Genomic DNA, 144179 nt, shown 5'->3' on the forward strand with positions numbered 1-144179 from the left:
CCTACCCCTCTTTTGTCCGAAAATCCCACATAGGGGGTGGTTTAGCTCATTTCACAAATTACTTTCATGTTTTACTACTTGTTTCTTTTTTTGACCTAGCCTTTCTCATTTACACTTTTATTTTTCTCCCTTCCTCTCTTTTTCTCCATTGAGCCGTCTCCAACCTCCACCATGTTCATCATCATCTTCAATCAAAACAAGCTTGGATCAAGGGGCTTTTAGTATAATTGGATTCATCTCTTCGATCTCTACGCTACTACATCATTTGATTCTTGATTAGGGTATAAACCCTAACCCTAGATTTTTAATTTTTCTTTATTTTTCTATATTTTGATTATATTTTAATAGTATGATGATTACTTGTTGTTGTAATGGTGTTTGTATGCATAGAATTACTCATAAACACATGTTTTCGGTTTGATAAAATTGGGACAGCAGCTATTTCGTGTACTTCTGATACTGTGACAGATATAAAAGTTAAAATAAAGTATCTATATGAGTTCCTCTCATCAAGACATTAATTTTAGACTCCGGATTCATGTCGTTTCGATTCCCGGAGCCCTAGATATGATCAAAGCGATATTTTGTTAAGATTGAAATGTGATTTTGATATGAACCAGGTTTGGTCCGACTTTGTGACCATATTTGGTGACTTTAGGGTGTGTTAGTGTGTTAGGATTAATGATGGGATGAACTTTCATGTTCGGGTCATCTAAATCCGAGCCACGAATCACCCGTTACGTCTAAAACACAATTTTGATTGAATTAAAGTTTCAAGTGGTGCCATGGCTGATCACCACTATTTGTGGACTGTTCTTGGTGTGTTCTTGAGTGTATCAAAGTGTCGGGTGGTTTGATTAGGCGGAGATATATGTAAGGCTCGCCGAAAACCGACACCCAGGGCTCAGGATACGACCCGATGAACTTTTGATTTAAAACTTGTGATTAATTATTAAACTTATGATAAAAATAATGGATTTCATTATCATTTAATTACTTATGATATAAAAAGTAATTATTATAATTTAAGACTTATCATATATATTTATTATATCATTTAATTATTACTTATGATTTAATTAACATTTTAATTAAACTTATGATTAATAATACTTTTATTATTAATGGAAAATACTTATGATAAGTATTAAACTTATATTATGGGATTATTATAATAAGACTTATAATAAGGATTAATTAATTATTTAATTATTATAAGGCTTAGTTATTATTTAATTATTAAATACTTATGATTTAATAATTATAATTAGAAACTTATGATATGATTAATAATTCATTATTAATTAATAATACTTATGATATGATTTAAAATTTATTATTAATTAATAATACTTATATTATGACTAATATTTAATTAATTAATTAAATACTTATGTTATATTAATTATATCATTTAAACTTATATTAACTTTAATAATTCATTTTAATTTAATTAAACTTATGTTATGACATAATTGGACATATTTAACTTTAATAAACATTATAACTTACATTATTATTACAACTTACACTTTTAATATTAACGTTGACCATGTTTGACCAAGGTTGACTTTTGAGTTGACTTTCGGTTGACTTTGACTTTCAGTTGACTTTTGTTGACTTTCTAATTAAGGAAACTTTCCTAACTTATAAACTTTTCTAAAATAGCAACTTTCTAAATTTGAAAACTTTCCAAAAATAGAAACTTTCCAAAAATAGAAACTTTCCAAAAATGGAAACCTGCTAAAAATAGAAACTTTCTAAAAATAGAAAGTGTGTGTCCGTACGCTGTTCCGATCAAAACGATGCATGTTGAATATTGTTCTATGTCTACTTGCAACATGTACAATAGCTATCATACTAAAACTTGACCTAAGTTAGTTATTTATATCGACCTGCTTTATTTATAGGTCGGCGTTGTGATCATCCCTGATCACTTTACTTCGTTTGTTGTTCGCTTATTTGTGTGGTTACTTCATTTGCTATTAAGGTGAGTTATAGTCCCATTTTTCCATTTTAAATCTTTTAGGATGAGAATACATGCAATTTATTTTATATTTTGGACACAAGTGGAAGTTGATTTAAATTATTCATTGTGAGTTGAACAAAAATATTCCCTAGTCTGGTAACTGTAATCACTGGTTTCTACTGGTGAACGCGAATCCTACGGATAGATCTATCAGGTTTGACAACCCCATTTCGAGCTAGTCGCGCTAGCAATTTATAATCGGAATGTTTAGTACTTCGTAATTTGTTGTAGATACACTTGTTCGGTGTATATTATTTATTGTGTTTGGCAAGGGTAAATAAATGGTTAAGTGGTTACCAGGTGGCTCACGGAAAATAGAATAATGTTTTTATATGTTTTCTAGCATATAATTTTGTGGTCCAAAAAGGAGTTTTTATGTTTTCAAACGTAAATTTTTTTACGGTTTAAATTAAATATTGTTTGCAATATTAAACCTATAATTCACTCAACATTTTTGTTGACAGTTACTCGCATGTCATATTCTCAGGTTCATGATTGATTGCTTCCGCTGTGCTTAGAGAGTCTGCATATTTATGATGGCAGCTTTTGTTAAACAATAACTTGCATTCTATTTTGATACATTTAATAGTGGATGTTGTTGACTTTGTTTTGGTCAACTCTTGGTTAAGTATTAATGTATGGTTTTTCTAAACTTACATATTTTGGTAGATTTCCTTTATAGGAAATCATTTTTAAACAAAGAATGCAAAGTTATTTATTAAATTCATATAGAGTTATGATCAAGCTGTGGGACCAAGATAACGATGGTCGTCAAGTGTACTTTGATGGGTCGTTAAATATTTTCATAAAGACTGTAATAAAAATTCTTTTGTACAAAATATTACTTGTGAAATTTTATTTTAACGGGTAGGTAATACCCGAGAAATACTTAAGTTTACATAAATATGTTACACTGTACATTTTCAATGATGTTTCGACAATCGTTAATTATACTCTCTCCTTTCATAGCAATATACATCATTTTACAAAATTCAAGACAACCATTTTCCATACCAATTCAATTACATATTCTGATTTTGACAGATTAAAATCCAAGTCAAGATTTAAGAAGTGCCATCAATCTTAAATTCCTACATCCTTCAAAATCATACTTTAAATTTAAACTATACTAGAACATCACTTTCATTCATAGAACTCATAAAGATATTCGTATCATTCAAGATTCATGACGAATTCATTATACGGATATTGACGATGACAACCTGCGTTTAAACCCTTCAAAATTCTTGAAAACATCTCAACTAAGGAACAATCTAGAGAATGAACCAATCACATAATACATACGAAGAATATATGCATATAGATATGCATTCGGAGGACACTTGAACCTAAGCAAAGGTTCAACATGTATCCGTGTCAGATCCTTTAACATTATTATTACCCAAAATAACTTTACAATCCCTTTTTAAAATAGCGAATTTTATCACAGCTCCGAAAAGACAACTTCGACTTTTCATCCGGAGTAGCCTTATTATAACCTTGATATATACGCTGTCTTTTCGCCATCGTTACTGGGGAACCTTTTATATTCCACCACATTAGTAGTAAGCTTACCAGCAACTTTATTGCTCTTTGACTTAAATCTCTCTGAAAGATCACTATAAAACCTTGTCATGTACCCATCTACATCTTGTAACAATAATTGTCATACCAAACCCCGGGAAGCATCAATAATTATTCTTGAATCTCACATCATTTCTGCATATACATATAACGTTGTTTCCTGGAATTATAATTCTGAAATCCGGAATAGCACTTCAGCCTACGAATCAGTACTATGAAGTTTTGAAAAAGCTAAATGAAGCAGCAGAACTGTAGACAACCGTAACAGTTAAAAGTTGATGATAAAGAATATTGTGTTAGCAAAGCACAGAAAAAGAGAAGGTTTGGAACTGGAAACGGATTGAGCAAACCCTGAAGGAGGCTGTGGACAAATCATAAGGACGAAATCTACCTTCAAAGAATCCAAATGATTCGGTGTCTGCTAAAATCCTTAGCAAATACCTTGCTCCTTACTCTAAAACCCTTGCGGACAATATTCTTCATCATCCTCTTATCTTAAATATTCTAAGATATCATCGTATCTTTCATTATAAATATCCTTCATATTTCTGAAGATATTTTCATAACCATTCTTATCTGAAATAATTTATTCCTTCGCGTTATCTGTATCAAATCATAAAGAAAACTGTTTTAGTTTCTAAATATCTGAAACCTCTGAGTGTAAAGTATGAATGTTTTTGAAGTAATGTTGGGAACTGAAGCATGAGTTAGTATAATATAATGACACTTGATCAACGTGATTATATTACAGTAAGTCATGCTAAGTTTCTAAATAGAACGTAATGATTCACAGACCATAACGTCATCATGTGACATGTTACATGACTCTTACATTCAATCTAATCTCTAAACATATCAAGAACATATTCTATTGATAGTTCTATCTTTTCCTTTGGATTCTGGTAATTTCACAAGTCAAATTGTGCTATTACAATTTCTCTCTTAGAGCATTAGCTATGTTCATTCCGAATTTCATATCTATGAATTCTAGACCATTATTCGATTGACTTGAAGTCTGGAAAAGAAGACGGAAGCATGAAACTCCAAAATATAAGGAAAAATATAAGCACGAAGACAACGCAGAAATTACAAACCGTGTATATCGATGCGTATAGCAATATAAAGACACGAGAAAACTAAGAACACTATAAACCCAAGAGCATAATAGAAATTAACGGATTCCTCCGGTGGAAGATGAAAAAGAAGAATGACAGATGTGGTAGTCAAGAATTATCAAGAATTAAAACTGGATGGAGCATATTGACGAATGTTTTGGAAGTACGAAGAAAGGAAGAAAGTATAAAAGATGGGAGATGTGGAAATAAGGAAACGTATGAGGTTGATTTATAGTAAAATATCCGACAGAGAAATCGAGACAGATTATTGCATTAAATCGAAGAGGATCATAATTTCCTTAATCGCCGAAGAATCAAATCTTATATAGATTACAAAGATTTTCTTTAATTCGAAGATCAACCGTGATGACTTCAAAAGATAAGACGAATCCCTATTTTATCATTTCACTCTTTTACGATAGCTTCACTCATACGTTTTGAGTAATCGAATTATTTTATCCATATTTCTCAATCAAGATAAAACCCTATGAATCAACTTATTTTCGTCATAATAACATTCTTATTGTTAGCCATGACAACCTCGATCAAATTTCGGGACGAAATTTCTTTAACGCGTAGGTACTGTGACGACCCGGAAATTTCCGACCAAATTTAAACTTAATCTTTATATAATTCCGACTTGATAAGCAATGAATTTTAATAAATCTTGAACCTTCAAAAAGAGTTTTACACAGGCTTTTGGTCACCCTTTTATTCCGACGATTCACTAACGTCATAACTTGATTTAATTGTTTAATTGTTTAATTATTGTGTATATATATGGATTTATATATATTTAACTAGAAAATATAATAATTAAATATCTCATTAAGTATATTAACAAAGTATTATATATATATATATATATATATATATATATATATATATATATATATATATATATATATATATATATATTCATACTACTAATTTAAAGAGTTTTCAAACAATATATTTATTACTATTTAAACGACGTAATTAACTTATGTTAAAATGTATTTACATATAATGTATTACGAGTGTAAATACATCCTTACAAGTATTGAATACACTTTATAATATACCAATACATATAAAGGATAGCTATACTCGTATTTTCGTTCAATTTCCTCAAAGAATTCTACTCGCATTCATACGGTATTTTTATCCATATTATACACAGCTTCTAGAAGTATTTACTATTGGTATATACCAATAAAAATCTGAAATTATTTGTGTAATATATCATCCATGACCTAATAAATTTAATATGTCATGCATGACTTAATGCAATTTAACTTATCTTAGATATTTTTACTAAAAGCCAAAATTATAAGCTTATAAATAAGGACCATTTTAACTCATTTTTACTCCACATTTTCTTAAACTAAAAACACACACTTGAATGCTCTCATATCATACTTTAATCTAAGAAACTTTCCTCTTCATAATCAAGGTAAAATACTTCTCAAAATCCTTGTTCAATTCCTTGTATAGTTGCTATCTTATTATACTTATAACACTTGTAAAAACTAGAACTTGTTTTGGTGAATACCAAGCTTGTTTGAAAAACTAATCTAATCTTTCTAACTTAACTCTAATAACACTTATTTATATGTATTATGATGTTATATTAAGTTAATATAAGAACGTATAACTTGTACATATGAAGAACACCTTGAAACTTAACATATATCCTTTAATCTCCATTCGGTAAAAAGCGGGCTGTTTTGGGTTGGGAATAAAAAACATATCTTAGACTTTGAGTTCGAGGATAAGACTTTAGAAATATGTTAATATATGTAAATAAGACTTCCAGTATTTGTTTCATGATTTTAGACAAAGTGAAAGTATTTTATCAAAAATCATATATTGGATGGATGCCGGGATTTTTCCAAATCTGTCCACCGACACAAAAAGAGGGTAAAGCTCTAAAAATTACTACTTGGGATGAAATTTTCGAATTGTTTTTGTAAAATTTACTTCTTAATGAATCCATAGCAATTTGATTCACTTTAAACGGAGTTGTAATGAATATTTGGCGAGCAAAACAAAATCTGCTAAAATTAACGTTGTATGGACAAAATTTATATTATAAAAACTATATTAACCATATCCTTGTTAACTTTTCCTATATCCTATATATATTTGGACATGTTATCAGTAGTATAACAAAATATTATAATCTTGGTTAATTCTATGATTGTATATATGTATAATAATATTCTTGGTACGTCCTAACACAATAAGTATACAATACGTTTTGATAAATCCTAAGACAATACGTACATAATACGTCTTAGTTAATTCTAAGACAATACGTATACGATACATCTCTGGGTTGATGCAAAGACAATACGTATACAATACGTCGTGGGGGTAATTCTAAGATTATATATATATATATATATATATATATATATATATATATATATATATATATATATATATATATATATATATATATATATATATACCGATTATTGGACTGTTGGACTTTTCGGACTATTTTGGACTACTAACAAAGGACTACTAACAATGGACTACTAACATAAAATGTTAAAAATTATTATATAAGTATTCTATGAACTTGCTTTATTTTATTCATATGTCGTATTATTATCTGAATCATTATTATTGTTATAGGTTCGTGAATCCAAGGACGACGGTCATATTTTTAATAAGTTGAAAACTTATTATAAATATACTTTTACTACTGTGAGTATATAGTCCCATTTTTAAACTCTACAAATATTTTGGGATGAGAATACATGAATTTTATGTTTTATGCCATAGACACAAGTACTTAAAATATATTCTACGTTGAGTTGTATCACTTTGCATATCTTCCCTAATAGTTTGGTAACTAATATTTACATGTTGTAAGAACATGTATACGCGAATCCTATTGATAGATCTATCAGGTTTGATAACCCCAACCGGGCTAGTCGCTCTAGTATCGTAAACGGTTGCATAGTACTTCATTTTTACTACACTTGGTACAGTGTAGGGAGATTTCATAATAAAGGGAATATGCTACATTAATGGTTAAGTATGGTTACCGAAGCGCTCAACAACTTATAGAATACTTTTATACACTTGAGAGTGTACATATATTTATAACTATGAAATCTTGTGGTCTATATTTATATCGATGCTAAACCTATATATCTCACCAACCTTTGTGTTGACTATTTAAGCATGTTTATTCTCAGGCCCTTAAGAAAGTCTTCCGATGTTGCATTATCTGAGCAAGCTGTGCGTGGAGTCTCATGCTTTTAATTAAATAAAGTGTTGCATTCAATAATACCTTTGTCATGTATTATATTTGACTGTTATGTCACGTGTGTAGTATTTGAAAACCGACGTATTATGGGGATTATTTATTAAATAATCGCCCAATTGTTTAAAACATTCATTATGTATAATAATAGTGTGATTTTTATGAAACGAATGCAATATTTTCTAAAACGTATCATATAGAGGTCAAATACCTCGCTAAGGGACCAATGAATAACGTACCATGTTTATAGTAATATGGACGAGTCGTTTCACTATATGAAGCGTGGACAAGATTTGGAAAGTTGTTGAGAGGATGTCCTCAACATGGTTTAGAAACTTATCAAATAGTACAAATATTCTACCAAGGATGCGATATTACTACACGAAAAGACATCGACATAGCAGATGGTGGTTCCATTATGAAGAAAACCGCAACTGAAGCTTACAAAATTATTGATAACACAGCCTCCCACTCACATGAGTGGCATCAAGAAAAATACATCGTTAGATCATCTAAAGCGGCTAGAGCCGATTCTAGCCATACTTTGATTCCATTTCCGCAACGTTAGATGCTTTCGAGAGACGAATGGAAAAGATGACTAAGGATATTCACGCAATACGAATTAGTTGTGAGCAGTGTGGAGGACCACATTTGACAAAAGATTGTCTCAGTATTGAACAAACAATGGAACAAAGAGAGAATGTTTCATACATGAACCAAAGGCCTGGAAACAATTATCAAAATAATTATCAACCACCAAGACCAAACTACAATCAAAATCAGAATTATAATCGAAATGTTCCATACAACAACTAACAAGGTCCTAGCAATCAACAAGTATCTAACAATACTTACAACCAGCAAAGACCTATTTTTCCAAATAAACCACCATAAACCGATGATAAAAAGCCAAATTTAAAAGATATGATGTCAAAGCTAGTTGAATCTCAAACGCAGTTTTTCACATCTCAGAAACAAACTAATGAACAAAATGCTCAAGCATTTAGAAATCAACAAGCTTCTATTCAAAATCTGGAACAAGAAGTAAGTAACCTAGCAAGGTTGATAGGTAAAAGAAAATCGGGGAGTCTACCTAGCGATACAAATGCTAAAGCCCGGAATGAAATAGTTAAAGCCATTACCACGAGAAGTGGTATTACACTTAAACCACCTAAAATACCTGTAATTTCTGATGACTCTATTCCAACTCCACAGACACCACAGCATGAGCAAGATAAGGAAACAGAACCGATAGTTGAAAAGGTTAATGAAGATAATACAGTTAAGGCTAAACCTTATGTTAAACCATACCAACCACCGCTTCCTTACCCGAGTAAAATGAGAGAAAAAAGACTTGAAGCCGAGCAATCCAAATTCTTGGATATGTTTAAACAAATAAATGTAAATCTTCCTTTCATTGATGTGATTTCAGGAATGTCAAGATATGCTAAATTCTTGAAAGATCTAATCACAAATAGAAAGAAAATGGAAGAACTCTCGGCTGTTACAATGAATGTTAATTGTTCTGCAGTGCTGTTGAATAAACTACCAGAAAAATTCTCAGATCCAGGAAGTCTCACAATTCCATATTTTCTGGGTAGTCTTAATTCAATAGATGCATTGGCAGACTTAGGTGCTAGTATAAATTTAATGCCGTATTCATTATACGCTAAACTAGACCTCGGAGAATTGAAACCAACACGAATAAGCATACAACTAGCCGATCGATCAGTAAAATATCCTAGAGGGATAATGGAGAACATGCTAGTTAAAGTTGATACTTTAGTATTTTCAGTAGATTTTGTTATTCTGGACATGGAAGAAGATTCTCGAGATCCTCTCATATTAGGAAGACCATTCTTAAACACGGCTAAAGCAATAATAGACGTGTTCGGTAAGAAACTGACCCTAAGTATAGAGGATGAGAGTGTTACCTTTTCTGTGGATAGAGCCATGCAACAACCGCAATCTGCAGATGATACATGTTATTATATTCAAACTATAGATTCACATGCAGAATTGTTAGAAGAATTTCTAGAATTACAAGGAACATGTGAATATTCTTTAGGTGAAGGAACTAAACCAATTGATGAAGTTGAAATGTTAGCTACACTCATGGCTAATGAATACGAACCAACAATAGAAGAACTTCAAATGCTAAAAGAGGAAGACAGATATCGATACAAATCATCGATAGAAGAACCACCGATATTAGAGTTAAAGCCACTTCCAAACCATTTGGAATACGCTTATTTACATGGTGAATCTGAATTACCTGTAATAATATCGTCTTCTCTTACGAAAAATGAAAAATATCAACTCATTTCTGTGCTAAAAGCTCATAAACCAGCTATTGCATGGAAGATTCATGACATTAAAGGCATAAGTCCTTCGTATTGCACACATAAAATCCTTATGGATGAAGGTCATAAAACCTATGTGTAACGCCAACGAAGACTAAATCCAAATGTGCAAGATGTTGTTAAGAAAGAAATAATTAAACTGCTCGATGCAGGTTTAATTTATCCAATCTCTGATAGTCCATGGGTAAGCCCAGTTCAATGTGTACCTAAGAAGGGTGGCATGACTGTCATCACAAATGAAAAAGATGAGCTTATTCCTACTAGGACTGTTACAGGATGGCGTATCTGTATTGATTATAGAAAATTAAATGACGCCACCAGAAAAGATCACTTTCCCTTACCTTTCATTGATCAAATGTTGGAAAGGTTAGCCGGAAACAGTTACTATTGTTTTCTTGACGGTTTCTTTGGATACTTTCAAATTCCAATCGCACCCGAGGACCAAGAGAAAACCACCTTCACGTGCCCTTATGGTACTTTTGCTTACAAACGCATGCCATTTGGACTTTGCAATGCCCCTGCAACCTTTCAAAGATGCATGATGGCGATTTTTCACGACATGATAGAAGAATGCATGGAAGTTTTCATGTCTAGTTAATCTTAAACGAATGCTTATTAGATGCGAGCAATCAAATCTAGTACTTAATTGGGAGAAATGTCATTTCATGGTTAAAGAAGGCATCGTTCTTGGTCATAAAATTTCAAAGAAAGGAATTGAAGTGGATAGAGATAAAGTAGATGTAATTGCTAAACTTCCATATCCCACCAATGTTAGAGGAGTTAGGAGTTTTCTAGGGCATGCCGGTTTTTACCGACGTTTCATAAAAGACTTTTCTAAAATTGCCACTCCTATGAATAAACTCCTAGAAAAGGATGCTCCATTCATCTTTTCGGATGAATGCATCAAATCTTTTAATATTCTTAAAGAAAAACTCACTAATGCGCCGATCATGATAACTCCAAATTGGAATCTGCCATTTGAACTCATGTGCGATGCAAGTGATTTTGCAATGGGAGCCGTTTTAGGACAAAAGATTGAAAAACGATTTCAACCTATCTATTACGCTAGTAAGACGTTACAAGGAGCACAAACGAATTACATAACTACTAAAAAAGAACTCCTTGCTATTGTCTTTGCTTTTGAAAAATTTCGTTCATATCTCGTTCTAGCTAAAACGGTGGTCTATACTGATCATTCTGCTCTTAGATACCTATTTTCAATACAAGATGCCAAACCACGTTTAATCCATTGGATATTACTCTTACAAGAGTTCGATATTGAAATTCGAGACAAAAAGGGAGCAGAAAATCTCGCAGTTGATCATCTTTCTCGCCTTGAAAATCCTGAATTAGAAGTTCTAAATGAATCTGCCATACAAGACAACTTTCCTGATGAATATCTATTGAAAATCGATTATAATGAAATTCCATGGTTTGCAGACTATGCAAACTACTTAGTATGTGGATTCCTTGAAAAAGAGTTGTCGTACCAAAAACGAAAGAAATTCTTTAGTGATATAAAACACTATTTCTGGGAAGATCCACATTTATTCAAAAGTTGTCCCGATGGAATAATACGCCGATGTGTATTTGGAGATGAAGCTAGTCAAATCTTAAACCATTGTCACACAGGACCAACAGGAGGGTATTATGGGCCTCAACTCACAGCAAGAAAAGTCTACGATGCTGGATTCTATTAGCCTACAAGTTTCAAAGACGCACACCTTCTTTGTAAATCCTGTGATGCTTGTCAAAGGGCCAAAAAAATAAGTCAACGTGATGAAATGCCACAAAATGTCATTCAAGTATGTGAAGTATTCGACGTTTGGGGTATTGACTTTATAGGTCCATTTCTAAAATCTCATAATAATCTCTACATTCTCGTTGCCATTGATTATGTATCTAAATGGGCGAAAGCACAAGCTCTCCCAACTAACGATGCACGAGTTGTAGTCAACTTTTTAAAACATCTTTTTACAAGGTTCGGAACACCGAAAGCTTTAATAAGTGATCGGGGTACTCATTTCTGTAATAATCAACTTGAGAAAGTTCTCAAAAGATATGGAGTAACTCATAAAATCTCAACCGCTTATCATCCACAAACAAGTGGACAAGTTGAAAACACCAACCGAGCTTTAAAACGTATTCTAGAGAAAACCGTAGGATCAAATCCAAAGGAATGGTCCATGAAATTGGAGGATGCACTCTGGGCTTTTAGAAAATCCTACAAAACTCCAATTGGAACCACACCTTTTAAACTTGTTTACGGAAAAGCATGTCACCTTCCAGTAGAAATTGAGCACAAAACATTCTGGGCTTTAAAGACATGTAATCTTGATTTGCATGAAGTCGGACGTCTACGGTTAAGTCAACTAAATGAATTAGAAGAATTAAGACATGATGCATATGAAAATTCGTTAATCTATAAGGAAAGAACGAAGAAATGGCATGATAAAAGAATCAGAAGTTCAAAAGAATTTAAGGAAGGAGACATAGTTCTTCTTTTCAATTCACGATTCAAGCTATTTCCTGAAAAATTAAAATCAAGATGGTCTGGACCATTTATAGTCAAAAGAGTTTTCCCATATGGAACTATAGAATTGATAAATTCAAATGGGATTGAATTTAAAGTTAATGGTCACAGAGTTAAACACTATATTCATGGTCCGAGGGAAGTTGACAATGAAGTCAATCATAATTTCACCACCCAAGAAAACCCTCAGAATGAAAACATAAATATGTTTTCAACAACATATGAAACACCAAAAGTGGAAGATGGAGAGACTTCAAATTGGAGTGATGATGAAGAATTTCTATATAAACCTCCCATTCCAAGAAACGAAGAAAACTGTGAATAAGAAGTTCAAGTAGAAGTGAAAGAACCAAGAAAAGATCACCCAGAAAAGGTTAACAAACCAACTCTACTTACTAAAGTAGGAGACCCAGGTGAATTTATCATTTCTTGCTTGCTTAATGATGGTGCTATGTATAATGGGCTCGCAGATTTAGGAGCAAGTGCAAATGTTATGCCTCTTTCCTTATACAAAAGATTAGGTGTGGGTAAATTAAGACAAACCAGAATAGGTGTTCAATTATTTGATCAAACCATTAAACACTCAGTTGGAATAGCCAATGATTTACTTGTTAAAGTGGGAAGTTTGACCTTTGTGCAAATTTTATAGTTATTAATATGGAGAAAGACCTTGATATTCCTCTAATTTTAGGTCGCCCATTTTTAGCAACCACCGAGGCATTCTTTGATGTAAGAGAAGGTAGAATGACACTTAGGGATGGTGATAAATCGGTCACCTTTGTGAATCGAAAGTTTCAATCTCTACCAACCAAAACTGTTGAACCAATAAAAACGCCTAAGTGTGGAGAAGATGAAGAAACACCTAATGATGACCTGATAACAAAGAACCCCGTTGTTGATACAAAATTAGATGGACCCGTTTTTAACAGTTCAATGAAGAAACTTTATAAACGGATTCAAGATGCTAGGATTAAGGGGAACTTTAAGTTATGTAACCGATTAGTATCCAATTTTTCGCCTAAAGAAAAGGCGATGTTAATTGAATTTGTGAATGTTACAGAGGAAATCAACAAATGGCTTGAAGCAAAAGTCAGAGATATGAAAGTTGTTGATGGTCCAATTGAAGTTAATAATGAAGTTAATCACAATTTCGATACCACAGCTAACCAAGTGTGGGGAGATTCAAATGTTTTATAGGATAATATAATGCTGTCTAGGGTTAGATTTTCTGTTTTCGTGTAGTTCTCGAGAATGGAATCCGAATGGTCTTTCCCTAGCAGACCCTAAAGAACTAGTCTTCTCCCTCCATTCTGAATTTTTATTTCTTTTAAGTTTTACGAGATGAAGAATTCCTTTGATCTAAACCATGGTCTACTACTACACGCTATGATTACTAAACGTAATAATAACACTTTTCCGAGTGAACTGGTATCATTCATAAGAGAAAAAATGGACGAAGTGAGGAAAGAACTCAGGAACAATCATAATAAGACACATTTTGGTAAAGGAAAATCGAAATCCGCAACAAAAAGAAGAGCACAACACCTTGAAAGATGTCATAAATGCGGAAAATGGTCACACGAAGGTAAATGTTAAAACAATCAAACACATTCCAATTCTGAATTCGTTACTCTATGCAGAGAAGGACCATTCATATGTTTAGAAGAAAAGTTATTGGAAATTCGAGGTTACGCTTATGTAGCTATGGAAAACCAGATCGAACGACTCTCCTATGAGTCGACTAAAGCAGGACTCTGAGAATTCTATCTCACAGGTAAGTATGTACAGTTTTTATTTTTTTTATTTATTGCTTTTAACCTTTTGATAATAAACGCTGAATCGTTCGCTATAAAGTATTAAATTGATATTCAATAAAATTAGGTATAATAAACCGAAATTATTGATATCCTACAAAAATTTAATTCATCACTTTGAAATTTATCGTTTATTCATAAGGTATAAATATCTTTAATCAATCAATCTAAAATATTTCAGAAATTCGTCAGGAATAAAACTAGGTAATATAGCCAAAATTACATTACCCAAAAGAGGGACGTATATTTTTATTAATTTTTGATTGATTAAAGTGGGATAAAAGACCAAAATGATTTTATTTTTATTTTTACCTTGTTTTTAAAATTAATATATAACTATATTATTTTAAATGTAAGTTTGAAAAAGTAATAATATTTATATGAAATTTTAATATGCATTTTAAATTTAAGTTTGGTGTGAATTTAAAAGACAAAATTTTAATTCCTCGTCCCTGAAGTTTATATCAACTTTGATTCCCTGTCCTTTTTCTTTTTTTTGTGCATTCCTCGTCCCTAATGTATCAAAAAACTACATCCCTCGTCCTCCCGTCTACTTTCTGTCAAAACCAGTCGTTACCTCTTATCACGTGCATATCATGTGGGGGTATTTTAGTCTTTTTGGAGTTTTCTTCCCCAAGCTGATCTTTCTCAAATAAAATATACTACTACTAAAACACATAGTACAAGTACTCAATTCATCTTCATCTTTATCTTCAAGATATACATGAAGAAAAAATCCAAATACAAATACAAACACACTCAAATCCAAACCACATTAAACGATTAAATCTAATAAATTTAGAAATATTCCATTTACATGATGAATAACAAATCCAAACTGATGAGTTGAATGGATAAACAAATCCAAACTCATGAGTGGAATGGATAAACAAATGCTACAGATATATATGTATATGTAAATGTAAATTCTAATCAACAAACAAACTCAATTTTACAAATTGTCAAAATCTCTCTGTAAACTAAGAAACGAAATATATATATGAATGAGTTTCAGATCTGGGTTACCGCTTTGGTTTAAAAACCCACCAAACGAAATCTTTGCTTTTAAATAAATTTGCTTTAAAAAGACAAATTTTAAAATTTTGTCGAGGGACGAACTTGGTCAACGTACCGAAACGCCCACATTCTAAAAAGAAACAAAATTTTAAAATTAATTAATTAATTGTTTTATAAGTTGAAGGTTTTATATTAAAAAAAAATTGACTTATACACTTGGTTTAATATCCACCGTTAAACTTTACTAGTAACGCAGTAGTTGTATTAGAATCTAGTGCTCTCTGATAATAAAGAACAGCCCTAGTCTTATATACTGACTACCCACTTCTAGTAAAAATTTTAAAAAAATGAACTCAAAATCATGTTTATACATATTTATGAACGATAAAACTAGGTGTTAACACCGAAATTATTGTTACCTCGGAAAGGACATAAATTGAGAAACAACCCAAAATGCTTGAATTCATTTAAAATAGAATAGAAGAGAATAAAAAGGCAAAGAAAGAAAAATAAAAGCCAAGTGTAGGAAAAATTTACCAAGTTATTTAGAACATATATCACATATTTTTGTACAAATAGTTGAAGATACTTTTGTTTTGGACGATATTAATCAGTTTTACCCAATTTATTGTAATATAAATAGAATTTAAAAGGAAGTAAAGTCTTCCGAGAAAAAGACACACGCTTCTTGATTTAGGTCAGGAAGTTGTCGTCCAGACCAGTTGTAGAGTCTATGAAAAACCTTGAAAAGTTTTCTCGAAAATCAGCTGGAAATCCACGGACCTCAGCATCAAACAGGGTCGCCAAGTGGTCAGACTTATCCTAACCATGAGAGGATCTGTCTCGTACAATGGGGGGCACCGTGCAAATTAGCTTATAAGACTAATGAATCACATCCCCAGAAAGGATAATCTCCTTAAAGATCAAAAATCAGCTTTTAAGCCTGATATTATTCAATTCTTGAGATTGAACTTAAAGATTGAGAATTCAAACTCACGAAATTCGATGATATCTAAACTCGAGCTTGAACGAGAAAATATTTTGATCAAATTACAAACCGATTTGTTTTCTGACAACCCATTTTCAATACGTTCATTACCATTGAACGTAAAATCCTAAGAATTCACCGGAATTCATTAGGTCACCTGAACCAAATCGGGTGTCAACCATAAGAACGGTGGTTGCATAGCATGGTCGAAGACAGGACCTTGTGCCAGACCGAAAAACTATAGGGTGATCTTTACTATTGCTCCTACAAAGGATAGTAATTGCATCCGACACGATATAAACCATAATCAAAAGCATGTCATTAGACATTGCCTTAACAGTTACTTGTTCAACGCTTTCCTTTACAACCGGACGGTAGTTTACCGAAAGGTAATATACGGAGCAAGTATACTGGACGTGTTGCTTTCCCAATACAAGGTTAGCAAGTGGGTGACACAAAACCGCAAGGCAACTGAGCTAAAATTTTCAAATCTGAAACCCACAAAACCTACAAAAACATTTTGCAAACACCGGTGAAGGGTTATTCCAGAAAACTTATCTAGGGTAAAAGCTAGAATGAACTTTCAAAAGATCAAATGTTTTCATAAAGATCCAATTTCCTAAAGGATCTAAACTTTTATAATCATGTGGGACTGTAAACCACAACGTTACTATCATTGTTCATACCGCCGCATTAAAATCACTGATTTACAAAGTGTGAAGAATAAAGAAGTGATTCTAGTAAAGTTATATTCAAGTTCTATATTGCTTGAGGACATGCAACGCTCAAGTGTGGGAATATTTGATAATGCTAAAAACGAACACATATTTCATAGCATTATCCTTCAAGAAAGACAAGCTTTTAGTTGCAATTGTTCTATTTACAAGTGATATTCGTTTAAATATTAAAAGGTGAAGACAAAAGACAGATTCGATGATTTGAAGACGCAAATGACCAAAACGCTAAAAAGTACAAAGTACAATCCAAGTGGTTCAATTTATTGATGAGAAACGTCTAGAAATTACAAGAGTACAAGCCGCAAAATGCAAAGTACAAGATATTAAATCGTACGAAAGGACGTTCGAAAATCCGAAATCGGGACATGAACCAACTATCAACGCGCGACGCAACGGACCTAAAATTACAAGTCAACTATGCACAAGAATATAATATAACACACACACACACATATATATATATATATATATATATATATATATATATATATATATATATATATATATATATATATATATATATAATTATATATATTATATTATATAATAAATAAATCAAGAGTCGCCCACGTTTTTGGAAGCAAATGGAGCAGGAAAAGCAGGCCATGCGATCGCATAGCGTGGGTGCCTTATTCCCATGCGATCGCATGGCACCCAGGACCTGGCCACATCTATAAATAGCAGCATATTTCGGACGTTTTTTACACACCTAATTCAATCTTATCTCTCACTCTCTCAATATATATTTATATTTTAATTATAATTATAATTTTAATATTAAGTTAATAATAATAAGGTTATAGTGGCGAATGTTTTAAGTTTGTAAGTCGAAATTCTGTCCGTGTAACACTACGCGATTAATACTCATTGTAAGTTATGTTCAACCTTTTTAAATTAATGTCTCGTAGCTAAGTTATTATTAAGCTTATTTAAGCCGAAGTAATCGTGATGTTGGACTAAATATTAAGACGGGGTTATTGGGCTTTGAACCATAATTGGGTTTTGGACAAAAGACCGACACTTATGGAAATTGGACTATGGGCTATTAATGGGCTTTATATTAATTAAATGATATCTCATTGATTTAGTATAGAGATTTATAATTTGACGTGTTCATACGCTTGACTGGGTACGGTGGGCGGGATATCTATAAATACTAATAATTGTTCATTTGACCGGACACTGGGATGGATTAATAGTCACTGGACTCATGAAAACAGGGGTGGATTACATTCAAGGGTAATTGGTGTAATTGTTAACAAAGTATTAAAACCTTGGATTACATGCAGTCGATAACCTGGTGTATTCATTAAACAAAGTATTAAGACCTTGTTACAGTTCGAATCCCCAATTAGTTGGAATATTTGACTTCGGGTATAAGGTTAAATTGGCGAAGACTCTCGCACTTTATAATTATGACAGATGGACTATTATGGACAAAACCAGATGGACATATCGAATAATCCAGGACAAAGGACAATTAACCCATGGTAATAAATTAAAATCAACACGTCAAACATCATGATTACGGAAGTTTAAATAAGCATAATTCCTTTATTTTATATCTCATCGCATTTTTATTTATCGTCATTTTATTTATCGTACTTTAAATTATTGCACTTTTATTTATCGCACTTTTATTTATCGCACTTTTATTTATCGTCATTTACTTTACGCTTTAAATTAAGTTATATTTATATTTAATATTTTACATTAGGTTTTAATTGTGACTTAAGACATAAAATCGACAAACCGGGCACTAAACGGTAAAACCCCCCTTTATAATAATAATAATATTACTTATATATATATATATATATATATATATATATATATATATATATATATATATATATATATATATATATATATTGATACAAATATAGTTTAAAATAAATATAGCGTTAAACTTAGCCAGCTCCCTGTGGAATGAACCGGACTTACTAAAAACTACACTACTCTATGATTAGGTACACTGCCTATAAGTGTTGTAGCAAGGTTTAGGTATATCCATTCAATAAATAAATAAATAAATAACTTGTGTAAATTGTATCGTATTTAATATTATTCCGTAGTAATATATAATATATTTTGTACTACACCTCGCACACATCAGAAAATTCACTAGATGATTACCAATCTTTCCTCATTTTTACTTTTCTCATATTCATGCTAAACTGGAAAAAATAAAAATTGACAGAGTAAGAATCAAATACGGAGTAAGAAAATAAAATTTATTTACGGAATAAGAATTAATTTGAATCTGAACAAATGGGTTGATCTTATTAATAACTGGAACTTTTTTTTTGCCTGAATTTGATCGGAGAAGATGACCGAAAAACTGACGTGGCAATGAAGATTTTTCGAAACAAGTTAACAAGTTATGTTGGTTTATATTAACACACTCTTTTAAAGTATATAGCCTACACTAGTATTTTTTAGTATATGGCCTACATTGAACTAAAATGAAAAGTATATGACCATTCAGTATCATAAACCCTTTATATTTCTAATTTGAGGTCAAAGAAGATAATCCTTTTAAGATGAGCACTTCCCTGTTTCACTCAAGTGCAAATAGCCTGTTGAAGGTATCTTGAAGAGAGCGGTATGCGATCCAAATATCTCTCCAAAAGCTCGTTGTGCTTCCGTTACCAACCTTTTTAACAAACTTACTTGAAAAATTGATGGCTATTGCGTCGATCTGTTTCCCAACTTTAATGATTTCAAGCCATGTTGTGCGACCACTTGAAATCCTACAACTATTGGTATCCAATAGTCCACCATGTTTACCATATATACTCATGATAATTCTGGACCAAAGTGAGTTTGATTCGTTTTTAAATTGCCACCACCATTTACATAATAAAGATAAAAATTTTGCTTGCGACAACCCAATGTTAAGACTACCTTATTTATAAGAATTTAAGACTCGAACCCATTTGACTCAAAAAAGTTTTTTGGTGGTTTCGTTTACACCCCCCCCCCCCCCCCCAATAAAACAAATAAAAAATTAAAAAAATAAAAAAAATTAGACCATCATTAATGGTGATGGGCGTGTTGATGAGTATGGGTGGAGTGCTTGATGACGTGCTGGTAAACTGGTAAATATTGAGTGGCGTGTTAATGGGTAAGGGTGGGTATTTTTGATTTCTTTTTCATTTTTCATATTATATGAATTGATTTTAGTTTTTATCTTGTTTAATTAATTATATTATTATTTTATAATTATAAAAATAAATTATATTAATAAAACACACTTAAAATTAAGCAAACGATTACAATAATTTAAAAATTCCTAAAAACATTATTAACAGTCCTACTAAATTTATTAAGAGTCCTTAAATCGGAAAGTTACAATTATTAAAAGTCTCACTCCATCAACGCTCCTTATTCGAAATTACTTCCAAAATCGGAATGGACCAGATTACTTTTCCACGTACTTAAATTCATAACATACAACTGAATTCGATTACTATTTTCCCTGGCTCGTTTTAAGCTTCTTCCATACGTCATTACACAGGAACAACACTTATGTCTTCTCTTCGTCTAAGTACCAAATACTCGAAAATGGGACCGGTATTTCTTTTTTAGCCATTGGGCGAGAGGTGCACCTAACCCATCTACCCTAGTTTGATCTATCGAAGTATGGGTTTTTGCACGTCCAAAACACTAATGTGTGATGGCTGGCAGCCTTTACCCAGCTCACTAACTCCCCCTAGAATTGCACGGCCTTTCCCAACCCAATCAGCTTCCCGGATCCATCAGAACCGAGAAACCCTATATCATAACCTATACCTGAGAAAACTCTACTTTATTATGCTCCTTACGTTACCCCTGTATCCATCCCTATTGATCGTTCTGACATGTGATTCGAACATAAATAAGAAGTCCAACTAATCTTAGCCGTTACCTGATATTATATTGTTGGTATGCCTGCTACCTTATAATAGGTTCCTTAGACTATAGGCAGAAAGGCCGAGGCAGAGCCAGCAATTCTTTAAAAGCAAGGACGATTAGCTACGTTCCAATGAAGCACATTCCAACAATTCCCTAGCCCGGTAGGTGGAGGAAAAAGGCGGAGAACATTCTTTAATCAAAGGCGCCAATACCCATATCAGGATTAGACCCATTTCGATCGAGCGGCAACCGCTGCTGCGGTATGCTCCAGAGTTGAAACTGGCTAACATAGGGCAAGGGTCCTCATGGGCAAGTATAAATAGCCTTATTTTGACTTCTAGGGTTTGCTAGTTCTAAAACCTGTCTCCCCTTTTTTTTTAGGAAGTAAGGAAGTGGATAAACCTTAGAACCCTGTAGGAGTAGGACAGGGCAGCAGAGCAGGACTTATTTCTCACCCTCACCCATCATCCAACATGGTTCGCACCAGCGTTATTTGACTCGCTTAGTCCATCGATGCGTGGCTCTCCTATCAGCTTAAAAAGGGCTTCCTCAGGTCGACCTTTCTTTAGGTTAAGTGGCGTGTAGCTAATCTCGCTAATATCTCAGATCAGGGGACAACTCTGTCTCCGCTTCTGCTCGTGCACTCGTTAAAGCAAACTCATGGCCTAGTTGGTGAATGAGCCTACAAGTGGTAACCGCTTTGCATCCGTCATCTCTTTTGAAGAAGCCGCTGAGCTAGATGCGGCACTTTCAAAATCCCGTGACTCTCAGTCATCTATCTTCTTTTCACCTGACATCAAAGACGGCGAGGTGCCTCTAATCGAAAGGCCAAAGAGTGCTCTTTGCGCTACTACACATCCTTACTCATAGTATAGTGCAAGTTAGGTTTGGGTATAGTAGGACTTGAACCTGCGACCATTAGGTTAAAAGCCCAATGCTCTACCAACTGAGCTATACACCCCAAAAAAGATGTAGTAGTAAATAAGGATTGGTGCGGAAAATAAAAGAGGGTGGCCCCTCTTCATCATATTAAAGGGGCGCGGCTTTGTATGAGGCTCGTACTGCAGAGCAAGCGAAGAAAACGTAAGGGCGCGCGCTAGCACTCCTGCAAGAAAACGACGTAGCTAATGTGTAGTGACCCGAACTTTTCCATGTTTATATATATATTAAATGAAATTTTTATTTACATGATTAAGTGTTTCCAACATATTAAGCAATCAAACTTGGTAAGACTTGATTAATTGAAATAGGTTTCATATAGACAATTGACCACCCAAGTTGACCGGTGATTCACGAACGTTAAAACTTGTAAAAACTATACGATGACATATATATGGTTATATATATAGTTAACATGATTTTATTATAATATGTATCTCATTAGATATTTTAACAATGAGTTATATACATAAAGATGAGACTATTAATTTAAGAAACTCGAAAACGATATATATAACGATTATCGTTATAACAACGTCTTATTAGGTACATATGAATCATATTAAGATATTGATACACTTGGTTAATTATGTTAAATGATAAGTAAATATATTATTAAGTGTATTAACAATGAAATACATATGTAAAAATAAGACTACTAACTTAATGATTTCGAAACGAGACATATATGTAACGATTATCGTTGTAACGACATTTAACTGTATATATATCATACTAAGATATATTATATATCATAATATCATGATAATATAACAATTTAACATCTCATTTGTTATAATAAACAATGGGTTAACAACATTCAACAAGATCATTAACCTAAAGGTTTCAAAACAACATTTACATGTAACGACTAACGATGACTTAACGACTCAGTTAAAATGTATATACATGTAGTGTTTTAATATGTATTCATACACTTTTGAAAGACTTCAATACACTTATCAAAATACTTCTACTTAACAAAAATGCTTACAATTACATCCTCGTTCAGTTTCATCAACAATTCTACTCGTATGCACCCGTATTCGTACTCGTACAATACACAGCTTTTAGATGTATGTACTATTAGTATATACACTCCAATGATCAGCTCTTAGCAGCCCATGTGAGTCACCTAACATATGTGGGAACCATCAATTGGCAACTAGCATGAAATATCTCATAAAATTACAAAAATATGAGTAATCATTCATGACTTATTTACACGAAAACAAAATTACATATCCTTTATATCTAATCCATACACCAACGACCAAAAACACCTACAAACACTTTCATTCTTCAATTTTCTTCATCTAATTGATCTCTCTCAAGTTCTATCTTCAAGTTCTAAGTGTTCTTCATAAATTCCAAAAGTTCCAGTTTCATAAAATCAAGAATACTTCCAAGATTGCAAGTTTACTTCCAAGTTTTCTAAATCCATTCCAAGTAATCACCCAAGATCAAGAAACCTTTGTTACTTACAGTAGGTTATATTTCTAATACAAGGTAATAATCATATTCAAACTTTAATTCAATTTCTATAACTATAACAATCTTATTTCGAGTGGAAATCTTACTTGAAATTGTTTTCGTGTCATGATTCTGCTTCAAAAACTTTCAAGCCATCCAAGGATCCTTTGAAGCTAGATCCATTTTTCTCATTCCCAGTAGGTTTATCTAAGGAACTTGAGGTAGTAATGATGTTCATAACATCATTCGATTCATACATAAAAAGCTGTCTTATTCAACGTTATAAACTTGTAATCACTAGAACATAGTTTAGTTAATTCTAAACTTGTTCGCAAATAAAGTTAATCCTTCTAACTAGACTTTTAAAATCAACTAAACACATGTTCTATATCTATATTATATGCTAACTTAATGATTTAAAACCCGGAAACACGAAAAACACCGTAAAACCGGATTTACGCCGTCGTAGTAACACCGCGGGCTGTATTGGGTTAGTTAATTAAAAATTATGATAAACTTTGATTTAAAAGTTGTTATTCTGGGAAAATGATTTTTATTATGAACATGAAACTATATCCAAAAATTATGGTTAAACTCAAAGTGGAAGTATGTTTTCTAAAATGGTCATCTAGACGTCGTTCTTTCGACTGAAATGACTACCTTTACATAAACGACTTGTAACTTATTTTTTTGACTATAAAACTATACTTTTTCTGTTTATATTCATAAAATAGAGTTCAATATGAAACCATAGCAATTTTATTCACTCAAAACGGATTTAAAATGAAGAAGTTATGGGTAAAACAAGATTGGATAATTTTTCTCATTTTAGCTACGTGAAAATTGGTAACAAATCTATTTCAGCCATAACTTAATCAACTTGTATTGTATATTATGTAATCTTGAGATACCATAGACACGCATACAATGTTTCGACCTATCATGTCGACACATCTATATATATTTCGGAACAACCATAGACACTCTATATGTGAATGTTGGAGTTAGCTATACAGGGTTGAGGTTGATTCCAAAATATATATAGTTTGAGTTGTGATCAATACTGAGATACGTATACACTGGGTCGTGGATTGATTCAAGATAATATTTATCGATTTATTTCTATATATCTAACTGTGGACAACTAGTTGTAGGTTACTAACGAGGACAACTGACTTAATAAACTTAAAACATCAAAATATATTAAAAGTGTTGTAAATATATTTTGAACATACTTTGATATATATGTATATATTGTTATAGGTTCGTGAATCAACCAGTGGCCAAGTCTTACTTCCCGACGAAGTAAAAATCTGTAAAAGTGAGTTATAGTCCCACTTTTAAAATCTACTATTTTTGGGATGAGAATACATGCAGGTTTTATAAATGATTTACAAAATAGACACAAGTACGTGAAACTACATTCTATGGTTGAATTATCGAAATCGAATATGCCCCTTTTTATTAAGTCTGGTAATCTAAGAATTAGGGAATAGACACCCTAATTGATGCGAATCCTAAAGATAGATCTATTGGGCCTAACAAACCCCATCCAAAGTACCGGATGCTTTAGTACTTCGAAATTTATATCATATCCGAAGGGTGTCCCGGAATGATGGGGATATTCTTATATATGCATCTTGTTAATGTCGGTTACCAGGTGTTCACCATATGAATGATTTTTATCTCTATGTATGGGATGTGTATTGAAATATGAAATCTTGTGGTCTATTGTTACGATTTGATATATATAGGTTAAACCTATAACTCACCAACATTTTTGTTGACGTTTAAAGCATGTTTATTCTCAGGTGAATACTAAGAGCTTCCGCTGTTGCATACTAAAATAAGGACAAGATTTGGAGTCCATGTTTGTATGATATTGTGTAAAAACTGCATTCAAGAAACTGATTTCGATGTAACATATTTGTATTGTAAACCATTATGTAATGGTCGTGTGTAAACAGGATATTTTAGATTATCATTATTTGATAATCTACGTAAAGCTTTTTAAACCTTTATTTATGAAATAAAGGTTATGGTTTGTTTTAAAAATGAATGCAGTCTTTGAAAAATGTCTCATATAGAGGTCAAAACCTCGCAACGAAATCAATTAATATGGAACGTTTTTAATCAATAAGAACGGGACATTTCAGTTGGTATCCGAGCGTTGGTCTTAGAGAACCAGAAAATTTGCATTAGTGTGTCTTATCGAGTTTGTTAGGATGCATTAGTGAGTCTGGACTTCGACCGTGTTTTCTTTAAAAATGATTGCTTAACATTTTTGTTGGAAACTATATATTATTAACATGTATATATTATGTGATATATTAATCTCTTAACATGTTTGATATTGTGTGATAGATGTCTACCTCTAGCACAAATCCCATTGAGTCACCTAATAATAACGAAGAGTCGAATATATATTGGACTGATTCACAAGTTCCCGAAGAGGAACCGGAAGAAGAATCAGAACCGGAAGAAGAATCAGAACCGGAAGAGGAGGAACCGGAGGAGGAAATAGAATCGGTGGGGGAAATAATAAAACGGTTAAGTAAAAGAAAATCCTCAACCAACCGACCAAGGTTAATTATGGTCAATGGTGTTTCCGCCAAGGAAGCAAAATATTGGGAGGATTACCAATTCTCCGATGAATCGGATTCCGACGAGAATTCCGATGATGTTATAGAAATTACCCCAACTGAATTTAAAAAGGCAAAAGAAAATAATAAGGGAAAGGGCATAAAAATAGAGAAATCTAATTCCAACCCCGATGAACTTTATATGTATCGTCAACCCCCGAAGCCCTTAAGTTGTAACAATGACCCGGGAACCTCTAAACCACCAGGTTTTTCTAAACCGTTGTGGAAAACGACAGCTCGTATTAGGGGAACATCATATATCCCTAGAAACTTGGCAAAACGAACCAAAACCGAAGAAGAAGAAACGAGCGAGTTGGAATAAGATAGTTGTATTCGTGTGGTGTAATATATGTAATATAGTGTGCTTATGCTTTATGATATATGTAAAAATTTCTTGTATTAATAAGTATTTTTTTATGAATCTAACTCTTGTCTATTTTACAGTATAAAAACACAAAATGGATAGACAACCCAATATTTTAAGAGACCTACCCGGAGACATGATTGATGAAATCTTGTCTAGAGTCGGTCAGAATTCTTCGGCACAACTATTTACGGCGAAATCAGTTTGTAAGACATTCGAAGAACGTTCCAAGAATGTCTTGGTTTATAAGAGACTTTTGTTTGAAAGATGGGGGATATCACATTGGGAAACCCATAAGTTACGATGTGTTTACTTTGACGCATATATTGCGGGGAACCCAAATGCTATTTTACGCAACGGGTTAAGAAATTATTTTGACTCAATGTATCCGAATATAGGACTTCATGATTTAGAAAAAGCGGCTAACATGCAACATAAAGAAGCATGCTATGCTTACGGGTTAGTAATGTTCGCTTCTCACCAAAGTGAGAAAAAGAACATCGGGCTACAACTATTAAACAAAACGTTCCCACAAGTGACGGAGTCGGTAATTGGGGTAAGAAATGAGGTTTTTAGGTTATTACGAGACTGTTGGTCATTACGTAACCCTCGTCCCTTTGACGACGTTACAACACGCTGTCTTATCAACGGCCATAACGGTTATGTTCCACAAGACCAAGGATGGGAAGTAGTCTTAGAAAAACCAGAATGCATGACTTGTTTCTGGACGTATGAATTACGTGTCTTTATTGCCTTTGCTGAACGACTTGTGTACTAGCTAGAATTATCTTCACAACTATCTTGTATCAAAGTTATTGTGTGCTATATTTCATGCTTTATGTAAAATAAGCGGTATTGTAAGTTTGTAAAATATTGTATAAAAGTTTGAACGCGAAATATTATTATAATCAGTTTTTCATATAGAATTGTAGTAGTTGAATTGTATATTAGCTATTAAGTATGAACTTAACGGGTAGGTACTACCCGAATTTAAACTTATAAAACGCTAATATGAAGAAAAAGCTTTTATAAATGAGTTCATATTATGCTACGAAATACTATTAACTACTCTTAATATTCTGTATGATTAACTTGTTCCATTTGACTATTTTGAAGGAAATGGCACCGACTACTCGACACACCGTGAATATGAATGAAGAGGAATTCCGTACTTTTCTAGCTTCAAACATAGCCGCAGTACAGGCTGCGCTACATACCAACAATAACCTTGGATCTAGCAGTACAGGAAATCATGTAGGATGTACCTACAAAGAATTCACTGCCTGCAAACCTTTGGAATTTGATGGAACCGAATGACCGATCGGATTGAAACGGTGGACCGAGAAGGTCGAATCGGTGTTTGCCATAAGTAAGTGTACTGAAGAGGACAAAGTGAAGTACGCTACGCATACCTTCACATGTTCTGCGTTAACATGGTGGAATACCTATCTAGAGCACGTGGGACAAGATTATGCGTACGCACTACCGTGGTCAGCATTCAAGCACTTGATGAACGAGAAGTACCGTCCCAGAACCGAGGTCAATAAGCTCAAGACAGAACTTAGAGGGTTACGAACCCAAGGATTTGATATTACCACGTACGAAAGACGATTCACAGAATTGTGCCTATTGTGTCCGGGAGCGTTCGAAGATGAGGAAGAGAAGATCGACGCGTTTGTGAAAGGATTACCGGAAAGAATCCAAGAAGATATAAGTTCACACGAGCCCGCCTCCATACAACAGGCATGTAGAATGGCTCACAAACTAGTGAACCAGATTGAGGAAAGAATTAAAGAACAGACGGCTGAAGAGGCCAATGTGAAGCAAGTCAAAAGAAAGTGGGAGGAAAACGGTGATAAGAATCACCAATACAACAACAACAGCAATTACAATAATAATCGCAACAATTATCCCAACAATCGCAACATCAATCGCAACTACAACAAACGACCCAACAACAACAACAACAACAACAACAACAACAGCAACTACAACAATCATCCCAACAACAATAACAACCACAACAACAACAATCAGAAGCAGCTATGCCAAAGGTGTGAAAAGTATCACTCGGGGTTCTGCACCAAATTTTGCAACAAGTGTAAAAGAAATGGTCATAGCGCGGCGAAGTGTGAGGTCTACGGACCAGGAGTTAACAGAACGAAAGGAATAAATGGTGTCAGAACGAGTAATGGCGGAGCAAGTAGTGTCGGAGCAAGTTATGCCAATATAGTTTGTTATAAATGTGGAAAACCGGGCCACATTATTAGAAATTGCCCGAACCAGGAGAACACGAATGGACAAGGCCGCGGAAGAGTTTTCAATATTAATGCGGCAGAGGCACAGGAAGACCCGGAGCTTGTTACAGGTATGTTTCTTATTGACAATAAATCTGCTTACGTTTTATTTGATTCGAGTGCGGATAGAAGCTATATGAGTAGAGATTTTTGTGCTAAATTAAGTTGTCCATTGATGCCGTTGGATAGTAAATTTTTACTCGAATTAGCAAACGGTAAATTAATTTCAGTAGATAATATATGCCGGAATCGAGAAATTAAACTGGGTAGCGAAATATTTAAGATTGATTTGATACCAGTAGAGTTAGGGAGTTTTGATGTAATAGTTGGCATGGACTGGCTGAAGAAGGTGAAAGCAGAGATCGTATGTTATAAAAATGCAATTCGCATTGTACGAGAAGAAGGAGAACCCTTAATGGTGTACGGAGAAAAGGGCAACATGAAGCTACATCTTATTAGTAATTTGAAGGCACAAAAACTAATAAGAAAAGGTTGATATGCTGTTCTAGCACACGTTGAGAAAGTACAAACTGAAGAAAAGAGCATCAATGATGTTCCCGTCGCAAAAGAATTTCCCGATGTATTTCTGAAAGAATTACCGGGACTACCTCCACATCGATCTGTTGAATTTCAAATAGATCTTGTACCAGGAGCTGCACCAATAGCTCGTGCTCCTTATAGACTCGCACCCAGCGAGATGAAAGAACTGCAAAGCTTACTGCAAGAACTATTAGAATGTGGTTTCATTCGACCAAGCACATCACCATGAGGAGCTCCTGTTTTATTTGTCAAGAAGAAGGATGGTACATTTAGGTTGTGTATTGACTACAGAGAGTTGAACAAACTTACCATCAAAAACCGTTATCCACTGCCGAGAATTGAAGACTTATTTGATCAACTACAAGGCTCGTCGGTTTATTCGAAGATCAATTTACGTTCTGGATATCATCAAATGCGAGTAAAGGAGGATGATATTCCAAAAACTGCTTTTAGGATGCGTTATGGTCATTACGAGTTTATGGTTATGCTGTTTGGATTGACTAACGCACCAGCTGTGTTCATGGACCTTATGAACCGAGTGTGTGAGCTATATCTTGACAAGTTTGTCATTGTTTTCATCGATGACATACTTATTTGCTCAAAGAATGATCAAGAGCACGAAGAACATTTGAGAAAAGTGCTAAAAGTATTGAGGAAAGAAAAATTGTACGCTAAGTTTTCAAAGTGTGCATTTTGGTTGGAAGAAGTTCAATTCCTCGGTCACATAGTGAACAAAGAAGGTATCCAGGTGGACCCGGCAAAGATCGAAACCGTTGAAAAGTGGGAAACCCCAAAAACTCCGAAGCATATACGTCAATTTTTAGGATTGGCAGGTTACTACAGAAGATTCATCCAAGATTTCTCCAAAATAGCAAAACCCTTTACTGCATTAACGCATAAAGGGAAGAAATTTGAAAGGAAGGATGAACAAGAGAAGGCGTTTCAATTATTGAAGAAAAAGCTAACTACTGCACCTATATTGTCATTTCCTGAAGGGAATGATGATTTTGTGATTTATTGTGACGCATCAAAGCAAGGTCTCGGTTGTGTATTAATGCAACGGACAAAGGTGATTGCTTATGCGTCTAGACAATTGAAGATTCACGAGCAAAATTATACGATGCATGATTTGGAATTAGGCGCGGTTGTTTTTGCATTAAAGACTTGGAGGCACTAATTATATGGGGTCAAAAGTATTATATATACCGACCACAAAAGTCTTCAACACATATTTAATCAGAAACAACTGAATATGAGGCAGCGTAGGTGGATTGAATTGTTGAATGATTACGACTTTGAGATTCGTTACCACCCGGGGAAGGCAAATGTGGTAGCCGATGCCTTGAGCAGAAAGGACAGAGAACCCATTCGAGTAAAATCTATGAATATAATGATTCACACTAACCTTACTACTCAAATAAAGGAGGCGCAACAAGGAGTTTTAAAAGAGGGAAATTTAAAGGATGAAATACCCAAAGGATTGGAGAAACATCTTAATATTCGGGAAGACGGAACCCGGTATAGGGCTGAAAGAATTTGGGTACCAAAATTTGGAGATATGAGAGAAATGGTACTTAGAGAAGCTCATAAAACCAGATACTCAATACATCCTGGAACGGGGAAGATGTACAAGGATCTTAAGAAACATTTTTGGTGGCCAGGTATGAAAGACGATATTGCTAAATATGTAGGAGAATGTTTGACGTGTTCTAAGGTCAAAGCTGAACATCTGAAACCATCAGGTCTACTACAACAACCTGAAATCCTGAAATGGAAATGGGAAAACATTACCATGGATTTCATTACTAAATTGCCAAGGACTGCAAGTGGTTATGATACTATTTGGGTAATAGTTGATCATCTCACCAAGTCAGCACACTTCCTGCCAATAAGAGAAGATGACAAGATGGAGAAGTTAGCGCGACTGTATTTGAAGGAAGTCGTCTTCAGACATGGAATACCAATCTCTATTATCTCTGATAGGGATGGCAGATTTATTTCAAGATTCTGGCAGACATTACAGCAAGCATTGGGAACTCGTCTAGACATGAGTACTGCCTATCATCCACAAACTGATGGGCAGAGCGAAAGGACAATACAAACTCTTGAAGACATGCTACGAGCTTATGTTATTGATTTCGGAAATAGTTGGGATCGACATCTACCGTTAGCAGAATTTTCCTACAACAATAGCTACCATTCAAGCATTGAGATGGCGCCGTTTGAAACACTTTATGGTAAAAAGTGCAGGTCTCCGATTTGTTGGAGTGAAGTGGGGGATAGATAGATTACGGGTCCGGAGATAATACAAGAAACTACCGAGAAAATCATCCAAATTCAACAAAGATTGAAAACCGCCCAGAGTCGACAAAAGAGCTACGCGGACAGTAAAAGAAAAGATATAGAGTTTGAAATTAGAGAAATGGTCATGCTTAAGGTTTCACCTTGGAAAGGCGTTGTTCGATTTGGTAAACGGGGGAAACTAAATCCAAGGTACATTGGACCATTCAAGATTATAGATCGTGTCGGACCAGTAGCTTACCAACTGGAGCTACCTCAACAACTCGCGGCTGTACATAACACTTTCCACATCTCAAATTTGAAGAAATGTTTTGCTAAAGAAGATCTCACTATTCCGTTGGACGAAATCCAAATCAATGAAAAACTTCAATTCATTGAAGAACCCGTCGAAATAATGGATCGTGAGGTTAAGAGACTTAAACAAAACAAGATACCGATTGTTAAGGTTCGATGGAATGCTCGTAGAGGACCCGAGTTCACCTAGGAGCATGAACATCAGATGAAGAAGAAATACCCGCATTTATTTCCAGAAGATACGTCAACACCTCCAACTGCTTAAAATTTCGGGACGAATTTTATTTAACGGGTAGGTACCGTAGTGACCCAAACTTTTCCATGTTTATATATATATTAAATTAAATTGTTATTTACATGATTAAGTGTTTCCAACATATTAAGCAATCAAACTTGGTAAGACTTGATTAATTGAAATATGTTTCATATAGACAATTGACCACCCAAGTTGACCGGTAATTCACGAACGTTAAAACTTGTAAAAACTATACGATGACATATATATGGTTATATATATAGTTAACATGATTTTATTATAATATGTATCTCATTAGGTATTTTAACAATGAGTTATATACATAAAGATGAGACTATTAATTTAAGAAACTCGAAAACGATATATATATATAACGATTATCGTTATAACAACGTCTTACTAGGTACATATGAATCATATTAATATATTGATACACTTGGTTAATTATGTTAAATGATAAGTAAATATATTATTAAGTGTATTAACAATGAAATACATATGTAAAAATAAGACTACTAACTTAATGATTTCGAAACGAGACATATATGTAATGATTATCGTTGTAACGACATTTAACTGTATATATATCATACTAAGATATATTATATATCATAATATCATGATAATATAACAATTTAACATCTCATTTGTTATAATAAACAATGGGTTAACAACATTCAACGAGATCATTAACCTAAAGGTTTCAAAACAACATTTACATGTAACGACTAACGATGACTTAACGACTCAGTTAAAATGTATATACATGTAGTGTTTTAATATGTATTCATACACTTTTGAAAGACTTCAAGACACTTATCAAAATACTTCTACTTAACAAAAATGCTTACAATTACATCCTCGTTCAGTTTCATCAACAATTCTACTCGTATGCACCCGTATTCGTACTCGTACAATACACAGCTTTTAGATGTATGTACTATTGGTATATACACTCCAATGATTAGCTCTTAGCAGCCCATGTGAGTCACCTAACACATGTGAGAACCATCATTTGGCAACTAGCATGAAATATCTCATAAAATTACAAAAAATATGAGTAATCATTCATGACTTATTTACATGAAAACAAAATTACATATCCTTTATATCTAATCCATACACCAACGACCAAAAATACCTACAAACACTTTCATTCTTCAATTTTCTTCATCTAATTGATCTCTCTCAAGTTCTATCTTCAAGTTCTAAGTGTTCTTCATAAATTCCAAAAGTTCTAGTTTCATAAAATCAAGAATACTTCCAAGATTGCAAGTTTACTTCCAAGTTTTCTAAATCCATTCCAAGTAATCATCCAAGATCAAGAAACCTTTGTTACTTACAGTAGGTTATCTTTCTAATACAAGGTAATAATCATATTCAAACTTTAATTCAATTTCTATAACTATAACAATCTTATTTCGAGTAGAAATCTTACTTGAAATTGTTTTCGTGTCATGATTCTGCTTCAAGAACTTTCAAGCCATCCAAGGATCCTTTGAAGCTAGATCCATTTTTCTCATTCCCAGTAGGTTTATCCAAGGAACTTGAGGTAGTAATGATGTTCATAACATCATTCGATTCATACATAAAAAGCTGTCTTATTCAACGTTATAAACTTGTAATCACTAGAACATAGTTTAGTTAATTCTAAACTTGTTCGCAAATAAAGTTAATCCTTCTAACTAGACTTTTAAAATCAACTAAACACATGTTCTATATCTATATGATATGCTAACTTAATGATTTAAAACCCGGAAACACGAAAAACACCGTAAAACCGGATTTACGCCGTCGTAGTAACACCGCGGGCTGTTTTGGGTTAGTTAATTAAAAACTATGATAAAATTTGATTTAAAAGTTGTTATTCTGGGAAAATGATTTTTATTATTAACATGAAACTATATCCAAAAATTATGGTTAAACTCAAAGTGGAAGTATGTTTTCTAAAATGGTCATCTAGACGTCGTTCTTTCGACTGAAATGACTACCTTTACAAAAACAACTTGTAACTTATTTTTCTGACTATAAACCTATACTTTTTCTATTTATATTCATAAAATAGAGTTCAATATGAAACCATAGCAATTTGATTCACTCAAAACGGATTTAAAATGAAGAAGTTATGGGTAAAACAAGATTGGATAATTTTTCTCATTTTAGCTACGTGAAAATTGGTAACAAATCTATTCCAACCATAACTTAATCAACTTGTATTGTATATTATGTAATCTTGAGATACCATAGACACGTATACAATGTTTCGACCTATCATGTCGACACATCTATATATATTTCGGAACAACCATAGACACTCTATATGTGAATATTGGAGTTAGCTATACATGGTTGAGGTTGATTCCAAAATATATATATAGTTTGAGTTGTGATCAATACTGAGATACGTATACACTGGGTCGTGGATTGATTCAAGATAATATTTATCGATTTATTTCTGTACATCTAACTGTGGACAACTAGTTGTAGGTTACTAACGAGGACAACTGACTTAATAAACTTAAAACATCAAAATATATTAAAAGTGTTGTAAATATATTTTGAATATACTTTGATATATATGTATATATTGTTATAGGTTCGTGAATCAACCAGTGGCCAAGTCTTACTTCCCGATGAAGTAAAAATCTGTGAAAGTGAGTTATAGTCCCACTTTTAAAATCTAATATTTTTGGGATGAGAATACATGCAGATTTTATAACTGATTTACAAAATAGACACAAGTACGTGAAACTACATTCTATGGTTGAATTATCAAAATCGAATATGCCCCTTTTTATTAAGTCTGGTAATCTAAGAATTAGGGAACAGACACCCTAATTGACGCGAATCCTAAAGATAGATCTATTGGGCCTAACAAACCCCATCCAAAGTACCGGATGCTTTAGTACTTCGAAATTTATATCATATCCAAAGGGTGTCCCGGAATGATGGGGATATTCTTATATATGCATCTTGTTAATGTCGGTTACCAGGTGTTCACCATATGAATGATTGTTTTCTCTATGTATGGGATGTGTATTGAAATATGAAATCTTGTGGTCTATTGTTACGATTTGATATATATAGGTTAAACCTATAACTCACCAACATTTTTGTTGACGTTTAAAGCATGTTTATTCTCATGTGAATACTAAGAGCTTCCGCTGTTGCATACTAAAATAAGGACAAGATTTGGAGTCCATGTTTGTATGATATTGTGTAAAAACTGCATTCAAGAAACTGATTTTGATGTAACATATTTGTATTGTAAACCATTATGTAATGGTCGTGTGTAAACAGGATATTTTAGATTATCATTATTTGATAATCTACGTAAAGCTTTTTAAACCTTTATTTATGAAATAAAGGTTATGGTTTGTTTTAAAAATGAATGCAGTCTTTGAAAAACGTCTCATATAGAGGTCAAAACCTCGCAACGAAATCAATTAATATGGAACGTTTTTAATCAATAAGAACGGGACATTTCATAATGCGCCCCTTATTGAAAAGTCAAGGATATTGAATGATCGATATGAGAAAGAAGCGCTCAAGCATTGGAAGAAAGTCTGCCTTACTCAACAAGCACCTTTCTTAGCTTAGTAAGGTTGCTTGTTTCCACTCATTGAACATTCTATCTACAAAAAAAGGTCAAGGGGGTACTAAAATGGAAAAAGATGTGTTTGTCAGGTTCGGTTCTTCTTAGTTGGGTTGGGCAGGTCCGAGCCAAGTAGTTCGGCTAAGCCGGAAAGAAAGAGTTAGATCCTCTTTGAGATGAAATGCGGCAATGTCCTAATCAAACCAGGCGCAAGGCCAATGATTTTGCTCAAGGCTCAAGGCATAAAGGCTCTTATTCCTTTTGCATTGGTCTCGAAGGGCCCTCGCTCTAAAGGGTTGATGGCAGCTATCCTGCTCTGTTCAATCACCCGCCGAAGCGAATCCTTCGAAATAGCCAAGCCAATAAGTAGAAGGGCAAGGTGACCTCAGGGAAAGGCATTACCAGAAGGAAAGTAGTCCAACTCAATGTCTTACGCATCAGTGGCATTTGAGTGAAAGCAGTAAGTCAGTGGCCAAGAATCGTCGATTTTGGAGTTACCAGTTCAAGGCAGCTCACCGGCATGTAGCACGACCGTTAGAACTTTGGCTAAACATAGTTAGCAGAGGTTAGCCTGTCTGGCGTTCCCTCGCGTCAAGGGCTACTTTTGCATCGGCGCTCTCTCGTTCTCGTTAGGGAATTACCGAGGCGAAAGCTGCTCTCTCGGAAGTCAGTTTCCCCCACTGGGACTAGTCTAAGAAACTTTCACTTGAATTGCCAAGCCTCTTGTGGTAACGCCCTTGACGAATTGCGTTCAACGTCCCTTTATGACTTTCCCGATCGGCGCCTCGGGTCGGTAGCCGGGCTCCGGGACATTACTACCACGGCGACTATTGACCCGAGCCCAAAGAAGGAAAAAAACAAATGGACTAAAGAGTGGAGTTCATTGGCCATACATAGTTAAGGAGGATGGGGGCCAACCTCTTTCATGACCCATGGCCCCCAGTGTGTCACTTGGTTAGCATTTCTAGAAAAAATGGAGACGGAGAGTCAGGCTAGTTTTTCGATAGGGAAAGAGACAGGGGAGTTGGCTGTAATGGAGTCTGTTTTCAATCTTTAAGAAGGGGACTCAATTCGCTTTTACACTTAGCAGCAGCGAGGTACTCGCTTTAGCGAAGCTTAAGGAGGAGTGTTAACGATGGAAAGGGTGAGGTTACGAAGCATTCTATTCTAAAAGCATTCCAACTCGGTTTTCAAGGTGAAAGAAAGAGCCGTACAGGTATAAGCGTGGCCGCTAAACTCCTCAAGTGCACTTTTTGGGAGGTTTTGAAATACGCTCAACGAAGGCGAGGGGTCCTATAGTTTACAACTCTTCTTTCTATAGTAATTTGACCTCTTGCTCCACCCATCAGTCTTCTATGAAGAGAAAAATATAAAGCTCTTCCCTATCTATTTATTTCTACCATATCTTTGATAGCGGGTTGGTTACACCTACAACCGAAATGGAAACCGAGTGTTTCGTGGTTCAAGAATGCAGAATCTCGTCTCAATCATCTCCCCCTTTTTTGCCTTCGGCTATTACCGCTAAACTTCCGGGGAACTTTCACTAGAATCAGGAAAAGCAGAATAACTCCGTAACAGCGGGGAAGGCTTTCGCCTCGAATCCAATTAGTTCTTCCATACCAACTTAGGTAACGTCTCCAACTCTGGAAAATCAAAGTCATTAATGTAGAAGTCGTTAAATTCCATTTTCGTTCCGCCAACGTAGGACTTCTAGTCGCTCATTGTATTACCTCCGAAATGAACGTCGAATGAAGCCCTCATCGGTGCCGGATGAAGTTGTGTATGTATCAGAATGTATATGTATGTGTATGTGTATGTATGAAGAAAAATGTATATGTATATGTATGTGTATGTGTATATAAAATAGCGGATGAAACATATATATACAGAAAATTCGAACGTTAAATATATACATATATCCGTTAAAATATATACAATCTGACCAATGAAACAACTCCATGTAGCCCTCTTCTCCGAGCATGCATGTTTTCATCTCCGTGCAAGCTTCCAGCACGCCAACCTCCGAACCCACCAACACGTCGCGTTAATGGCGTGTTGACGAAAAATCCCCTCCAGCACGTTCCGTTAGTTATGGTCTTAGAGATTCAAACATATTTAAGGTACTAGATTGTGCACGATAATGAGAAAAAAATATAAAGGTAAACTACTAACGATATATTTCACCTTATATGGTCTCCCGTCAAAAGAAATAGCCTTTGCCTTCTAATTCGCTAATCTTTTTTTGAATTTGTCAATAACGGGTTGCCAAGATGTTGCCTTACTCATTTTTACCCCAATTAGCATGCCATGGTATGTTAGTGGTACAGTGCCCGCCGAAAAATGTAACCGATTAGCCACCTCTTCTACTTCCTTTTGATTTTACATTGATTTTACAAGGTTAATATATTGTTTTTACATTGCTCACAGAGTTAAATTACCATATAAATTATTGTCGTTCAAATCAAATTTAATCAGAACTTCTGAATCATTCATATTTTAGAACCATTCAAATATTCAATACTTAATAATTCTCTTATATAAAATGCACCTTTGCTTTTACACTTATTATATTTTACTCGTTTTTACTATAACTATATCATTAGTCAGTCATTCTTAAATTTTTGAGTTATAAAATTCTTAGCCAGTTTAGGATTAAGTAGACTTAACTCAAGTATTATTGGTTTCTAGATATTTCTTGTTTTCGGCTTTTCAATATACGTAGTATATGTTTATTTCAATTTTTCAAGAGTTACTAGTAACGTGATATTAATGATTATCAGATCAGATAATAGAATTAGAATTAGAATATAATCAATAATATGAAGATCATCAACAGAATAAATATGGATTAAAGTTTCACGTGATTATAGGGGAATGCAGGTTTTATTTGGCGAAGGTTAATGTATGGAAGTAAATGGCTCTTGGGTTCTTGCCTACTTCCTCTGGTTATTGGATTCTGTCGGAATTCTTTAATTCTATTTATTTAACTATAATTAGGATAGGATGAGAATGCAAACTTCAAGGTGCAGGTATATCGGTGATGATCTAACCTTTTTTATGAGAGGTCACAGATTCGATCATCATGAGTTGCAAAATATTTTCATTGAGTTTATCCATTTATTTCATGGGCCTTAGAGATTGCAGACGTCTTGATTTCGAGGCTCGTTCGAGGGGGTTTTACTACACGATGCTCGTATGAATTCACAATGGGGTTTTCTCCTTAGGGGCGGTAGAACTGTAATGTTCGTCTCTTGAAATGATCCCGTGGTTGAGTTTTGACATCGTGTTCGAACCCTTATCCGTGACTCTAACAACTGCTAATGATAAAATAGGAGGAGAATGCTAAACATAGATGTTAGGGTTATGTTTAAGTTTATTATATTATATTTATAAATTTATTGAATTAATTGTGATGTATAATTTTTTTTAACTAACTTTCATTATCAAAATTTAATATAATTCTTAGAAATAAAATTAATTGATAGTTTCATACATACCTGACTGCTGCAATGATTGTTTTAATATATCCATACCATATCCAAATCTTTCAAGGCAAAATTAATTATCATGTTAACTCAGTTTCGATTTTCCCCGTCTTTCTTTAAACTATTTTCTGTAATTAGCAATACCTAGTACATGAATAATAACCCGGATCATAAAAACAAATTTTCCGAGCCCAACAAAATATTATGTAAAATGTCATTTTACAGTATTGGATTACTCCATCTATCATTCTACTCTTGTTTGACTTTTTATTGGATTTAAGATATAGTGTTGATTTATCTAATTTGTCATTCATTTAATGTAATTATTAATAATTAAAAGTAACTAATAAATTAATTCATATATTTAAAATTAAATTTCCAAAATTAAAAGGCACATAGTTAAATTTTCGTAAGTGTTAATAATTCTTCGAGTACTTGAATAACTATAATCGAATTTGTAGTAGACTTATGAGGAAGTAGGGTTCATATTGATTAGATAGTCATATTGTTACTCGGTATGAATTAGTCACATTTGAATATATAAATGAGATACAGGTGTGAAGTAAAGGAGATGAAAACTAGAGTTTTGGTTGATTTAAAAGTTAATTTAGCTTGAAGTTTAATAACTCTTACTGTATTAATATGCATACATTTTATGTTTCAGTGTATGTTGTCCTCTATTTGCTAAATTTTGAATTTTAATATTGAAAATGGTTATCTTTCAATTTTACTTCTATTTGAATATCATGTCTATATGTATTGAATTTCTATGCAAAATTAATCATCTTGTTGGTAATTTTGGTACCACATCTAATAGTTATTTTAGTTTGTTGTGATTTACTTGAAAACACAAGTTGTCTAGTTATATTTAACAACGAGTTAGGAGAGTGCTAAATTTACACCCGTAAGAATTTACCTAGACACTATCACGGAAATAGATGGGTTAAGGGGGTTGCGTCACCTTACGGGGTTTAAGGGGCAGCACCCCGAGAGAAGACGTCCCTCTCGGAGTTTGGGGCGCGCAGCGGCCCGCCCCGAAAATTATATGCACTACACATGTATACCCAAGAGTTGCATCCCAACGAATTTCTCGCCAAAAATCATGGCGTTTTGGGCAACAATTTTTTCAGCCAACATGAAGGGTTGTGCCCTTTCGTTTTCAATTATCTTTAACTGAATTTTGAATTCATTAGGGATTTGCTTTCATTTATCAACTCACAAAATACACAAACACTTATATGATTAGTGATTTTATTTGTCAAAACACTAATTTTTATTTTTGTCTTACCCCTGTAATACTTTCGCGGTCCGTAAGTGTTCACACGATTCAAGTATCAATCCAGATTATTGTTCATAACACTTCTCAGGTAGTCCGAAGAGGGGAATCTTTATTCGTTTTCATCTTTGTATTTATCTTATAACTTAACCAATGCCATATGAAACTTTTGGATCTCAATACTTTTTATTGATGACAGCCACGCAATGAACTACCGTGAAGTATTATAAGAAGATTGAATTGGCTTGTTGCCTTTTGCATTCATACGTACAATATTTATATACAGTTTACATAACAAAGTTACAAATAAATGAAGAAACTATATCTCCTATCTTTGTGCATGATATACACGACTAAGGCTTGGTCAAAGTCAACTATACCTACAGCTAACATATATGAAAATATACAGATAAATATACATCTAACATCTATGACTAATAGGGTCCCACAGTCGTAACGGGAGGTTCACGGACGTTTAGACTGGATCGAAAATCATCGAATAGAAAACGTGGTAATCCTTTAGTAAATATGTCGGCAATTTGGTATCGAGATGGCACATGAAGTATTCGCACTTGTCCGCGTGCTACTTTCTCTCGTACAAAGTGGATGTCGAGTTCTATGTGTTTGGTGCGATGGTGTTGAATGGGGTTGCTGCTGAGAAAAATTGTGCTTACATCGTCACAATACACTATGGTTGCCTTCATGATTGGATGATGTAGCTCGAGTAAAAGATTACGCAACCAACATGACTCGGATACAACATTTGCTACACCCCTATACTCAGCCTCGGTGCTTGATCGTGAAATAGTAGGTTGTCTTTTCGAGGACCATGATATTAAGTTGTCTCCGAGGTAAACGCAATAGCCCGAAGTGGAACGTCGTGTATCAGGGCAACCGGCCCAATCAGCATCGGTGTATGACACGAGATTAGTGACTGCCGTCTTAGTAACATGAATACCGAATGCTAATGTGCCTCGAATGTATCTCAAGATTCGTTTGAGTGCTGCCATGTGTCCATCACGTGGATCGTGCATGTGAAGGCAAATTTGTTGGACTGAATATGAGATATCCGGGCGGGTAAATGTTAGATATTGTAGAGCCCCGGCAAGACTACGAAAATAAGATGGATCACTATAGGGGGAACCTGCATTTGAAGTTAGTTTAGACTTTGTGTCGACCGGTGTATGAGACGGCTTGCACCCAAGCATTCCAGCTCTTTCCAATATTTCTGTTGCATATTTAGTTTGGTTGAGAAACATGCCATGTGCTGTTTTGGTTACAGAGATGCCAAGAAAATAATCAATGTCACCAAGGTCTTTCATTGCAAATTCTATTGCAAGATGATGCATAATAGAGGTGCGTAGCAAGTCGGAAGATGAGACTAATAAAATGTCATCGACATATAATAGTATATAAGCCGTGTTGCGTCCATTTTTGTATATGAAAAGAGAATGATCAGACCGGCTATGTGCAAATCCAAGCTTAGAAACATAAGTGGCAAACCGTTGATACCAAGCCCGTGGGGCTTGTTTGAGTCCATATAGAGATTTGTTTAATCGGCACACATAGTTCGGGAATCATGGGTCCCGGAAACCCATGGGTTGATACATGTAAACCGTTTCATTCAAGGTGCCATGGAGAAATGCATTTTTTACATCTAACTGTCGAATCGACCATCCATGAGATAAAGCAATCGTAAGAACAGTCCGAATTGTTGCTGGCTTAACAATCGGACTAAATGTCTCCGTGCAATCAATGCCTACCTGTTGAGACCTGCCATCACCAACCACACGAGCTTTATAGCGCTCAAAAGATCCGTCAGAACGTAATTTATGTCTAAAAATCCACATAGAACGTATAACATGCATATGAGGTTCACGTGGTACAAGATCCCATGTCTTATTATTAATAAGAGCGTTAAACTCATCGTTCATGGCAAGTTTCCAATCGGGGTCATTAAGAGCTTCAGTTGGAGTTTTTGGGATAGGTGAGGGTGTCGTTGAGGTAGATAAATTAAATGGAGTTTTGGGTTTATATATGTTGTGCATGCTACGTGTTTGGATGGTTCGAGCTGGAGTAGTGGAAGGAAATAAGTTTTGAGGTTGAACTTCAGTTGATTGGTCAGTAGAAGAAGTAGAATGAGGAGTATCAGTATGTGTATTTTGTTGAGTAGAGGAAGCATGATGCATGGGTGAGGAAGGTACTGTAGAAGGAGTTGTGGACTGTTGGGCCGTATGTGAGTGATTACTAGTGGGATTTGTTTGAGATTGAGCCGTATGTTGTGTAGGTGAGTGTGGCCCAGTAGGTGGATTTGAAGTTGAGGAGTGGTCTTGATTATTATTTGAAGATTGGTTATTATTTGAAGATTGAGCTTGGGTATTTGTGGTTGGTGGGTAATTATGAGTTGAATCGAGTAGGACAGGAGTGTGAAGGCTAGGAATTTTGTCATGTAAAAAGGAGTATGATTCTGGAGTAGAGTGAGTTGCAAATGGAAAAATATTTTCATCAAATACGACGTGTCGCGAAATGATAATTTTATTTGAGTTGAGGTCGTAGCACTTATAACCTCTATGTGATGTTGGGTAGCCTAAGAAAACGCAAGGAGTTGATCGAGATTGTTGAAAGTTACTGTCATCAGTCGTGCTTTTCATTAATGTGTAATGTTGTTTTTATACATAAAATTTACAACTGACTTTGCATAATCTTAGGAACAAGCTACTGACTAAGTTGTACAACAGAACCATAATAGTCAATGCCTATAGTACCGGATAGTTGGTTTGTGATTATCTTGAATTATCTTGACTCTATTATTCCCCCGCAGTCGAAGCGATCGGTGGACGAATGCATAGACTGGATCTGAAATCATTGAATAATATTCTCGGTAATCCCTTTGTGAAAATGTCAGCAATTTGATATCTTGTTGGGACATGTAGTACTCGAATGTGACCCTTTGCAACCTTTTCTCTTACGAAGTGAATGTTTAGCTCAATATGTTTGGTTCTTTGGTGTTGAACGGGGTTACCTGACAAGTAAATAGCGCTTACGTTATCACAAAAAACCAATGTAGCTTTAGGAATCGGACATTTGAGTTCTAGTAGTAGATTTCATAGCCAACATACTTCGGAAACAGCAATGGCTACGCCTCGATATTCGGCTTCGGCACTAGATCGTGATACAATAGGTTGTCGTTTAGATGACCATGAAATCAGATTGTCTCCGAGGTAGACACAATAACCCGAGGTAGAACGTCTAGTGTCGGGACATCCGCCCCAATCCGCATCGGTAAATGATACAAGGTCGCGAGAACGAGATGATATAATATGTAATCCCAGTGATAAAGTTCCCTTTATATAACGTATCACTCGTTTCAATGCATGCATATGAGCTACATGAGGTGCATGCATGTGTAAACAAATTTGTTGCACCGCATAAGATATGTCCGGGCGGGTAAACGTGAGGTATTGTAACGCCTCAGCTAGACTTCGATAAAGGGTAGGGTTCGAATAAAGGTCACCCACTGATGAACTTTGCTTGCCTTGAGTATCGATGGGTGTGGCAGCGGGGTTACTTTGGGACAGCCCTGCTCTTTCAATAATGTCCATTGCATAAGCTTTTTGATTAAGAAAAAGACTTTGTCTGTTGCGTTCGACTGAAATGCCCAGAAACGAAGAGAGTTGGCCCAAGTCTTTCATTGCGAATTCTTTGTCCAAAAGTACCATTAGTGACCTGCGTAATTTATCAGAAGAAGTAACAAGTATAATATCGTCAACATATAGTAGTAAGTAAGCGGTTTCTTTTCCCCCATGATATACAAATAACGAATGATCACATTTGCTATGTTTGAAACCAATTGTGGCTACATAGTCGGCAAATCGTTGATACCAAGCTCGAGGTGCTTGTTTCAACCCGTATAGTGATCGCTGGAGTAAACAAACATGGTTAGGGTGTTGAGTGTCACGAAAACCGACGGGTTGATACATATAAACAGTTTCTGATAAATTGCCATGTAAAAAAGCATTTTTGACGTCTAGTTGACGTATGGACCATGCATTCGATATCGCAATACTCAGAACAGTTCTAATAGTTGCGGGTTTGACAACTGGACTAAAGGTTTCGTGACAGTCAATACCAAGTTGTTGAGCTCGACCATCACCAACGAGTCGTGCTTTATAGCGTTCAAAGGTACCATCCGAGCGTGTTTTATGCCTGAATATCCACATCGATCTGATAACGTGCATATGGGGTTGACGTGGGACAAGTATCCACGTCTTATTATCAATAAGGGCCTTGTATTCATCAGTCATGGCACGGTACCAATTTGGGTCGGTAAGGGCAATTTTTGGGTTAGATGGTATAGGAGAGATTGTTGTGGATGTTGACAGATTAAAGGGCAGTTTGGGTTTAATGATACCCGACTTACTTCGAGTGTTCATATGGTGAAGTGGTTGACTTGGTGTTGGGGGTACTAACGCAGATTGGGTAGTATTAGATGTAGTAGACTGATTAATGTTTGAGTTAGATGGTACGTTATTGCTTGGTTTCGTATTTTTTACAGTGGAGTTGGTGACTGATTCAGGTTGTGTGCTTGAGGTCGTGTTGTTTGATGAGGTTACTGGGCTAGTAGATTGGGTAGATGGACTTGAGGGGAACGCATCTTGTGAGTTAGTGGTCTGAGCGTGGTGGATTGGTGGGCTTGTAGGAGTTAAATTTAGTGAATTATTAATTTGATCAGTAGCATTGACATGAGTGGGAAATTCCATGTTATAGTGTATGGGATTGAAGGGTGTAGTAAGAAATTGATAGTCAGAGTGTACCGTATTTTTGTGAGTTGAGAAAGGAAACACGTTTTCGTCAAATATTACGTGACGGGATATAATGATCTTTTTGGAAGACAAGTCGTAGCATTTGTAGCCACGGTGATCTTTGGGATAGCCTAGAAAAACACAAGGTTTGGATCGTGGTTGTAGTTTGTTAATTTGGGTGGAGGGTATGAGACCAAAGACTTTTAGGGAGTCATATATTGGCGTCTTTTGGTACAGTTTTTGAGTAGGAGATAAATGATTAAGTTGTTTATTTGGTAGTATATTGTGTAGATAGGTAGCAGTTTCTAAAGCATGATGCCATAGATTGGCCGGAACTGACGAATGAGATAAGAGTGTACGGATGATGTTGTTTATAGATCGAATTTTTCGTTCCGCTTTACCGTTTTGAGAGGATGTATATGGACAAGAAAAACGAAAAAGCATTCCGTTTTGTGAGCAAAAGTTGTGAAATTGATTGTTATTGTATTCGGTTCCGTTATCACATTGGAATGTTTTTATGTTTGCACCAAATTGAGTATGTATCATTTTGTGAAATAGTTGAAATATATGAAACACTTGTGATTTTGAGGTTAGAGGTATTGTCCATAAGAAATTTGTAAAGTTATCTAGGAAAAGAATATAGTAACGATGGCCACTACAACTAACAATTGGGGATGTCCACAAGTCACTATGAATAATATCAAAAGGTGCAAATGTAATATTGGATGATGAATGAAATGGCAACCGTACATGTTTCCCAAAAATACATGAGTGACAAACATGACTCTTATTTTTCGAATTGTATTGAATACAATTTTTATTACTAAGAGACTTAATGGTACTAGCTCCGGGATGTCCGAGGCGTTTGTGCCATAAGTCTTGAGATAAAACAGTAAAAGCTGAATAAGAAGGTAGGTGCAGCTTGGAGAACGTGAATGGGTAGAGATCACCGGTGCTGTTGCACCGCATTAGCTTGGTCCCCTTCGGAAAGTCCTTCACAGTAAAACTAAAAGGATCAAATTCAATAGATATATTATTTTTGATTGATAGTTTACGTACAGATATGAGATTTTTTACTAGTTTAGGTGAGTGTAATACGTTTGATAGGTATAGGGGTCGGTTAGGATTGAGTTTTAGCTTAGTGTTACCATAGCCAAGAATTGGTATACCGTGTCCATTACCGACAATAATACTAGAGGGTAACCTTGAATGATAATAAGAAGTGAGATTACCTTGCGTACCAGTCATGTGTGATGTAGCCCCAGTGTCTAAGTACCAATTATCATCGGGAGGGTTGAGGCTCATGGCGTGTAGCGCTTCTTCGATATCTGTTGGAGTAGACTGAACAGAATGGGCATAGCTTTGTTGTGGTCTTGGACCAAGGATACCCGGCTGGTTGTTGTTATTGGGCCTTACCCAAGGCATTGAAGGATAAGGGCATGGAGGAGCCGACTGTTGATTTTGCCAAGCCCATGGAGCGTATCCCCATTGAGATGCATTCTGACCAGACGAATTGGGATTAGAGTTGTACGATGAGCGACCTCGCCCTCTTCCTGTGTTCCCTCTGCCACGAAAATTACCCCTAGAATTCCCCCGTCCTCTGTTCGAATAGTTACGAATTTGAGTTTGATTTAGTGATGGTGCACGAGGTGTAGCAGGAGTGGTGGTGACTAGGGCGGTGTTAGCAGTTGAAGTGGCGTAGGCCAATTGCTTTGATTTTCTGGTCTCTTCGAGAATTAACATAGAACGTGCTTCATAGAAGGATGGCAAAGGTTTGCGATGAGCGAGAATGGAGCCGATAGCATCATAGCTATCATTCAACCCAGTAATCAATTGTAGGACCAAACGATTTTCTTCAATCCGGGAGTTGTTATCACTTAGCTGATTAATCTGGTCACATAGCTGTTTCAATTCTTGGCAGTAGGCCGAGACAGAGGAGAAGGCATCAAGACGAGTGTTGGAGAATTGATTCATCAGGTGGATAGATCTTGAGTGTTGGTTGTCATGGAATATGTTTTTAAGACGATCCCATGTTTCTTGAGCAGTTGATCCTGGTGTGAGGATGGTGAGAAGAAGGTCGTTTGAAATTGTTGAGTAGATCCATTGTTTGACCACTGCATCTAATCGTGACCAGTCTGGTGGTTTGGTGGAGGTGTTGGTTGCAGTGGTGGTAGATGATTGGGTGTCGGTTGGTGGTATGATATGATCGATCACTTGAAAGGCAGTACAGTGAATCTGAAAGAGCTCAGACCACGCAGAGTATTGACCGGTTGTTAATTCAAGAGTGATGGGGATGAAGTTCTTGATGTTGTTGATTGTGATTGCAGGGTGGATTTTTTTTGAATCGCCCATAGTGATGATGATTGTGATTAAGAATAGATGAGATGTGAAGGTGTTTTAATCTGATACCATGAAAGTTACTGTCATTAGTCGTGCTTTTCATTAATGTGTAATGTTGTTTTTATACATAAAATTTACAACTGACTTTGCATAATCTTAGGAACAAGCTACTGACTAAGTTGTACAACAGAACCATAATAGTCAATGCCTATAGTACCGGATAGTTGGTTTGTGATTATCTTGAATTATCTTGACTCTATTAATTGTAACTTGTTGATAGTAGAGGAAGGGAGTAAGGGATAGCAAAGGCACCCGAAGGTTCGTAGATGATTATAAGTGGGTGCACGATTGAACAGTATATGAGTGGGGGTTTTGTTTTGGAGGAGCTTACTTGGAAGAATATTTAAGAGGTAAGTTGCCATGGCTAAAGCATGATGCCAAAATTTTGCGGGTACGGAGGAGTGAGCTAGTAGTGTGCGAACGATATTATTAATGGCACAAATTTTTCGTTCGGCTTTACCATTTTGAGGTGATGTATATGGACATGAAAAACGAAAAGTCATACCGTTTTGTTTGCAAAAATTATGAAAGTTGGAATTATTATATTCGGTTCCATTGTCACATTGGAATGCTTTGATTTGTTTTGAGAATTGTGTTTTAATGTATGTAGCAAGAGTTGAGAACGTATTATATGTTTGAGACTTGTGACCTAATGGAAATGTCCACAAATAACTAGAGAAATCATCAAGAAACAAGATATAATATTTGTGACCTTCGAAACTAGTAATTGGTGATGTCCAAATATCACTATGCATAATATCAAAAGTGGATAAAGTAGAAGATAAAGAATCATAAAACGGTTGTTTAACATGCTTGCAAAAAACGCAAGATTGACATAAAGTAGATGTTTGTTTATTACTAGAACTAGAAAAAGAAATACGATTCTTAAGTAAACGAAGAATGTTGGCCCCGGGATGTCCAAGACGCCGGTGCCAAAGTTCTTGAGTAACTGTAATGAAGGTAGAAGGTGAGTTGAGTTGACGAAGAGCGGAAGGTGCGAGAGGGTAGAGGTCTCCTTGACTATTACATCACATTAGTGGAATCCGTGTCCTGTAATCCTTCACAGTCTAACCAAAAGGATCAAATGTTATAGCAAGGTTATTATCGGTGGTTAAACGTCGAACAGAAATCAAATTATTAATGAGATAAGGAGAATATAGTATAGAATGTAGATGTAATGGGTAGTATGTGGTGGGTATAGTTGTGTGACCGAGCCCCTGAATTGGAATGGTGTTACCATTGCCTATAACAATTCGTTTTGTGACATTCTTATTAATAAAAGAAGAGATCATACCTGATGAACTGGCCATGTGAGACGAGGCACCGGTATCCATGTACCATGTATCTTCAGGCGGGTTTAGTGTCATGGTATGAAGAAGAGATCATACCTGATGAACTGGCCATGTGAGACGAGGCACCGGTATCCATGTACCATGTATCTTCAGGCGGGTTTAGTGTCATGGTATGAAGAGCTTAATCGATGTCAGTAGGTGTTGAGGGCATGACTGAAGCAGGATAGGCCTGATGTGGGCGTGGCCAAGGAGTCCAGGAGATGTATTAGGAGTGGTACTGGTAGGCCGGGCCCACGGTGCAGTTGGGTAGGGGCACGGTGGATAAGTGGCCCATTGTCGCTGCTAGGCCCAAGGATTAGAGGATGCTGCCCATGGTTGACGAGGCCCATAGTAGTTAGTGCCCTGATTGTAGCCATTGTTCCTGCCTCTACCACGGTTACCAGACCGATTGTTACGCCCCCCAGTTCGAACACCTCTGCCACGAGATGATGATGAGTAATTGTTGTTTCGATCACTGATTTGAGACGGATCACGAGTGTCTTTGGTTGTGACTGAGAGAGCGGTTTCAGTGGTAGCAGGGGTGTTATTTGATTGACGACTTTTGCGGCTCTCTTCGAGTATCAACATAGATCTTGCCTCATAGAATTTTGGAAGTGGTTCAGTGTGTGCAATTCGTGACCCAATGGTGTAAAAAGCCTCGGTCAATCCAGCGACTAATTGAAGTACCATCCTTTTGTCCGTCACTTTGTCAGACACATTCGAAATTTGATCAGCAATAGACTTGATTTCTTGGCAGTAAGCTGAAATTGATGAGAAATTTTCTTGTTTAATGTTGGTGAACTGATGTTCAAGAGCTAAGGCACGTGAATGCCTATTATCAGTGAAGATGTCACGGAGACGTTCCATTGCAAGACAATAGCATCAAATCGATTCCATTGTTCTTGAGTCATGGCGGGTTCTTTTGAATTGCCGGCTGCTGCACTAGGAGATTCATGGGAGAGATGATCGAGGAGATCGTGTGCTCGCCAGTGGATTTTGAATAGTTCAGCCCAAGATGTGTATTGACTGGCTTCGATTTCGAGTTTGATTGGAACAGAGTGGGTGATATGATTAACAGGTTGAGCCATGGCGATTTTAGAAGGATCCATTGATGATGTTACTGTAGGGAACGAAGGAATTATAAAGAAAGAAAAAAGATGAAGATATGGCCTGATACCATATAAGAAGATTGAATTGGCTTGTTGCCTTTTGCATTCATACGTACAATATTTATATACAGTTTACATAACAAAGTTACAGATAAATGAGGAAACTATATCTCCCATCTTTGTGCATGATATACACGACTAAGGCTTGGTCAAAGCCAACTATACCTACAGCTAACATATATGAAAATATACAGATAAATATACATCTAACATCTATGACTAATAGAAGTGTATATAGCTAGCTAGTGAATTAACATTAACATTACATTATAATAGTAACAACGAGGATCTCAATCTAATCTGTTCGTTTAAATGTGATGATGAGTATTAGTTAGTTAAACATATATGATAATGCTTAATTCGATCAGTAAATAATATCCTTATATTATAAACTACATGGTTACCAACGTACCATGCCACGTACCCTTGATCTATTGCAACTTCTGTCGTGTGTCGACTCAAAAATTGGGTCAGAGATCAGGCGCTCGTACAACCCAAAATCTTTTTTTAAGTTTGGGATGAAGAAAAAAGACTTGGTGGATAGTGATCAAGACTAACCCAACGGAGTTATCTTCAACAGTGGAGCTAGTAGTCAAGTTTGTGTTTTGTAGTCTTGTAGATGTCATTTTAGGTTCATTTGTATAAATTGGAATCACCTGATTATTATTGTATGAAAGATTTACTAAAATTAATATGGAAACAAATCAACAATGAAAACAAACTATATTAATTAATGCAACACAAACATTATGGAGAGTTATCAAATTACACATAAACGAGTTACAACTTACAAGTTACCAGCTAAGAACTAGTTTGCTAGTATGATGTACAAGATGTAAGTCATACATTACAGAATCTTATTGCATTTTGTTTTTTAAAGAAGAGGTGGACACACAAAACCAGGAGGAGGGGTCATCCCACAAGTTACCAAAGCTTGAAGTGCAAGAGGAATGAAGATGTTTAGGTTTAGAAGCTTAAGCCTAATAGTAGTACAAAGACACACTGCAGCTTCTAACTCAAGTAATCCTTTAAGCACCGGACAACATACATTCTCAACTGGATTCCCTAATCCTATATGCACCAATCCTCCTAACACATCCACACATGCCCCTAATTTCAATGCATTTATTGGACATGTTGGCATAATTACACCTCCTCCTCCACTTCCTCCACTTCCTCCACCACCTCCTCCTTTCCCTCCTCCGTCGCCACCTTTTCCACCGCCACCACCTCCACTTCCACCTTTTCCACCGCCACCTCCACCACCAGGGGGAGTGTAGGGTGGTGGACAAGGGGAAGAAGGTGGTGGGAGTATCACCGGAGGACTAATGATAGGCGGTGGGAGTATCACCGGGGGACTAATGATAGGCGGTGGAAGGATAGGTGGAGGTACAATAACAGGAGGAGGATACACAATGGGAGGTCGAACAACAGGTGGAGGACGGATTGGTGGTCGAACAACGGGTGGAGGACGAATTGGTGGATGAACAATAGGCGGCGGTCTTGAAATAGGCGGTAAAACTTTTGGTGGTTTAGTTTTTGGTGGAGACCCTTTACCACCACCACCACCACCATGATGTGGTGGTTTGGTGGATGGAGGATGTGGTTTTGGAGTTTTGGGTGGGCTAGGTCCATGATGAGGTGGGCTAGGTGCATGATGAGGTGGGCTACATGGTGGACAGTTTTTGCAGCCAAAAACAAAAGGTATAGAAGTAGTTGAAATATAAATCAAGAAGATGTAGAACATGGCTAACATCTTACTAGATGTACCCATGATTAGGGTTTCGTGTTTTCTTAGCTTGTGTTTGGTAAGTTTTAGTGTTATGGAGTGTTAGAAGTTATATAAATTTATAAATGGTTATTTGACAACCCGTGAATGTAGAAGTGATGATGATGAGAAAGAATTCATAGAATTTGGAACAAGTCATCATCCTAGCTACAACTGTGAAAATCAGGGATTGAAAGTGGAGTTTTTGTATGTTTGTTTGAGACTTTGCTAACTTCAAAAAGAGTCCGTGAATTTACTTAAAATCCGTGAAGATGGTGATGACTATTCTATTAATTTCAGCAGTAATATTATTCTGGTTTCACATCTTTCCATGAAGCCTTTGTTTGTACATCTTCTTCCTTATCATTTAGTACCATCTCATGTTTGCACGAAAACAAATGGTTAAGTGATGTTAATCATTGGTTTATCAGTTAGTTTAATTTTGTGTACTACGGAGTATTATGTTTTATCACGAGAACATGTACTAACACACATATTAATTCATGTTAAATAAAGAAAAGAAAAGTATACGGGAAATGCACCTTTTGAATCATATTTTTACTCTCTGTCTAGTCTGGGTTTTTGGACAATCTTTTTGTTTGTTTGGTGTGTAGACGTTTATTCTTAGGATCTTAGGTCGTTTGGACTCTAAACTAGAGGCGGAAAACACTAGAATAGGGTTAAACCGAGATATGGGTCGTTTTGGGATCGAATTGGTCAAACCTAGAGCAAAACCTAGATTAGATCGACTCCTAGACGATATGGTATATAGTGTTAAGGTTCTCTGGAGACGAAAACCTACGACTTAGGGTGAATGGGACGAGTAACCTCATCAAAGAAGTCTAAACCCGTATATATAGTGAACACAGACACACTCGGTCGAGTGTCTGTGTACACTCGGTCGACTGACTGACACAGTCGGTCGAGTGTCTATACACACTCGGTCGACTGTGTGCAGATTAACATATTGATCATTTAATAAATTAAGTACGCACAAACACAAATATAATCAATAGTCTCGAGTAAACATTATTACATAACCAAAATGTGTTAAACATAAAGACAAATAACGGCTGGGGATTCATGCACCAACAAACTCCCCCTAAGACCTAGCTGTTACAATAAAGCATTCGGTTATCAATCCGTATAAGGATCTGTCACCCAGTTCTTCAGATAGCAAAGTTTGACAACTCTGCAATACTGTTCAGCTTGCACACGATTCTCTGGGCGATACAGCATCCTGTTGTAGTAAAGGGTAAACATATCTTCTTCACAGCAGTTTCTCAACCAAACTGGATCTAGAACCCTTATACTATCATTTTCATCTCCTCCATCTTTGTCTAACACAATTACCGCTTCCTCCGAGCGTTCATCATAATACCACCAACGAAAACGAGGACTGAAGTGCTGCGGCATCTTCCTCAAAGGAACCTTCCGCATATACCTCACAGGTTGATATTTTACTATCTTCCTTCTGACCCCTGTTTTCTTGTTCGTTCGATAAGAGATCTTCGGAAACTGAGGACGAAAACCTATGAAATTAGGTGACTGATATGATCTTCTTATCTTACGAACCAAAATATCAGGAACTCCACAATAATCCTGATACAACATCTTAAGCCTGGCCACCTGCATAAACTCAAAATAAGGTAACGTTTTGAATTCATATGGAGATTTGATATAATCCACTCCATGTTCTTTCTTGATCGCATATATATCAAATTCTTTAATATAAGCCCAGGCAATTATCTTTCCCTTAGCACGTAAACTCTCACAGTGCTCGATAAACTTCAAAAATTGCGGCTCCACCTTAGGCTTCATCACATACTGCCTAATCCGCATCATAATCTTCCATTCTTCTTCCAACACTTCAACTTTTTCTTTGTTGATCTTCACTGACAAGAAACCTTCTGGTAACACACTTTATTGTTCTTTTTGCTCCTTTTCTTTACACTGTCTGTTCAAAAGCTCATTATTCATCTGAAAATAATCAGCGAAAGTTGGATATTCATCACCAACACCTTTATAACGAGGATAAGGCTCGGTTGGCTCATCCTCAATAACAACTTCATCAAAACTATTATCACTTTCATCAAAAACATCAGTATCACTCATATCATCATCAAAATTACGAGCCCCTGAAGTCGAAGCTTCAGTTGAAGCTTTTGATACAGCGTCAGCAGATTCCTTAGCTTCTCGCTCTAGACGCTCTATCAATTCCTGCTCAGTTTCGGTGAGATCCGGAGGGATCTCCCCTTCTTCTAAATCAGTGTAAACAGTAGTGTGATTAAGACGATCCTGCATAGCTAAAAATTCAGAAACTGTTATAACTTGAAGAGGAGTTACATACAGCGGGTTATCCTCCGTGTAGCCTTTTGCAACTTCAACAGCCCTGTCTCCGATTTGTTGGAGTGAAGTGGGGGATAGATAGATTACGGGTCCGGAGATAATACAAGAAACTACCGAGAAAATCATCCAAATTCAACAAAGATTGAAAACCGCCCAGAGTCGACAAAAGAGCTACGCGGACAGTAAAAGAAAAGATATAGAGTTTGAAATTAGAGAAATGGTCATGCTTAAGGTTTCACCTTGGAAAGGCGTTGTTCGATTTGGTAAACGGGGGAAACTAAATCCAAGGTACATTGGACCATTCAAGATTATAGATCGTGTCGGACCAGTAGCTTACCAACTGGAGCTACCTCAACAACTCGCGGCTGTACATAACACTTTCCACATCTCAAATTTGAAGAAATGTTTTGCTAAAGAAGATCTCACTATTCCGTTGGACGAAATCCAAATCAATGAAAAACTTCAATTCATTGAAGAACCCGTCGAAATAATGGATCGTGAGGTTAAGAGACTTAAACAAAACAAGATACCGATTGTTAAGGTTCGATGGAATGCTCGTAGAGGACCCGAGTTCACCTAGGAGCATGAACATCAGATGAAGAAGAAATACCCGCATTTATTTCCAGAAGATACGTCAACACCTCCAACTGCTTAAAATTTCGGGACGAATTTTATTTAACGGGTAGGTACCGTAGTGACCCAAACTTTTCCATGTTTATATATATATTAAATTAAATTGTTATTTACATGATTAAGTGTTTCCAACATATTAAGCAATCAAACTTGGTAAGACTTGATTAATTGAAATATGTTTCATATAGACAATTGACCACCCAAGTTGACCGGTAATTCACGAACGTTAAAACTTGTAAAAACTATACGATGACATATATATGGTTATATATATAGTTAACATGATTTTATTATAATATGTATCTCATTAGGTATTTTAACAATGAGTTATATACATAAAGATGAGACTATTAATTTAAGAAACTCGAAAACGATATATATATATAACGATTATCGTTATAACAACGTCTTACTAGGTACATATGAATCATATTAATATATTGATACACTTGGTTAATTATGTTAAATGATAAGTAAATATATTATTAAGTGTATTAACAATGAAATACATATGTAAAAATAAGACTACTAACTTAATGATTTCGAAACGAGACATATATGTAATGATTATCGTTGTAACGACATTTAACTGTATATATATCATACTAAGATATATTATATATCATAATATCATGATAATATAACAATTTAACATCTCATTTGTTATAATAAACAATGGGTTAACAACATTCAACGAGATCATTAACCTAAAGGTTTCAAAACAACATTTACATGTAACGACTAACGATGACTTAACGACTCAGTTAAAATGTATATACATGTAGTGTTTTAATATGTATTCATACACTTTTGAAAGACTTCAAGACACTTATCAAAATACTTCTACTTAACAAAAATGCTTACAATTACATCCTCGTTCAGTTTCATCAACAATTCTACTCGTATGCACCCGTATTCGTACTCGTACAATACACAGCTTTTAGATGTATGTACTATTGGTATATACACTCCAATGATTAGCTCTTAGCAGCCCATGTGAGTCACCTAACACATGTGAGAACCATCATTTGGCAACTAGCATGAAATATCTCATAAAATTACAAAAAATATGAGTAATCATTCATGACTTATTTACATGAAAACAAAATTACATATCCTTTATATCTAATCCATACACCAACGACCAAAAATACCTACAAACACTTTCATTCTTCAATTTTCTTCATCTAATTGATCTCTCTCAAGTTCTATCTTCAAGTTCTAAGTGTTCTTCATAAATTCCAAAAGTTCTAGTTTCATAAAATCAAGAATACTTCCAAGATTGCAAGTTTACTTCCAAGTTTTCTAAATCCATTCCAAGTAATCATCCAAGATCAAGAAACCTTTGTTACTTACAGTAGGTTATCTTTCTAATACAAGGTAATAATCATATTCAAACTTTAATTCAATTTCTATAACTATAACAATCTTATTTCGAGTAGAAATCTTACTTGAAATTGTTTTCGTGTCATGATTCTGCTTCAAGAACTTTCAAGCCATCCAAGGATCCTTTGAAGCTAGATCCATTTTTCTCATTCCCAGTAGGTTTATCCAAGGAACTTGAGGTAGTAATGATGTTCATAACATCATTCGATTCATACATAAAAAGCTGTCTTATTCAACGTTATAAACTTGTAATCACTAGAACATAGTTTAGTTAATTCTAAACTTGTTCGCAAATAAAGTTAATCCTTCTAACTAGACTTTTAAAATCAACTAAACACATGTTCTATATCTATATGATATGCTAACTTAATGATTTAAAACCCGGAAACACGAAAAACACCGTAAAACCGGATTTACGCCGTCGTAGTAACACCGCGGGCTGTTTTGGGTTAGTTAATTAAAAACTATGATAAAATTTGATTTAAAAGTTGTTATTCTGGGAAAATGATTTTTATTATTAACATGAAACTATATCCAAAAATTATGGTTAAACTCAAAGTGGAAGTATGTTTTCTAAAATGGTCATCTAGACGTCGTTCTTTCGACTGAAATGACTACCTTTACAAAAACAACTTGTAACTTATTTTTCTGACTATAAACCTATACTTTTTCTATTTATATTCATAAAATAGAGTTCAATATGAAACCATAGCAATTTGATTCACTCAAAACGGATTTAAAATGAAGAAGTTATGGGTAAAACAAGATTGGATAATTTTTCTCATTTTAGCTACGTGAAAATTGGTAACAAATCTATTCCAACCATAACTTAATCAACTTGTATTGTATATTATGTAATCTTGAGATACCATAGACACGTATACAATGTTTCGACCTATCATGTCGACACATCTATATATATTTCGGAACAACCATAGACACTCTATATGTGAATATTGGAGTTAGCTATACATGGTTGAGGTTGATTCCAAAATATATATATAGTTTGAGTTGTGATCAATACTGAGATACGTATACACTGGGTCGTGGATTGATTCAAGATAATATTTATCGATTTATTTCTGTACATCTAACTGTGGACAACTAGTTGTAGGTTACTAACGAGGACAACTGACTTAATAAACTTAAAACATCAAAATATATTAAAAGTGTTGTAAATATATTTTGAATATACTTTGATATATATGTATATATTGTTATAGGTTCGTGAATCAACCAGTGGCCAAGTCTTACTTCCCGATGAAGTAAAAATCTGTGAAAGTGAGTTATAGTCCCACTTTTAAAATCTAATATTTTTGGGATGAGAATACATGCAGATTTTATAACTGATTTACAAAATAGACACAAGTACGTGAAACTACATTCTATGGTTGAATTATCAAAATCGAATATGCCCCTTTTTATTAAGTCTGGTAATCTAAGAATTAGGGAACAGACACCCTAATTGACGCGAATCCTAAAGATAGATCTATTGGGCCTAACAAACCCCATCCAAAGTACCGGATGCTTTAGTACTTCGAAATTTATATCATATCCAAAGGGTGTCCCGGAATGATGGGGATATTCTTATATATGCATCTTGTTAATGTCGGTTACCAGGTGTTCACCATATGAATGATTGTTATCTCTATGTATGGGATGTGTATTGAAATATGAAATCTTGTGGTCTATTGTTACGATTTGATATATATAGGTTAAACCTATAACTCACCAACATTTTTGTTGACGTTTAAAGCATGTTTATTCTCATGTGAATACTAAGAGCTTCCGCTGTTGCATACTAAAATAAGGACAAGATTTGGAGTCCATGTTTGTATGATATTGTGTAAAAACTGCATTCAAGAAACTGATTTTGATGTAACATATTTGTATTGTAAACCATTATGTAATGGTCGTGTGTAAACAGGATATTTTAGATTATCATTATTTGATAATCTACGTAAAGCTTTTTAAACCTTTATTTATGAAATAAAGGTTATGGTTTGTTTTAAAAATGAATGCAGTCTTTGAAAAACGTCTCATATAGAGGTCAAAACCTCGCAACGAAATCAATTAATATGGAACGTTTTTAATCAATAAGAACGGGACATTTCATAATGCGCCCCTTATTGAAAAGTCAAGGATATTGAATGATCGATATGAGAAAGAAGCGCTCAAGCATTGGAAGAAAGTCTGCCTTACTCAACAAGCACCTTTCTTAGCTTAGTAAGGTTGCTTGTTTCCACTCATTGAACATTCTATCTACAAAAAAAGGTCAAGGGGGTACTAAAATGGAAAAAGATGTGTTTGTCAGGTTCGGTTCTTCTTAGTTGGGTTGGGCAGGTCCGAGCCAAGTAGTTCGGCTAAGCCGGAAAGAAAGAGTTAGATCCTCTTTGAGATGAAATGCGGCAATGTCCTAATCAAACCAGGCGCAAGGCCAATGATTTTGCTCAAGGCTCAAGGCATAAAGGCTCTTATTCCTTTTGCATTGGTCTCGAAGGGCCCTCGCTCTAAAGGGTTGATGGCAGCTATCCTGCTCTGTTCAATCACCCGCCGAAGCGAATCCTTCGAAATAGCCAAGCCAATAAGTAGAAGGGCAAGGTGACCTCAGGGAAAGGCATTACCAGAAGGAAAGTAGTCCAACTCAATGTCTTACGCATCAGTGGCATTTGAGTGAAAGCAGTAAGTCAGTGGCCAAGAATCGTCGATTTTGGAGTTACCAGTTCAAGGCAGCTCACCGGCATGTAGCACGACCGTTAGAACTTTGGCTAAACATAGTTAGCAGAGGTTAGCCTGTCTGGCGTTCCCTCGCGTCAAGGGCTACTTTTGCATCGGCGCTCTCTCGTTCTCGTTAGGGAATTACCGAGGCGAAAGCTGCTCTCTCGGAAGTCAGTTTCCCCCACTGGGACTAGTCTAAGAAACTTTCACTTGAATTGCCAAGCCTCTTGTGGTAACGCCCTTGACGAATTGCGTTCAACGTCCCTTTATGACTTTCCCGATCGGCGCCTCGGGTCGGTAGCCGGGCTCCGGGACATTACTACCACGGCGACTATTGACCCGAGCCCAAAGAAGGAAAAAAACAAATGGACTAAAGAGTGGAGTTCATTGGCCATACATAGTTAAGGAGGATGGGGGCCAACCTCTTTCATGACCCATGGCCCCCAGTGTGTCACTTGGTTAGCATTTCTAGAAAAAATGGAGACGGAGAGTCAGGCTAGTTTTTCGATAGGGAAAGAGACAGGGGAGTTGGCTGTAATGGAGTCTGTTTTCAATCTTTAAGAAGGGGACTCAATTCGCTTTTACACTTAGCAGCAGCGAGGTACTCGCTTTAGCGAAGCTTAAGGAGGAGTGTTAACGATGGAAAGGGTGAGGTTACGAAGCATTCTATTCTAAAAGCATTCCAACTCGGTTTTCAAGGTGAAAGAAAGAGCCGTACAGGTATAAGCGTGGCCGCTAAACTCCTCAAGTGCACTTTTTGGGAGGTTTTGAAATACGCTCAACGAAGGCGAGGGGTCCTATAGTTTACAACTCTTCTTTCTATAGTAATTTGACCTCTTGCTCCACCCATCAGTCTTCTATGAAGAGAAAAATATAAAGCTCTTCCCTATCTATTTATTTCTACCATATCTTTGATAGCGGGTTGGTTACACCTACAACCGAAATGGAAACCGAGTGTTTCGTGGTTCAAGAATGCAGAATCTCGTCTCAATCATCTCCCCCTTTTTTGCCTTCGGCTATTACCGCTAAACTTCCGGGGAACTTTCACTAGAATCAGGAAAAGCAGAATAACTCCGTAACAGCGGGGAAGGCTTTCGCCTCGAATCCAATTAGTTCTTCCATACCAACTTAGGTAACGTCTCCAACTCTGGAAAATCAAAGTCATTAATGTAGAAGTCGTTAAATTCCATTTTCGTTCCGCCAACGTAGGACTTCTAGTCGCTCATTGTATTACCTCCGAAATGAACGTCGAATGAAGCCCTCATCGGTGCCGGATGAAGTTGTGTATGTATCAGAATGTATATGTATGTGTATGTGTATGTATGAAGAAAAATGTATATGTATATGTATGTGTATGTGTATATAAAATAGCGGATGAAACATATATATACAGAAAATTCGAACGTTAAATATATACATATATCCGTTAAAATATATACAATCTGACCAATGAAACAACTCCATGTAGCCCTCTTCTCCGAGCATGCATGTTTTCATCTCCGTGCAAGCTTCCAGCACGCCAACCTCCGAACCCACCAACACGTCGCGTTAATGGCGTGTTGACGAAAAATCCCCTCCAGCACGTTCCGTTAGTTATGGTCTTAGAGATTCAAACATATTTAAGGTACTAGATTGTGCACGATAATGAGAAAAAAATATAAAGGTAAACTACTAACGATATATTTCACCTTATATGGTCTCCCGTCAAAAGAAATAGCCTTTGCCTTCTAATTCGCTAATCTTTTTTTGAATTTGTCAATAACGGGTTGCCAAGATGTTGCCTTACTCATTTTTACCCCAATTAGCATGCCATGGTATGTTAGTGGTACAGTGCCCGCCGAAAAATGTAACCGATTAGCCACCTCTTCTACTTCCTTTTGATTTTACATTGATTTTACAAGGTTAATATATTGTTTTTACATTGCTCACAGAGTTAAATTACCATATAAATTATTGTCGTTCAAATCAAATTTAATCAGAACTTCTGAATCATTCATATTTTAGAACCATTCAAATATTCAATACTTAATAATTCTCTTATATAAAATGCACCTTTGCTTTTACACTTATTATATTTTACTCGTTTTTACTATAACTATATCATTAGTCAGTCATTCTTAAATTTTTGAGTTATAAAATTCTTAGCCAGTTTAGGATTAAGTAGACTTAACTCAAGTATTATTGGTTTCTAGATATTTCTTGTTTTCGGCTTTTCAATATACGTAGTATATGTTTATTTCAATTTTTCAAGAGTTACTAGTAACGTGATATTAATGATTATCAGATCAGATAATAGAATTAGAATTAGAATATAATCAATAATATGAAGATCATCAACAGAATAAATATGGATTAAAGTTTCACGTGATTATAGGGGAATGCAGGTTTTATTTGGCGAAGGTTAATGTATGGAAGTAAATGGCTCTTGGGTTCTTGCCTACTTCCTCTGGTTATTGGATTCTGTCGGAATTCTTTAATTCTATTTATTTAACTATAATTAGGATAGGATGAGAATGCAAACTTCAAGGTGCAGGTATATCGGTGATGATCTAACCTTTTTTATGAGAGGTCACAGATTCGATCATCATGAGTTGCAAAATATTTTCATTGAGTTTATCCATTTATTTCATGGGCCTTAGAGATTGCAGACGTCTTGATTTCGAGGCTCGTTCGAGGGGGTTTTACTACACGATGCTCGTATGAATTCACAATGGGGTTTTCTCCTTAGGGGCGGTAGAACTGTAATGTTCGTCTCTTGAAATGATCCCGTGGTTGAGTTTTGACATCGTGTTCGAACCCTTATCCGTGACTCTAACAACTGCTAATGATAAAATAGGAGGAGAATGCTAAACATAGATGTTAGGGTTATGTTTAAGTTTATTATATTATATTTATAAATTTATTGAATTAATTGTGATGTATAATTTTTTTTAACTAACTTTCATTATCAAAATTTAATATAATTCTTAGAAATAAAATTAATTGATAGTTTCATACATACCTGACTGCTGCAATGATTGTTTTAATATATCCATACCATATCCAAATCTTTCAAGGCAAAATTAATTATCATGTTAACTCAGTTTCGATTTTCCCCGTCTTTCTTTAAACTATTTTCTGTAATTAGCAATACCTAGTACATGAATAATAACCCGGATCATAAAAACAAATTTTCCGAGCCCAACAAAATATTATGTAAAATGTCATTTTACAGTATTGGATTACTCCATCTATCATTCTACTCTTGTTTGACTTTTTATTGGATTTAAGATATAGTGTTGATTTATCTAATTTGTCATTCATTTAATGTAATTATTAATAATTAAAAGTAACTAATAAATTAATTCATATATTTAAAATTAAATTTCCAAAATTAAAAGGCACATAGTTAAATTTTCGTAAGTGTTAATAATTCTTCGAGTACTTGAATAACTATAATCGAATTTGTAGTAGACTTATGAGGAAGTAGGGTTCATATTGATTAGATAGTCATATTGTTACTCGGTATGAATTAGTCACATTTGAATATATAAATGAGATACAGGTGTGAAGTAAAGGAGATGAAAACTAGAGTTTTGGTTGATTTAAAAGTTAATTTAGCTTGAAGTTTAATAACTCTTACTGTATTAATATGCATACATTTTATGTTTCAGTGTATGTTGTCCTCTATTTGCTAAATTTTGAATTTTAATATTGAAAATGGTTATCTTTCAATTTTACTTCTATTTGAATATCATGTCTATATGTATTGAATTTCTATGCAAAATTAATCATCTTGTTGGTAATTTTGGTACCACATCTAATAGTTATTTTAGTTTGTTGTGATTTACTTGAAAACACAAGTTGTCTAGTTATATTTAACAACGAGTTAGGAGAGTGCTAAATTTACACCCGTAAGAATTTACCTAGACACTATCACGGAAATAGATGGGTTAAGGGGGTTGCGTCACCTTACGGGGTTTAAGGGGCAGCACCCCGAGAGAAGACGTCCCTCTCGGAGTTTGGGGCGCGCAGCGGCCCGCCCCGAAAATTATATGCACTACACATGTATACCCAAGAGTTGCATCCCAACGAATTTCTCGCCAAAAATCATGGCGTTTTGGGCAACAATTTTTTCAGCCAACATGAAGGGTTGTGCCCTTTCGTTTTCAATTATCTTTAACTGAATTTTGAATTCATTAGGGATTTGCTTTCATTTATCAACTCACAAAATACACAAACACTTATATGATTAGTGATTTTATTTGTCAAAACACTAATTTTTATTTTTGTCTTACCCCTGTAATACTTTCGCGGTCCGTAAGTGTTCACACGATTCAAGTATCAATCCAGATTATTGTTCATAACACTTCTCAGGTAGTCCGAAGAGGGGAATCTTTATTCGTTTTCATCTTTGTATTTATCTTATAACTTAACCAATGCCATATGAAACTTTTGGATCTCAATACTTTTTATTGATGACAGCCACGCAATGAACTACCGTGAAGTATTATAAGAAGATTGAATTGGCTTGTTGCCTTTTGCATTCATACGTACAATATTTATATACAGTTTACATAACAAAGTTACAAATAAATGAAGAAACTATATCTCCTATCTTTGTGCATGATATACACGACTAAGGCTTGGTCAAAGTCAACTATACCTACAGCTAACATATATGAAAATATACAGATAAATATACATCTAACATCTATGACTAATAGGGTCCCACAGTCGTAACGGGAGGTTCACGGACGTTTAGACTGGATCGAAAATCATCGAATAGAAAACGTGGTAATCCTTTAGTAAATATGTCGGCAATTTGGTATCGAGATGGCACATGAAGTATTCGCACTTGTCCGCGTGCTACTTTCTCTCGTACAAAGTGGATGTCGAGTTCTATGTGTTTGGTGCGATGGTGTTGAATGGGGTTGCTGCTGAGAAAAATTGTGCTTACATCGTCACAATACACTATGGTTGCCTTCATGATTGGATGATGTAGCTCGAGTAAAAGATTACGCAACCAACATGACTCGGATACAACATTTGCTACACCCCTATACTCAGCCTCGGTGCTTGATCGTGAAATAGTAGGTTGTCTTTTCGAGGACCATGATATTAAGTTGTCTCCGAGGTAAACGCAATAGCCCGAAGTGGAACGTCGTGTATCAGGGCAACCGGCCCAATCAGCATCGGTGTATGACACGAGATTAGTGACTGCCGTCTTAGTAACATGAATACCGAATGCTAATGTGCCTCGAATGTATCTCAAGATTCGTTTGAGTGCTGCCATGTGTCCATCACGTGGATCGTGCATGTGAAGGCAAATTTGTTGGACTGAATATGAGATATCCGGGCGGGTAAATGTTAGATATTGTAGAGCCCCGGCAAGACTACGAAAATAAGATGGATCACTATAGGGGGAACCTGCATTTGAAGTTAGTTTAGACTTTGTGTCGACCGGTGTATGAGACGGCTTGCACCCAAGCATTCCAGCTCTTTCCAATATTTCTGTTGCATATTTAGTTTGGTTGAGAAACATGCCATGTGCTGTTTTGGTTACAGAGATGCCAAGAAAATAATCAATGTCACCAAGGTCTTTCATTGCAAATTCTATTGCAAGATGATGCATAATAGAGGTGCGTAGCAAGTCGGAAGATGAGACTAATAAAATGTCATCGACATATAATAGTATATAAGCCGTGTTGCGTCCATTTTTGTATATGAAAAGAGAATGATCAGACCGGCTATGTGCAAATCCAAGCTTAGAAACATAAGTGGCAAACCGTTGATACCAAGCCCGTGGGGCTTGTTTGAGTCCATATAGAGATTTGTTTAATCGGCACACATAGTTCGGGAATCATGGGTCCCGGAAACCCATGGGTTGATACATGTAAACCGTTTCATTCAAGGTGCCATGGAGAAATGCATTTTTTACATCTAACTGTCGAATCGACCATCCATGAGATAAAGCAATCGTAAGAACAGTCCGAATTGTTGCTGGCTTAACAATCGGACTAAATGTCTCCGTGCAATCAATGCCTACCTGTTGAGACCTGCCATCACCAACCACACGAGCTTTATAGCGCTCAAAAGATCCGTCAGAACGTAATTTATGTCTAAAAATCCACATAGAACGTATAACATGCATATGAGGTTCACGTGGTACAAGATCCCATGTCTTATTATTAATAAGAGCGTTAAACTCATCGTTCATGGCAAGTTTCCAATCGGGGTCATTAAGAGCTTCAGTTGGAGTTTTTGGGATAGGTGAGGGTGTCGTTGAGGTAGATAAATTAAATGGAGTTTTGGGTTTATATATGTTGTGCATGCTACGTGTTTGGATGGTTCGAGCTGGAGTAGTGGAAGGAAATAAGTTTTGAGGTTGAACTTCAGTTGATTGGTCAGTAGAAGAAGTAGAATGAGGAGTATCAGTATGTGTATTTTGTTGAGTAGAGGAAGCATGATGCATGGGTGAGGAAGGTACTGTAGAAGGAGTTGTGGACTGTTGGGCCGTATGTGAGTGATTACTAGTGGGATTTGTTTGAGATTGAGCCGTATGTTGTGTAGGTGAGTGTGGCCCAGTAGGTGGATTTGAAGTTGAGGAGTGGTCTTGATTATTATTTGAAGATTGGTTATTATTTGAAGATTGAGCTTGGGTATTTGTGGTTGGTGGGTAATTATGAGTTGAATCGAGTAGGACAGGAGTGTGAAGGCTAGGAATTTTGTCATGTAAAAAGGAGTATGATTCTGGAGTAGAGTGAGTTGCAAATGGAAAAATATTTTCATCAAATACGACGTGTCGCGAAATGATAATTTTATTTGAGTTGAGGTCGTAGCACTTATAACCTCTATGTGATGTTGGGTAGCCTAAGAAAACGCAAGGAGTTGATCGAGATTGTTGAAAGTTACTGTCATCAGTCGTGCTTTTCATTAATGTGTAATGTTGTTTTTATACATAAAATTTACAACTGACTTTGCATAATCTTAGGAACAAGCTACTGACTAAGTTGTACAACAGAACCATAATAGTCAATGCCTATAGTACCGGATAGTTGGTTTGTGATTATCTTGAATTATCTTGACTCTATTATTCCCCCGCAGTCGAAGCGATCGGTGGACGAATGCATAGACTGGATCTGAAATCATTGAATAATATTCTCGGTAATCCCTTTGTGAAAATGTCAGCAATTTGATATCTTGTTGGGACATGTAGTACTCGAATGCGACCCTTTGCAACCTTTTCTCTTACGAAGTGAATGTTTAGCTCAATATGTTTGGTTCTTTGGTGTTGAACGGGGTTACCTGACAAGTAAATAGCGCTTACGTTATCACAAAAAACCAATGTAGCTTTAGGAATCGGACATTTGAGTTCTAGTAGTAGATTTCATAGCCAACATACTTCGGAAACAGCATTGGCTACGCCTCGATATTCGGCTTCGGCACTAGATCGTGATACAATAGGTTGTCGTTTAGATGACCATGAAATCAGATTGTCTCCGAGGTAGACACAATAACCCGAGGTAGAACGTCTAGTGTCGGGACATCCGCCCCAATCCGCATCGGTAAATGATACAAGGTCGCGAGAACGAGATGATATAATATGTAATCCCAGTGATAAAGTTCCCTTTATATAACGTATCACTCGTTTCAATGCATGCATATGAGCTACATGAGGTGCATGCATGTGTAAACAAATTTGTTGCACCGCATAAGATATGTCCGGGCGGGTAAACGTGAGGTATTGTAACGCCTCAGCTAGACTTCGATAAAGGGTAGGGTTCGAATAAAGGTCACCCACTGATGAACTTTGCTTGCCTTGAGTATCGATGGGTGTGGCAGCGGGGTTACTTTGGGACAGCCCTGCTCTTTCAATAATGTCCATTGCATAAGCTTTTTGATTAAGAAAAAGACTTTGTCTGTTGCGTTCGACTGAAATGCCCAGAAACGAAGAGAGTTGGCCCAAGTCTTTCATTGCGAATTCTTTGTCCAAAAGTACCATTAGTGACCTGCGTAATTTATCAGAAGAAGTAACAAGTATAATATCGTCAACATATAGTAGTAAGTAAGCGGTTTCTTTTCCCCCATGATATACAAATAACGAATGATCACATTTGCTATGTTTGAAACCAATTGTGGCTACATAGTCGGCAAATCGTTGATACCAAGCTCGAGGTGCTTGTTTCAACCCGTATAGTGATCGCTGGAGTAAACAAACATGGTTAGGGTGTTGAGTGTCACGAAAACCGACGGGTTGATACATATAAACAGTTTCTGATAAATTGCCATGTAAAAAAGCATTTTTGACGTCTAGTTGACGTATGGACCATGCATTCGATATCGCAATACTCAGAACAGTTCTAATAGTTGCGGGTTTGACAACTGGACTAAAGGTTTCGTGACAGTCAATACCAAGTTGTTGAGCTCGACCATCACCAACGAGTCGTGCTTTATAGCGTTCAAAGGTACCATCCGAGCGTGTTTTATGCCTGAATATCCACATCGATCTGATAACGTGCATATGGGGTTGACGTGGGACAAGTATCCACGTCTTATTATCAATAAGGGCCTTGTATTCATCAGTCATGGCACGGTACCAATTTGGGTCGGTAAGGGCAATTTTTGGGTTAGATGGTATAGGAGAGATTGTTGTGGATGTTGACAGATTAAAGGGCAGTTTGGGTTTAATGATACCCGACTTACTTCGAGTGTTCATATGGTGAAGTGGTTGACTTGGTGTTGGGGGTACTAACGCAGATTGGGTAGTATTAGATGTAGTAGACTGATTAATGTTTGAGTTAGATGGTACGTTATTGCTTGGTTTCGTATTTTTTACAGTGGAGTTGGTGACTGATTCAGGTTGTGTGCTTGAGGTCGTGTTGTTTGATGAGGTTACTGGGCTAGTAGATTGGGTAGATGGACTTGAGGGGAACGCATCTTGTGAGTTAGTGGTCTGAGCGTGGTGGATTGGTGGGCTTGTAGGAGTTAAATTTAGTGAATTATTAATTTGATCAGTAGCATTGACATGAGTGGGAAATTCCATGTTATAGTGTATGGGATTGAAGGGTGTAGTAAGAAATTGATAGTCAGAGTGTACCGTATTTTTGTGAGTTGAGAAAGGAAACACGTTTTCGTCAAATATTACGTGACGGGATATAATGATCTTTTTGGAAGACAAGTCGTAGCATTTGTAGCCACGGTGATCTTTGGGATAGCCTAGAAAAACACAAGGTTTGGATCGTGGTTGTAGTTTGTTAATTTGGGTGGAGGGTATGAGACCAAAGACTTTTAGGGAGTCATATATTGGCGTCTTTTGGTACAGTTTTTGAGTAGGAGATAAATGATTAAGTTGTTTATTTGGTAGTATATTGTGTAGATAGGTAGCAGTTTCTAAAGCATGATGCCATAGATTGGCCGGAACTGACGAATGAGATAAGAGTGTACGGATGATGTTGTTTATAGATCGAATTTTTCGTTCCGCTTTACCGTTTTGAGAGGATGTATATGGACAAGAAAAACGAAAAAGCATTCCGTTTTGTGAGCAAAAGTTGTGAAATTGATTGTTATTGTATTCGGTTCCGTTATCACATTGGAATGTTTTTATGTTTGCACCAAATTGAGTATGTATCATTTTGTGAAATAGTTGAAATATATGAAACACTTGTGATTTTGAGGTTAGAGGTATTGTCCATAAGAAATTTGTAAAGTTATCTAGGAAAAGAATATAGTAACGATGGCCACTACAACTAACAATTGGGGATGTCCACAAGTCACTATGAATAATATCAAAAGGTGCAAATGTAATATTGGATGATGAATGAAATGGCAACCGTACATGTTTCCCAAAAATACATGAGTGACAAACATGACTCTTATTTTTCGAATTGTATTGAATACAATTTTTATTACTAAGAGACTTAATGGTACTAGCTCCGGGATGTCCGAGGCGTTTGTGCCATAAGTCTTGAGATAAAACAGTAAAAGCTGAATAAGAAGGTAGGTGCAGCTTGGAGAACGTGAATGGGTAGAGATCACCGGTGCTGTTGCACCGCATTAGCTTGGTCCCCTTCGGAAAGTCCTTCACAGTAAAACTAAAAGGATCAAATTCAATAGATATATTATTTTTGATTGATAGTTTACGTACAGATATGAGATTTTTTACTAGTTTAGGTGAGTGTAATACGTTTGATAGGTATAGGGGTCGGTTAGGATTGAGTTTTAGCTTAGTGTTACCATAGCCAAGAATTGGTATACCGTGTCCATTACCGACAATAATACTAGAGGGTAACCTTGAATGATAATAAGAAGTGAGATTACCTTGCGTACCAGTCATGTGTGATGTAGCCCCAGTGTCTAAGTACCAATTATCATCGGGAGGGTTGAGGCTCATGGCGTGTAGCGCTTCTTCGATATCTGTTGGAGTAGACTGAACAGAATGGGCATAGCTTTGTTGTGGTCTTGGACCAAGGATACCCGGCTGGTTGTTGTTATTGGGCCTTACCCAAGGCATTGAAGGATAAGGGCATGGAGGAGCCGACTGTTGATTTTGCCAAGCCCATGGAGCGTATCCCCATTGAGATGCATTCTGACCAGACGAATTGGGATTAGAGTTGTACGATGAGCGACCTCGCCCTCTTCCTGTGTTCCCTCTGCCACGAAAATTACCCCTAGAATTCCCCCGTCCTCTGTTCGAATAGTTACGAATTTGAGTTTGATTTAGTGATGGTGCACGAGGTGTAGCAGGAGTGGTGGTGACTAGGGCGGTGTTAGCAGTTGAAGTGGCGTAGGCCAATTGCTTTGATTTTCTGGTCTCTTCGAGAATTAACATAGAACGTGCTTCATAGAAGGATGGCAAAGGTTTGCGATGAGCGAGAATGGAGCCGATAGCATCATAGCTATCATTCAACCCAGTAATCAATTGTAGGACCAAACGATTTTCTTCAATCCGGGAGTTGTTATCACTTAGCTGATTAATCTGGTCACATAGCTGTTTCAATTCTTGGCAGTAGGCCGAGACAGAGGAGAAGGCATCAAGACGAGTGTTGGAGAATTGATTCATCAGGTGGATAGATCTTGAGTGTTGGTTGTCATGGAATATGTTTTTAAGACGATCCCATGTTTCTTGAGCAGTTGATCCTGGTGTGAGGATGGTGAGAAGAAGGTCGTTTGAAATTGTTGAGTAGATCCATTGTTTGACCACTGCATCTAATCGTGACCAGTCTGGTGGTTTGGTGGAGGTGTTGGTTGCAGTGGTGGTAGATGATTGGGTGTCGGTTGGTGGTATGATATGATCGATCACTTGAAAGGCAGTACAGTGAATCTGAAAGAGCTCAGACCACGCAGAGTATTGACCGGTTGTTAATTCAAGAGTGATGGGGATGAAGTTCTTGATGTTGTTGATTGTGATTGCAGGGTGGATTTTTTTTGAATCGCCCATAGTGATGATGATTGTGATTAAGAATAGATGAGATGTGAAGGTGTTTTAATCTGATACCATGAAAGTTACTGTCATTAGTCGTGCTTTTCATTAATGTGTAATGTTGTTTTTATACATAAAATTTACAACTGACTTTGCATAATCTTAGGAACAAGCTACTGACTAAGTTGTACAACAGAACCATAATAGTCAATGCCTATAGTACCGGATAGTTGGTTTGTGATTATCTTGAATTATCTTGACTCTATTAATTGTAACTTGTTGATAGTAGAGGAAGGGAGTAAGGGATAGCAAAGGCACCCGAAGGTTCGTAGATGATTATAAGTGGGTGCACGATTGAACAGTATATGAGTGGGGGTTTTGTTTTGGAGGAGCTTACTTGGAAGAATATTTAAGAGGTAAGTTGCCATGGCTAAAGCATGATGCCAAAATTTTGCGGGTACGGAGGAGTGAGCTAGTAGTGTGCGAACGATATTATTAATGGCACAAATTTTTCGTTCGGCTTTACCATTTTGAGGTGATGTATATGGACATGAAAAACGAAAAGTCATACCGTTTTGTTTGCAAAAATTATGAAAGTTGGAATTATTATATTCGGTTCCATTGTCACATTGGAATGCTTTGATTTGTTTTGAGAATTGTGTTTTAATGTATGTAGCAAGAGTTGAGAACGTATTATATGTTTGAGACTTGTGACCTAATGGAAATGTCCACAAATAACTAGAGAAATCATCAAGAAACAAGATATAATATTTGTGACCTTCGAAACTAGTAATTGGTGATGTCCAAATATCACTATGCATAATATCAAAAGTGGATAAAGTAGAAGATAAAGAATCATAAAACGGTTGTTTAACATGCTTGCAAAAAACGCAAGATTGACATAAAGTAGATGTTTGTTTATTACTAGAACTAGAAAAAGAAATACGATTCTTAAGTAAACGAAGAATGTTGGCCCCGGGATGTCCAAGACGCCGGTGCCAAAGTTCTTGAGTAACTGTAATGAAGGTAGAAGGTGAGTTGAGTTGACGAAGAGCGGAAGGTGCGAGAGGGTAGAGGTCTCCTTGACTATTACATCACATTAGTGGAATCCGTGTCCTGTAATCCTTCACAGTCTAACCAAAAGGATCAAATGTTATAGCAAGGTTATTATCGGTGGTTAAACGTCGAACAGAAATCAAATTATTAATGAGATAAGGAGAATATAGTATAGAATGTAGATGTAATGGGTAGTATGTGGTGGGTATAGTTGTGTGACCGAGCCCCTGAATTGGAATGGTGTTACCATTGCCTATAACAATTCGTTTTGTGACATTCTTATTAATAAAAGAAGAGATCATACCTGATGAACTGGCCATGTGAGACGAGGCACCGGTATCCATGTACCATGTATCTTCAGGCGGGTTTAGTGTCATGGTATGAAGAAGAGATCATACCTGATGAACTGGCCATGTGAGACGAGGCACCGGTATCCATGTACCATGTATCTTCAGGCGGGTTTAGTGTCATGGTATGAAGAGCTTAATCGATGTCAGTAGGTGTTGAGGGCATGACTGAAGCAGGATAGGCCTGATGTGGGCGTGGCCAAGGAGTCCAGGAGATGTATTAGGAGTGGTACTGGTAGGCCGGGCCCACGGTGCAGTTGGGTAGGGGCACGGTGGATAAGTGGCCCATTGTCGCTGCCAGGCCCAAGGATTAGAGGATGCTGCCCATGGTTGACGAGGCCCATAGTAGTTAGTGCCCTGATTGTAGCCATTGTTCCTGCCTCTACCACGGTTACCAGACCGATTGTTACGCCCCCCAGTTCGAACACCTCTGCCACGAGATGATGATGAGTAATTGTTGTTTCGATCACTGATTTGAGACGGATCACGAGTGTCTTTGGTTGTGACTGAGAGAGCGGTTTCAGTGGTAGCAGGGGTGTTATTTGATTGACGACTTTTGCGGCTCTCTTCGAGTATCAACATAGATCTTGCCTCATAGAATTTTGGAAGTGGTTCAGTGTGTGCAATTCGTGACCCAATGGTGTAAAAAGCCTCGGTCAATCCAGCGACTAATTGAAGTACCATCCTTTTGTCCGTCACTTTGTCAGACACATTCGAAATTTGATCAGCAATAGACTTGATTTCTTGGCAGTAAGCTGAAATTGATGAGAAATTTTCTTGTTTAATGTTGGTGAACTGATGTTCAAGAGCTAAGGCACGTGAATGCCTATTATCAGTGAAGATGTCACGGAGACGTTCCATTGCAAGACAATAGCATCAAATCGATTCCATTGTTCTTGAGTCATGGCGGGTTCTTTTGAATTGCCGGCTGCTGCACTAGGAGATTCATGGGAGAGATGATCGAGGAGATCGTGTGCTCGCCAGTGGATTTTGAATAGTTCAGCCCAAGATGTGTATTGACTGGCTTCGATTTCGAGTTTGATTGGAACAGAGTGGGTGATATGATTAACAGGTTGAGCCATGGCGATTTTAGAAGGATCCATTGATGATGTTACTGTAGGGAACGAAGGAATTATAAAGAAAGAAAAAAGATGAAGATATGGCCTGATACCATATAAGAAGATTGAATTGGCTTGTTGCCTTTTGCATTCATACGTACAATATTTATATACAGTTTACATAACAAAGTTACAGATAAATGAGGAAACTATATCTCCCATCTTTGTGCATGATATACACGACTAAGGCTTGGTCAAAGCCAACTATACCTACAGCTAACATATATGAAAATATACAGATAAATATACATCTAACATCTATGACTAATAGAAGTGTATATAGCTAGCTAGTGAATTAACATTAACATTACATTATAATAGTAACAACGAGGATCTCAATCTAATCTGTTCGTTTAAATGTGATGATGAGTATTAGTTAGTTAAACATATATGATAATGCTTAATTCGATCAGTAAATAATATCCTTATATTATAAACTACATGGTTACCAACGTACCATGCCACGTACCCTTGATCTATTGCAACTTCTGTCGTGTGTCGACTCAAAAATTGGGTCAGAGATCAGGCGCTCGTACAACCCAAAATCTTTTTTTAAGTTTGGGATGAAGAAAAAAGACTTGGTGGATAGTGATCAAGACTAACCCAACGGAGTTATCTTCAACAGTGGAGCTAGTAGTCAAGTTTGTGTTTTGTAGTCTTGTAGATGTCATTTTAGGTTCATTTGTATAAATTGGAATCACCTGATTATTATTGTATGAAAGATTTACTAAAATTAATATGGAAACAAATCAACAATGAAAACAAACTATATTAATTAATGCAACACAAACATTATGGAGAGTTATCAAATTACACATAAACGAGTTACAACTTACAAGTTACCAGCTAAGAACTAGTTTGCTAGTATGATGTACAAGATGTACGTCATACATTACAGAATCTTATTGCATTTTGTTTTTTAAAGAAGAGGTGGACACACAAAACCAGGAGGAGGGGTCATCCCACAAGTTACCAAAGCTTGAAGTGCAAGAGGAATGAAGATGTTTAGGTTTAGAAGCTTAAGCCTAATAGTAGTACAAAGACACACTGCAGCTTCTAACTCAAGTAATCCTTTAAGCACCGGACAACATACATTCTCAACTGGATTCCCTAATCCTATATGCACCAATCCTCCTAACACATCCACACATGCCCCTAATTTCAATGCATTTATTGGACATGTTGGCATAATTACACCTCCTCCTCCACTTCCTCCACTTCCTCCACCACCTCCTCCTTTCCCTCCTCCGTCGCCACCTTTTCCACCGCCACCACCTCCACTTCCACCTTTTCCACCGCCACCTCCACCACCAGGGGGAGTGTAGGGTGGTGGACAAGGGGAAGAAGGTGGTGGGAGTATCACCGGAGGACTAATGATAGGCGGTGGGAGTATCACCGGGGGACTAATGATAGGCGGTGGAAGGATAGGTGGAGGTACAATAACAGGAGGAGGATACACAATGGGAGGTCGAACAACAGGTGGAGGACGGATTGGTGGTCGAACAACGGGTGGAGGACGAATTGGTGGATGAACAATAGGCGGCGGTCTTGAAATAGGCGGTAAAACTTTTGGTGGTTTAGTTTTTGGTGGAGACCCTTTACCACCACCACCACCACCATGATGTGGTGGTTTGGTGGATGGAGGATGTGGTTTTGGAGTTTTGGGTGGGCTAGGTCCATGATGAGGTGGGCTAGGTGCATGATGAGGTGGGCTACATGGTGGACAGTTTTTGCAGCCAAAAACAAAAGGTATAGAAGTAGTTGAAATATAAATCAAGAAGATGTAGAACATGGCTAACATCTTACTAGATGTACCCATGATTAGGGTTTCGTGTTTTCTTAGCTTGTGTTTGGTAAGTTTTAGTGTTATGGAGTGTTAGAAGTTATATAAATTTATAAATGGTTATTTGACAACCCGTGAATGTAGAAGTGATGATGATGAGAAAGAATTCATAGAATTTGGAACAAGTCATCATCCTAGCTACAACTGTGAAAATCAGGGATTGAAAGTGGAGTTTTTGTATGTTTGTTTGAGACTTTGCTAACTTCAAAAAGAGTCCGTGAATTTACTTAAAATCCGTGAAGATGGTGATGACTATTCTATTAATTTCAGCAGTAATATTATTCTGGTTTCACATCTTTCCATGAAGCCTTTGTTTGTACATCTTCTTCCTTATCATTTAGTACCATCTCATGTTTGCACGAAAACAAATGGTTAAGTGATGTTAATCATTGGTTTATCAGTTAGTTTAATTTTGTGTACTACGGAGTATTATGTTTTATCACGAGAACATGTACTAACACACATATTAATTCATGTTAAATAAAGAAAAGAAAAGTATACGGGAAATGCACCTTTTGAATCATATTTTTACTCTCTGTCTAGTCTGGGTTTTTGGACAATCTTTTTGTTTGTTTGGTGTGTAGACGTTTATTCTTAGGATCTTAGGTCGTTTGGACTCTAAACTAGAGGCGGAAAACACTAGAATAGGGTTAAACCGAGATATGGGTCGTTTTGGGATCGAATTGGTCAAACCTAGAGCAAAACCTAGATTAGATCGACTCCTAGACGATATGGTATATAGTGTTAAGGTTCTCTGGAGACGAAAACCTACGACTTAGGGTGAATGGGACGAGTAACCTCATCAAAGAAGTCTAAACCCGTATATATAGTGAACACAGACACACTCGGTCGAGTGTCTGTGTACACTCGGTCGACTGACTGACACAGTCGGTCGAGTGTCTATACACACTCGGTCGACTGTGTGCAGATTAACATATTGATCATTTAATAAATTAAGTACGCACAAACACAAATATAATCAATAGTCTCGAGTAAACATTATTACATAACCAAAATGTGTTAAACATAAAGACAAATAACGGCTGGGGATTCATGCACCAACAAACTCCCCCTAAGACCTAGCTGTTACAATAAAGCATTCGGTTATCAATCCGTATAAGGATCTGTCACCCAGTTCTTCAGATAGCAAAGTTTGACAACTCTGCAATACTGTTCAGCTTGCACACGATTCTCTGGGCGATACAGCATCCTGTTGTAGTAAAGGGTAAACATATCTTCTTCACAGCAGTTTCTCAACCAAACTGGATCTAGAACCCTTATACTATCATTTTCATCTCCTCCATCTTTGTCTAACACAATTACCGCTTCCTCCGAGCGTTCATCATAATACCACCAACGAAAACGAGGACTGAAGTGCTGCGGCATCTTCCTCAAAGGAACCTTCCGCATATACCTCACAGGTTGATATTTTACTATCTTCCTTCTGACCCCTGTTTTCTTGTTCGTTCGATAAGAGATCTTCGGAAACTGAGGACGAAAACCTATGAAATTAGGTGACTGATATGATCTTCTTATCTTACGAACCAAAATATCAGGAACTCCACAATAATCCTGATACAACATCTTAAGCCTGGCCACCTGCATAAACTCAAAATAAGGTAACGTTTTGAATTCATATGGAGATTTGATATAATCCACTCCATGTTCTTTCTTGATCGCATATATATCAAATTCTTTAATATAAGCCCAGGCAATTATCTTTCCCTTAGCACGTAAACTCTCACAGTGCTCGATAAACTTCAAAAATTGCGGCTCCACCTTAGGCTTCATCACATACTGCCTAATCCGCATCATAATCTTCCATTCTTCTTCCAACACTTCAACTTTTTCTTTGTTGATCTTCACTGACAAGAAACCTTCTGGTAACACACTTTATTGTTCTTTTTGCTCCTTTTCTTTACACTGTCTGTTCAAAAGCTCATTATTCATCTGAAAATAATCAGCGAAAGTTGGATATTCATCACCAACACCTTTATAACGAGGATAAGGCTCGGTTGGCTCATCCTCAATAACAACTTCATCAAAACTATTATCACTTTCATCAAAAACATCAGTATCACTCATATCATCATCAAAATTACGAGCCCCTGAAGTCGAAGCTTCAGTTGAAGCTTTTGATACAGCGTCAGCAGATTCCTTAGCTTCTCGCTCTAGACGCTCTATCAATTCCTGCTCAGTTTCGGTGAGATCCGGAGGGATCTCCCCTTCTTCTAAATCAGTGTAAACAGTAGTGTGATTAAGACGATCCTGCATAGCTAAAAATTCAGAAACTGTTATAACTTGAAGAGGAGTTACATACAGCGGGTTATCCTCCGTGTAGCCTTTTGCAACTTCAACAGCCCTGTCTTCCTCTGCTTCACCAAAATTACCAAACGGATCTGGTTCTCCATCTTCCTCTTCAACCACAACCTTTTTCTCCCATTCATTTAACCTCTCAGTCAATTCTTGATTTTGAGTCTGAAGAGTCAAAATTTCACCAGCTTGACTTCCCACATTTTTCTCTAGTTCTTCAATCTTCAACTGTTGTCGATCAACTAACTTCCTCAACTCAGACATTTCAGTTTCTGTCTTCCTTTTGTCTTCGTCAGCAGCCTTTTGAAATTTCGCAAAATAAGCAGACAACTGAATCAATCTCCGGTTAACTATTCCTAACAAATCACCTGATGCAACCTCAGGACGTTGAGAAGCTTGAACTTGCTGAGAAGATGTAGTTTGTTGTAGTTGAGTGGGTGGAGGTTGAGTAAAACCACCAGTAGCTTGAACAGTCAGAGCAACCTTTGGCTGAGACTAAGTTGTGGAAGATGAACTTCCGTCTTTAACCAAAATCTTCAAACGCTTTTGTCTCCCTCTTGTCGACACCTTGGGGGTTTCAGCTAGCTTCCTTTTAACCAAATCCACCTGACTCTCATCAAGCGCTGCTACATCCTCCTCATTAACTAATCGAGGACTAGTTTGTCTTGGCGGTTTCTGATTCACCTCTTCTCCTCCGTCAATAGTAATATCGGTCTCATCCCCAGAAGTACTGTTCTCATGACGACAACTAAAACCTTCCGGACACACGTAATTTTCATTAATCAGATGACCGATTAATCCTTTCTCCGGAACCTCAACCCGGCTCTGCAAAAACCTGTTGAATGATTGATCATTTAAGTGATTCTGTTTTAGCTCATCCTCAGGAATTTTCACTAATCCCTGAACTTTCTTCTCCAGCATAATTTGAAGAAACCTTGGAAACACCAGATGAATCTTCCTTTTAACATTCAGAACCATTCCATCAAAAATCACTTGAGAAAAGTTAAAATCAGCATTCAAAACCAACGCAACAAACATAGAGCTGTACTTAGCTGTCATCTCGTCAAAACCGCCCTGCATCAGGCTCAAACACCTAAGAAGAACGTACATAAAGTATCAGTATTGCCTTGGAAGCTTCGTACATTTAACAGCTTTGGTTATATCACCAGTATAACCACATCTCTTTAAGCACCTTCTAACTTTCAGAATCGGCAAATCAGTTGGCATATCATCATTATCCAGAAATCCCAGATCTTCCCTGATAGTCTGTGCCGAAATACGAACAATCGTGTTATTGACAGAACTCAATATCACCTTTCTGTTATCTTCAGTAACAACTTGAGCAACCTCCCAGAATGTTCTCTGATGAGAATAATATGGAATACACTCAGCAATAATAGCTTTAAAGATCCTGGAACGCTTCAAAAATGCAATAATATGACCAAATCCTCCTCTTTGGGCCTCAGGACCCTTTTCGTCAACACATGCAAGTACGTTTGTATCTTCTCGACCAATCATACCTGGTAACTCAGAAGATAAAGGGATTCGTGGTTCACGTTCTTCATCAGACATCTGCGGTTGTTCTTGAGACATAGTGAATATCTAAAAATCACTCAAAACAATATAACAAATAAACATTTACCTCCATGTATCATGGGGTATCTAGTTAATCATATGAATCAACGGATAAACAAACATAACAAGCACATTAACTAATACCCACACATTTATATCGTTCAGTGGTTATGTTTATTACACACCATAGTACAAAGGCTAACATGCTAGCCTTATCAAATTACATAATAACCATAGTTAAACATAATCACACTAAATCACAAACATAAGGATTATGCTTCAATAACATCCTCTGGTACTGGCTTCAATTTGTAATTCGTGTCCTCAAACAGATCAAGCTCATCAAACAAATGATTTAAAAGGACGGCATAGGGAAATGGTTTTTCCTCATTATCCAAAGCGTCCTTCATGATATTAATGACAATCTGACTAAAATTCACCTTGATACGTTCCATAAGACAGTACAACAGAACAGCCTCAGTACCAGATAACAAATAGTCAGATGGATCTCTAAACACCACGTTTCTCTTGATAATCCTCAAGTTAGACACCAAATCATCCCTAACATCACTATCTCTGATCTTAATTCTATTGGAACCAATTACATACCCTGGCTTGGTGATGTGAGCTGCCACCCCACCCGCATCAAATTTGATAGAAATCTTTCTAATATCTTTACTAGAGCAATATACCTTGGCTCCCCAGTAATTCAATAGTAAGTGATCTGCGAAGTCATCTATGGTCCATTTATAGGCATTACCAAAGAAATTAGAATGAACATGATTCTTCTCTATGGCCACACTAGAATAGAACTCTCGGATAAGCTTAGGACAGAAATGATTCCCTATCTAAAGAAAAGTTATACAATCTAAACCTTTCCACTGATCTTGAGTGAACTGGGTTGCAACAACTTTGGTCTCTACATGGATAGGCCTGTGTTTGGCCAAAGCTCTCTTACGTTCAAGATCATATTCCCAAGTTCCACTTATCCTACTACTTGGACCTGACATCCTTAGATCAAAACTACACAAAACATTCAGTATAACATGATACGAACTCAACAAAACAAGCAAAAAACAGCAAAATTCAAAAATTAAGGTTTCTATACACTCGGTCGAGTGTATACACACACGATCGTGTGTATCTTAGAATGGTCGAGTGTGTGAACTCTCTCGATCGAGGGTGTCACACCCTCGGTCGAGCGTGTTCATCAGATCTGAGAACCCTAACTTTGCAAATCAATCAAATCTGTTGTTTTTGCTTCAATATCTGGTCACAAAAGTCTCTAAACATGCCGATTAACATAATCAAACAACTAATTTTAACAGATTAAGTCTAAAAAGCATTCAATTCGTGTTTTGCATTTCGAATACAAAAACAAAGATTATGAGCAAACGAAAACGAGTTATGATACCTTGTTAGTGGCGCTATGATCGCAAGAGAAAGATGTATCTAAAACTAGCAATCAAAAACTCGTTCTTTAAATTTGAAAAACTTGGTAAAATTTGATCCCTAAATCACACAAGTATTCTGAGCCGTTTGAGACTCAGATCCTTTTTATACCCCCAGACACACTCGGTCGAGTGTGTCGTCTACACGGCCGTGACTGAATACTCACTCGGCCGCGTGTGTTTTAAACACATCACATAATTTCACCAAGTCAGTCGGTCGTGCGAGTAGCTTACACGGTCGTGTGTGTTCACTCACTCGGTCGACTGTCTTTAGGGTTGAAAACATAGAAAATTTCAATTTCAATATCACAACACCTTCCTTGTCCACTCCCCCTGGGACTGATCTCCACAGTATAAAAACAAAACCCACTTTGTTCCTTTAAGCTCTAAACAATTTATTCTCTAATTTAACAAAACACATAGGATCCTTTCACAGTAAACCTTTTCGAGAACTGAGTTGTTTGGCTTAATACATAAACAGAAATGCACATGCAACTAATCTTATGAATGCAAACAATCTCAGATATGCATGCACATGCAAATACACAAAGCAAATTACTGTACAAGATCCAGTGTGTCATGATTATCAACATTATAACAGCAACAGTTAACCTTTTAGATCTGCAATAAATCAACTTCTAACATCAGTTTCATTAAACAATAGCATAAGAAGAATATATGATGTTATCAGCATAGTAACAGATAAGACTGCTTATCATGAATCACACTACAAGGAGAATAACACATCTTTTTGTGAGTTGACATATTAAATTGATTAAATCTTTTGATTCGGCGATCAGAACTGAACTATATTGACATGTTTTTCCACAGTTCATTCATTAACTTATTTGATAAAGCATATACAGAACAACTTTCAAATATATCGGTGAACGTTTACCAACTTTCACCCTAGATTTCGATGACCACATTATATTTAATTACATTAACATTTTTCAATGTTTGAATTAGATCACGAAGTCAGTCCTCATTTGAGATCGCACGATGTTTCAGGTAGAACAATTTAGCACAACATGTTGACGCTGTCCTCTTATCACATCAATGTATTTTCAATCTGATTGGACAGAACCATCTCACGATGTTTCTAGCAATCCTGTCAGCCATGAGCTTCTACCTTAAACTTACACCTTTCGTTTCAGATAATATTGTTTATCTCAAATTTATTGCATACTTTGTTAAGACGCATACCGGCCGCTATAAACCCCATACTTAAACAGAAATAGTATGATGTGTGATGTGGTAGCGGAGTGGTATAAAATAGTTATTAATTTTAGCAGAAAATACTATTAAATACGATACAATTTTACACAAGATATTTATTTATTTAGAGAACGGATATACTTAAACCTTGCTACAACATTATAGGCAGTGTACCTAATCGTACAGTAGTGTAGTTTTTAGTAAGTCCGGTTCGTTCCACAGAGAATCTTTTTAAACAAAGCTTAACGCTATATTAGTTTACTTTTATAAAAATACAAATATATATATAAGTAATATTATTATTATAAAGGGGGGGTTTTTACCGTTTAATGACTGGTTTGTCGATTTTAAAACTTTAGTCGTAGTTAAAACCAAATGTAAAATATTAAAAATAAATACAAGACTTAAATTAAAGCATAAAGTAAATAACGATAATGAAATTGCGAATAATAAAAGTGCGATAAAATAAACTTGCGATAATTAAAAAGTACGATAATTAAAAGTACAATTAAATACAATAACAATAAATAAAGTGCGATAATTAGAAGTGCAATTAAATATAAAATAAAGGAAATTAAATATGAAATAAAAGAATTATGCTTATTTAAACTTCCGTAATCATATGTTTGACGTGTTGATTTTAATTTTATGCCCATGGGTTAATTGTCCTTTGTCCTGGATTATTTAATATGTCCGTCTGGTTTTTGTCCATAACAGTCCATCAGTCATAAATATAAAGTGCGAGTGTCCTCGTCAAATTAACCTTATACCCGAAGTTAAATATTCCAACTAATTGGGGATTTAAACTGTAACAAGATTTTAATACTTTGTTTAATAATTACACCAGGTTGTCGACTGAGTGTAATCCAAGGTTTTAATATTTTGTTATCAATTATACCAAGTGTCCTTGTACATAATTTCACCCCTGTTTTAATTATTCTAGTGGCTATTAATCCATTCCCGTGTCCGGTTAAATGAACGATTATTCATACATATAAATACCCCGCCCATCGTGTCCGATTGAGTGTATATGGTAATTTATAGGGACGCCCAATTGTAAATATTTATATTAACATTAACAAACTATCATTTAGTTAAACAAATATAAAGCCCATTAATAGTCCATAGTCTAATTTCCACAAGTGTCGTTCTTTTGTCCAAACCCCAATTATGGTACAAAGCCCAATTACCCAATTTTAGTAATTAGCCCAACATCATGATTACTTCGGATTAAATAAGCATAATAATAACTTAGCTACGAGACATTAATGTAAAAAGGTTGAACATAACTTACAATGATTAAAAATAGCGTAGCGTTACACGGACAGAATTTCGACTTACACCCTTACAACATTCGCTAAAATATCCTTATTATTAGAATTATAATTAAAATTAAAATTAAAATATAAATTATATATATATATATATTTTACGTATATATGAGAGAAGAAGAAAAAGATGATATTTTACGATCAGAATGCGCGAGCTTTATAGGGGGTTTCTGAATTTGGGGCTCCGCGACTCGCGGTGAAATAACCTTCAAACTCCGCGAGTCGCGGAGAATGAAATTACAGCTCAGTCCCTTTGGAGTCTTTCTTGCCGACGGTTTTTATTATTTATTATAATATATAAATAATTATAAGAATTATTTAAATATTATATTATATTTATGTGCATAGTTGACTTGTAATTTTTAGTCCGTTGCATCGAGCGTTGAGAGTTGACTCTGGTCCTGGTTTCGAATTTTCGAACGTCCTTGCGTACAATTTAATATCTTGTACTATGCGTTTTGAATCTTGTACTCTTGTAATTTCGAGACGTTTCTTATCAATAATTGGAACCTTTTTGATTATCTTTTGTACTTTTGAGCTTTTTGGTCGTTTGCGTCTTCAATTCGTCGAATCTGTCTTTTTTCTTCACCTTTTATTATTTAAACGAATATCACTTGTAAATAGAACAATTGCAACTAAAAGCTTGTCTTTCTTGAGGAATAATGCTATGAAATATATGTTCGTTTTTAGCATTATCAAATATTCCCACACTTAAGCGTTGCTTGTCCTCAAGCAATATCGTCTTGAAATACTAGAATCACTTCTTTATTCTTCACACTTTGTACATCAGTGATTTCTATTCGGCGGTATAAACAATGGTAGTAACGATATGGTTTACAGTTCCACATGACTATAAAAATTTAGATCCATTAAGGAAATTGGATCTTTATGAAAACATTTGATCTTTTGAAAATTAAATCTAGTTTTTACCCTAGATAAGTTTTCCGGAATAACCCTTTACCGGTGTTTGCAAAATATTTTTGTGGGTTTGGTGGGTTTCAGATTTGAAAATTTTAGCTCAAAACTTATGGTTTTGTGTCACCCACTTGCTAACCTTGTATTTGGAAAGCAACACGTCCAGTTTACTTGTCCCGTATATTACCTTTCGGTAAACTACCGTCCGGTTGTAAAGGAAAGCGTTGAACAAGTAACTGTTAAGGCAATGTCCCCTGACATGCTTTTAATTATGGTCTATAACGTGTCGGACGCAATTACTATCCTTGGTAGGAGCAATAGTAAAGCTCACCCTTATAATTTTTCGGTATGGCACAAGGTCCTGTCTTTGACCACTATGCAACCACCGTTCTTACGGTTGACACCCGTTTTAGTTCAGGTGACCTAATGAATTCCAGGTGAATTCCTAGAATTTTACGTTCAATGGTAATGAACGCATTGAAAATAGGGTTTTCAGAAAACAAATCGGTTTGTAATTTTGATCAAAATATTTTCTCGTTCAAGCTCAAGTTTAGATATCATTGAATTCCATGAGTTTGAATTCTCAATCTTTAAGGTCAATCTCTAGGATTGAGTAATATCAGTCTTAAAAGCTGATTTTTAATCTTTAAGGAGATTATCCTTTCTGGGGATCTGATTCATTAGTCTTATCCAGCTAATTTGCATGGTGCCCCCCCATTGTACGAGATAAATCCTTCTCATGGTTAGGATAAATCTGACCACTTGGCGAACCTGTTTAATGCTGAGGTCCGTGGATTTCCTGCTGATTTTAGTGATGACTTTTCTAGATTTTTCGTCAACCTACAGCTGGTCTGGACGACAACTTCATGACCTAAATCAAGAAGCGCGTGTCTTTTTCGGAAGACTTTACTTCCTTTTAATGATGGAATTGATTCATCGTGTAGATCCATCTTTTCTTTTCTTTCATCGGGTAAAACAGTTTAGTTTAGTCCAAAGCAAAAGTATTTTCAGTTATTTGTTACAGATATATGTGACATATGTTTAAGATAACTTGGTAAATTTTCCCACACTTGGCTTTTATTTTCCTTTTTATCGTCCTCTATTCCATTTTAAATGAATTTTAACATTTTGGTTTGTTTCTCAATTTATGTTCTTTCCGAGGTAACAATAATTTCGGTGTTAAAACCTAGTTTTATCGTTCATAAATATGTATAAACATGATTTTGAGTTCATTTAATTGAAAATTTTAAAAAATTTTACTAGAATTGGGTAGTCAGTATATAAGACTAGGGCTGTTCTTTATTATCAGAGAGCACTAGATTCTAATACAACTACTGCTTTACTAGTATTTTTAAGGGTAACCAAGTGTATAAAGTAAAAAATTTTTAAAATCCGAAAGAATTTAACCCCTTCCCACACTTAAGATCTTGCAATGCCCTCATTTGCAAGAAATCAGTAACAATTTAAATTATTGAGGGTGATTTGTGTGAAAATGATTAATTTTTACCAAAGTTTCCAAATATATTGGCGTTTGTTTGCTGGATGATAAATGGTGCACATCATTTGTTCATTCCGTCTTGTTGTTATTTCACATATATTTTGCTTCTTGTCGTCAAAATTAGTTGCTTTTGCTGAACTTAATGCCAGTCTTTGAAAATGCGTTGTTTTACCCTGTTGTGTACATAAGATAAACTGCAAACATATATACATATTTTTGAAGTTTGGTATATTACCCCACATTCAAAAATTATTAAAATCTAAGAATAAAAGTTAGACAATTATAAAAACTATTACAATATTAACAAAAGTATTAAACGTATCAATCATTACAAATTACAAAATAAAAAAATAATAAGTAAACTAAGGATGATATTGGTACCAATAGGGGTTCCAGGCATAACCATAGGTGCTATAGAATGCTTCGGCAGGGTCATACGTAGGATACGGTGGCTGCATCTCTATAGACCAGGGAGGGAAGATGGGTTTCGGTGTAGGAATATAGTTTCTACCTATATGTTGGCAATGAGCTATGATTTGGTTCTGATGAACTTGCCAATCTTCAAATGCTCTCTGTCTAGCATTTTCGTATTCCTGAGAAGCTATAAACCTTTGCATTTCATGCATCTCATTCCCCCCTCCTACATTACCTTGCTGTTGGTTTCTCTCCACCTGTGGATGTCTACCATGGTATTGTACTGCAGCGTTATTTCGCCTCTTCAAAACTTTCGCACCATGGTATACATTTAAACCTATAGTATCGCGGGGTTCCGGTTCTTCTACTAATAATCCCCCCGACTTATATCCACACCGAGATATTCACCAATCAAAGTAATAAAAATACCACCTCCTATTATGCTATGCGGTCGCATCCCCCGAACCATAGCTGATAAATAATAACCCACACAATATGGTATACTTACAGCGCTTTGTGGGTCTCGAATACACATATGGTAAAACAAATCCTGTTCATTTAATTTTTCCTTGTTCTTACCCCTTTGTGTAATCGAATTAGCTAAAAACCTATGAATCACTCTTAATTCGGCTCTATCTATATCCAAATAAGAGTAATTTCCCCCTTTGAAACGGTGATGGCTTGTCATTTGACTCCACACACCGTGTGTATCAAAATTTTCATCTATCTTTCTACCGTTTAGTATCAACCCTCTACAATCGGCAGATGCTAACTCCTCAGGCGTATATATACGTAAAGCCTGAGCCATGTCCAGCAAAGACATGTGGCGCATCGAACCGCCTAACAAAAATCTAATAAAAGAACGATCGGTTAAACTAGATACCCGATCATTCAACTCTATACTACATAACAATTCTTCACACCATACTTTATATACAGGTCTACGCATGGTGAATAAACGTACCCAGTCATTAAAAGTAGAATTACCATACCTCTGTACAAGTAATTCCCTAATTGGCCCGGCCAATTCTACAGCTTCTAAGGGTCCCCATTCTATGACCCTCGGTACCTCAACAACCTTAGAATGAAGAGTATGCAAACCCCTTTGGTATTTTGGATAATCTATCCAAAGTCTGTCAAATCTCAGGTTCTGGTGCAACTCTTCCAAGTGCATATCAGAAAAGGTCATGACTGGATGAGGTATATCCTGCTTGTAGTAGTTATCCACCTCCTGTTGTTCCACATTCTCAGCAGGAGCATTGCGGGCTTGGGATGAAGATTCACCCCTTTCAGTCTGCAAAACACATCAAACACAATTTTTGTGCATCCAAATATGCATTAGTGTCAGCAAAATCATCAATCAAAATAATTACAATGACATGATCAATTTATATCAAACTTAAGATCATTTTCATATTTTCATCAAATCTACACTTTTTCAAATAAGCATATACGAAAATGTTCGCCAAGTTCATAAGCATTCAATTCAAATAACATGTCAAAATAATCATTACTAGCAATTAAACAAGTTTCAAATGGCATTATCTCTCAAAAATCATGTTCATGAATTTTAGACTTGAAAAAGTCCACTTTAATTCTCAAAATCATGTTTAGGCTCAAAGTTTGGATCATTTAACTACCTAAACATGTTACACTACTTAATTTAGCAACAATTCATGACAAAAATCGGCCATAACCTGTTTATATCAAAAAGCCCCAAATTGCTCAAGAACACAAACCCTAGATTACTCAAAATTTGAAGTTTAAGGCTTCTAATCATGTTAAATAGCATCAATCTAGGTTATACAAGCATAATACATAAACAATTTAAGCATAATTACACTAAAAAGCATCAAAATCAAATTTGGGAAAAAATTGCTCAAGAACACCAAATTTCGGATTAAATGGTGTTTAGGTGTAGAAATTTACCGTTCTTCTTGAGTAATTCCTAGATAGCATCCTTCTCAACATGATTTTAGTAAAAAATTTGGTGATTAACGGTTAAAAATTGTGATTTTGGGGGTTTTTTCTCGGGTTTTTTCGTGGGTTTGTTCGCATTTATTTTGCTGTTGTGGGGAGTGAACTGATCAGTTTCAGCTCTTTATTTTTTTTCTGATTTCCGGTCCTCCCGCGACTCGCGGTGAATAACCCTTCAAACTCCGCGAGTCGCGGAGTTTGATATATATATATTTTTTTTTATAATCATTAACTTATAAAACAATTAAGTATTTAATTTTAAAATTTTGTTTCCCTTGTTATTTAGGACGAGGTCGTTTCGGATCGATGTCCTAGTCCGTCCCTCGACAAAATTTTAAAATTTGTCTTTTTGTAGCGATTGTTTTAAAAGCTAAGATTTTTGGGTTTTTTCAATGTTTTTGGCATACTTTAATTCAATAAGATTAAAAACAATGATAATAAAAGTTCTCGTCCCTCCCTCGGGTAAAGCAATTTCGGTTCAAAGACCTAGTCTTCAACTTACGACGAATTCTAAAAATCATATTTTTAACTTAATGAGATAAAGTAAATTTTTGTTTTTAAATTCACACAATTTAAATATAAAATTCAAAATTAATATTAAAAATTCACACCGAACTTACAATTTAAAATGCATAACATTAAAAATTCATATTTTAATAATTAAAAATTCACACCAAACTTAATTTAAAAATTCATATTATAAATTCACACCAAACTTAATTTAAAAATTCATATTATAAATTCACACCAAACTTATATTAATTTTTCAAATATTTACAATTTTAAAAATATTGTTTTTACAAAGTTTACAATATTAATTTAAGATTTAAATATTAATTTTAAAAACATGGTAAAAATAAAATTAAAAATCTTTTTTTTTTCCCACTTTAATCAATCAAATATTATCAAAAATATGCGCCCCTCTTTTCGGTAAAGTAATTTCGGTTCCAAGACCTAGTTTAACTCATGACGAATTTTTGAAATATTTTGGGTTGATTGATTAAAGATATTTATACCTTAAGAATAAACGTTAAATTTCGCAGTGATGTAATAAATTTTTGAATGATATCAATAATTTCGGTCGCCAAACCTAATTTTATTCAATACCAATTTAATACTTTTTAGCGAACAAATTAGCGTTTATTATCAAAAGGTTAAAAATAAAATAAATAAAAGTAAAAACTGTACAGACATACCTGTGAAATAGATTTCTTAATTATATGATCTATCCCATTCATAAGATAGTCGGTTTAATTGGTTTTCCATGGCTACATAGGCGTAACCTCGAGCATTCAGTGTCTTTTCTTCTAAACATATGAACGGTCCGTCTCTGCATAAAGTAACAAATTCGGTATTTGAATAGGTTTGATTATTTGAACATTTACCTCCATGTGACCATTTTCCGCATTTGTGACATCGTTCTAGGTGTCGTGCTCTTCTTTTAGCTGCGGATTTTGATTTTCCTTTACCAAATTCTAACTTATTATCTTCGCATCTGGATTCTTTTCTAACTCCGTCCATTCTTTCTCTGATTACTGATACTATTTCACTTGGTAGTATGTCATTATTTCTTTTAGTGATCAAAGCGTGTAGCATTAGACCATGGTTTAGTTCACAGGCAGTCTTCATTTTGTAAAAACCTAAAAAAAAAAATAAAAATTCAGAATGGGGGGAGAAGACTAGTTCTTTAGGGTCTGCTAGGGAAAGACCATTCGGGTTCCATTTTCGAGAACTACACGAAAACAGACAATCTAACTCTAACAGAAATACATATTATCCTTTAAAGACTTGATTCTCCCCACACTTAGTTAGCCGTGGTGTCGAAATTGTGATTAACTTCGTTGTCGACTTCCATCGGACCATGTATGTAATGTTTAACTCTGTGACCATTAACTTTAAATTCAATCCCATTTGAATTTATTAATTCTATCGTTCCGTATGGGAAAACTCTTTTGACTATGAATGGTCCAGACCATCTTGATTTCAATTTTCCAGGAAATAGCTTGAATCGTGAATTAAAAAGAAGAACTCTGTCTCCTTCTTTAAATTCTTTTGAACTTCTGATTCTTTTATCATGCCATTTCTTCGTTCTTTCTTTATAGATTAACGAATTTTCGTATGCTTCATGTCTTAATTCTTCTAATTCGTTTAGTTGACTTAATCGTAGACGTCCGGCTTCATGTAAATCAAGATTACATGTCTTCAAAGCCCAAAATGCTTTGTGTTCAATTTCTACTGGAAGATGACATGCTTTTCCATAAACAAGTCTAAAAGGTGTGGTTCCAATTGGAGTTTTGTAGGCTGTTCTAAAAGCCCAGAGTGCATCCTCCAATTTAATGGACCATTCCTTCGGATTTGATCCTACGGTTTTCTCTAGAATACGTTTTAAAGCTCGGTTGGTATTTTCAACTTGTCCACTTGTTTGTGGATGATATGCGGTGGAGATTTTATGAGTTACTCCATATCTTTTAAGAACTTTCTCAAGTTGATTATTACAGAAATGAGTACCCCGATCACTTATTAAAGCTTTCGGTGTTCCAAACCTTGCAAAAAGACGTTTTAAAAAGTTGACTACAACTCGTGCATCGTTAGTTGGGAGAGCTTGTGCTTCCGCCCATTTAGATACATAATCAATGGCTACGAGTATATATAGATTATTATGAGATTTTGGAAATGGACCCATAAAGTCAATACCCCAAATGTCAAATACTTCACATACTTGGATGACATTTTGTGGCATTTCATCACGTTGACTTATTTTTCCGGCCCTTTGACATGCATCACAGGATTTGCAAAGAAGGTGTGCGTCTTTGTAAATTGTAGGCCAATAGAATCCAGCTTCATAAACTTTTCTTGCTGTTAGTTGAGGCCCATAATGCCCTCCTGTTGGTCCTGTGTGACAATGGTTTAATATTTTACTAGCTTCATCTCCAAATACACATCGGCGTATTATTCCATCGGGACAACTTTTAAACAGATGTGGATCTTCCCAAAAATAGTATTTTATATCACTGAAGAATTTCTTTCGTCTTTGGTACGATAATCCTTTTTCAAGGAATCCACAAACCAAGTAATTTGCATAGTCTGCAAACTATGGGATTTCTTTATAATCTATCTTCAATAGATATTCATCAGGAAAATTGTCTTGTATGGCTGATTCATTTAGAACTTCTAATTCGGGATTTTCAAGACGAGAAAGATGATCAGCGGCGAGATTTTCTGCTCCTCTTTTATCTCGGATTTCAATATCAAACTCTTGTAAGAGTAAGATCCAACGGATTAATCTTGGTTTAGCATCTTGTTTTGAAAATAAGTATCTAAGAGCAGAATGGTCGGTATAGACCACCGTTTTTGCTAGAACGAGATATGATCGAAATTTGTCAAAAGCAAAGACAATAGCAAGGAGTTCTTTTTCAGTAGTTGTATAGTTCGTTTGTGCTCCTTGTAATGTCTTACTAGCATAATATATAGGTTGAAATCGTTTTTCAATCCTTTGTCCTAAAACGGCTCCCATTGCAAAATCACTTGCATCGCACATTAGTTCAAATGGTAGATTCCAATTTGGTGTTATCATGATCGGTGCATTAGTGAGTTTCTCTTTAAGAATATTAAAAGATTTGATACACTCATCTGAAAAGATGAATGGAGCATCCTTTTCTAGGAGTTTATTCATAGGAGTGGCAATTTTAGAAAAATCTTTTATGAAACGTCGGTAAAAACTGGCATGCCCTAGAAAACTCCTAACTCCTCTAACATTGGTGGGATGTGGAAGTTTAGCAATTACATCTACTTTAGCTCTATCCACCTCAATTCCTTCTTTTGAAATTTTATGTCCAAGAACGATGCCTTCTTTAACCATGAAATGGCATTTCTCCCAATTAAGTACTAGATTTGATTGTTCGCATCTAAGAAGCATTCGTTCAAGATTAGCTAGACATGATTCAAATGTATCACCGAAGACTGAAAAGTCATCCATGAAAACTTCCATACATTCTTCTATCATGTCGTGAAAAATCGCCATCATGCACCTTTGAAAGGTTGCAGGGGCGTTGCAAAGTCCAAATGGCATGCGTTTGTAAGCAAAAGTACCATAAGGGCACGTGAATGTGGTTTTCTCTTGATCTTCGGGTGCTATTAGAATTTGAAAATATCCGGAAAATCCATCTAGAAAACAATAGTAACTATTTCCGGCTAATCTTTCCAACATTTGATCAATAAAAGGTAAGGGAAAGTGATCTTTTCTGGTGGCGTCATTTAATTTTCTATAATCAATACACACACGCCATCCTGTTACAGTTCTAGTAGGAATAAGCTCATTTTTCTCATTTGTAATGACAGTCATGCCACCCTTCTTAGGCACGCATTGAACTGGGCTTACCCATGGACTATCAGAGATTGGATAAATTAAACCTGCATCTAGCAGTTTAATAATCTCTTTCTTAACTACATCTTGCATATTAGGATTTAGTCTTCGTTGGCGTTGCACATACGTTTTATGACCTTCTTCCATAAGGATTTTATGTGTGCAATACGAAGGACTTATTCCTTTAATATCATGAATCTTCCATGCAATGGCTGGTTTATGAGCTTTCAACACAGAAATGAGTTATGATTTCTCATTTTCAGTAAGAGAAGACGATATTATTACAGGTAATTCAGATTCACCATGTAAATAAGCGTATTCCAAATGGTTTGGAAGTGGCTTTAACTCTAATTTCGGAGGTTCTTCTATCGATGATTTGTATCGATATCTGTCTTCTTCTTTTAGCATTTGAATTTCTTCTGTTGTTGGTTCATATCCATTAGCTATAAGTGTAGCTAACATTTCAGCTTCATCAATTGGTTCATTACCTTCTCCTAAAGAGCATTCTCCTGTTCCTTGTAATTCTGGAAATTCTTCTAATAATTCTGCATGTGCATCTATAGTTTGAATATAATAACATGTATCATCTGCAGATTGTGGTTGTTGCATTGCTCTATCAACTGAAAAGGTAACACTCTCATCCTCTATACTTAGGGTCAGTTTCTTACCGAACACGTCTATCATTGCTTTAGCCGTGTTTAAGAATGGTCTTCCTAATATGAGAGGAACTTGAGAATCTTCTTCCATGTCCAGAACAACAAAATCTACTGGAAATACTAAAGTACCAACTTTAACTAGCATGTTCTCCATTATCCCTCTAGGATATTTTATTGATCTATCGGCTAGTTGTATGCTTATTCTGGTTGGTTTCAATTCTCCAAGGTCTAGTTTAGCGTATAGTGAATACGGCATTAAATTTATACTAGCACCTAAGTCTGCCAATGCTTCTATTGAACTAAGACTACCCAGAAAACATGGAATTGTGAAACTTCCTGGATCAGATAGTTTTTCTGGTATCTTATTCAACAGCACTGCTGAACAATTAGCATTCATAGTAACAGCCGAGAGTTCTTCCATTTTCTTTCTATTTGAGATTAGATCTTTCAAGAATTTAGCATATCTAGGCATTCCTGAAATCACATCAATGAAAGGAAGATTTACATTTATCTGTTTAAACATATCCAAGAATTTGGATTGCTCGGCTTCAAGTTTTTCTTTCTTCATTTTACTCGAATAAGGAAGTGGTGGTTGATATGGTTTAACATAAGGTTTAGCCTTAGCTGTGTTATCTTCATTAATCTTTTCAACTACCGGTTCTTTTTCCTTATCTTGATCAGGTTGTGGTTCTTGTGGAGTAGGAATGGCTTCATCAGAAGTTACAGGTATTTCAGGTGGTTTAAGTGTTGTACCACTTCTTGTGGTAATGGCTTTAGCTGTTTCATTCCGGGGGTTAGCGTTTGTATCACTAGGTAGACTTCCCGGTTTTCTTTCACCTATTAACCTTGCTAGGTTACTTACTTCTTGTTCCAGATTTTGAATAGAAGCTTGTTGATTTCTAAATGCTTGAGCATTTTGTTCATTGGTTTGTTTCTGAGATGTGAAAAACTGTGTTTGAGTTTCAACTAGCTTTGTCATCATATCTTCTAAATTCGGCTTTTTATCATCGGTTTGTTGTGGTGGTTTGTTTTGAAAATTCGGTCTTTGCTGATTGTAAGTATTATTGGATACTTGTTGATTGCTAGGACCTTGTTGGTTGTTGTATGGAATATTTCTGTTATAATTCTGGTTTTGATTGTAAATCGGTCTTGGCAGTTGATAATTATTCTGATAATTATTTCCAGGCCTTTGGTTTATGTATGAAATATTCTCTCTTTGTTCCATTGTTAATTCAATACTGAGACAATCTTTTGTCAAATGTGATCCTCCACACTGCTCACAACTAATTCGTATTGAGTGAATATCTTTAGTCATCTTTTCCATTCGTCTCTCCACAGCATCTATCTTTGCGGAAATGGAATCTAAGTCATGGCTAGAATCGGCTCTAGCTGCTTTAGATGATCTAACGATATCTTTTTCTTGGTGCCACTCATGTGAGTGGGAAGCAGTGTTATTAATAATTTTGTAAGCATCAGTTTCGGTTTTCTTCATAATAGAACCACCAGCTGCTATATCTATGTCTTTCCTTGTAGTGATGTCGCATCCTTGGTAGAATATTTGTACTATTTGACAGGTGTCTAAACCATGTTGCGGACATCCTCTTAACAACTTTCCATATCTTGTCCATGCCTCATATAGAGTTTCATTTGGCTTCTGTGTAAACGTAACAATTTCTGCTTGAAGTCTTACGGCTTTAGATTCAGGAAAGAATTGTTTAAGAAATTTGTCAACTAAAACATCCCATGTATCAATCGCCCCTTCAGGTAACGATTCCAACCAATCTTTGGCTTCTCCCTTTAAAGTCCAGGGAAATAACATGAGATATATCTGTTCATCCTCCACTTCTCGGATTTTAAATAGTGTGCAGATCCTATTAAAGGTACGTAGATGTTCATTTGGATCTTCCTTCAGCGCACCACTAAATTGGCATTGATTAGTCACCATGTGTAGAATTTGTCCTTTGATTTCATAATCTGGCGCATTAATGTCTGGATGAGTAATTGCGTGACCTTGGCCAGTGCGTTTAGCTCTCATTCGGTCTTCCATACTTAAAGGTTCCAGATTCTCCATAATTGAATTTGTTGAATCGGAATCACTAGAGGATTCTGATTTAATGGTTCGTTCCTCAACAATCTCTGTTTGAATGATTGGTGGTTCCGGAGGAAAGTTTAGTGGTTCAGGATCTACGAACCGTTCCTGAATATTCTCCGGATTCTCAATTGTGAGGTCGGGTTCAAAAAATGGATTTTCGGAAATTTGAACTGAAGTACTTGGTCGACTAGATGACGATTCTAAAGAAAAATCAACGGCGGTTATATTTGCTAAATGTCTTGATCTAGTTACAGGTGGTGAACGTACAAAAGGTGGTGAATGTCTTGCTCGGTGCATTCACTGAATATCCTATTAGTTTTAAAAAAAGAAAGAAAAATTATAATAAGTTATCCAATCAATAGACTTTTCTGATTTTGCCCACGTTTCGAATAGCCAAAAGATGCAGCAGAGGGGCAGGATTCGTTTGGTCTCAATATAATTGAGGACTGTTTGGCTCCAATAACCCGGTCCACGTACAAATCCAACTATTACTACGAACCAGAAAATTTTGATGTCTATTAATTTAACCACTTAAAATAAATTTTCGTAATTTTAAGAAATTTAGATAAGAAGTAGAATAAAAATCTATGTACTAAAACTGGAATAGAGAGAAATAAGAAAGAAAAAGAGTTCGTCGAAAAAGAAAAATGGTTGAAAAATAAAAGGTGACGGAAAAATAAAAGAAACTTATAAAACTTAAAAATACTTGACTAACCTAACCTTATTACTACAACTAACTTAAAATTATAATCGCAAATTGAAATTACTAATTGGAATGATAATTGATACATAGGTAAAAGGTGTCTAAAAATATTAAAGCTTATGGGAAAAACTATATCCCAAATGGAAATAACTTAAAAAGAAACTAAAACTTAAAAAGGTGTCACAAAATTCTAAAGTACCTAAATCTTAATCTAAGAAAAAGCACTTAAGGAATTCTACGGTAAAGCCTAAAAATCTAGGAGTAAAAATAACTATAGCAAAAACTAAGTTTAAAATTAAATATGAGCTAAAAATACAAATATTACGCTACAACGATTAAAAAGGGACAAAATATAAAAATATACAAAAAGTTGTAAAAAGTACAATTTTTATAAAAATATTATTTTTATATTATTTATTTTATTAAACTATTAATTTTACAATTTAATTAAACTTAATAAACTAAAATATAAATTAAATAAAACTTAAATTAAAATAAAACTAATTATAATAATAATAATAATTAGGGTTTATAATAATAATTAATTAATAATTAATAATTACTCCGTGATTAATTGCAGTAGGGTTTCTGTCGGTGTCAGAATTACTTCGCGAGTCGCGGTATTTCAAACAACAAACCCCGCGAGTCGCGGGGTTTCAAAATTCAACCCTGGAACAGTTTAAAACTCGACGCGTTTTTTTTTTTTTTTTCGGTTTTTGATTTTATGTTTTAAATAAAAATAAAATACTTAAATAAAACTTATATTTTTATAAAATAAAAATAAAGAAACTTTCTAAAACTTAAATATTTAACAAAATTTTAAAAATATATAAATTTTTTCTTTTTTTTTTATTTTCGAATATTCAAAACGTATTTTTACAAAAGCGAATTTTAATAAAAGTAAACAAAAAATCTTTTTTTTTATATATTAGCGTTGCGCTTCCGGCGTTTAAGAGTTCCCCGGCAGCGGCGTCAAAAATACTTGATGTGGTAGCGGAGTGGTATAAAATAGTTATTAATTTTAGCAGAAAATACTATTAAATACGATACAATTTTACACAAGATATTTATTTATTTAGAGAACGGATATACTTAAACCTTGCTACAACATTATAGGCAGTGTACCTAATCGTACAGTAGTGTAGTTTTTAGTAAGTCCGGTTCGTTCCACAGAGAATCTTTTTAAACAAAGCTTAACGCTATATTAGTCTACTTTTATAAAAATACAAATATATATATAAGTAATATTATTATTATAAAGGGGGGGTTTTTACCGTTTAATGACCGGTTTGTCGATTTTAAAACTTTAGTCGTAGTTAAAACCAAATGTAAAATATTAAAAATAAATACAAGACTTAAATTAAAGCATAAAGTAAATAACGATAATGAAATTGCGAATAATAAAAGTGCGATAAAATAAACTTGCGATAATTAAAAAGTACGATAATTAAAAGTGCAATTAAATACAATAACAATAAATAAAGTGCGATAATTAGAAGTGCAATTAAATATAAAATAAAGGAAATTAAATATGAAATAAAAGAATTATGCTTATTTAAACTTCCGTAATCATGATGTTTGACGTGTTGATTTTAGTTTTATGCCCATGGGTTAATTGTCCTTTGTCCTGGATTATTTAATATGTCCGTCTGGTTTTTGTCCATAACAGTCCATCAGTCATAAATATAAAGTGCGAGTGTCCTCGTCAAATTAACCTTATACCCGAAGTTAAATATTCCAACTAATTGGGGATTTAAACTGTAACAAGATTTTAATACTTTGTTTAATAATTACACCAGGTTGTCGACTGAGTGTAATCCAAGGTTTTAATATTTTGTTATCAATTATACCAAGTGTCCTTGTACATAATTTCACCCCTGTTTTAATTATTCTAGTGGCTATTAATCCATTCCCGTGTCCGGTTAAATGAACGATTATTCATACATATAAATACCCCGCCCATCGTGTCCGATTGAGTGTATATGGTAATTTATAGGGACGCCCAATTATAAATCTTTATATTAACATTAACAAACTATCATTTAGTTAAACAAATATAAAGCCCATTAATAGCCCATAGTCTAATTTCCACAAGTGTCGTTCTTTTGTCCAAACCCCAATTATGGTACAAAGCCCAATTACTCAATTTTAGTAATTAGCCCAACATCATGATTACTTCGGATTAAATAAGCATAATAATAACTTAGCTACGAGACATTAATGTAAAAAGGTTGAACATAACTTACAATGATTAAAAATAGCGTAGCGTTACACGGACAGAATTTCGACTTACACCCTTACAACATTCGCTAACATATCCTTATTATTAGAATTATAATTAAAATTAAAATTAAAATATAAATTATATATATATATATATATATTTTACGTATATATGAGAGAAGAAGAAAAAGATGATATTTTACGATCAGAATGCGCGAGCTTTATAGGGGGTTTCTGAATTTGGGGCTCCGCGACTCGCGGTGAAATACCCTTCAAACTCCGCGAGTCGCGGAGAATGAAATTACAGCTCAGTCCCTTTGGAGTCTTTCTTGCCGACGGTTTTTATTATTTATTATAATATATAAATAATTATAAGAATTATTTAAATATTATATTATATTTATGTGCATAGTTGACTTGTAATTTTTAGTCCGTTGCGTCGAGCGTTGAGAGTTGACTCTGGTCCTGGTTCCGAATTTCCGAACGTCCTTGCGTACAATTTAATATCTTGTACTTTGCGTTTTGAATCTTGTACTCTTGTAATTTCGAGACGTTTCTTATCAATAATTGGAACCTTTTTGATTGTCTTTTGTACTTTTGAGCTTTTTGGTCGTTTGCGTCTTCAATTCGTCGAATCTGTCTTTTGTCTTCACCTTTTATTATTTAAACGAATATCACTTGTAAATAGAACAATTGCAACTAAAAGCTTGTCTTTCTTGAGGAATAATGCTATGAAATATATGTTCGTTTTTAGCATTATCAATGTGTGATGTTGGATGGATGGAAGTGATATATATTTGAGTGATGGAACGTTAAGATACCTTTCAGAAGATATTCCCTGCTATCCAGGTCAATAGGTACAATCCCATATCACATACAGAAGATGTAAAGTCCACCAAATGTGATGTGAACTGAATGATTTAAGTTCTCTATATCTGATGATCTGATAAATTTCTCCCCCTCGGATGTAGATAAGTAAATCTTCCAAATAAATCTCCGATGGTATTATCTATTGTCTCAGACGTAGATAACATAGGAATCTCGGAAGCTGTGTTCAATTCTTGATCCATGATTCTCTTGCAGTAATGTGGTGCATCATGTTATTTACAACTTCAAATAAATAAACATAAACAAAACATACATTTTTTTTTGGATTTTAAGATGTTGCCTTTTCTCCATAAATAAAACAAACAAAACAAATAAGTAAATACAACTATACATGATGATGATGCACTACTGTCTTTGACTTTAGTAGTAACTGCACGGAAAACCAATCTTCTGATGTTGAAATCTAGAAACCGATGACGTTGCAAAATACAAATCATTCTGTGTCTGTGATACAAGACTGCACTTCTCAACCCTTTTAGAGAAGACACCTCCCTTCGGGTACCCGATATGTATGTTGTTGAATTTCGATCCAAGTAATAAAGGTAAATAGAAACAAGTATGCATCCTAGACAAAGTATGCTCACCTTGGGGACTCACAAAATTATCCTTTGCTACCGAGTATAAATCGTAGTAGGGGAGACCTCAACCATCTGTTGAGTTTCTGAACAATCATTTCTCGGTATATATTCAGTGATAAGTAGGTGACTACCCTCAACCGCTGTAAATCTTTCCATGATTTCCTCATCATGATATTTACACTTTGTTAATGTGATCATCTCTATCTAGAATTAGGCCAATAAAGTCCACTAACACATTATCAGTCATCCTGTATTACTCGTTGTTCACAACTTACATGTCAGTTCAGTATTGCAATCACTTCCCCATAGCATAGAATAAGCAACTCATTTTCAAGTTTTTCAATTTTTATGGATTTCTATTTTTCAATTTCTATTTGTTTTTTATGGTTTTTCTGATTTTTATGGCTTTTTGATTTTCTCTGTACAAAAGCATAAAACTATCTAAAAACATAAGCAAACATGCAGAAATATCAGCAAAAACTAATCTATCATGAAAATGAAAAGTAAACATGCAGATGATCTACAAACTACCATGCAAAGCTACATATATTATACAAGCAGTTGCAAATCCTTCACAACTCAGTCTCTTGGTTAGGTTCCTCTGTGTCAGGAATCTCAGTCTCAGGAACCACGTCAGTAAGCAATTTAATACCTATTTCCTTTAATAGAAAATCAAAGCGTGGTTTATCCAAAGCTTTTGTGAAAAGATCAGCCCTTTGAGCGGTAGTGTCTATCTGCACTACATCTATCAGCTTTTTCTCATAGCAATCTCTAATGAAATGGTATTTAATCCCTATATATTTCGTTTTAGAATGATTTACGGGATTTTTAGTGACAACTATGGCAGCAGTATTATCAACATAAATAGGAGTGTTAGAAATTTGTAAACTATAGTCACGTAGTTGCTGTTGAATCCAGATAACCTGAGATGTACAGCTGGCCACGGCAATGTATTCTGCTTCACAAGTGGACTGAGCCACTGTTGTCTGCTTCTTACACTACCAAGTAACTAGTTTGCTGCCAAGGAACTGACAACCTCCTGATGTTGACTTGAAATTCTTCTTGCATCCGCCATAGTCAGAATCACTGTAAGCTGTGAGATCAAACCCATCCTCACACTTATAACATAACCCTAAACTTGGTGTATCTTTCAAATACCTCAGAATCTTCTTAACCACTAACATATGATGAACATTAGGATTTGCCTGATAACGAGCACACAGACAAACCGCAAACATGATATCTAGTCGAGAAACTGTAAGATACATTAGAGAATCGATGATTGCCCTGTATAACGTTTGGTCCACTGAAGCACCCTCACAATCAGGAGATACCCATGATTCACAGACAACAGAGTCTTAGCTGGTCTTTCTGCTTCCATTTGAAACCTCTTCAGAATATCAGCAACATACTTGGTCTGATGCAAAAAGATACCTTTATCCGTCTGAGCTACCTGCAGACCTAAGTAAAACTTTATCGTTCCCATTGAACTCATCTTGAACTTCTGCTGCATGACTTTCTCAAACTCATCAACCATTCCCTGATCTGTTGACCCAAAGATAATATCATCAATATAAACCTGCACTAACATAAGATGCTGTCCCTTTTTCTTGATGAAAAGTGTTTGATCAATGACACCTCTCCTGAAACCGTTTTCAATCATGTAGTTGGACAATGTTGCATACCATGCTCTAGGAGCATGGTGAAGACCATAAAGTGCCTTTTCAAGTCGATAAACCTTTTCTGGGAAATGCGGGTCTTCGAAACCAGGTGGTTGTTCAAAAAACACTCTTTCATTGATCTCGCCATACAAAAATGCACTTTTAACATCCATCTGAAAAACTTTAAAACCCATGAAGGATGCAAAAGCCAAGAAAATCCTAATTGCTTCCAGTCGTGCAACCGGAGCAAAAACTGTCATACCCCGTCCTAATCCATCTGGACAAAGTCACCAACATCTGGTCCCATTGCGATGATCGACTCCAAATGATGTCTTTTAAAATGAGCAAGTGCACAGCGGATGATTTCTTTCATACCTAAGAATAAACATGCTTTCAAGTGTCAACCAAAAGGTTGGTGAGTTCATAGGTTTATCATAAAACAATAAAATTCATCATTTTGATAGACCACAAGATTTAAATGTTGCATGGTACAAATGGGCCTGAATCCTATACCCACCTGTAATGTACATGCGATATCTTTTAAATACAGTACACCTTTCTCGTGTACGACATCATCATTCATAAATCTTAGTAACCGTACACATATCTCATGCACAAAATAACATACACATAACCTGTGTATAAAATCATTCTCTCGATACATAACATTCACTTTTCATTACTTTCATAGCTTGGCTTGGTAACCAACCTTAACATATAATACGCATAATAATATCCCCAAAACAGAACATCTCGTCTGTATAATAATCATATAAACTTCGAAGTACTAAACAACACGCCCACTAGCCCTTCCATCTAGTGAACATTCTAGGTGGGGGTGTTAAACCCGGTAGCTACCTTTAGGATTCGCGTGAATTAGGGCCATACCCAATTCTAATTCTTAGGTTACCAAACAATAATAATCAGGGGAAAAATATTCACAACAATTAGTGGCAATTATCAAGTCCACATAATTCAATAATAATCCACAGAACTTCTGTCTGCATAATAATTCATTCGAGGAATGTTTTGCTTGTGTCTATCTCGTCAAACATTTATAAAAGCATTTCATGTATTCGCAGTTCAAAAATATATTTCAAAAGCATTTAATAAAGCAGTTGTAAAAATAGCGCATGTATTCTCAGTCCCAAAAATGTAAAGAGTAAAAGGGAGCAAATGAACTCACCTAATGTATTTTGTAGTAAAAATACATATGACTATATTGAACAATGTAGGGTTGGCCTCGAATTCACGAACCTATATCAAGTATATATATTAACACATATAATTGTAATCAAACAATACATATATATTATTATTAGTGATGTAATTAATAACTTATATATTTCATTATTAAGTATATTCATTTTTATATATAAAAATATTAATATAGTTAAGTTATGTATTTTAAATATATTTTTTTATATGAAGATTGTGAAATTAATAATTATAATAATACTAATATTAGTAATAATAATGATACTATATAATAATAGTGATGATAAAGGTGATAATAATAGTGTTAATACTAATAATAATGATAATACTAATAATATTAATATTAATTCTAATAATGATAATGATAATATTGATAGTAATAATACTAGTAATAATAATATTAATAATAATAATAATAATAAGAGTATTAGTAAAAACTACCACAAAGGAGTAGCTCTAAAAAAAATGTCCAAATTTGGGTTTGAACCCGCGACCTCCTGATAACCCGATATCAAAATAAACCACTCCTCTATTACAATTTTTCTCTGATTGAATCCTAGATTATTTCATTTTAACTCGTGAAATACTGTTTCCCTTTTTTTTTCTTCTTTTTTAAAAAAAATTGCCACAGCCTTGGTTCGAACTCCCGACCTCTCTAATCACACAAACACTTTGAACCGCCCCTCCATTTCATCCTTTCTATTTTAATTACAGATTAAATCATTTTACCATGTATTCGACTGTCTTCATTTTTCTAATTCCACCATTATCATCATCGTTCTTTTCATCATCATACCATCATACACTCATCATCATTAATTCATTTTGAAATCATCTCTTCAACAGGATACATCACCATTATCATTATCTCAATCACCTTCATCATCATGATTTATGTATAATACCTCATCTTCAACCTTATCATCATAATCATCGACATGATCATAACATCATCACTTACTCGTCATTACCATCATCCCATCATCGTTGTTATCACAGTTCGTATATAAAATCATATAGCCGGGTACTAATAGATATATTACCCAATACTATAATTTGGCCCATTTAAAAGCCCAACTAAATATTTCAGTCCCAAAAAAAAAAATTCCCTAGTCCAAGACTTAAATAAAAGAAGCCCAAGTTACAGACTTCATAAGTTTTAAGTGGACAAGATCGTGAAGCAGATTTATCGATTATCATTATCATTAATCATAGAAGAAAAATCACCCTCCTAGTCGTAACAGTAAGCAGGAACTGCAGCAACAGAAAACTCAACTGGGTCATGGCCCAACAATTTAATATACGGCCCAAAGGAATTCGTGAGATGCGGTGTAGAAAGGAAATCAACTTTTTCCTTAAATAAATCAAGTGGGGTTATATGATAAAGGATTGTTGGCCACCAGGGAAGAAAATACACGCAAAATAATATGATTAAAAGGTGTTTTGGATGTGGTCCAAACTGACAGATGTAGAACCGAAACAATAGGCGTAATAGTAGTAATATGTTGAGCATGATTATTTGATAGTAGAAACAAAAAAACAAAACAAGGTATTGAGCATGTCACAGGGTTTATAGTCGAAGTAACTATAGAATATAGCAGCAGGTTGTGAGTGGCATTTTCGGTTGAAGATGGTGGGTGTTGTGGAGTAGCATGGTGGTTTTGTGGGCCGGCGTACAGCTGCAACACAGCAGCAATTTAGCAGCTGTTGGCGATGGTTTTTGCATTAGGACTAGTGGCGGTGATGGTTGTTTTACTGCAGATAAAGGAAACAGAAACCACAAGTAATAGGAGCAGTTTAATAGCAACGTAAAGCGGGTGTTGGGAGTATTTTAGTGCTCGAATATTAACAGAAACTGTAGACGTAGCAGCAGATGCAAACGAAACCAAGAATCTAATTAAACTGAAAACGGTGGTTGGAACAGGAGCATAGCAGCTCGTGGTGTTTGGTTTTGGGTTCACGATCAGGGAGAAGAGAGAGCAACAAGTGTCGGTTAACGATGGGTGTTTGGGTTTGTAGAGATGATGGTGGATTATGAATGAAAGTGGTTGTTATGGGTGTTATTTGTTGTTCACGACTAAAAAAAAAAATGATGGGTTTCAAGGTGCATGACGATTTATGGTGTTGTGAGGTGTTTAAATGGGTTTGATCTTTGATGGTGAAACAGAAATAAACGATGGTTTAGTTTCCTTCGAAGTTGGTGATCTATCTTGTTATATCTATAAGATTATATGTATATATTTATAAGCATATGTATTATGTATATACATATTTAAGATAGGGATTAGATAGATAGATTATATAGATATAGATGTTGGTTTGTAGTTTGTTGAGGTGGTGTTATAGATGACGGTTTTGTTTGTATAAGGGTGAAGATGGTGGTTAGTGATACGGTGGTGATGGTTGGTGATCGATGGGCAGCTGAAGAAAAGAGGAGTTGATTGAAATGGATAACAACTCTTCTAATATATATTCATTCACACGATAATTAGTCATACTAAAATAATTAATAATAATTTTATAATAATAATTTACACAGTTAGGTGAATGATGAAAGGAAAAGAACAACACAGTCGAATTCTCGTGAATGTTTGTTGTTTACATCTTACCGACAGTTTTCACGGACTGTGTATCATACGAAATTAGTGGCGGGTAAAAGTGTTCAGAAAAATCCCATATTTTTAAATTAACTTTATTTATTTATTTTGGTCATTATGGTATAAAATTCGATCCTGAATTTGTTAAATAAAAATTACATTAACTGTCCCTCTCATTTCTGGGTAAAATATAAAAAGTGTTAAAACCTAACAAGTAGTTCTTAAATATATTTTTAATAAGATTCAAATTTATATAACTCATTTTCGTATCACCGTTTATTTTAAAATTACGTAAGTTTGAATTTAACTTGCTTAATATTGATCGAATGACAATTGAATGTTACTGTCGTTTACTAAATAAATTCAAAATCACAAAATATATATTTAGTATACTTTATTTATATAGATGGGTTTTAAATAATAATTATCATAATATCATAATTACTTTTAATAACAACAACATATAATATATCAAATTATATTTTCAATCATTATTTATATATATACATATGTATATATACACACATATCTATTTACACTTAATGGTTCATGAATCGTCAGAAATGGTCAAAGGTTAATCGAATATATGAACATCGTTCCAAAATTTTCTAGACTCAACATTACATACCTTGCTTATCGTATCGAAATCATATAAAGATTAAGTTTAAATTTGGTCGGAAATTCCCGGGTCGTCACAGTACCTACCCGTTAAAGAAATTTTGTCCCGAAATTTGAGTGAGGTGGTCATGGCTAACAATAAAAATATTTTCATGACATATATGAGCTGATAAATAGAGTTTTATTACTGTTGAGTAATATGGATACATAATTCGACTACTCGAAGAGTACGAGTGAAGCTATCACAAAAGAATGAAATGAGTAAATTGCAAGTTCGTTTTAACCGTTGACGTAGTCACGGTGGAATTCCGGAATTTAAGAAACTTAAAGAAAATCTTCGAAATCTAAAGGATTTGATTCTTCGGCGAGTAAGGAAAATTAAGATTTCTAAAATTAAATACGGTGATCTGCCTCGATTACTCTGTCTGATATTTTCATTATAAATTAAGCTCTTCCGTTCCCTTATTCTCACCATTTCTATACAATCCCCAAATTCAAAAGATTGTGAAAATGCTTAATCCAATTCTAAACCCTGATATTTTCCTAATTATCATTTCTGTCATCCTTCTTTTCAATCTTCCACCAGAAAATCTGTTTACTTTTAATATAAGCTTGGGGTGATACTATTCTTAATTATACCGTGTCTTTATATTGTTGTTCGTATTAATATTCATGGTTTGTAACCTCCGTGTTGTTATTGAGCTTTATATCCTCCTTTATATTTTGGAGCTCCATGCTTTTGTTTTCTCTTCCCGATATTAAATAGATCAAGTAATGGTCCAGAATTCGTGGATATATAGTTTCGAATGAACTTAATGTTCTAAACAAGAAAGAACGTAATAGCACGATTTGATTTGTCAAATTACCAAAATCATTAAGAATAGAACTATCAAGAGTATACTTTCTTGATATGTTTAGAAGTTAAGCAGAATGAAAGAGTTATGTAACATGGCACGTGATGACGTTATGATCTGTGAATCATTACGTCCCATTAGAAACTCAGCATGACTTACTGTAATATAATCACGTTGATCAAGTGTCATTATATTATACTAACTCATGCATCAGTTCCCAACACTACTTCAAAACATTCATTCGTAATTTATACAGAAGTTTCCAATATAATGTAATACAGAAAGCACGAAGAGATAACTAATTTCGGACAAGAGTGATGAAAATATCCTCAGAAATATCGAAGATATTTATGATGATATTTTGGAATTTCTAAGTTCGATGGTTGATGAAGAAAGATTTTTCCGCAAGATTTTAACATGAGTACGGAGCAAGATATTTGTTGAAGGTTTCATCGGATCCAAAATTACCTGAATTCTTTGAATATATGGTGTGGTCCTGGTATTTGGCCTTGGTCTCCTTCATGGTTTGCTCAATCTGTTTTTCACTACCAAATTTTCTATCGAGCGTTCCTAACACTCCCTTTCTTATCATCAAACTTTTGGCCGTTTAAACCATCTACAATTTTTTTCTGTTTCCTCTGCATTAAATGCTACGATATCTGAATCTTCGGTTATCAATCCAAGGTGGTTTCAGGAGAATTGTATTTTTAGATGATTAAACGCTGATGGTATATGGTGGAATATAAAAGGTTCCCCAGTAACAATACAGAGTACGCATATATATCAAGGTTATAATGAGGTTGTTTCGGACGGATAGTCAGAGTTTACTTGCTGGAGTTGTGACAAAATTGACTAATTTGGAAAGGAATTGTAAAGTTAATTTCGGTAATAACAACGCCAAAGGAGCTAGCACAGATACGTGTTAAACGTTTACTCAAGTTCCGAGTGTTTTTCAGGTGCATGCCCATTTGCATAAGTTCTCCCTTTCGTAGATAACGTGTGGTTGGATCATCCTCTCAATTGAGGTGTTTTCAAGAATCATGAAGGGTTTAAACGCAAATTATAATCGTCAAGATACAAATGAGGTTTAAGATGAGATCAAGTGGCAAACTTGAAGAATTGTTTAGTTTCATATGTTATAATCAATATTTTAATTCATTTTAATTGTCCAATATTATTAGTCCACAGTCGATAGTCCACAGTTAACAGTCCAATAATTCATATATAGTTTAATATATAATAATTGAATTAATTAATATGTATCGTGACCCGTGTACATGTCTCAGACTCGATCACAACTCAAACTATATATATTATTGTAGAATCAACCTCAACCCTGTATAGCTAACTCCAACATTACTGCATATAGAGTGTCTATAGTTATTCCAAATAATATATATAGATGCGTCGATATGATATGTCAAAACCTTGTATACGTGTCCCGATATTTAAAGTGCGTAAAATAAATAACAGAAATTAAATGACGATAAATAAAATTGCGAGAATTAAAATTGCGATAAATAAAATGCGATAAATAAATTGCGATAAATAAAAGGTAATACGAAATTAACAATTAGCTAGGAACAGTTAGCGTGGATTCTTAACAAAATTTCTCATAGTTAATTTGTTTGTTTCTAACAAATTTTATTTTGTCCAATGTTTTCTTCATTATGTCACTTGTTGGATTCTAGTAAGTCAAAATCCAAATATGAAATTGAATGAAAATGGTTACTTGCGGTGAACGGATTCGTATATTTGTGGATGTAAGTAGGATAGTATATGACTGATGAATCAGATTGGAAGAATGTACAGTGTAACTTATTAATGTGAAATCTAAATATTCCTCGAGTACTACCTACCCGTTAAAATATTTTCACCATTAACAGTTTGTACAAAAGAATTTTTTTTTAATTACAATCTTTATGAAAATATGCATACATATATATTCTCTTCAGATGTAATCATAGATTTAATGAGTTAATATGATATTAATCTCATTTGGTTTTCGGTTGGAACTAGAATGAATAATCTCTAAAAATTTAGAGATTACATAATCGCCAGGAAGAACGAAGATAATTGATGTAGATCAATACGTAGAACGATGATTATACTCGAGGTACAGAATGAGATGTTGAGGCATGGATTGTTGATGGTACTGGTGCTGTTTATTGATGGTATCGTTGATGCCGATGATGTTGCTGAAGCTGGTAAATTTTACACCTTATTCTCTAAATTGATTATTCGAGCGCGAAGTTCGTTGATTTCTTATATTATTCCGGGATGATTGCCGGTAGGAACGAGCGAATGAATAAGGTTTAGAATTTTAGATAGAATATAATCGTGGCGAGATACTCTGGAAATGGAAGAGAAAATAGTATCATGAACAGGTTCGCAGGTAAGTGCTTCAGGTTCTTCGCTAAGAGGTGAATTTGGTTGATGGAAAGGATCGCCTTCTTCTCGTCTCAATTGATTAAGTCTAATACGAACTCATCCCCAATTCATCCAGAATTGATGATGGCTAATTGGTTGATCCATTTCGGTTAGACTGCTTTCGGAGCTCGAGTGAAAATCCATATTGGAATAGCTATCGGAATCCAAGGAATTTGAACTGGTTGAGGGATCCATCTCGTACGATCAGATGAAAGATTTTCGATATGAAATAGATTATAGGATGTAGATTAGTACCCTGTAATACATGATTTACATATGCATATATAATACTAAATCCCACAAGTTACGGAGGAATCTACAGAAGCTGTAAGGAAAAGTCTATAGTAACAGATACGCTAGGATATGAATTTTATCTATACACTATCGATGCACTAAATGCAGTAAGACGTGTCTAAACTTAAGATGATAAGCAAGTGATTCCCCAAGAATGATAAGCAGGTAATTTTTGATACAAAATGATAAGCAAAACTTTTGACATGCAGACACGGTCGAAGTCCAGACCCACTAATGCATCTAAACAACTATCAGTTAGAAACACTAATGCAAGACTTGGTTCGTTAAGACCACAGCTCTGATACCACATGTCATACCCCGTCCTAATCCATCTGGACGAAGTCACTAACATCTAGTCCCATTGCAATGATCGACTCCAAATGATGTCTTTTAAAATGAGAAAATGCACAACGGATGATTTCTTTCATACCTGAGAATCAACATGCTTTCAAGTGTCAACCAAAAGGTTGGTGAGTTCATAGGTTTATCATAAAACAATAAAATTCATCATTTTGATAGACCACAAGATTTAAATGCTGCATGGTACAAATGGGCCCGAATCCTATACCCACCTGTAATGTACCTGTGATATCTTTTAAATACAGTACACCTTTCTCGTGTACGACATCATCTTTCATAAATCTTAGTAACCGTACACATATCTCTTGCACAACAATAACATACACATAACCTGTGTATAAAATCATTCTCTCAATACATAACATTCACTTTTCATTACTTTCATAGCTTGGCTTGGTAACCGACCTTAACATATAATGCGCATAATAATATCCCCAAAACAGAACATCTCCTCTGTATAATAATCATATAAACTTCGAAGTACTAAACACCACGCCCACTAGCCCTTCCGTCTAGTGAACATTCTGGGTGGGGGTGTTAAACCCTGTAGCTACCTTTAGGATTCGCATGAATTAGGGCCATACCCGATTCTAATTCTTAGGTTACCAAGCAATAATATAATCAGGGGAAAAATATTCACAACAATTAGTGGCAATTATCAAGTCCACATAACTCAATAATAATCCACAGAACTTCTGTCTGCATAATAATTCATTCGAGGAATGTTTTGCTTGTGTCTATCTCGTCAAACATTTATAAAAGCATTTCATGTATTCGCAGTTAAAAAATATATTTCAAAAGCATTTAATAGAGCAGTTGTAAAATAAGCGCATGTATTCTTAGTCCCAAAAATTTAAAGAGTAAAAGGGAGCAAATGAACTCACCTAATGTATTTTGTAGTAAAAATACATATGACTATATTGAACAATGTAGGGTTGGCCTCGAATTCACGAACCTATATCAAGTATATATATTAACACATATAATTGTAATCAAACAATATATATATATATATATATATATATATATATATATATATATATATATATATATATATATATATATATATATATATATATATATATATATTATTAATAGTGATGTAATTAATAACTTATATATTTCATTATTAAGTATATTCATTTCTATATATAAAAATATTAATATAGTTAAGTTATGTATTTTAAATATATTTTTTATATGAAGATTGTGAAATTAATAATTATAATAATACTAATATTAGTAATAATAATGATACTATATAATAATAGTGATGATAAAGGTGATAATAATAGTGTTAATACTAATAATAATGATAATACTAATAATATTAATATTAATTCTAATAATGATAATGATAATATTGATAGTAATAATTCTAGTAATAATAATAATAATAATAATAATAATAATAATAATAATAATAATAATAATAATAATAATAATAATAATAATAATAATAATAATAATAATAATAATAATAATAATAATAATAATAATAATAATAATAATAATAAGAGTATTAGTAAAAACTACCTCAAAGGAGTAGCTCCAAAAAAAATGTCCAAGTTCGGGTTTGAACCCGCGACCTCCTGATAACCCGATATCAACCTAAACCACTCCTCTATTCCAATTTTTCTCTGATTGAATCCTAGATTATTTCATTTTAACTCGTGAAATACTGTTTCCCTTTTTTTTCTTCTTTTTCAAAAAAAAAATTGCCACAGCCTTGGTTCGAACCCCCGACCTCTCTAATCACACAAACACTCTGAACCGCCCCTCCATTTCATCCTTTCTATTTTAATTATAGATTAAATCATTTTACCCTGTATTCGACTGTCTTCATTTTTCTAATTCCACCATCATCATCATCGTTCTTTTCATCATCATACCATCATACACTCATCATCATTAATTCATTTTGAAATCATCTCTTCAACAGGATACATCACCATTATCATTATCTCAATCATCTTCATCGTCGTGATTTATGCATAATACCTCATCTTCAACCTTATCATCATAATCATCGACATGATCATAACATCATCACTTACTCGTCATTACCATCATCCCATCATCGTTGTCATCACAGTTCGTACATAAAATCATATAGCCGGGTACTAATAGATATATTACCTAATACTATAATTTGGCCCATTCAAAAGCCCAACTAAATATTTTAGTCCAAAAAAAAAATATCCCTAGTCCAAGACTTAAATAAAAGAAGCCCAAGTTACAGACTTCATAAGTTTTAAGTGGACAAGATCGTGAAGAAGATTTATCGATTATCATTATCATTAATCATAGAAGAAAAATCACCCTCCTAGTCGTAACAGTAAGCAGGAACTGCAGCAACAGAAAACTCAACTGGGTCATGGCCCAACAATTTAATATACAGCCCAAAGGAATTCGTGAGATGCGGTGTAGAAAGGAAAACATCTTTTTCCTTAAATAAATCAAGTGGGGTTATATGATAAAGGATTGTTGGCCACCAGGGAAGAAAATACACGAAAAATAATATGATTAAAAGGTGTTTTGGATGTGGTCCAAACTGACAGATGTAGAACCGAAACAATAGGCGTAATAGTAGTAATATGTTGAGCATGATTATTTGATAGTAGAAACAGAAAAACGAAACAAGGTATTGAGCAGGTCACGAGGGTTTATAGTAGAAGTAACTATAGAATATAGCAGCAGGTTGTGAGTGGCGTTTTCGGTTGAAGATGGTGGGTGTTGTGGAGTAGCATGGTGGTTTTGTGGGCCGGCGTACAGCTGCAACACATCAGCAATTTAGCAGCTGTTGGCGATGGTTTTTGTAGTAGGACTAGTGGCGGTAATGGTTGTTTTACTGCAGATTAAGGAAACATAAACCACAAGTAATAGGAGCAGTTTAATAGCAACGTAAAGCGGGTGTTGGGAGTATTTTAGTGCTCGAATATTAATAGAAACTGTAGACGTAGCAGCAGATGCAAACGAAACCAAGAATCTAATTAAACTGATAACGGTGGTTGGAACAGGAGCATAGCAGCTCGTGGTGTTTGGTTTGGGTTCACGATCAGGGAGAAGAGAGAGCAATAAGTGTCGGTTAACGATAGGTGTTTGGGTTTGTAGAGATGATGGTGGATTATAAATGAAAGTGGTTGTTATGGGTGTTGTTTGTTGTTCACGACTAAAAAAAATGATGGGTTTCAAGGTGCATGACGATTTATGGTGTTGTGAGGTGTTTAAATGGGTTTGATCTTTGATGGTGAAATAGAAATAAACGATGGGTTGGTTTCCTTCAAAGTTGGTGATCTATCTTGTTATATCTATAAGATTATATGTATATATTTATAAGCATATGTATTATGTATATACATATTTAAGATAGGGATTAGATAGATAGATTATATAGATATAGATGTTGGCTTGTAGTTTGTTGAGGTGGTGTTATAGATGGCAGTTTTGGTTGTAGAAGGGTGAAGATGGTGGTTAGTGATACGGTGGTGATGGTTGGTGATCGATGGGCAGCTGAAGAAAAGAGGAGTTGATTGAAATGGATAACAACTCTTCTAATATATATTCATTCACACAATAATTAGTCATACTAAAATAATTAATAATAATTTTATAATAATAATTTACACAGTTAGGTGAATGATGAAAGGAAAGAACAACACAGTCGAATTCTCGTGAATGTTTGTTGTTTACATCTTACCGACAGTTTTCACGGACTGTGTATCATACGAAATTAGTGGCGGGTAAAAGTGTTCAGAAAAATCCCATATTTTTAAATTAACTTTATTTATTTATTTTGGTCATTATGGTATAAAATTCGATCCTGAATTTGTTAAATAAAAATTACATCAACTGTCCCTCTCATTTCTGGGTAAAATATAAAAAGTGTTAAAACCTAACAAGTAGTTCTTAAATACATTTTTAATAAGCTTAAAATTTATATAACTCATTTTCGTATCACCGTTTATTTTAAAATTACGTAAGTTTGAATTTAACTTTCTTAATATTGATCGAATGACAATTGAATGTTACTGTCGTTTACTAAATAAATTCGAAATCACAAAATATATATTTATTATACTTTATTTATATAGTTGGGTTTTAAATAATAATTATCATAATATCATAATTACTTTTAATAACAACAGCATATAATATATCAAATTATATTTTCAATCATTATTTATATATATACATATGTATATATACACACATATCTATTTACACTTAATGGTTCATGAATCGTCAGAAATGGTCAAAGGTTAATCGAATATATGAACATCGTTCCAAAATTTTCTAGACTCAACATTACATATCTTGTTTATCGTATCAAAATCATATAAAGATTAAGTTTAAATTTGGTCGGAAATTCCCGAGTCGTCACAACAACCTCATCATAGTCAATTTCAGGGATCTGTTGATATCCCTTTACCACCAGTCTAGCTTTGTTTCTAATAACAATACCCTGTTCATCCTTCTTATTTTTCAAAACTCATCGAAGACCATAGGGCACACAACCATGCGGTGGATTGACTAGCTTCCAAACCTTTAAATGTTTGAATTGTAACAGCTCCTCTTGCATTGCACTAACCCACTCGTCAAACTTCAATGCTTCATAAGCATCTTTAGGTTCAATTTGACACACATAACATGAGTGAGCATGCACAAATATTCTTCCTATCTTATTCAACGTTGAATAAAAGGCTGTTACCACATTCGCACTCGCTGTCTGAACATCTTCTGCTACTGTTGAACTTGCACTAGTCACGGGAACCTCTGATGTAGTCGGAACTCCAGACGTGGAGGCTTCATTAGACTTCGCTTGAGGAATACTAATGTGAGGAATGCCTTTTGAATCCATATAATAATCATCAAGGCGTTTAGGTGGCAGAATAACACGATTGGATCTACGTACACCTCCTGCTTCAGTTGGCGGTTCAGTCACTGTTACAGTTGGTGGTTGATTATATAGAGGATTAAGATGTTCCTCCGTCAGTTGCGTTCGACTAACTTCCTCGTCATCTTCAAGCTCACTATCTTCATCTGTATACACTACCCCGTCCTCATTAGAATCAAAATCACCTCTAACACTCTGCGAACTTGGTTGCAAGCTAGAAACCGGATTCTAAACCTGCACTGGAATAGTGAAAACATTCTCAGAAGAGTTTTGAGAATCAAAAAATATCTGAGTCAGAACTTCTTCATCTGTAGCATCTGGTGGAAGATTGAATGAATCAAATTACTTATCATATTCAAACTGCCATGCGAATCCTTTACTGACACGAGGTGGAGCATTGCGTTGAATATCAACCTCATAACGATCTTCTACACACTTGGACTCAGTATTATACACCCGTTTGTTACGATTCCCATATCCCAAGAAGATACCAGAGATCACCTTTGAATTAAATTTTCCTCCAGGGTCTCGTACCAGAATAGTACAAGGTGCACCAAAGGGTTCAAAATGTTTAATGTTCGGCTTTCTCTTGTGTAACAGTTCATAACATGTTTTGCCATGTCACTTCACCACTAGAACTCTGTTCATCACGTAGCATGCAGTACTCACGGCCTCACTGAAATGTCCCGTTCTTATTGATTAAAAATGTTCCATATTAATTGATTTCGTTGCGAGGTTTTGACCTCTATATGAGACGTTTTTCAAAGACAGCATTCATTTTTAAAACAAACCATAACCTTTATTTCATAAATAAAGGTTTAAAAAGCTTTACGTAGATTATCAAATAATGATAATCTAAAATATACTGTTTACACACGACCATTACATAATGGTTTACAATACAAATATGTTACATCGAAATCAGTTTCTTGAATGCAGTTTTTACACAATATCATACAAACATGGACTCCAAATCTTGTCCTTATTTTAGTATGCAACAGCGGAAGCTCTTAGTATTCACCTGAGAATAAACATGCTTTAAACGTCAACAAAAATGTTGGTGAGTTATAGGTTTAACCTATATATATCAAATCGTAACAATAGACCACAAGATTTCATATTTCAATACACATCCCATACATAGAGATAAAAATCATTCATATGGTGAACACCTGGTAACCGACATTAACAAGATGCATATATAAGAATATCCCCATCATTCCGGGACACCCTTCGGATATGATATATTTTTGAAGTACTAAAGCATCCGGTACTTTGGATGGGGTTTGTTAGGCCCAATAGATCTATCTTTAGGATTCGCGTCAATTAGGGTGTCTGTTCCCTAATTCTTAGATTACCAGACTTAATAAAAAGGGGCATATTCGATTTCGATAATTCAACCATAGAATGTAGTTTCACGTACTTGTGTCTATTTTGTAAATCATTTATAAAACCTGCATGTATTCTCATCCCAAAAATATTAGATTTTAAAAGTGGGACTATAACTCACTTTCACAGATTTTTACTTCGTCGGGAAGTAAGACTTGGCCACTGGTTGATTCACGAACCTATAACAATATATACATATATATCAAAGTATGTTCAAAATATATTTACAACACTTTTAATATATTTTTATGTTTTAAGTTTATTAAGTCAGCTGTCCTCGTTAGTAACCTACAACTAGTTGTCCACAGTTAGATGTACAGAAATAAATCGATAAATATTATCTTGAATCAATCCACGACCCAGTGTATACGTATCTCAGTATTGATCACAACTCAAACTATATATATTTTGGAATCAACCTCAACCCTGTATAGCTAACTCCAACATTCACATATAGAGTGTCTATGGTTGTTCCGAAATATATATAGATGTGTCGACATGATAGGTCGAAACATTGTATACGTGTCTATGGTATCTCAAGATTACATAATATACAATACAAGTTGATTAAGTTATGGTTGGAATAGATTTGTTACCAATTTTCACGTAGCTAAAATGAGAAAAATTATCCAATCTTGTTTTACCCATAACTTCTTCATTTTAAATCCGTTTTGAGTGAATCAAATTGCTATGGTTTCATATTGAACTCTATTTTATGAATCTAAACAGAAAAAGTATAGGTTTATAGTCAAAAAAATAAGTTACAAGTCATTTTTGTAAAGGTAGTCATTTCAGTCGAAAGAACGACGTCTAGATGACCATTTTAGAAAACATACTTCCACTTTGAGTTTAACCATAATTTTTGGATATAGTTTCATGTTCATAATAAAAATCATTTTCCCAGAATAACAAATTTTAAATCAAAGTTTATCATAGTTTTTAATTAACTAACCCAAAACAGCCCGCGGTGTTACTACGACGGCGTAAATCCGGTTTTATGGTGTTTTTCGTGTTTCCAGGTTTTAAATCATTAAGTTAGCATATCATATAGATATAGAACATGTGTTTAGTTGATTTTAAAAGTCAAGTTAGAAGGATTAACTTTTATTTGCGAACAAGTTTAGAATTAACTAAACTATGTTCTAGTGATTACAAGTTTAAAACTTCGAATAAGATAGCTTTATATGTATGAATCGAATGATGTTATGAACATTATTACTACCTCAAGTTCCTTGGATAAACCTATTGGAAATGAGAAAAATAGATCTAGCTTCAAATGATCCTTGAATGGCTTGAAAGTTCTTGAAGTAGAATCATGACACGAAAACAATTTCAAGTAAGATTTCCACTTGAAATAAGATTGTTATAGTTATAGAAATTGAATTAAAGTTTGAATATGATTATTACCTTGTATTAGAAAGATAACCTACTGTAAGTAACAAAGGTTTCTTGATCTTGGATGATTACTTGGAATGGATTTAGAAAACTTGGAAGTAAACTTGCAATCTTGGAAGTATTCTTGATTTTATGAAACTAGAACTTTTGGAATTTATGAAGAACACTTAGAACTTGAAGATAGAACTTGAGAGAGATTAATTAGATGAAGAAAATTGAAGAATGAAAGTGTTTGTAGGTGTTTTTGGTCGTTGGTGTATGGATTAGATATAAAGAATATGTAATTTTGTTTTCATGTAAATAAGTCATGAATGATTACTCATATTTTTGTAATTTTATGAGATATTTCATGCTAGTTGCTAAATGATGGTTCCCACATGTGTTAGGTGACTCACATGGGCTGCTAAGAGCTGATCATTGGAGTGTATATACCAATAGTACATACATCTAAAAGCTGTGTATTGTACGAGTACGAATACGGGTGCATACGAGTAGAATTGTTAATGAAACTGAACGAGGATGTAATTGTAAGCATTTTTGTTAAGTAGAAGTATTTTGATAAGTGTATTGAATTCTTTCAAAAGTGTATGAATACATATTAAAACACTACATGTATATACATTTTAACTGAGTCGTTAAGTCATCGTTAGTCGTTACATGTAAATGTTGTTTTGAAACCTTTAGGTTAACGATCTTGTTGAATGTTGTTAACCCATTGTTTATTATAACAAATGAGATGTTAAATTGTTATATTATCATGATATTATGATATATAATATATCTTAGTATGATATATATATATACAGTTAAATGCCGTTACAATGATAATCGTTACATATATGTCTCGTTTCGAAATCATTAAGTTAGTAGTCTTATTTTTACATATGTATTTCATTGTTAATACACTTAATAATATATTTACTTATCATTTAACATAATTAACCAAGTGTATCAATATCTTAATATGATTCATATGTACCTAGTAAGACGTTGTTATAACGATAATCGTTATATATATCGTTTTCGAGTTTCTTAAATTAATAGTCTCATTTTTATGTATATAACTCATTGTTAAAATACCTAATGAGATACATACTTATAATAAAATCATTCTAACTATATATATAACCATATATATGTCATCGAATAGTTTTTACAAGTTTTAACGTTCGTGAATCACCGGTCAACTTGGGTGGTCAATTGTCTATATGAAACCTATTTCAATTAATCAAGTCTTAACAAGTTTGATTGCTTAACATGTTGGAAACACTTAATCATGTAAATAACAATTTCATTTAATATATATATAAACATGGAAAAGTTCGGGTCACTACAGTACCTACCCGTTAAATAAATTTCGTCCCGAAATTTTAAGCAGTTGGAGGTGTTGACGTATCTTCTGGAAATAAATGCGGGTATTTCTTCTTCATCTGACCTTCATGCTCCCAGGTGAACTCGGGTCCTCTACGAGCATTCCATCGAACCTTAACAATCGGTATCTTGTTTTGTTTAAGTCTCTTAACCTCACGATCCATTATTTCGACGGGTTCTTCAATGAATTGAAGTTTTTCATTGATTTGGATTTCGTCCAACGGAATAGTGAGATCTTCTTTAGCAAAACATTTCTTCAAATTCGAGACGTGGAAAGTGTTATGTACAGCCGCGAGTTGTTGAGGTAGCTCCAGTTTGTAAGCTACTGGTCCGACACGATCTATAATCTTGAATGGTCCAATGTACCTTGGATTTAGTTTCTCCCGTTTACCAAATCGAACAACGCCTTTCCAAGGTGAAATCTTAAGCATGACCATTTCTCCAATTTCAAACTCTATATCTTTTCTTTTACTGTCCGCGTAGCTCTTTTGTCGACTCTGGGCGGTTTTCAATCTTTGTTGAATTTGGATGATTTTCTCGGTAGTTTCTTGTATTATCTCCGGACCCGTAATCTGTCTATCCCCCACTTCACTCCAACAAATCAGAGACCTGCACTTTCTACCATAAAGTGCTTCAAACGGCTCCATCTCAATGCTTGAATGGTAGCTGTTGTTGTAGGAAAATTCTGCTAACGGTAGATGTCGATCCCAACTGTTTCCGAAATCAATAACACATGCTCGTAGCATGTCTTCAAGCGTTTGTATCATCCTTTTGCTCTGTCCATTAGTTTGTGGATGATAGGCAGTACTCATGTCTAGACGAGTTCCTAATGCTTGCTGTAATGTCTGCCAGAATCTTGAAATAAATCTGCCATCCCTATCAGAGATAATAGAGATTGGTATTCCATGTCTGGAGATGACTTCCTTCAAATACAGTCGTGCTAACTTCTCCATCTTGTCATCTTCTCTTATTGACAGGAAGTGTGCTGACTTGGTGAGACGATCAACTATTACCCAAATAGTATCATAACCACTTGCAGTCCTTGGCAATTTAGTAATGAAATCCATAGTAATGTTTTCCCATTTCCATTCCGGAATTTCAAGTTGTTGTAGTAGACCTGATGGTTTCCGATGTTCAGCTTTGACCTTAGAACACGTCAAACATTCTCCTACATATTTAGCAATATCGGCTTTCATACCTGGCCACCAAAAATGTTTCTTGAGATCCTTGTACATCTTCCCCGTTCCAGGATGTATTGAGTATCTGGTTTTATGAGCTTCTCTAAGTACCATTTCTCTTATATCTCCAAATTTTGGTACCCAAATTCTTTCAGCCCTATACCGGGTTCCGTCTTCCCGAATATTAAGATGCTTCTCCGATCCTTTGGGTATTTCATCCTTTAAATTTCCCTCTTTTAAAACTCCTTGTTGCGCCTCCTTTATTTGAGTAGTAGGGTTAGTGTGAATCATTATATTCATAGATTTTACTCGAATGGGTTCTCTGTCCTTTCTGCTCAAGGCGTCGGCTACCACATTTGCCTTCCCCGGGTGGTAATGAATCTCAAAGTCGTAATCATTCAACAATTCAATCCACCTACGCTGCCTCATATTCAGTTGTTTCTGATTAAATATGTGTTGAAGACTTTTGTGGTCGGTATATATAATACTTTTGACCCCATATAAGTAGTGCCTCCAAGTCTTTAATGCAAACACAACCGCGCCTAATTCCAAATTATGCGTCGTATAATTTTGCTCGTGAATCTTCAATTGTCTAGACGCATAAGCAATCACCTTCGTCCGTTGCATTAATACACAACCGAGACCTTGCTTTGATGCGTCACAATAAATCACAAAATCATCATTCCCTTCAGGCAATGACAATATAGGTGCCGTAGTTAGCTTTTTCTTCAATAATTGAAACGCCTTCTCTTGTTCATCCTTCCATTCAAATTTCTTCCCTTTATGCGTTAATGCAGTCAAGGGTTTTGCTATTTTGGAGAAATCTTGGATGAATCTTCTGTAGTAACCAGCCAATCCTAAAAATTGACGTATATGCTTCGGAGTTTTTGGGGTTTCCCACTTTTCAACGGTTTTGATCTTTGCCGGGTCAACCAGGATACCTTCTTTGTTCCCTATGTGACCGAGGAATTGAACTTCTTCCAACCAAAATGCACACTTTGAAAACTTAGCGTACAGTTTTTCTTTCCTCAATACTTCTAGCACTTTTCTCAAATGTTCTTCGTGCTCTTGATCATTCTTTGAGTAAATAAGTATGTCATCGATGAAAACAATGACAAACTTGTCAAGATATGGCCCACACACTCGGTTCATAAGGTCCATGAACACAGCTGGTGCGTTAGTCAATCCAAACGGCATAACCATAAACTCGTAATGACCATAACGCGTCCTAAAAGCAGTTTTTGGAATATCATCCTCCTTTACTCGCATTTGATGATATCCAGAACATAAATCGATCTTCGAATAAACCCACGAGCCTTGTAGTTGATCAAATAAGTCGTCAATTCTTGGCAGTGGATAACGGTTTTTTATGATAAGTTTGTTCAACTCTCTGTAGTCAATACACAACCTAAATGTACCATCCTTCTTCTTGACAAACAAAACAGGAGCTCCCCATGGTGATGTGCTTGGTCAAATGAAACCACGTTCTAATAGTTCTTGCAGTTAGCTTTGCAGTTCTTTCATCTCACTGGGTGCGAGTCTATAAGGAGCACGAGCTATTGGTGCAGCTCCTGGTACAAGATCTATTTGAAATTCAACAGATCGATGTGGAGGTAGTCCCGGTAATTCTTTCGGAAATACATCGGGAAATTCTTTTGCGACGGGAACATCATTGATGCTCTTTTCTTCAGTTTGTACTTTCTCGACGTGTGCTAGAACAGCATAGCAATCTTTTCTTATTAGTTTTTGTGCCTTCAAATTACTAATAAGATGTAGCTTCATGTTGCCCTTTTCTCCGTACACCATTAAGGGTTCTCCTTCTTCTCGTACAATGCGAATTGCATTTTTATAACATACGATCTCTGCTTTCACCTTCTTCAGCCAGTCCATGCCAACTATTACATCAAAACTCCCTAACTCTACTGGTATCAAATCAATCTTAAATATTTCGCTACCCAGTTTAATTTCTCGATTCCGGCATATATTATCTGCTGAAATTAATTTACCGTTTGCTAATTCGAGTAAAAATTTACTATCCAACGGCGTCAATGGACAAATTAATTTAGCACAAAAATCTCTACTCATATAGCTTCTATCCGCACCCGAATCAAATAAAACGTAAGCAGATTTATTGTCAATAAGAAACGTACCCGTAACAAGCTCCGGGTCTTCCTGTGCCTCTGCTGCATTAATATTGAAAGCTCTTCCGCGGCCTTGTCCATTCGTGTTCTCCTGGTTCGGGCAATTTCTAATAATGTGGCCCGGTTTTCCACATTTATAACAAACTACATTGGCATAACTTGCTCCGACACTACTTGCTCCGCCATTACTCGTTCCGATACCATTTGTTCCTTTCGTTCTGTTAACCCCTGGTCCGTAGACCTCACACTTCGCCGCGCTATGACCATTTATTTTACACTTGTTGCAAAATTTGGTGCAGAACCTGGAGTGATACTTTTCACACCTTTGGCATAACTGCTTCTGATTGTTGTTGTTGTTGCGGTTGTTATTGTTGTTGGGATGATTGTTGTAGTTGCTGCTGCTGCTGCTGCTGTTGTTGTTGTTGTTGTTGTTGTTGTTGTTGTTGGGCTTTTTGTTGTAGTTGCGATTGATGTTGCGATTGTTGGGATAATTGTTGCGATTATTATTGTAATTGCTGTTGTTGTTATATTGGTGATTCTTATCACCGTTTTCCTCCCACTTTCTTTTGACTTGCTTCACATTGGCCTCTTCAGCCGTCTGTTCTTTAATTCTTTCCTCAATCTGGTTCACTAGTTTGTGAGCCATTCTACATGCCTGTTGTATGGAGGCGGGCTCGTGTGAACTTATATCTTCTTGGATTCTTTCCGGTAATCCTTTCACAAATGCGTCGATCTTCTCTTCCTCATCTTCGAACGCTCCCGGACACAATAAGCACAATTCTGTGAATCGTCTATCGTACGTGGTAATATCAAATCCTTGGGTTCGTAACCCTCTAAGTTCTGTCTTGAGCTTATTGACCTCGGTTCTGGGACGGTACTTCTCGTTCATCAAGTGCTTGAATGCTGACCACGGTAGTGCGTACGCATCATCTTGTCCCACTTGCTCTAGATAGGTATTCCACCATGTTAACGCAGAACATGTGAAGGTATGCGTAGCGTACTTCACTTTGTCCTCTTCAGTACACTTACTTATGGCAAACACCTATTCGACCTTCTCGGTCCACCATTTCAATCCGATCGGTCCTTCGGTTCCATCAAATTCCAAAGGTTTGCAGGCAGTGAATTCTTTGTAGGTGCATCCTACACGATTTCCTGTACTGCTAGATCCAAGGTTATTGTTGGTATGTAGCGCAGCCTGTACTGCGGCTATGTTTAAAGCTAGAAAAGTACGGAATTCCTCTTCATTCATATTCACGGTGTGTCGAGTAGTCGGTGCCATTTCCTTCAAAATAGTCAAATGGAACAAGTTAATCATACAGAATATTAAGAGTAGTTAATAGTATTTCGTAGCATAATATGAACTCATTTATAAAAGCTTTTTCTTCATATTAGCGTTTTATAAGTTTAAATTCGGGTAGTACCTACCCGTTAAGTTCATACTTAGTAGCTAATATACAATTCAGCTACTACAATTCCGTATGAAAAACTGATTATAATAATATTTCGCGTTCAAACTTTTATACAATATTTTACAAACTTACAATACCGCTTATTTTACATAAAGCATGAAATATAGCACACAATAACTTTGATACAAGATAGTTGTGAAGATAATTCTAGCTAGTACACAAGTCGTTCAGCAAAGGCAATAAAGACACGTAATTCATACGTCCAGAAACAAGTCATGCATTCTGGTTTTACTAGGACTACTTCCCATCCTTGGTCTTGTGGAACATAACCGTTATGGCCGTTGTTAAGACAGCGTGTTGTAACATCGTCAAAGGGACGAGGGTTACGTAATGACCAACAGTCTCGTAATAACCTAAAAACCTCATTTCTTACCCCAATTACCGACTCCGTCACTTGTGGGAACGTTTTGTTTAATAGTTGTAGCCCGATGTTCTGTTTCTCACTTTGGTGAGAAGCGAACATTACTAACCCGTAAGCATAGCATGCTTCTTTATGTTGCAAGTTAGCCACTTTTTCTAAATCAGGAAGTCCTATATTCGGATACATTGAGTCAAAATAATTTCTTAACCCGTTGCGTAAAATAGCATTTGGGTTCCCCGCAATATATGCGTCAAAGTAAACACATCGTAACTTATGGGTTTCCCAATGTGATATCCCCCATCTTTCAAACGAAAGTCTCTTATAAACCAAGACATTCTTGGAACGTTCTTCGAATGTCTTACAAACTGATTTCGCCGTAAATAGTTGTGCCAAAGAATTCTGACCGACTCTAGACAAGATTTCATCAATCATGTCTCCGGGTAGGTCTCTTAAAATATTGGGTTGTCTATCCATTTTGTGTTTTTATACTGTAAAATAGACAAGAGTTAGATTCATAAAAAAAAAAATACTTATTAATACAAGCAATTTTTACATATATCATAAAGCATAAGCACACTATATTACATATATTAGACCACACGAATACAACTATCTTATTTCGACTCGCTCGTTTCTTCTTCTTCGGTTTTGGTTCGTTTTTCCAAGTTTCTAGGGATATATGATGTTCCCCTAATACGAGTTGTCGTTTTCCACAACGGTTTAGAAAAACCTGGTGGTTTAGAGGTTCCCGGGTCATTGTTACAACTTAAGGGCTTCGGGGGTTGACGATACATATAAAGTTCATCGGGGTTGGAATTAGATTTCTCTATTTTTATGCCCTTTCCCTTATTATTTTCTTTTGCCTTTTTAAATTCAGTTGGGGTAATTTCTATAACATCATCGGAATTCTCGTCAGAATCCGATTCATCGGAGAATTGGTAATCCTCCCAATATTTTGCTTCCTTGGCGGAAACACCATAGACCATAATTAACCTTGGTCGGTTGGTTGAGGATTTTCTTTTACTTAACCGTTTTATTATTTCCCCCACCGGTTCTATTTCCTCCTCCGGTTCCTCCTCTTCCGGTTCTGATTCTTCTTCCGGTTCCGACTCTTCTTCCGGTTCCTCTTCGGGAACTTGTGAATCAGTCCACGAATCATTCCAATTTACATTTGACTCTTCGTTATTATTAGGTGAGTCAATGGGACTTGTTCTAGAGGTAGACATCTATCACATAATATCAAACGCGTTAAGAGAGTAATATATCACATAATATTCACATGTTAAAAATATATAGTTTCCAACAAAATTTGTTAAGCAATCATTTTTCAAGTAAACACGGTCGAAGTCCAGACTCACTAATGCATCCTAACAAACTCGATAAGACACACTAATGCAAAATTCTGATTCTCTAAGACCAACGCTCGGATACCAACTGAAATGTCCCGTTCTTATTGATTAAAAATGTTCCATATTAATTGATTTCGTTGCGAGGTTTTGACCTCTATATGAGACGTTTTTCAAAGACTGCATTCATTTTTAAAACAAACCATAAGCTTTATTTCATAAATAAAGGTTTAAAAAGCTTTACGTAGATTATCAAATAATGATAATCTAAAATATCCTGTTTACACACGACCATTACATAATGGTTTATAATACAAATATGTTACATCAAAATCAGTTTCTTGAATGCAGTTTTTACACAATATCATACAAACATGGACTCCAAATCTTGTCCTTATTTTAGTATGCAATAGCGAAAGCTCTTAGTATTCACCTGAGAATAAAGATGCTTTAAACGTCAACAAAAATGTTGGTGAGTTATAGGTTTAACCTATATATATCAAATCGTAACAATAGACCACAAGATTTCATATTTCAATACACATCCCATACATAGAGATAAAAATCATTCATATGGTGAACACCTGGTAACCGACATTAACAAGATGCATATATAAGAATATTCCCATCATTCCGGGACACCCTTCGGATATGATATAATTTCGAAGTACTAAAGCATCCGGTACTTTGGATGGGGTTTGATAGGCCCAATAGATCTATCTTTAGAATTCGCGTCAATTAGGGTGTCTGTTCCCTAATTCTTAGATTACCAGACTTAATAAAAAGGGGCATATTCGATTTCGATATTTCAACCATATAATGTAGTTTTACGTACTTGTGTCTATTTTGTAAATCATTTATAAAACCTGCATGTATTCTCATCCCAAAAATATTAGATTTTAAAAGTGGGACTATAACTCACTTTCACAGATTTTTACTTCGTCGGGAAGTAAGACTTGGCCACTGGTTGATTCACGAACCTATAACAATATATACATATATATCAAAGTATGTTCAAAATATATTTACAACACTTTTAATATATTTTGATGTTTTAAGTTTATTAAGTCAGCTGTCCTCGTTAGTAACCTACAACTAGTTGTCCACAGTTAGATGTACATAAATAAATCGATAAATATTATCTTGAATCAATCCACGACCCAGTGTATACGTATCTCAGTATTGATCACAACTCAAACTATATATATTTTGGAATCAACCTCAACCCTGTATAGCTAACTCCAACATTCACATATAGAGTGTCTATGGGTGTTCCGAAATATATATAGATGTGTCGACATGATAGGTCGAAACATTGTATACATGTCTATGGTATCTCAAGATTACATAATATACAATACAAGTTGATTAAGTTATGGTTGGAATAGATTTGTTACCAATTTTCACGTAGCCAAAATGAGAAAAATTATCCAATCTTGTTTTACCCATAACTTCTTCATATTGAAATCTATTTTATGAATCTAAACAGAAAAAGTATAGATTTATAGTCAGAAAAATAAGTTACAAGTCATTTTTGTAAAGGTAGTCATTTCAGTCGAAAGAACGACGTCTAGATGACCATTTTAGAAAACATACTTCCACTTTGAGTTTAACCATAATTTTTGGATATAGTTTCATGTTCATAATAAAAATCATTTTCCCAGAATAACAAATTTTAAATCAAAGTTTATCATAGTTTTTAATTAACTAACCCAAAACAGCCCGCGGTGTTACTACGACGGCGTAAATCCGGTTTTACGGTGTTTTTCGTGTTTCCAGGTTTTAAATCATTAAGTTAGCATATCATATAGATATAGAACATGTGTTTAGTTGATTTTAAAAGTCAAGTTAGAAGGATTAACTTTTATTTGCGAACAAGTTTAGAATTAACTAAACTATGTTCTAGTGATTACACGTTTAAACCTTCGAATAAGATAGCTTTATATGTATGAATCGAATGATGTTATGAACATCATTACTACCTCAAGTTCCTTGGATAAACCTATTGGAAATTATAAAAATAGATCTAGCTTCAAAGGATCCTTGGATGGCTTGAAAGTTCTTGAAGTAGAATCATGACACGAAAACAATTTCAAGTAAGATTTCCACTTGAAATAAGATTGTTATAGTTATAGAAATTGAATTAAAGTTTGAATATGATTATTACCTTGCATTAGAAAGATAACCTACTGTAAGTAACAAAGGTTTCTTGATCTTGGATGATTACTTGGAATGGATTTAGAAAACTTGGAAGTAAACTTGCAATCTTGGAAGTATTCTTGATTTTATGAAACTAGAACTTTTGGAATTTATGAAGAACACTTAGAACTTGAAGATAGAACTTGAGAGAGATCAATTAGATGAAGAAAATTGAAGAATGAAAGTGTTTGTAGGTGTTTTTGGTCGTTGGTGTATGGATTAGATATAAAGGATATGTAATTTTGTTTTCATGTAAATAAGTCATGAATGATTACTCATATTTTTGTAATTTTATGAGATATTTCATGCTAGTTGCCAAATGATGGTTCCCACATGTGTTAGGTGACTCACATGGGCTGCTAAGAGCTAATCATTGGAGTGTATATACCAATAGTACATACATCTAAAAGCTGTGTATTGTACGAGTACGAATACGGGTGCATACGAGTAGAATTGTTGATGAAACTGAACGACGATGTAATTGTAAGCATTTTTGTTAGGTAGAAGTATTTTGATAAGTGTCTTGAAGTCTTTCAAAAGTGTATGAATACATATTAAAACACTACATGTATATACATTTTAACTGAGTCGTTAAGTCATCGTTAGTCGTTACATGTAAATGTTGTTTTGAAACCTTTAGGTTAACGATCTTGTTGAATGTTGTTAACCCATTGTTTATTATAACAAATGAGATGTTAAATTGTTATATTATCATGATATTATGATATATAATATATTTTAGTATGATATATATATACAGTTAAATGCCGTTACAATGATAATCGTTACATATATGTCTCGTTTCGAAATCATTAAGTTAGTAGTCTTATTTTTACATATGTATTTCATTGTTAATACACTTACTAATATATTTACTTATCATTTAACATAATTAACCAAGTGTATCAATATCTTAATATGATTCATATGTACCTAGTAAGATGTTGTTATAACGATAATCGTTATATATATCGTTTTCGAGTTTCTTAAATTAATAGTCTCATTTTTATGTATATAACTCATTGTTAAAATACCTAATGAGATACATACTTATAATAAAATCATGTTAACTATATATATAACCATATATATGTAATCGTATAGTTTTTACAAGTTTTAACATTCGTGAATCACCGGTCAACTTGGGTGGTCAATTGTCTATATGAAACCTATTTCAATTAATCAAGTCTTAACAAGTTTGATTGCTTAACATGTTGGAAACACTTAATCATGTAAATAACAATTTCATTTAATATAGATATAAACATGGAAAAGTTCGGATCACTACACTCACCCCAGAAAACAATTAGAAGACATGAATCAGCTAGCATTGTTCTTGCGGTTTCAATTAGAGTCCTATTCTTTCTTTCAGCAACACCGTTTGATTGAGGTGTATAAGCAGGACTGAACTGTTGTTGTATCCCCTTCTCATTACATAACAACAGCATCTGATTGTTCTTAAATTCCGTACCATTATCAGTACAAATCTTTCTAACCTTCAACTTATACAAACTTTCGAGCTTCAGAATCAAAACTTTAATATGATCGAAAGTATCTGACTTGTGTTTCAACATCACAACCCACGAGAAACGGGAATATTCATCTGTAACTACCAAGCAATAAGACTCTTCGGTGAGAGTTTTACAGTTAACTGGACCAAAGAGGTCCATGTGCAACAATTCCAAAGGAATATTAACTGAATGATGCTTCTTGGCAGTATGTGACTTCTTAGTCTGTTTCCCTTGCTTACACGGAAGACAACCTTCAGGAATATGAAAACTTTTAACATTCACACCTTCCACTAATTCATTGTGGACAAGATTATTCATCTTCCTTAGACTCAGATGACCCATACGCTTATGCCAGATAATCGACTCATGTTCAGTAGCCTTAGAAACGAACGCCTGATGGCCTGTAGCTGCTTTAACATGAGCCTTACGCATATCAAGGATATAGAGATCCTTGTACCTTAGAACCGTCATCAGCATCATGTCTTCCGGAATTACAAACTCTTTTCTCAAAATATAACAAAACTTATCATCAAAATCAATGGTATACTTTTTTTCAGCAACTTGTGAAACTGAAAGCAGATTGTTCGACATCTGCTCTACATAATTAACTTTATTAAAGCTGACGTTCTCATTAGCAATAACACCCTGGGCAGTAATAAATCCTCCTTCACTACCTGCAAAAGAAACTAGTCCTCCATCCACTGTTTTCACATTAAACAGCAAAGACAAGTTCCCTGTCATGTGCCTGGACGCCCCACTATCAACAATCCAAGTACTGCAGCGTGGATTGTAGGCGACCTGCACATTAAAGTAAGAGGATTAGTTAGAAAGGGCCACCCATGCCCTAATGGCAGTGGGTTTCCCATCAACTGGCAACTCCACCCATTGTCCTTTAGATCCAGAAGGACCTTCAGGATTTTGAACACCCTTAACTTCCGATTTAGGTTTCCAAACTGTGTTATTAGGTAATGGTTTTCTATAGTAATCATTAGTTCGAAAAACCCTTTTATCATTTGTTTTCACAGAAGAAGAATTAAACACTGTTGAGGGTGATCTCCTATTAAAGAAATGATTTGGACTAAGATCAACCTTCCTTCTGGGTGTCTGTCGAATGGGTCTACAATTCATAGCTCTGTGCCCCAACCTCCCACAATTGAAGCAGTTAACATTATCAACATCATGAGAGTTAAACAATTTGCGTCTTATTGGTAAAAACTGTCTCCTAGGTGGTTCAGTACGTTGTCTAGTCGTAGGGGTGACGAGACTTGTTGCTTAACAGTCTGTCGATGACCAGGCGGAACATACTTGGACACATTACCAGAATTGGAACTCGCACCTTTTGGTGGTTGTTCTACCTTAGGACCTGTTTCTTCTATCATTCCCTTACTGACAAACTTAGGTGACACTCCCTGAGTGTTCTTCTTCTTATCCTGTTTGGGAGTCACGGTGTTCTTAGACTGTGCCTTTTGACTTTCAGTCATCTTACGAGCATTAGCAGGATTTTTCAGAATGGTAACCGGTTTAGTGACAAGCTTAAAAGGTTTGCTGTCTTTCTCAGTGTCGATATCAGTATCTGACTCTGTTTCATAGACAACATCGAAAGGTTTCTTTGACTCAACTACCTTACCAGAACTCTCAACAGTTGTTTCCTTAGGCTTACCATATCCTGGTTCTACAACTGGGCCCTTACATTTCTCAACCGGTTTGTTAATATACTCACCCAAAAGTGGTGAGGCTTCCTGGTTGTAACCTAAACCCTGCTGTTTAGGAGGATTCGAAGTCTGTTTCACATAAGACATCCTCTACCAATTGTCAATCCTAGCTTTCTCAGACTCGTATTTCAACTTAAATGAATCCCTTTCTGCCTTAAGAGTCTCTATCTGCCCCAAATACATAGTAATCACTTTTCCATCATCTATAACTGTTGATTTTAAGTGACCTATGATAATACTAAAAACGAACATATATTTCATAGCATTATTCCTCAAGAAAGACAAGCTTTTAGTTGCAATTGTCTTATTTACAAGTGATATTCGTTTAAATAATAAAAGGTGAAGACAAAAGGCAGATTCGACGAATTAAAGAAGCAAACGACCAAAAAGCTCAAAAGTACAAAAGACAATCAAAGAGGTTCCAATTATTGATAAGAAACGTCTCAAAATTACAAGAGTACAAGATTCAAAACGCAAAGTACAAGTCAACTCTCAATGCTTGACGCAACGGACTAAAAATTACAAGTCAACTATGCACATGAATATAATATAATATATAATTAATTCTTAAAATTAATATATATATTATATTATATTATAAAACCGTCGGCATAAAAAAACAAAGACTTTTGAGCCTCCCCAGCTGGCCATGCGATCGCATGGCCTTGAAGGGCAAAGTCCATGCATCGCATGAGCCCTTTTTCCAGGCCTGTCCTATAAAGTTCGCAAGTTTTGGACGCAAAAACACACATCTTTTTCTTCTCCTCATTCAACGTATAATATTTATATTTATATTATAATTTTAATTTTAATTTTAATTTATAATAATAAGGGTGTGTTAGCGAATGTTGTAAGGGTGTAAGTCGAAATTATGTCCGTGTAACGCTACGCTATTTTTAATCATTGTAAGTTATGTTCAACCTTTTTACATTAATGTCTCGTAGCTAAGTTATTATTATGCTTATTTAATCCGAAGTAATCATGATGTTGGGCTAAAAATATTAAAATTGGGTAATTGGGCTTTGTACCATAATTGGGGTTTGGACAAAAGAACGACACTTGTGAAAATTAGACTATGGGCTATTAATGGGCTTTATATTTCTTTAACTAAATGATAGTTTGTTAATTTTAATATAAAGATTTACAATTGAACTTCCCTATAAATAACCATATACACTCGATCGGATATGATGGGCAGGGTATTTATATGTACGAATAATCGTTCATTTAACCGGACACGGGAATGGATTAATAGTCACTAGAATTATTAAAACAGGGGTGAAATTATGTACAAGGACACTTGGCATAATTAATAACAAAGTATTAAAACCTTGGGTTACACACAGTCGACATCCTGGTGTAATTATTAAACAAAGTAATAAAACCTTGTTACAGTTTAAGTCCCCAATTAGTTGGAATATTTGACTTCGGGTATAAGGATAATTTGACGAGGACACTCGTACTTTATATTTATGACTGATGGACTGTTATGGACAAAAACCAGACAGACGTATTAAATAATTCAGGACAAAGGACAATTAATCCATGGGCATAAAACTAAAATCAACACGTCAAACATCATGATTACGGAAGTTTAAATAAGCATAATTCTTTTATTTCATATTTAATTTCCTTTATTTTATATTTAATTGCACTTCTAATTATCGCACTTTTATTTTTTGTTATTGTATTTAATTGCACTTTTAATTATCGTACTTTTTAATTATCGCAAGTTTATTTTATCGCACTTTTATTTATCGCAATTTCATTATCGTTATTTACTTTACGCTTTAAATTAAGTCTTTTATTTATTTAATATTTTACATTTTGTTTTAACTGCAACTAAAGTTTTAAAATCGACAAACCGGTCATTAAACGGTAAAAACCCCCCTTTATAATAATAATATTACTTATATATATATATATTTGTATTTTTATAAAATAAAACTAATATAGCGTTAAGCTTTGATTAAAAGATTTTCCCTGTTGAATGAACCGGACTTACTAAAAACTACACTACTGTACGATTAGGTACACTGCCTATAAGTGTTGTAGCAAGGTTTAAGTATATCCATTCAATAAATAAATAAATATCTTGTTGAAAATTGTATCGTATTTAATAGTATTTCGTAATAAAATTTAATAGTATTTTATACCCCTTAGCTTTAACATCAAGTATTTTTTTGCGCCGCTGCCGGGGAACTTTCTTGCTTAAAAGCCAGAAGCGCAACGCTAAAAAGAAAAAAAACAAAAAGATTTTTATTTTTAGTTTACTTTTAAAAAAAATACGCTTTTGTAAAAATACGTTTTAAATATTCGAAAATATAAAAAGAAAATAAAAATATAAATATTTTTAAGAGTTTGTTAAATATTTAAGTTCTATAAAAGTTTCTTTATCTTTATTTTATAAAAATATATGTTTTATTTAATTTATATAAATATATTACATAAATATATAAAACAGAAAATTCAAAACAGAAAAAAAATATATAAAAACACTCGAGCCTGCTACTGTAGCAGCCCGTAACCTGGCCCAAAACCTCAGCTCATGCGATTGCATGAGCCCGAAGGCATAAACTCATGCGATCGCATGAGAGTGTCTGACACGCCAACTGCAACCCTAAAACTGCATTAATTACGGGTATTATTATTATTATTTAATAAACCCTAATTAGGTTTTATTATTTAATTAGTTATTAGTTTTTAGATTTAATTTATATATTTAGTTTAATTAGTTTAATTAAATTTTAAAATTAATAGTTTTATAAAATAAATAATATAAAAATAATATTTTTATAAAAATTGTACTTTTTACAACTTTTAGTATATTTTTATATTTTATTTTTTTTAATTGTTTTTAGCGTAATATTTGTATTTTTCGCTCGTATTTAGTTTTAATTCATAGTTTTTGCCATAGTTATTTTTATTTCTAGATTTTTAGGCTTTGTCGTAAAATCCCTTAAGTGCTTTTTCTTTAGACTAAGATATAGGTGCTTTAGAATTTTGCAACGCCTTTTAAGTTTTAGTTCCTTTTTAAGATATTGCCATTTGGGATACAATTTACTTGTACGCTTTAATATTTTTAGACGTCTTTTACCTATGTATCAATTATCATTCCAATTAGTAATCTCAATTTACGATTATAATTTTAAGTTAGTGATAGTAATAAGGTTGGGTTAGTCAAGTATTTTTAAGTTTTATAAGTCACTCTTTTTCTTTCTTATTTTTTCGATCTTTTCTTTTTCGACCTTTTTCGACGCGCTCTTTTTCTTTCTTATTTCTCGCCATTCTAGTTTTAGGACATAGATTTTTATTCTACTTCTTATCTAAATTTCTTAAAATTACGAAAATTTATTTTAAGTGGTTAAATTGATAGACATCAAAATTTTCTGGTTCGTAGTAATAGTTAGATTTGTACGTGGACCGGGTTATTGGAGCCAAACAGTACTCAATTATATTGAGACCAAACGAACCCTGCCCCTCTGCTGCATCTTTTGGCTATTCAAAACGTGGGCAAAATCAGAAAAGTCTATTAATTGGATAACTTATATAATTTTTTCTTTCCTTTTAAAAACTAATAGGATATTCAGTGAATGCACCGAGCAAGACGTTCACCACCTTTTGTACGTTCACCACCTGTAACTCGATCAAGACATCTAGCAAATATTACCGCCGTTGATTTTTCTTTAGAATCGTCATCCAGTCGACCAAGTACTCCAATTCAAATTTCTGATAATCCATTTTTTGAACCCGACCTCACAATTGAGAATCCGGAGAATATTCAGGGACGATTCATAGATCCTGAACCATTAAATTTTCCTCCGGAACCACCAATCATTCAAACAGAGATTGTTGAGGAACGAACCATTAAATCAGAATCCTCTAGTGATTCCGATTTAACAAATTCAATTATGGAGAATCTGGAACCTTTAAGTATGGAAGACCGAATGAGAGCTAAACGCACTGGCCAAGGTCACGCAATTACTTATCCAGACATTAATGCGCCAGATTATGAAATCAAAGGACAAATTCTACACATGGTGACTAATCAATGCCAATTTAGTGGTGCGCCGAAGGAAGATCCAAATGAACATCTTCGTACCTTTAATAGGATCTGCACTCTATTTAAAATCCGAGAAGTGGAGGATGAATAGATATATCTCATGCTATTTCTCTGGACTTTAAAGGGAGAAGCCAAAGATTGGTTGGAATCGTTACCTGAAGGGGTGATCGATACATGGGACGTTTTAGTTGAAAAATTTCTTAAACAATTCTTTCCGGCATCTAAAGCCGTAAGACTTCAAGGAGAAATTGTTACGTTCACACAGAAACCGAATGAAACTCTATATGAGGCGTGGACAAGATTTGGAAAGTTATTAAGAGGATGTCCGCAACATGGTTTAGACACCTGTCAAATAGTACAAATATTCTACCAAGGATGCGACATCACTACAAGAAAAGACATAGATATAGCAGCTGGTGGTTCCATTATGAAGAAAACCGAAACTGATGCTTACAAAATTATTGATAACACTGCTTCCCACTCACATGAGTGGCACCAAGAAAAAGATAGCGTTAGATCATTTAAAGCAGCTAGAGCCGATTCTAGCCATGACTTAGATTCCATTTCCGCAAAGATAGGTGCTGTGGAGAGACGAATGGAAAAGATGACTAAAGATATCCACTCAATACGAATTAGTTGTGAGCAGTGTGGAGGACCACATTTGACAAAAGATTGTCTCAGTATTGAATTAACAATGGAACAAAGAGAGAATATTTCATACATAAACCAAAGGCCTGGAAATAATTATCAGAATAATTATCAACCGCCAAGACCGATCTATAATCAAAATCAGAATTATAACTGAAATATTCCATACAACAACCAACAAGGTCCTAGCAATCAACAAGTATCTAACAATACTTACAACCAGCAAAGACCTAATTTTCAAAACAAACCACCACAACCCGATGATAAAAAGCCGAATTTAGAAGATATGATGACGAAGCTAGTTGAAACTCAAACGCAGTTTTTCACATCTCAAAAACAAACTAATGAACAAAATGCTCAAGCATTTAGAAATCAACAAGCTTCTATTCAAAACTTGGAACAAGAAGTAAGTAACCTAGCAAGGTTAATAGGTGAAAGAAAACTGGGAAGTTTACCTAGTGATACAAATGCAAACCCCCAGAATTAAACAGCTAAAGCCATTACCATAAGAAGTGGTACAACACTTAAACCACCTGAAATACCTGTAACTTCTGATGAAGCTATTCCTACTCCACAAGAACCACAACCTGATCAAGATAAGGAAAAAGAACCAGTAGTTGAAAAGGTTAATGAAGATAACACAGTTAAGGCTAAACCTTATGTTAAACCATACCAACCACCACTTCCTTACCCGAGTAAAATGAAGAAAGAGAAACTTGAAGCCGAGCAATCCAAATTCTTGGATATGTTTAAACAGATAAATGTAAATCTTCCTTTCATTGATGTGATTTCAGGAATGCCTAGATATGCTAAATTCTTGAAAGATCTAATCTCAAATAGAAAGAAAATGGAAGAACTCTCGGCTGTTACTATGAATGCTAATTGTTCAACAGTGCTGTTGAATAAGATACCAGAAAAACTATCTGATCCAGGAAGTTTCACAATTTCATATTTTCTGGGTAGTCTTAGTTCAATAGAAGCATTGGCAGACTTAGGTGCTAGTATAAATTTAATGTCGTATTCACTATACACTAAACTAGACCTTGGAGAATTGAAACCAACCAGAATAAGTATACAACTAGCCGATCGATCAATAAAATATCCTAGAGGGATAATGGAGAATATGCTAGTTAAAGTTGGTACTTTAGTATTTCCAGTAGATTTTGTTGTTCTGGACATGGAAGAATATTCTCAAGTTCCTCTCATATTAGGAAGACCATTCTTAAACACGGCTAAAGCAATGATAGACGTGTTTGGTAAGAAACTGACCCTAAGTATAGAGGATGAGAGTGTTACCTTTTCAGTTGATAGAGCAATGCAACAACCGCAATCTGCAGATGATACATGTTATTATATTCAAACTATAGATTCACATGCAGAATTGTTAGAAGAATTTCCAGAATTACAAGGAACAGGAGAATGTTCTTTAGGAGAAGATAATGAACCAATTGATGAAGCTGAAATGTTAGCTACACTTATAGCTAATGGATATGAACCAACAATAGAAGAAATTCAAATGCTAAAAGAAGAAGACAGATATCGATACAAATCATCGATAGAAGAACCTCCGAAATTAGAGTTAAAGCCACTTCCAAACCATTTAGAATACGCTTATTTACATGGTGAATCTGAATTACCTGTAATAATATCGTCTTCTCTTACTGAAAATGAGAAATCACAACTCATTTCTGTGTTGAAAGCTCATAAACCAGCCATTGCATGGAAGATTCATGATATTAAAGGAATAAGTCCTTCGTATTGCACACATAAAATTCTTATGGAAGAAGGTCATAAAACGTATGTGCAACGCCAACGAAGACTAAATCCGAATATGCAAGATGTAGTTAAAAAAGAAATTATTAAACTGCTAGACGCAGGTCTAATTTATCCAATTTCTGATAGTCCATGGGTAAGCCCAGTTCAATGCGTGCCTAAGAAGGGTGGCATGACTATCATTACAAATGAAAAAAATGAGCTTATTCCTACTAGGACTGTAACAGGATGGCGTGTATGTATTGATTATAGAAAATTAAATGACGCCACTAGAAAAGATCACTTTCCCTTACCTTTTATTGATCAAATGTTGGAAAGATTAGCCGGAAATAGTTACTATTGTTTTCTTGATGGTTTTTTCAGATATTTTCAAATTCCAATAGCACCCGAAGATCAAGAGAAAACCACATTCACGTGCCCTTATGGTACTTTTGCTTACAAACGCATGCCATTTGGACTTTGCAACGCCCCTGCAACCTTTCAAAGGTGTATGATGGCAATTTTTCACGACATGATAGAAGAATGCATGGAAGTTTTCATGGATGACTTTTTAGTCTTCGGTGATACATTTGAATCATGTCTAGCTAATCTTGAACGAATGCTGATTAGATGCGAACAATCAAATCTAGTACTTAATTGGGAGAAATGTCATTTCATGGTTAAAGAAGGCATCGTTCTTGGACATAAAATTTCAAAAGAAGGAATTGAAGTGGATAGAGCTAAAGTAGATGTAATTGCTAAACTTCTACATCCCACCAATGTTAGAGGAGTTAGGAGTTTTCTAGGGCATGCCGGTTTTTACCGACGTTTCATAAAAGATTTTTCTAAAATTGCCACTCCTATGAATAAACTCCTAGAAAAGGATGCTCCATTCATCTTTTCAGATGAATGTATCAATTCTTTTAATATTCTTAAAGAGAAACTCACTAATGCGCCGATCATGATAACACCAAATTGGAATCTATCGTTTGAACTAATGTGCGATGCAAGTGATTTTGCAATGGGAGCCGTTTTAGGACAAAGGATTGAAAAACAATTTCAACCTATATATTATGCTAGTAAGACGTTACAAGGAGCACAAACGAACTATACAATTACTGAAAAAGAACTCCTTGCTATTGTCTTTGCTTTTGACAAATTTCGTTCATATCTCGTTCTAGCAAAAACGGTGGTCTATACCGACCATTCTGCTCTTAGATACCTATTTTTGAAACAAGATGCCAAACCAAGATTAATCCGTTGGATCTTACTCTTACAAGAGTTCGAGATTGAAATCCGAGATAAAAGAGGAGCAGAAAATCTCGCTGCTGATCATCTTTCTCGTCTTGAAAATCCCGAATTAGAAGTTCTAAATGAATCGGCCATACAAGACAACTTTCCTGATGAATATCTATTGAAGATAGATTATACTGAAATTCTATGGTTTGCAGACTATGCAAACTACTTAGTATGTGGATTCCTTGAAAAAGGATTATCGTACCAAAAACGAAAGAAATTCTTCAGTGATATAAAACACTAATTCTGGGAAGATCCACATTTGTTTAAAAGTTGTCCCGATGGAATAATACGCCGATGTGTATTCGGAGATGAAGCTAGTAAAATTTTAAACCATTGTCACACAGGACCAACAGGAGGGCATTATGGGCCTCAACTAACAGCAAAAAAAGTTTATGATGCTGGATTCTATTGGCCTACAATTTACAAAGACGCACACCTTCTTTGCAAATCCTGTGATGCATGTCAAAGAGCCGAAAAAATAAGTCAACGTGATGAAATACCACAAAATATCATTCAAGTATGTGAAGTATTTGACATTTGGGGTATTGACTTTATGGGTCCATTTCCAAAATCTCATAATAATCTTTATATTCTCGTAGCCATTGATTATGTATCTAAATGGGCAGAAGCACAAGCTCTCCCAACTAACGATGCACGAGTTGTAGTCAACTTTTTAAAACGTCTTTTTGCAAGGTTTGGAATACCGAAAGCTTTAATAAGTGATCGGGGAACTCATTTCTGTAATAATCAACTTGAGAAAGTTCTTAAAAGATATGGAGTAACTCATAAAATCTCCACCGCATATCATCCACAAACAAGTGGACAAGTTGAAAATATGAACCGAGCTTTAAAACGTATTCTAGAGAAAACCGTAGGATCAAATCCGGAGGAATGGTCCATTAAATTGGAGGATGCACTCTGGGCTTTTAGAACAGTCTACAAAACTCCAATTGGAACCACACCTTTTAGACTCATTTATGGAAAAGCATGTCATCTTCCAGTAGAAATTGAACACAAAGTATTTTGGGCTTTGAAGACATGTAATCTTGATTTACATGAAGCTGGATGTCTACGATTAAGTCAACTAAACGAATTAGAAGAATTAAGACATGAAGCATACGAAAATTCGATAATCTATAAAGAAAGAACGAAGAAATGGCATGATAAAGAATCAGAAGTTCAAAAGAATTTAAAGAAGGAGAAAGAGTTCTTCTTTTTAATTCGCGATTCAAGCTATTTCCTGGAAAATTGAAATCGAGATGGTCTGGACCATTCATAGTCAAAAGAGTTTTTCCATACGGAACGATAGAATTAATAAATTCAAATGGGATTGAATTTAAGGTTAATGGTCACAGAGTTAAACATTACATAGATAGTCAGATGGAAGTCGACAACGAAGTTAATCACAATTTCGATACCACAGCTAACTAAGTGTGGGGAGAATCAAGTCTTTAAAGGATAATATGTATTTCTGTTAGAGTTAGATTTTCTGTTTTCGTGTAGTTCTCGAAAATGGAACCCGAATGGTCTTTCCCTAGCAGACCCTAAAGAACTAGTCTTCTCCCCCCATTCTGAATTTTTATTTTTTCTAGGTTTTTACGAAATAAAGATTTCCTGTGAACTAAACCATGGTCAAATGCTACACGCTTTGATCACTAAACGTAATAATGACACACTTCCGAGTGAACTAGTATCAGTAATCAGAGAAAGATTGGACGGAGTAAGAAAAGAATCCAGATGCGAAGATAATAAGTTACAATTTGGTAAAGGAAAATCAAAATCCGCAGCGAAAAGAAGAGCACGACACTTGAAAGATGTCACAAATGCGGAAAATGGTCACATGGAGGTAAATGTTCAAATAATCAAACCTATTCAAATACCGAATTTGTTACTTTATGCAGAGATGGACCGTTCATATGTTTAGAAGAAAAAACACTGAATGCTCGAGGTTACGCCTATGTAGCTATGGAAAATCAATTAAACCGACTATCTTATGAATGGGATAGATCATATAACTAAGAATACTATCTCACAAGTAAGTCTGTACAGTTTTTAATTTTTTTTATTTTTATTTTTAACCTTTTGATAATAAACGTTAATTTGTTCGCTATAAAGTATTAAATTGGTATTGAATGAAATTAGGTTTGGCGACCGAAATTATTGATATCATACAAAAATTTATTACATCACTACGAAATTTAACGTTTATTCTTAAGGTATAAATATCTTTAATCAATCGACCCAAAATATTTCAAAAATTCGCCATGAGTTAAATTAGGTCATGGAACCGAAATTACTTTACCGAAAAGAGGGGCGTATATTTTTGATAATATTTGATTGATTAAAGTGGGATAAAAGCCAAAAAGATTTTTAATTTTATTTTTTTTACCATGTTTTTAAAATTAATATATAAATATTAAATTAATATTTTGAACTTTGTAAAATCAATATATTTAAGTTTGTAAATATTTGAAAAATTAATCTTTTTAATATAAGTTTGTATGTATAAAAACAAAAATATAATATAAGTTTGGTGTGAATTAATAATATGAATTTTTAATTAAGTTTGGTGTGAATTTTTAATTTTATGCATTTTAAATTTAAGTTTGGTGTGAATTTAAAAACAAAAATTTACTTTATTTCGCTAAGTTAAAAATATGATTTTTAAAATTCGTCGTGAGTTGAAGACTAGGTCGTTGAACCGAAATTACTTTACCCGAGGGAGGGACGAGAACTTTTATTATCATTATTTTTAATCTTATTGAATTAAAGTATGCCAAAAACATTTAAAAAAAAAAAAAAAAAAAAAAAAAAACCCAAAAATCTTTACTTTTAAAACCGCGCTTTGATTTGACAAATTTTAAAAATTTTGTCAAGGGACAGACTAGGACAACGATCCGAAACGCCCTCGCTCCTAAAGGAAAACAAAATTTTTAGAATTTTATTAATTATATGTTTTAGAAGTTATAAGGTTTTGTAAAAAAAAAAAAAAAAAAAAAAAAAAAAAAAAGTACTGTACCCGGGACTCCATGCGATCGCATGGAGTTTGGCCTTTGCAGCCATGCGATCGCATGGCCTTGGAAATCAGGCCAGACACAAAATTCCCAGTCGACCTGCTTCTGCCTCACACCAACACACACACACACAACACATACGAAAATACTCTCAAATCTTCATCAAAATTCACCAAAATCCACCGTAATTCGTCATTTTTCTTGCTCTAATCATGCCTAGATTCTCATTCTTCAGCAAAATGGTAAAAATTACACCCCTAAACTCTATAAATTCCTAGTTTTTGTGATAATAATCAATTTTTTACCTAATGCAATTTTGTTAATTCTAGTGTAATTAGTGTTAAATTGTTAGTATTTTATGCATGTATAACCTAGATTGATGCTATTTAACATGATTTGAAGCCAAAAACTTCAAAATTTTTAGAAATCTAGGGTTTGTGTTCTTGAGCAATTTGGGGCTTTTTGATATAAACAGGTTATGACCGATTTTTGTCATGAATAATTGTTAAATTGAGTAGTGTAACATGTTTAGATAGTTAAATGATCCAAACATTGATCCTAAACATGATTTTTGGAGATTAAAGTGGACTTTTTAAGTCCAAAATTCATGAACTTAATTAATTTGATATATTTGCCATTTGAGACTTGTTTAATTATTAGTAATGACTATTTTGATATGATATTTGAGTTAAATGCTTATGAATTTTGTATACATTTTCATATGTGCTTATTTGAAAAGTGTAGAATTGTGAAAAATTGTGAAAAATTGTGAAAATGTGTATAAGTTTAATTTTGATTTAACATGTTATAGTGATTGTTTTAAGTTGTTATTTTGCTAACACTAATGCATATTTGGATGCACAAATTTTGTGTTTAATGTGTTTTGCAGAAAGCCGATACTGGAGGTTCAGGAGCATCATCATCTAGACGACCAACACCAGCACCAGAACCAGAACCAGAAATGCAACACGAACAACAACCACAACAGGAACAACAACAACAGCCTGATCAGCACATATCTTATTATGATCCGGTACAGTTTGTTGATGAATTCATAGTATTCCCAATGAGGCTGCCAGTAGAATTCTCAACGATTCCTGAGCACACTCTACATCCTAATCTGAGATTTGATAGGAGATGGAGAGATTACGAGACATATCAAAGGAACAAATTCAAATTGGTAACAAAAAATGTAGAGGTGCCAAGGGTAATCGATTGGGCCCCTTTGGAAACGGTCCATCTAGCTGACCGTGTTAGACAGCTTTTAGTTCAAAGGTATGGCAGTTCTTCTTTTACAGATTGGGAACGTCTTTTCACCATTCGTAGACCTGTATATAAGGAATGGTGTGTTGAGTTGATGAGTACTGTATCACTTGATACAAATATAGTTAGAATAGATGATAGAAGATTTCTTAGGTTTATCCTTGGCGGTAGGATGTACAGAATGTCCATGCTGGACATGGCCAGGGCCTTACAGATATATACTCATGGTGAGTTGCTATTACCCGATTGTACAAATTTGATTCATTATGGTGAAAGGGTAGATAGTAACTTTGACGCTGACGCCATTTGGAGGCGTATGTCACATTTTGATGTTTTTACACGAGCAGGAGGACACTCCTATACACATATTGACAGAGCCGAGTTTCGTATTATTCATAGATTTTTGGCTAACTCGATTACACAGAGAGGTCACAATAAAGAAAAAATTACCTTACATGATTTATTCTACCTAAAGTGTATTCGGGATCCTAGATGCTTTGTCAATATCCCTTACTGTGTTGCTTTTTATTTATCTAAAATGGTAGAGGGAATGCAGGACGGGAGTATAATAGGAGGAGGTATTTTTGTTACTCTCATTGGAGAGTATTTAGGTGTTGATAGGAACCAAGGGGGTCCATTACAGCTTTGTAGAGAACAGGTTGAGCCCTTACGATTGAAAGTTTATGTGGGTGCTAAGGTATTGAAAAGTAGATGTAACCAGGCAGTACCTTATGAGGGATCTCATCCTCAGGTAGAGAGAGGCTCAGACGAGGAAATGGAGGAGGCGGAAGACATTAGGGATGTCTTTCGAGATGCTATTCTTGACGTCCACGTTCGTATAGATGAGGAAGCAATGACGAACGCGGCCAGACATAGTATGTACGAGCAGTGGAACTCCGAGCGAGTATACGAGAATTATAGGCGACGCCAACACGATAGCTGGGTAGTTCATCAGCACCAAATCATGAGCCAGCTATCATATCAGGTACCAAATAACTATGTACCTACTCGACCTGCTCATTTTCCGCCACACAGCCCCGATATCTGACCACCCTTTAACCGGTATGACTATAACCAAGCCTATCAAAACACCTATAACCAACAATGGAACCCACCTGATGAGATGAACTGGAACCCATATCCAGACTGATTTAGTTCCATTTGGTTATTTATATGATTTTTATGTTTTTATCTTTTTACTTATTCATGTTTAAACTTATGTTATTGAATATACTTATGTAATCTTTATCATTTTTATTATTATTGTGTACTAATATTTCACATTTAGGATTTGAAAGTGGGATATTAAGTCCCATTTCAAATTGCCATGCATGTTTATATTTGTATGTATGTATATTGTAAATTGTACAAAAATGGTAAAACAGCGCTTTTTCAAAGACTGGTATTAAGTTCAGCAAAAGCTACTAATTTTGACGACAAGATGACAAATAAATGTGATGTAACAACAGACGGAATGAACAAATGATATGCACCATTTATCATTCAGCAAACAAACGCCAATATGTTTGGAAACTTTGGTAAAATTTAATCATTTCTACGCTAATCACCCTCAATAATTTAAATTGTTACTGATTTCTTGCAAATGAGGGCATTGCAAGATCTTAAGTGTGGGAAGGGGTTAAATTCTTTCGGATTTTTAAATTTTTTTTACTTTAAACACTTGGTTACCATTAGAAATACTAGTAAAGTAGTAGTTGTATTAGAATCTAGTGCTCTCTGATAATAAAGAACAGCCCTAGTCTTATATACTGACTACCCAATTCTAATAAAATTTTTTAAAATTTTCAATTAAATGAACTCA

At 35.0% G+C, this 144179-nt stretch overlaps 6 protein-coding genes and 1 non-coding gene across 7 annotated transcripts; all 7 read right to left on the reverse strand.

The window, feature by feature from the left end:
- Window positions 1-22227: 22227 nt before the first annotated feature.
- On the reverse strand, window positions 22228-22300 carry TRNAK-UUU (transfer RNA lysine (anticodon UUU)). Its single transcript has one exon. It is a non-coding gene; the product is annotated as a tRNA-Lys (tRNA).
- An 18935-nt stretch (window positions 22301-41235) lies between these two features.
- Window positions 41236-42150, reverse strand: LOC139887729 (uncharacterized mitochondrial protein AtMg00810-like). The gene has a single exon (XM_071870792.1). It carries the CDS (start codon window positions 42148-42150, stop codon window positions 41236-41238), a length of 915 nt encoding a protein of 304 aa, XP_071726893.1.
- A 4399-nt stretch (window positions 42151-46549) lies between these two features.
- LOC139887747 (uncharacterized) lies at window positions 46550-47955 on the reverse strand. Its single transcript, XM_071870807.1, has 2 exons — window positions 46836-47955; window positions 46550-46596 (listed from the first exon to the last, which is right to left on the reverse strand). The coding sequence occupies exons 1-2, from the start codon at window positions 47953-47955 to the stop codon at window positions 46550-46552; spliced, it is 1167 nt and encodes a 388-aa protein (XP_071726908.1).
- A 1682-nt stretch (window positions 47956-49637) lies between these two features.
- On the reverse strand, window positions 49638-50201 carry LOC139887753 (uncharacterized). The gene has a single exon (XM_071870813.1). It carries the CDS (start codon window positions 50199-50201, stop codon window positions 49638-49640), a length of 564 nt encoding a protein of 187 aa, XP_071726914.1.
- Window positions 50202-51306: 1105 nt separating this feature from the next.
- LOC139863664 (uncharacterized) lies at window positions 51307-52302 on the reverse strand. The gene has a single exon (XM_071852276.1). The coding sequence runs from the start codon at window positions 52275-52277 to the stop codon at window positions 51378-51380; it is 900 nt and encodes a 299-aa protein (XP_071708377.1). The 5' UTR covers window positions 52278-52302; the 3' UTR covers window positions 51307-51377.
- Window positions 52303-69370: 17068 nt separating this feature from the next.
- On the reverse strand, window positions 69371-70776 carry LOC139887766 (uncharacterized). Its single transcript, XM_071870825.1, has 2 exons — window positions 69657-70776; window positions 69371-69417 (listed from the first exon to the last, which is right to left on the reverse strand). Exons 1-2 carry the CDS (start codon window positions 70774-70776, stop codon window positions 69371-69373), a joined length of 1167 nt encoding a protein of 388 aa, XP_071726926.1.
- A 3305-nt stretch (window positions 70777-74081) lies between these two features.
- On the reverse strand, window positions 74082-75123 carry LOC139863673 (uncharacterized). The gene has a single exon (XM_071852284.1). It carries the CDS (start codon window positions 75096-75098, stop codon window positions 74199-74201), a length of 900 nt encoding a protein of 299 aa, XP_071708385.1. The 5' UTR covers window positions 75099-75123; the 3' UTR covers window positions 74082-74198.
- Window positions 75124-144179: the final 69056 nt, after the last annotated feature.

The sequence above is a fragment of the Rutidosis leptorrhynchoides genome, chromosome 1, assembly GCF_046630445.1.
Source record: "Rutidosis leptorrhynchoides isolate AG116_Rl617_1_P2 chromosome 1, CSIRO_AGI_Rlap_v1, whole genome shotgun sequence".
Taxonomy (NCBI): Eukaryota; Viridiplantae; Streptophyta; class Magnoliopsida; order Asterales; family Asteraceae; genus Rutidosis; species Rutidosis leptorrhynchoides.

Bases quoted from the DNA above. Each gene is read 5' to 3' on its own strand.
- LOC139887729 (XM_071870792.1), bottom strand. From the start codon at position 42,150: ATGCATCATCTTGCAATAGAATTTGCAATGAAAGACCTTGGTGACATT.
- LOC139887747 (XM_071870807.1), bottom strand. From the start codon at position 47,955: ATGGGCGATTCAAAAAAAATCCACCCTGCAATCACAATCAACAACATC. The intron at 46,597-46,835 runs GTAATCTCACTT...TTTACTGTGAAG, and splicing joins ACACATGACTGGTACGCAAG to GACTTTCCGAAGGGGACCAA.
- LOC139887753 (XM_071870813.1), bottom strand. From the start codon at position 50,201: ATGGAACGTCTCCGTGACATCTTCACTGATAATAGGCATTCACGTGCC.
- LOC139863664 (XM_071852276.1), bottom strand. From the start codon at position 52,277: ATGGGTACATCTAGTAAGATGTTAGCCATGTTCTACATCTTCTTGATT.
- LOC139887766 (XM_071870825.1), bottom strand. From the start codon at position 70,776: ATGGGCGATTCAAAAAAAATCCACCCTGCAATCACAATCAACAACATC. The intron at 69,418-69,656 runs GTAATCTCACTT...TTTACTGTGAAG, and splicing joins ACACATGACTGGTACGCAAG to GACTTTCCGAAGGGGACCAA.
- LOC139863673 (XM_071852284.1), bottom strand. From the start codon at position 75,098: ATGGGTACATCTAGTAAGATGTTAGCCATGTTCTACATCTTCTTGATT.